The sequence below is a fragment of the Triplophysa rosa genome, linkage group LG14, assembly GCF_024868665.1.
Source record: "Triplophysa rosa linkage group LG14, Trosa_1v2, whole genome shotgun sequence".
NCBI classification, from domain to species: domain Eukaryota; kingdom Metazoa; phylum Chordata; class Actinopteri; order Cypriniformes; family Nemacheilidae; genus Triplophysa; species Triplophysa rosa.
In genome coordinates this window covers 18,444,462-18,582,367 of record NC_079903.1, presented here as the reverse complement: position 1 = coordinate 18,582,367, position 137,906 = coordinate 18,444,462, and the positions used below count along the sequence as shown (strand labels likewise).

The 137,906-nt window shown below is 37.5% G+C and overlaps 9 protein-coding genes across 18 annotated transcripts; 5 read left to right on the top strand and 4 right to left on the bottom strand.

The window, feature by feature from the left end:
• Positions 1-10,691: 10,691 nt before the first annotated feature.
• On the bottom strand, positions 10,692-18,469 carry LOC130565181 (thymus-specific serine protease). Its single transcript, XM_057351767.1, has 12 exons — positions 18,382-18,469; positions 16,982-17,142; positions 16,748-16,847; positions 16,409-16,538; positions 16,204-16,327; positions 14,583-14,660; positions 13,988-14,035; positions 13,640-13,924; positions 12,859-12,991; positions 11,873-12,052; positions 11,539-11,690; positions 10,692-11,420 (listed from the first exon to the last, which is right to left on the bottom strand). The coding sequence occupies exons 1-12, from the start codon at positions 18,443-18,445 to the stop codon at positions 11,367-11,369; spliced, it is 1,509 nt and encodes a 502-aa protein (XP_057207750.1). The 5' UTR covers positions 18,446-18,469; the 3' UTR covers positions 10,692-11,366.
• A 3,196-nt stretch (positions 18,470-21,665) lies between these two features.
• LOC130565113 (delta(3,5)-Delta(2,4)-dienoyl-CoA isomerase, mitochondrial-like) lies at positions 21,666-27,869 on the bottom strand. Of its 4 annotated transcripts, none has more exons than XM_057351676.1 (11): positions 27,740-27,869; positions 26,869-26,993; positions 26,332-26,496; positions 25,818-25,906; positions 25,503-25,627; positions 24,200-24,251; positions 24,036-24,100; positions 23,601-23,671; positions 23,452-23,523; positions 22,935-23,085; positions 21,666-22,366 (listed from the first exon to the last, which is right to left on the bottom strand). In XM_057351676.1, the coding sequence occupies exons 3-11, from the start codon at positions 26,457-26,459 to the stop codon at positions 22,262-22,264; spliced, it is 858 nt and encodes a 285-aa protein (XP_057207659.1). In that variant the 5' UTR covers positions 26,460-26,496; positions 26,869-26,993; positions 27,740-27,869; the 3' UTR covers positions 21,666-22,261. The 4 variants fall into 4 exon arrangements, with proteins under 4 accessions (XP_057207659.1, XP_057207660.1, XP_057207658.1 ...); XM_057351677.1 differs by having other exon boundaries at positions 26,332-26,487; XM_057351675.1 differs by having other exon boundaries at positions 26,332-26,464.
• Positions 27,870-29,144: 1,275 nt separating this feature from the next.
• LOC130565112 (delta(3,5)-Delta(2,4)-dienoyl-CoA isomerase, mitochondrial-like) lies at positions 29,145-35,732 on the bottom strand. Its single transcript, XM_057351673.1, has 10 exons — positions 35,497-35,732; positions 34,502-34,667; positions 34,080-34,168; positions 32,796-32,920; positions 32,606-32,654; positions 32,449-32,513; positions 31,301-31,371; positions 31,127-31,198; positions 30,122-30,272; positions 29,145-29,878 (listed from the first exon to the last, which is right to left on the bottom strand). The coding sequence occupies exons 1-10, from the start codon at positions 35,525-35,527 to the stop codon at positions 29,774-29,776; spliced, it is 924 nt and encodes a 307-aa protein (XP_057207656.1). The 5' UTR covers positions 35,528-35,732; the 3' UTR covers positions 29,145-29,773.
• Positions 35,733-36,556: 824 nt separating this feature from the next.
• Positions 36,557-45,652, top strand: hnrnpl2 (heterogeneous nuclear ribonucleoprotein L2). Of its 3 annotated transcripts, XM_057351464.1 has the most exons (14): positions 36,557-36,662; positions 37,201-37,319; positions 37,563-37,800; positions 37,880-37,967; positions 38,255-38,349; positions 38,443-38,515; positions 42,015-42,047; positions 43,280-43,348; positions 43,559-43,818; positions 43,895-44,016; positions 44,105-44,306; positions 44,389-44,446; positions 45,011-45,115; positions 45,238-45,652. In XM_057351464.1, exons 1-14 carry the CDS (start codon positions 36,576-36,578, stop codon positions 45,294-45,296), a joined length of 1,608 nt encoding a protein of 535 aa, XP_057207447.1. In that variant the 5' UTR covers positions 36,557-36,575; the 3' UTR covers positions 45,297-45,652. The 3 variants fall into 3 exon arrangements, with proteins under 3 accessions (XP_057207447.1, XP_057207448.1, XP_057207450.1); XM_057351465.1 differs by lacking the exon at positions 43,280-43,348; XM_057351467.1 differs by lacking the exons at positions 42,015-42,047; positions 43,280-43,348.
• An 863-nt stretch (positions 45,653-46,515) lies between these two features.
• Positions 46,516-49,819, top strand: chchd2 (coiled-coil-helix-coiled-coil-helix domain containing 2). 2 transcript variants are annotated; one of them, XM_057351305.1, is made up of 4 exons: positions 46,516-46,713; positions 47,102-47,339; positions 49,054-49,249; positions 49,476-49,819. In XM_057351305.1, exons 1-4 carry the CDS (start codon positions 46,667-46,669, stop codon positions 49,484-49,486), a joined length of 492 nt encoding a protein of 163 aa, XP_057207288.1. In that variant the 5' UTR covers positions 46,516-46,666; the 3' UTR covers positions 49,487-49,819. The 2 variants fall into 2 exon arrangements, with proteins under 2 accessions (XP_057207288.1, XP_057207287.1); XM_057351304.1 differs by having other exon boundaries at positions 46,517-46,713; positions 49,051-49,249; positions 49,476-49,818.
• Positions 49,820-50,416: 597 nt separating this feature from the next.
• phkg1a (phosphorylase kinase, gamma 1a (muscle)) lies at positions 50,417-58,843 on the top strand. 2 transcript variants are annotated; one of them, XM_057351898.1, is made up of 10 exons: positions 50,417-50,595; positions 51,266-51,362; positions 52,054-52,232; positions 52,584-52,638; positions 52,728-52,793; positions 53,845-54,008; positions 55,031-55,121; positions 55,266-55,419; positions 56,348-56,473; positions 58,081-58,843. In XM_057351898.1, exons 2-10 carry the CDS (start codon positions 51,280-51,282, stop codon positions 58,345-58,347), a joined length of 1,185 nt encoding a protein of 394 aa, XP_057207881.1. In that variant the 5' UTR covers positions 50,417-50,595; positions 51,266-51,279; the 3' UTR covers positions 58,348-58,843. The 2 variants fall into 2 exon arrangements, with proteins under 2 accessions (XP_057207881.1, XP_057207880.1); XM_057351897.1 differs by lacking the exon at positions 50,417-50,595 and adding an exon at positions 50,692-50,794.
• Positions 58,844-59,571: 728 nt separating this feature from the next.
• Positions 59,572-99,697, top strand: urb1 (URB1 ribosome biogenesis homolog). Of its 2 annotated transcripts, XM_057350732.1 has the most exons (41): positions 59,572-59,749; positions 60,341-60,480; positions 62,182-62,333; positions 62,433-62,562; positions 64,178-64,274; positions 64,350-64,435; positions 64,518-64,643; positions 65,085-65,212; positions 66,001-66,196; positions 67,314-67,451; positions 67,538-67,711; positions 67,820-67,946; positions 68,033-68,155; positions 68,253-68,365; positions 70,103-70,222; positions 72,183-72,299; positions 72,427-72,565; positions 72,676-72,846; positions 74,212-74,405; positions 74,605-74,817; positions 77,019-77,198; positions 78,398-78,663; positions 79,483-79,786; positions 79,939-80,200; positions 80,548-80,752; positions 81,643-81,820; positions 83,596-83,654; positions 84,101-84,288; positions 84,416-84,526; positions 84,607-84,670; positions 85,426-85,594; positions 85,808-85,916; positions 88,842-89,002; positions 91,400-91,511; positions 92,130-92,236; positions 92,319-92,462; positions 93,923-94,032; positions 94,128-94,322; positions 95,183-95,424; positions 97,304-97,906; positions 99,498-99,697. In XM_057350732.1, exons 1-41 carry the CDS (start codon positions 59,617-59,619, stop codon positions 99,680-99,682), a joined length of 6,771 nt encoding a protein of 2,256 aa, XP_057206715.1. In that variant the 5' UTR covers positions 59,572-59,616; the 3' UTR covers positions 99,683-99,697. The 2 variants fall into 2 exon arrangements, with proteins under 2 accessions (XP_057206715.1, XP_057206716.1); XM_057350733.1 differs by lacking the exons at positions 59,572-59,749; positions 60,341-60,480; positions 62,182-62,333; ... (2 more) ...; positions 64,350-64,435; positions 64,518-64,643 and having other exon boundaries at positions 65,125-65,212; positions 66,026-66,196.
• Positions 99,698-100,045: 348 nt separating this feature from the next.
• Positions 100,046-106,594, bottom strand: LOC130564575 (melanocortin-2 receptor accessory protein-like). Of its 2 annotated transcripts, none has more exons than XR_008964281.1 (4): positions 106,482-106,594; positions 101,360-101,468; positions 101,157-101,253; positions 100,046-100,160 (listed from the first exon to the last, which is right to left on the bottom strand). XR_008964281.1 is itself a non-coding variant. In XM_057350736.1 (4 exons), the coding sequence occupies exons 1-4, from the start codon at positions 106,470-106,472 to the stop codon at positions 100,094-100,096; spliced, it is 333 nt and encodes a 110-aa protein (XP_057206719.1). In that variant the 5' UTR covers positions 106,473-106,566; the 3' UTR covers positions 100,046-100,093. The 2 variants fall into 2 exon arrangements, 1 of the variants encoding a protein (XP_057206719.1); XM_057350736.1 differs by having other exon boundaries at positions 106,413-106,566.
• Positions 106,595-106,660: 66 nt separating this feature from the next.
• On the top strand, positions 106,661-131,219 carry tgfb1a (transforming growth factor, beta 1a). Its single transcript, XM_057350735.1, has 7 exons — positions 106,661-108,281; positions 117,678-117,941; positions 119,119-119,211; positions 119,318-119,465; positions 119,743-119,893; positions 126,080-126,190; positions 128,701-131,219. The coding sequence occupies exons 1-7, from the start codon at positions 107,957-107,959 to the stop codon at positions 128,746-128,748; spliced, it is 1,140 nt and encodes a 379-aa protein (XP_057206718.1). The 5' UTR covers positions 106,661-107,956; the 3' UTR covers positions 128,749-131,219.
• Positions 131,220-137,906: the final 6,687 nt, after the last annotated feature.

Genomic DNA, 137,906 nt, shown 5'->3' with positions numbered 1-137,906 from the left:
CGGTGCAACACGGGGCATCAAAGAGAATCAACTTTACCTATAGCAGCGCTCCATCAGACACACAGAGAGAGAAAGAGTGGCTGAAGGGGGTAAAGAGAGAGAGAGAGGGGTGAGAGTGCTTTTTTATGAGCGTGCACCTCTCCAGTTACTGTGTCGTCTGACCGGACACCCATAAATATTCTTTCGATCTTTCCCATCAGGCCTTTTATATATGAGTTCACCCTCTCGCTGAACTATACTTCTTTACATGCACAAGCATCTTATGGATGTAATAGCATTTCCAAACAATATGAAGACTTTGTTTACTTGCATATTCCACTCATGGGTCACTAGAAGGGATTATTCGTATGGTTTATTTTCTATCACTATTGCACTTATGAGTTATCTCTTGCCTTAAGCATTGAACTTACATACCGTAACTTACGCTGCAGATGTGTCAATTGGCTTGTTGATTAAAGATGTGCTGTTACTTTTCTGTATGATAGAATAGTGATCGGATTGTTGGCTAAACGGAGAAAAATTCTACATTGACTGCCATTGAAGCAATATCAGAATATCACAGTGGGTGTGTCCCAGTCAGCTCCCTTATTCTGTAGTCGGGGTCACTTGATCAGTGATCAGAGAAAATATTAGTGATCAAAATTTCTCCCATTTCACTTTCCATAGTAATTTTTATTCCTACTATGGAAAGTCAACGGGAGCCAATTTTGAAGTAAACTACACCTTTAAGGGCCATCTTATTAGAAAAATCTGTCCATTGCACTGGAACATTCATTCCCTAAAAAGTGCAAAGCCAAAACACCAGGGAGCATAGCTGTTCCATATGTTCCCTTACTGGAAATTGCCACAAAGCAACTCAATAAACATCATAATTTTCATAGTGTGTATAATATCAATTAACCAATATTAAAAAGAAAACCAGCGACATCTGTTCTGACTGTTTTTGATAAATACCATTGATCACCACCATAGCAACCACCCCAAACACCCTAGCAACCACCTAGCAATGAATTAAAATAACACCCTGCCGCATGGCAACACTCTGTCTCCTGATCTGACCAGCAGATAGATACACAAGACCCCTTAAAATATAAAACTAACCAACCGAACTAGAATTAGAGACTAGAATGGTTTATACAGGAAAGCATTGTTTAATTTTTTCTTCTTTTCCATCCTTTCGTATTTGTAATTTCACAACATTGATCATTAGAGAAACCATTGCTGACTTCCTTTTCTTCCAGTCCAAGTCTGTCTTTCTCTCCATCTCCTTCGATCTCTCTTCCTTCTTTCTCATTCTCTCCCTCCTTCCGATAGTCTTCTTACAGATGGAGATTAACTCCGAGCTGGAGCGCCATCCGTTTCCCTGACTGTTTGTTATTAAAGAGATGGATGGTGGCTTGCAGTGCCAGCCCAACGCAACCGCAATTACAGCAGGGCCCATGATAGATAGAGGCAGAGAGGCAGGAGATGGAGAGAAGGAGATAGAGAGGGGAGCATCTATCACGCCCCTTAATCTACCTGTCACTCGTGGGGGGAGAGCGGAGGGGAGGGAGAATTAAAGAGAGAAGATTTTCGTCTGGCTAAATTCTCTGTTGGTGATATAGGAGATGCAAATGAGTCTGCTTAGCTCTGTATTCTTTGTAGATGCATAAAATGTGTAAAGATCCTTCAGTCAGTGCTGAGGCCTAATTATCAAGCCATATGATTATCCCCCATTTTCTGTACAATAGTCTTTTATTTTATATATGCATATTTTAGAATCTTTTAGATTGTAAATCTTATTATATTGTATTGTCATTGTGTTGAATGTTTCCAACGCCAAAGAAATTCCTTGTGTGTGCAAGCACACTTGGCAATAAAGCTCTTCTGATTCTGATATCAATTTGACATATACCGCCTAAAAATGGCTGGGTAAACTACGAACAAACCAACGTTCTAACCCATGGGTCAAATATGGACACTTTGTGACCAAAAGTTGGGTTTATCCATATTTTACCCAACGATAGGTTAAAACTCTTAAAGTCCCAGTGAAAAACAATGCCTTTTTTTCATGAAATATTGCAACGTTTATTGTAAATAGTTAATCAATGTGGGTCATTCTCTTTTTAAAAAATCGTGTGCCTTCATGATCTTCAGTTAAAATCTGAAAATGCACTTCAGTCCTGTAATGACTATTCATCTTAAATGACGTATTTTAGAGGGTTTTGGTGGAGCATATGTTAACTCCTCCCCTTCAACTGTCAGTCTGCTGTCAGTTCCATTTCAAAATAATAAATCTAATTAAATCGCAGAGAAAGACGAAAGGCACGCACACTATTTTTCTCATTCCAAATTCCATTTAACTCGGAAATGTGTCAAAACACGGAAGTAAACTTCGCAACTTCCGGTTCACGGGGACTTTAAGTGTTAAGACTTTGGTAAGCCGTTGTGATTTATGCATATGACAAATTTTCTGTTACTACATCAGGGTTTAGTTATGGACAGCAGAGAAAAAACAATGCAGAGAAATTAAGTGCAGTAGATTGATTGAGGTTAACAAGAAATCATTATGATAAATAGTTTGGCATTTGTCTTGGGTTGCCATTTAATGTCCAATGTTATATCTGGGTTCTGAAGCTAAACTTGATTAGAGACTGATGTTAAATCAGTCTTTAGTGTACAGGAATCAGTCTGTTATCCGGCATCATTGTCCATTATCTATTCCTGAAACATGAAGCATTCCTTTGTCTGGATGTCAACATACAGTATAACAGTTTGATCCACTTCACATCTTATTTTGGTCTAGTTAAACAGGAACATCTCGCCGACTGACATGTTAAGCAAACAACCATAGTTCAGTTCGCTTTTGTGACATTTATTGGTGGAAAAATCTGACATGAAATGAAACCCTGAAAGCAAAATGAAATGTCAATATTACGAAAGGCTTTACATGAATCTTGAGGAGAATCTTGTGATATTTAATATGACTACACATGGAATGGAAATCTAAACATTAAAGGAATGCAAACATTATCTAGCAAGATTATAGTCACAAATTCCACCCTGGAATTTGTAACTGTTTCTAATTCAAATGAATTTGTACATTGTTGAATTGGTGTCCTTGTTTATGGTTTAAAGGTCGTTCCTGGAAATTATGTGGCACAAACCTCACAACTGTTGGCAAATCCATACACCTTGGAAGCCCTCTGGGAGGCATCCTGGGAACAAACCTTTATTTCTTGCCAATCTGATTAAAGTCTGTGCAGTGACTCCCAGACATTGTGTTAGACCAGCCAGTTAGATCGAAACTGTTAATTTCATCTCTTGTCAGGCCAATATGCAATGGAGAGAATAATCTGTTGATCCTTAATATAGCCTCAATCCTGGACTAAAACACAGAAGCAAAACATTTTCATCTAAACAGGCCGCAGTGTCTGATCAATCTGTGGTCAGTGCTTTGCTTTATTGTGGAGATGTAAGAGGTCTAGCTTTGAGTCCTGGTGCCCCTGGGGGCACTGTACTAATGTATCTACACTGTAAAAATGAATTCCGTAAAAAAACGGAAATTTTCTGTAAACTGGAAAAACAGAAGTATACCGTAAAAAAAAATGTTCTGTATAATTATAGGATATGAGGATATATATTCAATACTTTTCCCCATTTTTCTTGTAAATGTGTTGTCTTGTTCTGTAATTTTAAAGTTTTTGACCGTATTTCAAAAATAAACTGTTTAAAAAAAATCTTGTTAAAAAACCTGAAATTTTCTGGCAGCTGGGGCGTCAAAAATAAACTGTAAAATAACAGGTTTTCCCTGTAAAATTACATTTCCCTTGTTTTCTTGTAAATCTGCAGTCTTTTCCTGTAATTTAGCATTTTTTGACAGTATTTAAAAAAATAAAAAAACGACGTTTTTACAGTGTATCAATAAAAATGGAAAAACATAGCAACAATATTATAAAAAGAAGTTGACTACGTTATTTACAGACAATCACAAAAGAGCATAGTTCAGAAAGAAGACATGAAGGTTATTTTCCCTTGTTCTGAGACCCAAGAGTCAGGAGAAATTGGGCAAACAGGATTAGAAGAGAGAGATTCCGCACCACGTTCACGAGCACTGCCTCTCAAGGTGTCCGAGCACATTTTCTGCCCGAATGTCACAGCCCCAAGATTTTCACAAAATGAAAGGAGCAAGTACTCTTATAAAACATTTAGAACACAATTCCATTTATCATGACATGCCCTTGGGCGTCCTAACAAACACATACCTGCAGGGCAGAAACATCAAAGCCTTCAGAGTGTGTACACATGTGTGTATACTCTTGGTGTAACACGATACAGTTTTTCTTTTCCAATGTTACAAAAATGTTATGAAAATCCAAGGTTCTCCCATTTCCAGTCCTCCCTCTCATCTGCCTACTAGAGTGAGGGATGGAATGGAGGGGATTAATACTCTTCCGCTGGCCGCACAGATGATGGATGGACAGATGTGGAGAAGGACAGAGGGAGGTAAGAGAGAAGGCCAAGGGAGGAACGCTAAGCCAAGTGCTCGATAAATCTAATGGAAGGTCTGCTTTGCATCAGGCACTGACAGATTGTTGCCGAGGTGTTATGATGCACGGCTGCTTTACTGCATGCTGATTGAACCTTTTTCCTGTTTTTGCTGTACTTGAAGGGAATGCTAAAACTTTTGTCTATTGGTGGAAGGTGTGTATTCCCATAGGAACATAGGTTGCTCCTTTATTGTTCAGGAGATTTGATGGAGTTTTCAGTTGTGTTTCATTGAGCTATCTCAGGTGTTTCTCCTAAAATTGCTTATGAGACATTCGAACAGAAACAAATGAGACGGTATTGTGCACATATACAGAGGTGTAAAATTAATGTGGATTGTATCCACCTTATTTTTGGCGTAAATGTGGGCGCCGCCATCTTTGAGCTGTTTGTGTTTAGACTTCCGGTGAGCCACTATAGCTAATGACAGTTGTATAGCGAGTGAGACGAGTGTGCTATTTTGACTGGCAAGTTAATATTTATTATGGAACCCAAAGGTACAAGCGTAATGTGTGCAGTTAGAGGTTGCCATAATAGCCGGTAAAAACGCAAAAAATGTCTACAAAACATTTGCTTTGACCATAATACACGCACCAGAGCTGAATCTGGATGTCGCGCACCCTATGATCGGCATCCATTATTCATTAGCCTACTGGATTCCCTTTCTCCTGGACAATTGACCTATTGACTACAATTACTAATAAACTATTACTTACTAACGTTTATTAATAAACGTTAAAAGGCAGGAGTTTACGGGGAGAGTTAGCACAACTAAAACAGTAGAGTGGTATAATAATAGTATTAGCAGTAGCTAAAATGTAGCTGTTTATCAGTTAAAACCCTAATAGGCTAAAGCAAACCTACCTGCCAGACGATCACAACTGCATGTTTGGACTTGCCCTGTCATTACATCACATTTTCATTAATTTGGCAGACACTTTTATCCAAAGAACATTTAACAATTTGTCAACACGCTATACAGTACCCTGATAGCACACATACATCTGGCTTACGTCTATTTGACATCTGCATTTACATCTGCAAGACATCTACAATACATTGTTTGCTCATCTGCAATACGTCTTGGAGATGTCTGCTGTCAGACGTCATATAGACCTCTAGAAGATGTCTGTAAGATGTTTATGATTTAGAATGGATGTAAAGCAGCTCTTTCTAAGATGTTTAGCAGATGTTTTTACTCAGCAGATCTCCAGATCTTTAGCAGATGTATTACAGACGTTCAGACGTCTCCGAGACATATTGCAGATGAGCAAACTACGTATTGCAGATGTCTTGCAGATGTAAATGCAGACGTCAAATAGATGTAAGCCAGATGTATTGTGCTATCGCTACTGCTGCTAGCCTTTACCATGCCATGTTACTAGGAGGGTTAAAGCTGAAGAAAGGGAGAGAATGAATAACATGAATCATTGTCTTTATTTAATAGACATAAAAACAGACAGTTATTGGTTAGTATGTTTTGAGTTGTTTTTAAAAAGTTGTGATGGATGCTGCAGCTCGGTGGAGACCTGCCGTCTCCGTTCTTACGTTAATTAGTTTGACTGCCACTTTGACTGGTATTCACATCTGCTTTTAAAAACACAAATTCGTGGTCCGTCATGTACAAATTTCGACGGATTTTCCCACTGTGCATGTAACACTGGTACGTCTGTGCTTGTGTGCTTGCGCATCGAAGACCCGCCAACTCCGAGAGACAATACGAAGTAATTGAATAAATCCTCATAATATATATCAGGCCACTTCATCCTCCCACTGTGTAATACATCGCGGGTGTGAAAAATATTCATCATTGCTGTTTTAAAAGCGTTTTGAGCGTGCTCCCGCAGCGACACACTTCCATTGTTTTCTACCGGCCGGCTAATAATATGGAAGTCTTAACACAAAACGGAAGTACGTCACGTCGTTTACTTACGCTTTCAAAAATAAGGTGGCTGGATAAAGCTGGAAAAAATTGAGACCATTCCAAAATGTACTATTTATTAGGGATGTAACAATATTATGGATATCGTGTTATCGCAATAGCAAAATTGTCTCAATATTATCGTGGTCACGTGAAATGATAGGTCTTCCGGGCCTAACATAGAGTATGTTAGAAAAAATAATAGATGTTACCTTCGGTAGGGCGAACCGGTGGCATTATTTTATTTTAAAAAGGGTATTTTTAGGTCATTTGACCCATCTCATACTATAACTCATACCTCTAAGCAACAGTTATGATTAGAGGAAAAAGAAAAGAGGAAGCTTATGGCACGTTTCCAAGTCGTCATTTGTAATATTGCAATAAATATCGTACTGGGGACTTTATAACGAGGTCTTATCGTACAGTGAGATTTTGATATTGTGACATCCCTACTATTTAGGATAGGTAAAATGATCATTTTGTTTCATTTTGTAAACAATATTTCTACCAAATAAAAAAATGTGTTGCATTTATTTGCAGAAAGGGAAAACTAAAGAAACAGGTGAAACAGGTTGTGTTGCTCACATTCACTTTTGAGCAACACAACAGCCATATTTCTAAATGCATTTAGGAAAAGTTCCAAAATGATTTTTTAACGAGATAACCTTGATTTTTATGACAGTTTTCAAGTGTCATGTCACTCTGTCAGTCGTCGTTCACATTGCTGTTGGATGACTTAATGTCACTCCTGAGGTTTAATTTTGTTAAAATACATCTAGAGATGATGATTAAATGAACATTTGTAATGGTCTCTTCATTTTTTTTGCGCAGCTATATATACTTAATGCTATTTAAATTTTCTAAAAAAAAAAGATTTTCTTAATTTTTATTAACTTTAAAATGTGTTTTTTTCTTCTTTTTAATGTTACAGATGTCTTGGCACACTACCAAAATGTCTCACGATTAAATATATTTAGGGTCATGAAATTCATATCTTTTCATGCTGAAACTACACGAAAAGCATGTGCCTGCGACACAAATGTGTACAGTGTAGCATGGCACCCCTGTTTACACAAGTGTGTGTGTGTGCGCGTGTGTTTTCAATCAGCATTTGGAGTCATCTGTAAGTGTCGTTGTGCTGTGACCTGGCTAAGATCAGATAAAGTATGCCTCCACCCCTCCCCACCGCCTCACCGCCCTGCTCCATTTGTTATGGAGTAGCTGTCGGGCCGCTGTGATTGGTTGTTGTGGGAGACAGATAGCCGATAGGCCCTGATTAATAGTTGTGGCTCTGGCACTTGCTCATTGATCAAGGGAACAGGCTAAAGGCAGAGAAAGAGAAAGAGAGAGACTTCTGTGTCAGCCTCTTAGCTTCTGCTTATCTTGTTGCAGTAATGTGATCAAGCTGCGTTTGTTGGCCGCTTTTAATGAAATGCAATGCATAGTCATGTCATTTCCGGAGTAGTACACTACCAGGACCTCTTTCCCGTGGTTAAATGATGTCAGTCACATTTACACACCTTTCATGCATAACAAATGGATTACACATCAAAATTCAAGTCTACAAAATGTCTTTCATAAATGACTATATCAATCAATAAAAACAAAGCCTACATAAGAATTATTGAAATATCAAATAACAGATATTCTATCAAGTCAATATAAAATGTATACATTTTATTTTATAAAAGATGAAGAAATGTTGTAACTAATTACCATTAGCACAAAAATATATGAATCTATGTCTTTTGAGCAGTGTTTTCAAATATTCCTGTGGTGTTATAAATACATTTTCAAAAGTAGTCTCTCAATGAAAAATCGTAATGCTAAATAATAATCATAAAAATGTTGTTACAAATAGATTTTAAACGTAATTTCAGTATACCATGTCCACTTGTACTTGTGTATATATAAATATGTGTGTTTGAAAGCGAAAGGGGTAAAGAGAGCAAAGTGGACTGCATAGTGTGGGGCGTGCGTGTGTGCGTGTGTGTGCGTGTGTGTGTGTGTGTGTGTGTGTGTGTGTGTGTGTGTGTGTGATAGAGAGAGAGAGAGCAGGGGCGCTGAATGAGCTCTCTCAGTGGGGGGGTCAGTGGTGGGAGGTCGTGACCTGGTCGACCCCGGGGGAGTGAAGATCATCAATCAGCGAGAGGCAGGACCAAACAGCAGGGACCGAACACACCCCCTGTCCCCTGAACCACCCCCTCACACACACAAGCAGATGGCCTTGGAACAACTGCCTCTTGCTCACCTTACACACACACACACACCATATGATTGATTTTCTGTTTCTGCTGTTGTTCAGACAGTATTTCACATGCTCCTATTTGTAAAAAGTGCATATTAACTATTGATAAATCCCATCATCTACAGATCATTGGATAGTGATATTGACATTGATTGTGGCGCAATATATGGGAATATCTAAATGATGTCCTTGTTTTTAACATAGAACCTAGAAATAGTGAATAAAGCTTACTTCCTAAAACTGTGCAGTACAAACGTTTACAAGACTCGTCTATAAGGTAGACGACTCAATAAGATGCTAAATCACATTTGAAGCAACCACTTACTCGTGCGATGCATTTTATTTTCATTCTCGTAAGTATTTACACATCGACCATCATCACTTTTATGGCCGATACTGTGGGTTTGTGGATAGGAATGAGGTGACATACCAACAGCACCTCCTGCTGTAAAAACAAATTGTCATGAGGTGAAATTTCATTTCAACTTTGAAGCACAGAACTCCATAATCATACTTATCATTTTCAAGGTGTGTTTTATCACATTTGTGCCTTGTTGAGAGTAAAACAACATTAATGTATTTCACACATTACTTACTTAAATAATAAGGGTTTTACTTGTTACATTGTAAAACTTTACAATGAAGTTGCATTTGTTAACATTAGTAATGCTTTAGTAAACATGAACTAACAATGAGCAGTACTTCTACAGCATTTATGAATGACAATTACATACATTTACATTTATTCATTTGGCAGACGCTTTTATCCAAAGTGACTGACAAGTAAGAGAGCATATAAAGATTTTGTCAACATGAACCAAATCTTAGTTGATGTTGAGTTCAAACATGTTTAAAATCCAAAGTGTTAAATGTTACATTTGTTAATGCACAGTGGACTAACATGAGCAATTGTATAGGCATTAACATTTAATTGACATTAACAAAGCTTAATAAATGCTATATAATAGGTATAATATTGTATATAATATTGCTCATTATTGGTTCATGTTAGCTATTTATGAATGATAACAAATAAAATCTTATTGTAATGTGTTACCTACTTTAGTTCAAGATGTTAGAAGTTAAGAAGCTGGAAAATCAAGTAAATTGTGTTGTTAACGCAAGAAAAATCCAACAAACCTCCAAAGACGTATAAGAAAAATAAAACTAAATCTTTATCATAATTGTAAATGAAGTCATTCAAATTCATCGTAATAACCTTTTAATGTACACCGAAGGTGAGTTTTACCATTTAATGTGTGCATGTGTAGTACTGTGAATGTTGTGTAGTGTGTACTACTATTCCCTAAAAGCATGTGAAGTAGTTAAGATGTTGCCACATTATTTTACCATGTTGCATGTGCTGTCGTGTTGTCATATTAGAAAAAATAAATCTGGTGTTTTTTTGTCACTTAAATGTTTTTTTAAAGTATCTATGGAAAGGCTTTTTATAGAGAATGCAGCTTTAAATACAAATGTGACACTGGACAACAAAACCTAAAAATTAAAATTCTGTCATCATTTACTCACCTTGGAGTTGTTCCAAATCTGTATAAATGTATTTGTTCTTATGAACACAGAGAAAGATACTGTATTTGGAAGAAGGCTTGTAACCAAACAGATTTTGTCCCCCATTGACTCCCATGGTAGGAAAAATTACTTAATACATTTTTTGTACAGTTGAACACAAAAGAAGACATTTTGAATAATGTAGGACAGCAAACAGTTCTGGGGCACCATTGACTACCATTGTATTTTTTCCTTGGAGTCAATGGGTGTTGAGATCTGTTTGTTAATAAGCATTCTTCCAAATATCTTTCTCTGTGTTCATCAGAACAAAGAAATGTATACAGATTTGGAACAACTCAAGGGTGAGTAAATGATGACAGAATTTTCATTTTTGGGTGCAGTGTCCCTTTAAGGGTCAATTTTTTTGAAATTGAGATTTTTACATCATCTGAAAGCTGAAGAAATAATCTTTCCATTGATGTGTGGTTTGTTAGGATAGGTCAACATTTGGCTGAGATACAAATTGAAAATCTGGAATCTGAGGGTGCAAACAAATCAAAATATTGAGAAAATCGCCTTTAAAGCTGTCCAAATGAAGTCCTTAGCATAGCATATTACTCACAAAAATGAAGTTTCAATATATTTACGGTAGGAAATTTACAAAATATCTTCACGGAACATGATCTTTATTTAATATCCAAATGCTTTTTGCCATAAAAGAAAAATCGATCATTTTGACCAATACAACGTATTTTTGGCTATTACTAAAATGTTCCTGTGCTGCTTAAGACTGGTTTTGTGGTCCAAGGTCACAAATTTTATTGGCAAAGTATATTTTTGATTTATGTTTAAAAACATGTAAGCAATTTAAGACGAGCCGTAATCTCTTTTGCAAATACATTTCTGATGGCATATTAAGACTTTTAGAGCGATCACATTTGCATACCTTGCATGGTCAGCATACTGTAGGAAAAGCAAGAATTGTATTCTGGTACTGCAAATGTAAACAAGGGTGTTGATAACAAAGGCCCTGTGTCATTTTTTCTTTCGAAGGAGAGAGGCGGTGCTCTTTGCTATACTGATATCTTTTGGTGTGGCTGAGCAATATGCAAAAGCGTAAATTTGAAGCTACTAATGCTGATGTCAAAATATCTGAATAAATCATGTAGTGCCATTCTGCATTGTAAGCCACATGGCCACACGTCTTTCAATCTCCTGCGAAGATAACAACATAAAATATGATGAATAGAAAAACAATGTCGGCTTCCTAATCCAAAATATTTCATATAATGGAATATCTCTGTTCACACACTGTTTTGTACAGTATTTTTACCTTTCTGGCCCGGTGCAGCACAGGTTTGTCGAGAGCTTTATGGTGGTTCATGTCAGCACAATGTGCAGTGCCATTAATAAGAATGACCCTGTCATTGTCCACCGTAGTGTCATTCCAGGTCACGCTTAGCTCCGCCCATGGATCAATGTTGCCTTGGTGAGAAAAGGTAACGAATTTTTATGGTTCAGATAATGTTATAACACTCATGGGGGATAAAGACACTTTAAATTTTGATTTTAAAAGACTGTGTTAAGCCTCAATTGTGGTGACAAACGGTGTGAATTAATAACAAAATATTGTGCTCAGCGTAAAAATGTAAATGCCAGACGCTCACCGTTGACGTACAGCACGCGCTGTGTTTGTGGCCGGTTTCCTCCATAATACTGGTTGGTGAAGTCAATGTAGACAGGCAGACTGTACTGTGGGATGTTGAAGAGTTGAGAACAGAGCTCGGCCTGAGACTGGAGGTTTATCGTGTGTGAGAAAGGGCAGCTATCATCCTCACATGTCTGATCTGCTCCGTAAACCAACACAGAAGTTAAAAAGTACAAAATGAACTTACAAAATTACTAAGAAAAGTTAAATCATTTAGACTCGGTTTCATAGGCAAGGCTTAGCTTGAGCCAGGCCTATGTTAAATTAGGATGTTAAAGGGACACTGCACCCAAAAATGAAAATTCTGTCATCATTTACTCACCTTCGAGTTGTTCCAAATCTGTACACATTTCTTTGTTCTGATGAACACAGAGAAAGATATTTGGAAGAATGCTTATAACCAAACAGATCTTGCCCTCCATTGACTCCCATAGTAGGAAAAAATACAGAAGATATTTTGAAGAATGTAGGACAGCAAACAGTTCTGGGGCACTTTTGACTACCATTGTAATTTTTCCTACTCTGGGAGTCAATGGGGGTCAAGATCTGTCTGGTTATAAGCATTCTTCCAAATATCTTTCTCTGTGTTCATCAGAACAAAGACATTTATACAGATTTGGAACAACTCGAAGGTGAGTACATGATGACAGAATTTTCATTTTTGGGTGAAGTATCCCTTTAAGTTGCTTTTATAAAAATGCATTTCCTGGTGTGCATCTTGAGACAAAAAATATTTATTTTAAAATATGTCAGGGCAATTCATTTTAGTCTGGGACTAGCCTTAAGTGAGTGAAACCAAGCCTAAATGAATGATTTTACTTAAAATAATACAAATTTTAGTACAACAAAGTTATGAATGTACTGTATTATTAAATAAATATGTGTATTCTTAATATTACCTGTTTAATCAAAGCAGTAGGAATAGAGGGAGAGTGTAATACTCACAGAAGCCAAACTCGGTGCAGGTCTGGTACAACCACGGCCTATAACTGGATCTAACTGTGGTGCTATTGAGTTCAAGCACAAACTTCTCATGAGAGACATCCAGACAAGGTGCGTCCACCCTTGCACGATACATCTGAACACACGATCACATACACAACTGTGTGTTAAAGACATGCAGTCTGGTACCATTGCACCTGCCAGACTATCAGTTTTACACTCATCTTTTGCTAGGGTGCTTGCTTTGGTTGTGTTCATTGCTATTGTAAGAGAATCTAAACAAACTAAAATCACATCTCTAAGGTATTTTTAACTCGAATATGGTGTATTAAATGTAATCAAGAGGAGATGTGGCGTTTATGATAGAAGCAGGCAAAAGCAGAGCCAGTGGTGCCCTCTGCTGGTAACATATGATATTGTTCCTGGAAATACACCTGAGCAATATGACAATAGAATATTGTTAGATTTAGTTAGTAACAGCTAGTCTAGAGCTATTATTACTTCTGGTTTAATGAAAGCACACAGTGAAACGCATTGCATTGTGGGATGCAGAACTGTAGCAGTTCGGTGACATTACATTTACATTTGTGCAATGTGGTAGGTTTTTCATATATATAGCTAATGTACATTCATGCAAATGGCCCTACATTTTTTAAATGGTAGTGTAAAACAAACTTCAGTATAGAATAACGTAAGAAGTCCAGAATAAACGAGTGAAACTGTAACAGCTATCATAAAACACTTTTAAAGATTCCACATGAGATCAAGAACTGTTGCGCTGTACCTCCACTAGTTTGATGAGACGGTCATAAGCCTCCTCCTTCTGGTTATAAGCTTCGCTCTTATTGGTCATAATGTGACAAAGCTCTTCGATGTTGAATGCAACCCCCTCCTCATTGTACTGGACGGTGCCCATGAAGATGTCAGCTAAACTCTGCATCAGCTCAGTCTTGTCTTGTGGTTCTATGGGGGTCTCACAGCAGCCGAAGTCTTTGGCAAGCTGGATTTCATTACCCATCAGCAGAGCGGCCTCCACTGCGGCAAACGCCTCTCTCACTTCTGTTAAACACTACAACACACATTTACACTTGCAAACCAACACACAAAACTTGTTTTGGTAAAAGGGCTTTACCTTTTTAGAGCCTCCTACTGCCTTTTTCATAAGACTACGACCAACCACCTGCAAAAAAACAAAATGAGATTTCATGCAAAACCAGTGAGAGGTTGAAATTTCAAACCAAAACACACGTCCATCAATGCAACTTCATATCAAAATTTTGAGTTCTTATAAACCGTTTGGACTTTATCATGGTGACAATTATGCACATTTCATTCCTAATTCCCATTACTTTAATATGCTTACATTTTTTTAATGTAATAAAACAATGAATTGGAAAATAAATTTAGGCAGTTTACACTTTACAATTGGGTTCAATTTGTTACATTAGACAATGCATATCAGCTATTATAAACTAACAGTGAACAATAATTCTGAAAGCATTTCATAGTGAAAGTTAAAGTTAATTGTTCTAAATGGAACTATTGCATTGTGTTAATTCAATACTTTATACATACATGAAGTAAAGACTCATATAAAGTCTTTAATTATGTAGAAATATTACACTGAACGATACAAAAAATAAAAGTGTAAATATGTAATTGTAAAAGTAATGTTTCAAGTGTTTTTGTGTGTGTTGGTAGGGAGGCACATGTTCTTCATGTTTCACCTTATTGTATGAGCTGAAGTCCAGCTGGGCATGAACAGGAGCAGAGGACGCCACCGCTCCATAGATGAGATGAGGAAACTGAAAGAGAAAACAGCATTTTCAACAACAAAGATGCACGCAAAATACAAGCAAAACTATGAAAGGGATTGTGTCACTCAAAAGCGAAAATATTGCCTTCTACTGTATGTCTATACATGTTCGCCATATGTTGACATTATTAATCTACATTACGCATCTGCAAATCTAAACCCATGCCACATTGTGAACATATGTGCACTTTCTCCATATTCTTCTGTGATATAGTGTAATGCATACCACTTTTAGTCTTGTGAATGTTGAACATATGATTTTAGTCAGTTTAATCAGTTTGTCTTTTAAACCTTCAGAAGACTCACTTCAGACTATGTTGCCATATTATTATATCTTACAGCACGTTTATTTACCAAATTAACCAAAATTAGGCATAATTATAGATCCCATCGTACACTATGAGAAATCCCTTTCTATGAAATAATGGGTATTTACAATAAGGTGCTATTTGTTAACTTTAGTTATTACACGGCGCATTTGAATGCTTGATTCTGATTGGCCAGTCGCGACATTCCAAGGGTTGTAACAACCGCTCAAAACTAATAACACCCTGTAACCCGGATGCTGCAAATCATTTTGAGAGGGGCAGTTTAACATTACTCAAAAATGAATTATAAATATGTCTTTTAATAACATATATGACATTATATTTACAAATGATTAAACCAATTTGCCTGTTCGTGACCTTTGAATGTCGTTTCTTACTTTAAAACCGAAACTAACTTTATAAACTAACTTACTAAATGCATTAGCTGACACTAGCTAACAATGAACAATTTAGTTTTTCAGCATTTATTAATCCTTGATATTACACGGCTCGTTGGAATGCTTGATTCTGATTGGCCAGTGGCGACATTTGCAGGTTCGTTATTCCCAGATAACAACCTCTCAAAACGAATAACACACGGTGACTCGGATGCAGCAAATCATTTTGACAGGTTTTTTTGACAAATTAAATATAAATATGCCTTTTAATAACATATATGACATTATATTTACAATTGATTAAACCAAATTGCCTGTTCGTGACATCTGAATGTCGTTTCTTACTTTAAAACCGAAACTAAACGGATTTTCCTCGCAGAAGGTCTGCATTCGGTAAAAATTAGCTAATAAAATATTTCAAATTCACATTTCATGTCCAGTTTTTTCTCATGTGGCAAGTAGCCGTGTAATAAGCGGGATAATGTACAAGCAGCCGGCTGTTATCGCGAAATAAACACCTTCAGTGTGATACAACTGTCGGGGCTTATTTCTACAACCGGCTGCCTGTACATTATCCCTTACATAATGTTAGTTCATGTCAATACAGTTATTCATGTTAATTCATGGTGCATTAACTAATGTTAACAGACACAACGTTTGATTTTAATATTGTATCAGTAAATGCTGAAATGAATATGAACTAACATGAATAAATGCTGTGTTAGTATTGTTCATTGTTAGTTTATTTTAGCTAATGCAAGAACTAATTGTTAACAAATAGCACCTTATTGTAAAGTGTTACCAAATAATGATTACGAAGACAAACCTTTCCTCTTAACCAAGCCGATAGAGCTCCAGCATAGGAACCCCCAAAACTGATCCAGATGTTTTTATAAGAGAGGCCAAAACGCTGGCTGATATAACGATGAAACACTGCCAGGTCGGCCAGACTGAAAGACGAAGGAGATGTGACATAAGGTATCTTCTATATATTGTGATCTGTTAAGGAGAGGTTTACCAGCACCGCTTACGCTTGCTGACTGGAGAGATCTTTCAGCTGCTCTGTTTCCAGACCGTCAGGGTTAATGCTTTCCCCATAAAAGCGGTGTTCCAGAGCTACCAGCAGAGCTCCCTGTCTCTCTGCCATTTCCACATGATGACCTGAAAAATGAGTGATGTCACAGGAGGACACTTTAAATAAGTTTTTGCATAAAAAATCCCAACCTCATAGAATCCGGCTCAAAAACTCTATAAAGCAACGACATACTGTAGTTATAACGTAATTACCAGAAAAACAATTCTGAAATGAGCTATTTCATTTATTTTGTGACAGTTATGAAGCTGAGCTGCAAGGGAAAGTGAGTGCTGACCGTACAGTACACTGAATTTAGAGAGGGGGCCCTCTCCTTCTATGTAGAGAAAGACTGGTCCATCTGATCGCTGCCAATAGATGTCATTCACAAAGAATCTCTGTGCAAAATCAACAGTGACAATTTCATCAGAAATTAATAATGAACATTGACTTATTCTTTATGTAATTATTGCTGAAATCAATACTGGGCGGTATCGTATTAGACTGTTTTAGAGCGAATAGTTGTATGTACCTGAGGAAAGGTTTTGGCATTTTTTATGTCTAAATGGTTCAGTGGTTGGTGAATTCTGCCTTCTTTGGGAATAGCAGTGGAGGGGTGTGTCATCACTTGTTGTTTTATTCTGACCTGTTGGATATTATGCAAACGCTCTTTCATTCTCCAGAGAAGTCGACCTAGGAGAAATATATACATTTATACATATGAAAACGTGTGTCTGTAAGTGTGTGGTAATTTACTAAAGTGGAACCGTGGTTTGGGTGCTTGTTATTTTAGATTTTTCAATTGTCAGTCGGATGTTTTCTTACAACACATGATACTAATTATTTTTCATTTGACAGATCAGTCTTGGATTCTAAATAAATTGGTAACACTTTATAATAAGGTTGTAATTGTCAACATTAGTTAAAGGAGCATTGTGGAGATTTTAGTGGCATCTAGCAGTGAGGTTGCGAATTGCAACCAACGGCTCACTCGACTGATCCCCCTCCATTTCGAAGCACTACGGTGGCTGACACAGAACTGAGATGTTGTCACGTTTTCGCTTCTTTGCTGAAGGAGATAACTTATTTATGAAACGCTCTGTAGAGCAATTTGTCCGTTTAGGGCTACTGTAGAAGCAACATGACGATTTACATGTTAGGGGACCCGCGGTGTATGTAAACAGAATTTGCTCATTCTAAGGTAATAAAAACATAAAGCTTCATTATGTACGGTCTTTATACACCTCAGAAGACATAGTTATGTATATTATATTACATTTCTGTCAATAGATCCTCCAAACGCAATAGCCGGGTGGTTAGTGCGCAGACATATAGCGCTAGTACACTCGCGGTGAACCGAGTACGATTCCCATCTCCTGCGGTCCTTTGCCGATCCTGCTCCCCTGTCTCTTTCCAGCACTTTCCTGTCACCTCTCCACTGTCCTATCATATTAAAGGCAAAAAGCCCAAAAATATAACTTAAAAAAATAGATCCTCCAAAAAACTACACACTGGACCTTTAATGCACAATTAACTAACATGAACAACTGCAAAGATCAATAAATGATGAAGAACTGTGTTGTACATTGTTAGTTTGTGTTAGTTACTGCATTTACTAATGTTATAGATACAACCCTGTTATAAGTGTTACAAAACACAATAACAAACTTCATAAAATCTGATATTTATATATTTAATGTTGATCAGGGCATATTTCACATAAAGTTTTATTTGAATAATCACATTAAAGAAATTATCATTCTCCCTTAATGCAAAAGCACAAAACAAATTATTCATAATGGTTATAGAACAGATAACAAGCATCCTGGAAGAAAACCAAAAATATGTATGTACGCTAAATGTATATGAACCTAAACTTACATTCATATTTATATTGTTAAAAATTGTAAGGTAGAAGATCATCAGTCTTACCAGCGCAAACCAGGTCAATAAGCAGCATGACAGTTACACATCTCATCATAGACAACATAATCATGTAATTATCTTTATGAACTCTCCAGTTTGGTGGTTGATGTGTTCTACAACTAATACAAGATCAAAACCATATTTATACTTAAATGGGGGCCAATCAGCAGTAAATGTATTATGCTGACCTGAAAATCATATGATATCCACGCTATGATGCCCTATCACATTACAACACCAAAGCACTTTCCCTTTCATTGACTTTATTAAAACAATTTCACTATTGATTATATTCATTAACATGTAAGTCACTGTGACAAATCGTGGGGTGAAAGCATAGAAAGGACTTGTGTTCTCGTGGAGACCGGTCTTGTGAGGCAGACTCGGAAGAACGAACTTGGATGGACGCGCAGCTGTGACTTCTTGGACTTCAAGCAGTGCGCGCAAGGCTGCATTCCATGCATCCTTGATATCGAGAACACATCAGGGTACTTTCATGCGTTCTCTGGTCTCTGAGACGTTCTGTCTCTTCTCCAACATTTTGGCAGACTTCTCAGAACGTGAGCACATAGGGCAGATTATTATATCCTCACCTTTTTCTATCGAGAAATCTCTCTCACTGCATCTGACAAAGTGGAAGATGCCAGAATGACCAGGTCCATCAGGAATGGCAGCAACTGAAGCCCCTCATCAGTACCGTTTTCACAAACATACAGCAGACGCTTCTCACCACCGTTCACCATATTACTCAGACATCAGAGTATGGCGATATTTAACACTCTTCAGAATTTACGTAACCCAAAAAAGGAGCTTTACTTATAGTTACATTTATGTCAGAACATTCAGAATGAAGAATACTACCAGCAGCAGCCTCCTCCATTTCTGAAGGAATGAAGACTTTCCATTGAAGGCATTGAATCCAGGCCAGGTGCCAACACTAACTGCATGTCTACTTCTTGAAGGTCCGGGAGACCAAATAGGAAAGAGTGGCCAGCAGACATGCTAGATCTATGACATACACACAAACACGCACAAAAAGCACTAAAGCAATGATGCTGTTGACAGGGTGGGTTTAGTAAAAGATAGTGATGCCATGGGTGAGTTGCTGGTTTGCAAGTATTTCCTACAGGATTCATGCCCACAGATGTGCCCTGCCCACAGAATGTTGTAAACAGTGTAAAAGGTGTTCTGTTCCTGCAGTCTTACATTTTTAACCAAATAAAGAAAATGTTCGTCTGCCAACATTTTTTGTTTTGGTTTGTGTGCCAGGAACATTGTCAGTGACCTGCATGTTTAATTGATAAACTGCATTTCTTGTGGCTGTTTTCAGAGATGACAGCAGACATTTTACTGTATATTTCTGATAGAACTGTTTGAAACAAAACGGTAATTTTTTAAATAATTATGATTCTGGGAATTGTGACAGGAGTACATTAGCAGGGAGGGAGCCTTCGTTTGGTGGCTCTGTTTTGGCCGGTCTGAGTTTGGTTCTCAACCTACCACCTAGAGTTGAAGTCAAAAGTTTACATCCCCTTTGCAGAATCTGGAAAATGCTGAAAATTTGGGAAAATTAGAGGATTTTTGAAAATGAAGGTTGATTTTTTAAATTTAGTCCTGCCCTGAACAAGTTATTTTACGAAACAAATTTCTTTCCTGAGCATCATATATGTATTTTTATAGCTTTTGAAAGACATTACTAAATGAAAAAATAAATATATAAACAAAACAATAACAATTTACACCAAAAAACTTTTCAGAGGTTTACACCCATGACTTTAAATGAATGGTGTTGCCTTCATGAGCACAGAGCACATACAGAAATGCTGAAAAACCAAAGATTCTGGAGGACCTGGAGGATTTTTTTGAGGATCAGTGGACAGTTTAATGACTCAAGACAAACAAGAAACCCTTAAACAACTATGACAAAACATAAATACTGTCATTGATTGTGCAGATATTATACAGTATTAATAATCAGGGGGATGTAAACTTTAAAGCTGGTCTACTTTTTAGAAATTCTTTTATTATTCTTTGGTGTGAACTTTGTTAACATTTCTTTCATAAAATAACTTGTTCAGGGCAGGACTACATCACAAATAAACCTTCATTTTCAAAATTCCTCTTATTTTCCCCAACTTTTCAGCATTTTCCAGATTATGCAAAGGGATATGTAAACTTTTGACTGTATTTTAGATTAAATTAAAATATGTTTCTGAGATGGGGAACTGTTGTTCTGGCCCCTGAGGGAAACGGACCTCCTTGACATTTGAAAACGGGTCTCGAAGTGCAAGTTTTTGAAAACTTATCATCTCTGTGTAAACTGCGAAAACAGAACTTTGCAAAGCGCTGCACTGTAAAAATGATTCTGTGTCGTAGTAGATTTCATGAAATTAATTGAGTAAACTTGACTTAATACAATTGTGTCCTTGTTTGTTTAACCAAAATTTAAGTTAAAATAATAGAAATATCTTGTAATTCTAAATGGACAAATAATTGAGTGAATTCAACTTAATTTTATCATGTTTAACCCACTTAAAATTGGATAAAGGATCTTAATTTAATTATTTTGTGGTGGAACTACATGAATTATTTAAGTTAATTTCCCTAACTGAGCAGTGAATTTAGAGTTCCCAGCATGCTCTGCATGCGACAGCATTAGGAGAGTCATTTTTGTGAAAAAGTGCTATTTTATGTGCTTTAGAATAAAATGAAAGACTTGATAGTGTTTATTGTTCAGTTGTCTTTAAGATTTAGAAGATATTCTGTTTGTGTTTCTGAGTTTCGTGGTTACCATCTTTCAGAAGAGTGGTGCTTGTGCTTAGGTTGTGGGAGAACTCAAGCTGTTTGTTTTTTCACACAGTGAACAGTAATGCTGCTAATGTCAGTACTGAGTCAACTCTCAGCTTACTTGTACATCATATATGTTATAAACAATAATAAATGTTAAACTGAAGTTAAAAAAGATCAAGAAGTTATCTCCAGTGCTCAAATTAGTATTTCTTCTTGATTTTTTAAAGTTTATAATGTGACGTGCTTAAAAATTTTAGGTAATTTTACTTGATTTATTCCTGGAATATTGCGTAAAAAATATGCTTTAAAGTACTTAAAAATATTTTGTGTTATACTGTTACCTTAATTTTTTTAAGTAAATAGCTGTGTCATTTTTTACAGTGTGACGTCATACACATGTGTATTACGTGTTTACTCTGTAGGCATGCTTGAGTATTCCCAAATCAATAATGGCGGCCTCTAGAACTGGGTGTTGTGGCTAGGCGACATACTTATTCACATTACTCCATCAAAAAGTAGATTTATTGCACCACTAAGACCAGATACATATTTTTAACATACACCAAACTTAAAAACACACATACACCCCAACAAAGGGAATAAAAAGCATAAAAAGCTTAAAACGGGGTATGTGTGAGCAGGCACATTGTGTTTCTTTACAAAGTCGCATCGCCATCCAGTGGCCTGGCATGCATAATACGGCATTTTTATTTGTTTTCCGAGATCCGTATGAATGCAGATCGTTTTGACAACGGTGTCATTCATGTGTACATGAAACTTTTCTGTTTTTTCATCATGTAAACATGACCTAAGACCTCCACCATTTATTGTGACCTTTAGTAGAATCCTAAAACTCCTGAAGGAGACACAAATCAGGGCATAAAGAGCTTTCTGTGTGACGCTAAGAACTAAAAATCCAATTCGTCATCCAAGCAGCGCAGTACATAGTAACACATTTTTTGGTTAACTTTACATTTAAAATCATTAAAAGCCCCCACAAAAACAAGAAATCAAACTTTGTTATATAGTTAACAAGACCTATAAAAACATAACACTTTTAACTGGACTGCGAAAGCATAGGTGCTCCCAAAGAGTTTCAGAACTTTGAGAAAACAACATCTTTAGGGCTTTTCTTCTCTTTAGCTGCCTGAGCTGACTTCATCAGATCCTGGGTTTGGAGCATGCTCATATTCCAGCTGGCCTGCAGAGGGACAGATGGGATGGGTAGTACAGGTTAGAACAGTGTTATGTTTTAAATCATGGGTGGTACATGGGTTGTTGACTTCTGTAAAGTTCCTTTAAAATTCAAGGTTCCAAGGATACCAAATAAATTTAGTGTTGCAAGATTTTAAAGTTAAGAGACATTTACTAATATTTTTTCCACATTTTACATTAATAGTAAACTCAGTAGAATAACACAAATCTACTACTTCAACCTACTTCTCAGGAAATGAAAAAAGACCGTATTTTTGAAATAATAAAACATTGTGGTCAAAGTTTATTTTGTGGTTTTCATATGGTCAGACACTTGCAAGTGTAGGCATAATGCATTAAGACAGATATTAAAAGATGTACCATAAAAATAAAGTGTACTGCTACATAAGAAAGCAGATGAGTCTAGAATATAATAGTAACACGCCTAAAGGGATAGTCCCCAATTTATTAAGCATTTTTCACGTGAAGCGTTTTAGAATGTCCAAGGGCATTGCATTACATTTTCATCTATACTGTATACTGGTTATGAGTCTTGTGTCAGATTAAGTTCTTACCATGTGCTTAAGGCCGTCTTCAACACTGTGATCTCTGGAGAAAATAAGATTGATTTTGGTTCCCTGGACTGCTACAGGACTCCTGCTAGCGATCTCTCCTGCCATCTCCAGCGCTCCAGCCATCATGGTCTCTTTATCTGGAAACACACGGCTGTGTAAGAGAAGAGAGAACACAGCCATGTCAGCGTCAATGTTTTTTTTTCAAATTATCAAATGAATTTTAGAACAACACACACACACACACACACACACACACACGCACACACACACACACACACACACACACACACACACTGCACAACAATGTAAGGCAATAGGAGCATCGAACTGGCAACTACAGTATATACTGTATATTGGTAATATATTTAAAGAGTTTATTTCCAAAATGAGATAAATAATTTTTCAAAAAAATAATAAAACGGAGTTCTCTTTTTTTGGAAATAAACTCTTCATTTGAACTATGCATTGGGTCTAACAACCCCTTCATATCTTCTACATTATTGCTTAAATATCTCACCTGACCAATCCACAGCTTTTGGCTTCATCTGCATACATCTTCCTTCCAGTCAATGTCAGCTCGTTCACCAGACTTCGAGACAACATAAACACTGATGAAGATACTGTGAATTGCACAAAACTGGATAATACAGCTTTAGTGTATGATACCTTCGACTTCCAATAACTTTGGGAAGGCGCTGCAAAGTCCCAAGATCAGCTACCAGACCGAAGTCAACATCCTGAACAGAAAACGTCAATAACAGGCATTCTCTGTGGACATTTAGGTTTTGAAAGTTGACTTTACAATTATCTGTGTATATATACAACACACATTCACCAGCCACTTTACAAGATATATTGTTCACTATGCTAATTACGTTTCAGCTACTAATGCATTCAGGTGTCGACTTGATCAAGAGGATCTGCTTTAGTTCAAGATGATCAAGAGTCTCTCGGCTCAGAGGAGAGGACCCAGTGAGCCACTCTGATGAATGGTTGTATGAACCGTTCCTGGCCCATGACGTCATCGTAAGCAGCAAGTATAGGTTCTAATCTTTGAAGGTAAGCGATATTTACAACATTTGCAACAAGGTACTTACACACCTTAACCTGAAACCAGGCATCTTGTGTACAAAGTCGTATATCACATGCTGTGATCAGATCCATTCCTGAACAGATACACAGGAAGAATCCCATGTTTACAACTGATCATAAAGAATGCAATGCTAAAATTGCAATAGAAAGTGAGGAGTGTTTCGGAAACGAACCTCCTCCTCCTGTACATGCACCATGAACAGCCACAATCACTGGTTTTGGACACTGCAAAGAAACATCAGAGACATGATATGAAACAGTTTGCACATGACATCATGATGTGAACATTGCTTAGCAACACATGCGGTGTCATGGCAGCCCCCACAATTATATTGTGAGAATGCTTAAGTGTTGGGTCGCGATTATGTAAAAGCCTTAAAGAGAGTCACACTGCCATTATAGACGGTTTCGTTTTTACAACATAAACAAACGTTACTGCGCATGCGCACTTTTGTGACTCCCCGGCCCAACTGAACTTCCGGTACACATTCACAAACAATTGAGTGCCTGTAGATTATTTCTGATAACAATCAAAAGAAACCGAGAAGAACCATTACTTGGCTAAACTTGTCTCTCCAATATTCTAAATATAGACTGTGATACCAAGCTCAACCACTAGATGTCAATGTACCATACGGTTTCTTTAAATGCGACCAAACTGCTGGGCCCATTCAACAAATTGTTTATTTAATAAAATGAACATACAACAAAATTCAACAAATCGTTTATTCATTACAATTATTATACAATAAAATAATAATACAAATTAATATTAACATAAATTAAATAAAATATAAATAGTTATATTTGGACACTAGCCAAACACAAACAGGAAGTTAACAGAGGGTCAGGTGCGCGTGTGTCCGATGAAACGGTCTATATTGAGTCCATCCAGACAGATATTCATTAAATTATCATTTTTGTGTCTTGGAGAACAAAGCGAAAAAAAAATTTCATCTCTGCAGCTCTGGTGCTTATTTTGCATTTTTTAACTGAATCTAAAAGAGTGCACTACCCACATACTTACCATTTGTCAATTATTCTGTTATGTTACTCTAAAGTGTAGATTGGTGAAAAAAACAGTCATATTCTTGCGAGTGTTTTCATTTGATATGTGTTGTGTCATATGTTTTGCGAGTTTGTGTGATGTAAATATGAAAAGTTTGAAAAGTATGATTTTCGCAGGGGGGAGGGGGGGTTGGTTGTAGGAAGACAAATTCAGACCTTTATTATGTTCTTTTTACGTTACATAAAGGCTAAATCAATGGAAGTGGTAGGAAAGCTGAGGTTCTAAGCTTTCAAAATAAACCACATATGTCTAGTTTTGTGTTTCAGATGGAATGATGATGCAATACTGGACCCACCTGGGGAACCGCATGGGGTGGCAGAGTTGAAAAGGTTAAAAGAACAGGCTAAACTGTTCCTTTAAGGTTTTTGGTTATACTGAGATCATATGAATAAATTCTGAACACTCACCTTTTCAATTACAGAGAAAGCCTCTTGGTATTTGACTATGATCTGGCGAAAGTTCCATGAGATCCTTGCTGTGTCGTCTCCCTCAGGCTGCAGTAAATCAGTGGCCACGGCCATAAAATCAAACCCTGTCAATTAAATGATCACAATTAAGTTAATATGTCATTTATGTCTTTAGTGCTGCTGCTTTGGATAAAAGCGTCTGCAAAATGCGTACTAAATGTAAATCGCAAATAAAAAACCCAACGAAAAGAAAGTCAAAAACAAACAACCGGTCATATTTTTTAAGCGTTGTGGTAGTAGATATTGTGGCTGTACCAGATGTGAAAAGCTTGCCAGCCCCAGAGAAAACCACCACACGACACTCTGAGTCTTCAGCTATCTGATTGAAGCAGTCAACCATTTCACTGCAAGCAAAACAGAAATAACACATACACAACAATTCAACGTTATAGCATTGTATGCATGTGCTATGACACTGCTTAGTCCAGTGGTTCTCAAACTGGGGGCCCCAAGATGGATCCGGGGGGCACAAATTTTCTGAGGCATTTTATGAAATATTGAAATTTATTGTGAATTTTATTCCACTCATTTACCACCAACCGAAAGAATTGATGTTCCAGCATTGAATAACTAAATATGTTTTTGGTTTATTAAAAAATCTACGTTTAAGATTATAAATATTTATTTGGGGGCCGCAAAGCAATGCACTCTACACAAAGTGGGACTTACAACGAAAAAGTTGAGAACCACTAGCATAGTCAAGACAGAAATGAATGCATATTATAGACATTAAAGCAGTATGTGTCATGGCCTCAGATGTCAGATGTACCTCCAGAAAGCCGTGATCAATTCATTGTCTTTCTCGGGTAGATAAAGCTCGACATGAGTGATGCCATTGGCAGGGCGGCTGATTGTCAGGGTTGTGAAGGGAGGAGCGGGGTGTCCTTTAGTAGTCATTTCTGCTTTCAAGACAGGAATACAGATCCTGTTAATACTAAACAAAAACCGTAAATGATGACTGTTTAGTAAAAATCAGATATCTTGACAACCCCTATAGTTTGCAAGCATAACATTTCAATAACAGCAAATACTATTGCATGCATTTTTTGCATGGTGTGACAGCACATTTATTACATGACCTTTAACCCAGTGAACTAACCCAAGAATGTGTAATCATTCACCTACGTTTAGCTAAAGAAAATCATATTACAATATAAATATAAATAACTGTTGGATAACGATGCATATAAGTTTTTTTACAAGATATAATAAGATACAATAATACAGTTGGATGATTATAACGATTATTAATACAGTAAATATTAAGATTATTAGTGTTAAATCTGATCGGTTAGTGACTACTTACTTGACAGCAGATCTGAAAATAGTTCTTGATGCCTTAACCGATATTCACGCTTAGAGGAATGTATGACACAGATCCACAGACTTCAAAAATGTGTAACTTAACTTCAGAGGAGGGGCTATCAGACGCTGTGGGGGCAAAGTGCGAGCAAAGCTTCATGTGACATATGCTGTATACATCATTAACCCACAATCACAAACTTGTGACAACTGAATAATTCTGTTGCTAAAGACGAATCCTTTTACCTGATCTTTATGGAAGACAGTAAATACATGTTAACGCGTTCGTTTCAAACGTTTTGTCCCTGTTGGCCTTCCATAGATCTTTATCTCTTTCTCAACATTTTCTGTTTACGTGTATGCAGCGCTATGCATTGTCAAGCTACACTCCTATTTCAGCCCTAAGCCCTTAATAACGACTTGGAATGTGACCCTAGACACACTTGGTGATATATTTGCATAGCATATTTGGTTATGTTGGTGGGTTGGTTAATGTTAACCTTTTATTTTCTGCAAGCTGTTTTAATATTAGCAAAGTAGTTCTTAAATAATGTTTCGTAAAATGAAGCCCGTGGGTATTACGCAACAGTAAAATTGTAACATTACAATGAACAACAATAAGAAGTCTTTCTTTATTTAAAAGTATTGTAAACTGCGCACCTAACTTAACTTATAGCTGTAAACTTTTTCCTCCATCGAAGGTATGCGGCAACGTTTTTATTGATAGCAGAAGCACAATTATAACAGTAGATGTAATTTAAGGTAGCCTACATGAAAAATCTCGTAACATAACAGCAAAGACGTACATTTCAAGTGCATATTAATACAAAAAAATTCATTAGCTAGCAAGGGAAAAATGTTAAGGTTAGGCTCACCAGGCATATGTATCCAGACAAGAATCACGGAGCAGGGAGAAATGATATGCATGTAGTGAGGGAAAGTGGAACACAGTGTACACGCCCATTATTTTTTTTCTCTTTACAACACTTTTTTTCTCAGTAACTAATGGTTTGATTTTATCTTTATCTAAAGACATCCAAAAAAAAGTCTTTTTGGGACAACGAAGGTTCGAGATTCAGGTAAATCCTGAATATGCTTTAGGGAGATGTTTGTTTCTGGCACATTTTATCCCGTTTGAAAAGCATCTGTAATAGAATGAAATTCTGTGTATGGAACTAGAGACCAAGTTCAAACTCAAACCGGTGCGGAACGACACGTTTCCTGGAAACGGTGTGCAACAGGGTTTGAGATGCGTTTTCTCTAGTTTGGTGGGAGTGTCAAGAATGTCGGCCCAATCAGCAGCAACATGTCTATAACCCACGCGGTATTAAAGAGACAGCTCGCACAATGGGTCCAAGTAAAGTCGTTTAAATGTGTCCGCTGCAGCTCGGTACACGCAACAATTGAAGACATTAGAAGAGATGTATTTTAAAGTATTCAACACGTATTTATACCGATTTAATCAGGCTCCGAAAATTCTTCAAAAAGAACACAAAGAATGGCCTTCTCCAGCTGCCATAGTTCAACTCTTGCGTCATCACAACAGGGTGTTCAACCGCACCACCGTTTCCGTTTAAAAAACGTTTTGTCGGGGCTGAACGCAGCCCTGCACTCCCGCGGGACAGGACGCAACGGAGTGCGGCGTGAGACAACATTTGATGGGTGCGGCCGGGCGGGAGCGGGCGGTAAAACACTCGTGTGTGCGGGTCCTGGAAAATAAAATGATTCGCGGGCTTCCCGCAAAATGGACTGCGTCTAAATATGTAGAAACAAACAAATAGGTTCTAACCCATTTTCAGCTATTTTTCGACTAGAATTTTTAAGCATTTAAAACAACTAAAATAGACCTATATAGGTTTTAGCCTAGTAGGCGCAGTCGGTGATTAAGTCATCGCACAACGCAGCAGGTGAATCTCTAAATTCTACAGATGTTAATGCTTTATTAAAAAGGGACATACAAAACTACAAAGCCAAGCAAAGGAAAATCTGACATTTGGAAATCTTTTTCGGTTGTATACGACAGCGAAGGAAAGCACCTTCCTTTTGTGAGTTGCGACAAAATCCGGTGTAGCCTATACATTACCAGCGGGATTTTGCGGGCGGGAGCGGGATTAATGGTAAACGTTGCGGGCGGGAGCGGGACAAGATCATATCTATTTTTGGCGGGAGCGGGACTGAAAAATTCGTCCCGCGCAGGTCTCTATATAGAACAGTAACATTTTCATGGATTCCTCGTGTGAAAATACATTTACAACTGAACACATCTGTCACAAATGTTACGCTTTAATTAGCCTGCTTAATTAGACTGCTTCTTCAAAATATATTTTTAATATCTTATTTTTTAATACAATCATATCAGTATTGTTTCATGATAGTTTTGTGAAGGGGAATTGTATGTTGATATGCCACACCTGTTCCCCCGACTATCATTCTTCGTCATCTCCTCCAGCTACATCACAGTGTACTGTTCAAACTATTCACATATTCTGTTAACAAACCAACCTCCAGGGACTTTTACATTTAACCCTGCCACACTGTCAACATGTAAAGATAGGAGATGTAATGTGTAAATTCATCTTTCAATTCTTTTATATTTAATGTTAAGAAAACAGTACAATTATCATTGTCATAGGACATTGTCAAGTCATATTATGCAAGTCGCCGTCAATAAAATGACAAGAATTCAAAGACATTGACAAGGTAGGATCTAAGGTATGCATCTTAAATGATTTAGTTTTAATCGTTGTCAATTGTTGAAGTTTTTTGGGTAAACTGACATTTGTGTGCCAAACATTATTAAAGCCACCCACAAAAATATTAAATCAAACTTAGTTAACCAGATCTAGAAACAGAACTCTTCTCCCCGAAGTTTAAACTAAAATGAAGAGCTAAGATGCTTCCACAGAGTTTCAGAGCTTAGAGAAAATAATGTCTTTAGGGCTTTTCTTCTCCATCGCTGCCTGAGCTGACTTCATCAGGTCATGGGTTTGGAGCATGCTCATATTCCAGGTGGCCTGCAGAGGGACAGACGACCATGGGAAGTACAGGTTAGAACAGTGTTATGTTTCAATTATGGGTGTCACATACTTTAATGGTACAGAAAGCCAAAACTATACTATTTAAATTTCCTCTTAATAACCTTGAAAATATTTTAAGGCTTACTAAACAACAAAAAAATGTAAATTTGCCCTTAAAAGACTCGATGCTATCTTTTAAATAAGGGCACAATTCTTATGTCAGACTGATTTAGATCTCACCATGTAATTCAGGCTCTCCTGAACACTGTGATCTCTGGAGAAAATAAGATTGATTTTGGTTCCCTGGACTGCTACAGGACTCCTGCTAGCGATCTCTCCTGCCATCTCCAGCGCTCCAGCCATCATGGTCTCTTTATCTGGAAACACGCGGCTGAGAGGAGAAAAAACACAAGCACAGCCATGTCAGGTTTTTTCAAATGATCAAATGCATATTAACAACAAACACACCGGCAACAATGTAAGGATGTGGCTTTAGAAGGCTTTGATTAAAGGATTAAAGAATCAAAGTGCCAGTCTACAGCCTGTGGGCATAACAGTTCAATCAAAAGTACAGTAGGTTTAAATCTAAGGGAGGTTGGAAATGAAATCTACAAACGTTTGCGAATGTTTTGGGCATAACAAACAATGGCAAACATTACAAATCAACATTAAAGGCAAAAAAAAGATAGTATAGAATATGACCCCCCACTATACTATACACATATCATTTATTTTACTTTGAAGTAGTCACTTTAAATAAGCAAAAATACACTCGAGGCCATGCTGTTTTGTTAATACAGCTACACCCTCTAGTACCTTATCACTTAAAGTCCCTGTGAATCGGAAGTTGCGATCGTTTTTACTTCCGTATTCTGACACATTTCCGAGTGAAAAGGAATTTCAAAGGAGAAAATTAGTGAGCGTGGCTTGCATTTTTCACTGTACATTGATTGGATGTGTAAAAACAGCTGTTGCATTTTGAAATGAAACTGGCAGCAGATTGACAGTTGAAGGGGAGGAGTTAACGGATGCTCCGCCCAAGCAGTCTAATTTACATCATTTGAGATGGATAGTCATTTCAGGGCGGAAGTGCATTTTCAGATTTTAACTGAAGATTATGAGGGTACATGAATTTTAAAAAGAAAATGACCCACATTGACAAAACATTTACTATAAACGCTGCAATATTTCATGAAAAAATAAGAATTGTTACTTTTAATTTCACAAAGACTTTAAATATCTCACCTGACCAATCCACAGCTTTTGGCTTCATCTGCATACATCTTCCTTGCAGTTAATGCCAGCTCGTTCACCAAACTCAAAGACAACATAGATACATTTTACTTTTAAATTGCAAAAAAATATGTTCATTGTCATAAGATGTATAATACTGCTTAAGATTTAGTGTATATTGTATACCTTCGACTTCCAATAACTTTGGGAAGACGCTGCAAAGTCCCAACATCAGCTGCCAGGCCGATGTCAACTTCCTGTGCAAAGAAAAATAAATAAATACAGGCATTCACATTTGAAACTTAAAGCAACACTATAGAACTTTTGCTCACGGGTTCCCCCATGTGGTTGATAAGCGCAATTGTCTGTTATCCGAGTGGTAAATAATGTCGCTGTATAAGCTTCCCCGTGGGCAGCGCAATACACGTGAACTTATTTGCTAAGCAGATGGAACCGGCAAATGCAGAAATGTTGTTTGGAAACTATGTGGCACTCTTCCGCAGGCAGGGGATGGGCGGGGCTGTGTGTACCGACCCGAACACAGAACTTGCAAAGGGTGCTTGTAGCCGCTATGAGGCTGCTCAGGTAGCAGCGGCAGTAGAATTTGTCCGTTTAAGAGTTGTTCTACCACTGAAATAATTTTAGAGACATTATTTTAAGGTCAAAAAACTATTAAGTGTTGCTTTAAGATACTTAGTTTTGATACTTAAAGTTTTGCATGTTTATGTATACAATAATCTATGTATACATATACACTCACAGGGCACTGAAGGTACACCTGTTATTTATTGTTCACTCACGTTAACCACATGGCAGCAACACTGTCACCAGATCTCTATCCAAGACAGCAACTTCGGTATGTAAACCATGAATGTGCATGTGAAGATACTGAAATTTAGTAATTGTCCTTCAATTTAGATCAATTCAATTCAATTCAATTTTATTTATATAGCGCTTTTCACAATGTGCATTGTTCCAAAGCAGCTTTACAGGAGCAAATAAGAAAAACACAGAAAGGTATAACACAGCACAGTGCATGGTGTTTATAGACCAAGCAAGATCATTATAATAAATAATATCTAATAAATAAATAAATGCAGTCTCCCGGTGAGCAAGCCAACACTGCACTGCTCTGCTGTGGCGAGGATTGATTGAAGATCAAAATCATCAAAGGAATGTATCCAGCACCTTAATGCAATCAATGCCACAAAGAAAGCTAGTTCTGAGGGCAAAAGGGGATCCAACCCAGCACTAGCAAGATATACGTAATAAAGTGGCCAGTGAGTGTATAAGAGTGTATCAGTAAACCACAATGAAAATCCTCTTTTACGCACCTTGACCTGAAACCAGGCATCTTGTGTACAAAGTCGTATATCACATGCCGTGATCAGATCCACTCCTGTTAGAATACATAACAAAGAAAAATCACATGCGTTTTTATTCAGTACTAAATAATCATGATAGAATGTACAGAGTGTAACGGAAACTAACCTCCTCCTATACACGCACCATGAACGGCCACGATCACTGGTTTTGGACACTGCAAAGAAACATAAGAGACATGATATAAAACAGTTTGTACATGACACACCTCCACATGACGTGAATACCGCCTTTGTATGACTGCCTATCCATATGGATATACTGAGATGTTCTTATGAATGATGTAATCAACAGTCACCTTTTCAATAACAGAGAAAGTTTCCTGGTATTTGGCTATGATCTGCCGCAAGTTCCATGAGATCCTTGCTGTGTCGTCTCCCTCAGGCTGCATAATATCGCTGGCCATGCCCAGAAGATCAATCCCTGTGTATGGGATCAAATGATTACTATTTAGTTAACATGTCATTCATGTGTCTTTAGTGCTACAGGCTGAATGTTTATATCGTAAAAGTGCATAGTGCTTTTAGTTATTAGCGGTATCTGCTGATGCAAGCATCACTGTAACTAATGCATAGCGTAATACATTCGAACAGGCCCCCTTGCCGCCAGTTGTACATCTAAAGGGATAGTGAAAATTCTGTAATCATTTACTTGTTCCAAACCTGTATAAATTACTTTTGAGTGCTTTTCCACTATTGCGCTGAATAGTTCTCGTTGCTAAATCGCCGATCCATGCCAGACGGTACGTAAATGGTTTCATTTTCCAGCGTAGGGCAGATAACGGAAATCTTTCAAAAGTAAACACAAGCACGTCACGCGCTGCCTTGGTAACACAAGACTGATCTATATCGTCTCTGCACACATTCCATTAGCGCGATTAGAACGCTTCGGCGCTATGGTGGAAAAGCGTTCTTAGTTTTGCTAAACACAAAGGAAGATATTTGGAAGAATGTCAGTAATCAAACAGATCTCATCCCTCATTGACTGCCATAGTAGGGAAAATAAATACTATGGGAGTCAATGGGGGATGAGATCTGTTTAGCTACTGACATTCTTCCAAATATCTTCATTTGTGTTTAGCAGAACAAAGACATTTATACAGGATTGGAACAATCTGAGGGCAAGTAAATGATGACAGAATTTTCATTTTTGGGTGAACTATCCCTTTAAACCGTGGGTGCACAAGGAGATGGTCCCATGTTACTTATTTGGGCTCGTATGTTTTGGGCTCTGGGGTAAAGGGAGGGACGGCCCCGTCAACTGATCACCACAAGGTTGTGAGATGGATAGAATGATAGGAGGACTACCGGACAGACCCAGGCAGGTTGGAACATGGAGATTATTCCTTTGAAAATTTTTCATATTAAGACAACCTGTATGATTTCAAATTATAAATGTTCCTGTAGCTCAACTGGTGTATGATGGAGCTTGCTTCACCACGACAGTGGGTTCACATCTACCGTAAATGTACCGTAAATTGCTTTGGATAAGGCATCTGGCAAATGCATAAATGTAAATCACAGAAAAAGCTTAAAAAGAAACAATTTGGCTATAAAGTGTTAGTGTAGTAGTGTGGATTTACCAGCTGTAAAGATCTTGCCAGCCCCAGAGAAAACTACAACACGACACTCTTTGTCTTCAGCTATCTGATTGAAGCAGTCGACCATTTCACTACGAGCAAAGCAGAAATAACAAAGCAATTCAACATAACAGTATTATAATGCATTCTCTGAAATGTATGCATGCTATATAAAACTGTTTCATATTAACTTAAGTGTAAACAGGAAAATGCGACCAACTTTGTTTCCACGTTAATGGATCCAAATCGGTAAACTGATGTCAGAGATGGAGCATTTTATGGATTGACTTGCACGAATGAATTCTACACCACAAATGTGCATTTACAAAGTAGAATTTTGATTTCATGTGAACTTGTGTAGCATTAGTCGATAATGGATATTAGAGCCGTATGTGGCATAGTCACAGAAGTAAGATCAAATGCACCTCCAGAAAGCCTTATTCATTGCATTGCGTTTCTCTGGTCGACAGAACTCGACATGAGTGATGGTATCGGCCGGGCGGCTGATTGACAGGGTTGTGAAGGGTGGAGTGGAGCTTCCTGTGGACATTCCTCTGACAGCATTCAAGACAGGAATCAACAGACCCTGTTCTAGTCAGACACGATAAATAAACATTAACTTTACGGACATTACAGACATGACCCACAAACATTTAATAAAAGTCTAGGATATTTAAGGCACATAAAAATGCCTTAGAAAAAAAACATTACTGGTTTGCATCTTGAGACAAAACAATGGCACTGACATATTTTAAGATATGTCAGGGCAAGTTATTTTCAGTTAAGACAGGTCAAACATTCATTTTAGTCTGGGACTAGCCTTAAATCTTGTCTGTGAAACGGGCATTAATCTACAACCTTCTTTTTGTGAACAGTTTTGCTTGAACCTTTAAAACAAATGGCACTTTCTTTGATATATTGCTAATGCACACATTTTAAGTCCGTCTATACATTAACATACATACACACACAAGATATAAGTGATTAGTTAAAGTGTTTTTGATTGTATCACACACACAATACAGCTTATTTGCAGCATTATAAACATTTTAAATTATGTACATGTACTAATGTCATTGGCATTAGTGTAATTCACTAAATCTTCTTGATCTCATGTAATTCTAGATCATATGAAATGAATTTTCAGATGTAATAGCACCTGACCCTTTACCCAGTGACCCAACTCAAACATGTGAAATTAACCACTTGCATTCATCTATGGAAAAGCATTATTAGTTACAATGTAAATGACTGGTAGATATGATTGTAAGTTTCTTTCTTGATGACATCTACAGATCGCTTTATACAAATGTACAGTTATTCGATTCAGGGTTCACAACACTATTTAAAAGTTATTACTGATTTTTTCCAAACTCAATTTTTTTGTCATTTCGATCAAATGAAATTAGCGACAACTTACTTCTGAAAGCAGTTCTGAATAGAAATGTCATTGATGACCTTTGACCGAGATTTACGTTCACAGGACTGGGGTCTGTTTATGACTCACAGATCAGTGCAGCCTTGACACTTCAACGGCGTTGTCAAACTTCACTATGTTAATCTTGTAAAATACCTTGCTATTATTAAATACAAATAAAAGCAGAACTGTTTGGGTTGTTTTATTTACGCCCTTCTTCTTCCTTGATGTTTATGTCGGTTGGCAAACCAATTTATGGTGCGTAGTCCGCCACCTACAGGGGTGGAGAGTGAGGCTTTGTTTATAAACTGTACCTATATTCTGTTATACAGTTGTGTTATTTTAGGAAATTTAACAGAGCTTTATGACCTCTATAAAAACAGTTTAGCACATTCTGTAAAGTCAGATAATTTATGCCAGCAGATTTTAGTTTCTCATTTAACTGCAGTCTTTTCCTTTCGTGTGGCTTACTAACTTAATCAGTACCTGCTTTACAGTTTCTAGAAGTCTAATGATTAGACTGACCGGATTCATGCATCTTTTCTAAAGAGATTTATTAAAAACAGAGTGCTCAATTCTTTACCTAGATATAACTGTTTCATCCCTTCTATTTTTTTTAGTTACGGTTTTTTATATGAGATTGATGAATCTATATACAACTGCATTTAAATGTATGTTCATGTGTGTTATTTAAAACATCATGAAACGAATGAATATAAATATATATATAACATATATAAATGAATAGATAACATATAACTTTTTTATATTAACATAAAGGTTGATACAGCTATAGAATTTGTATAATATATTATAATAATTTTATAAATATACAATCATAAAAATATTACGCAATTCACATAAAAAGATCAGAGAATAGCGCTTTCTAGCGATTTCGTATTATCCAATCATAAACCGCAATATTGAATTACACTATTTTCATTGGATTACAATGTTGATTGACAGCTTATTTACACCAGTAAGACTTGTTGTTCTTTTCTGAAGGGCGTTACCTCGACTAGCCCATTTTCTGTAGTTTTCGTCCATTTCGTTTTGATGCGCGTGAATCGTTACGGGACAACATGGCGGCACAGACGGCCCGCTACTACAGCGAAGGCGGCAGATCGACAAAACGGCAAAAAACCGAAAACGACGGTGGAATGGCGACCGTAAGAAGAGTGTTTATACAGATACTATTGAATATTTTAGTATGGCCTTGAGTATTTGTTAAAGTTGTATTTCACTTGCCTTGCAGGCTGAAATAGCACTAGTTAGCCCACTAGCTAACCAAACAATTAACGTTATGCTACAGCAAACCTGGGTTTTACGCTACAGAAAAATACTGCAAAAATGCAGCATGTGCTAAACATACCATGACGTTGAAATGTAAATAATATCTGATATATTAGTTATTTTGAAGGGAATAGTGTTGCTTTTGTAACACATGTATGCGATTCTAATAGTGCTGAATGAATGGGTTGTTGTATGTAACCTCATTAGATAAAGAAAGATTATGGGAAATGGTGTTCATAATATGCAAAGATGAGTGTTCAAAATATGTCAAATGTTAGTCCTGCACATACACAATGTCTTTATATTGCTGTAAACCAAACATATTGCTGTTTGCATGCGAGTTTAACACGTTGATGAGGTACAAGTCTGTCATGCCTGCGCTTGAACTATTGAGTTGAATTGTTTACATTGCAGGAAGGTTATGAAGATCCTCACAAGACCCTCCCCTCTCTTGTGGTGCATGTCAGAGGGTTAGTGGATGGGGTTTTGGAGTCAGACATTGTTGAAGCCCTGCAAGAGTTTGGAACCATCAGGTAATATGAAAATTAGGTTTCACTATTTAATGCATATAAAAAAATGAAGAATATGTGACAGAATTAATAGATATTGTGATCTTATGTTTTCGAGAACTGTCAATTCATTTGGGCACCCATTCGTTTGCGTATTTTGCACTCACACTGTAGACTAAGTGGTAAAGACGTTAGTGATGTATGATCTTACCTTGCTAGTTGTGCTGTATCTTGTTTATGCCTGTTATTGAATCCAATTCTCTGCAGTTATGTTGTACTGATGCCAAAGAAGCGCCAAGCCCTGGTTGAATACGAGGACATGAATGGGTCCTGCAATGCAGTTACTTATGCCAACGACAACCAAATCTACATTGCCGGACACCCCGCGTTCATAAACTACTCTACCAGTCAGAAGATATCCAGGCCGGGCGACCCTGATGATTCCCGCAGTGTTAATAATGTTTTGCTTCTCACAATCATGAACCCTATTTATCCCATAACCACGGTAAAGCTCACTACCGCCATGTAATATGTTTGCTGTTTTTCAAAAATGTGTTCGGTTCTAACAGTCTTGTTTTTTACAGGATGTTCTGTATACAATTTGCAACAACTGTGGTCCTGTTCAGCGAATCGTCATCTTCAGGAAGAATGGTGTCCAGGCCATGGTGGAATATCCTTTTGTGTTTTAGGCTGCGGATGTTTGTTAGAATGCAGCTGTTTTATGATACTCGTGAATGAATCTTAAAGGTCCAGTCTTGTTTCAACCTGCCGTCCTTTTTTTAATGATGTCTGGAAGGGGATGTGTATCTCATTAGCGTTGTTGAGAGTTTTCTCTACATGTCAACAAACCTTTGCTTGTACTTTGTAAAGTATACTGCATTATAACAATACTCTAGATAACAATGTCTGTATTTACAAGACTTAAGATTACAGTCATATTTCTTTAACTCCCTGCACATTTGACTCTGTTCAGAGTGCCCAAAGGGCCAAAGCCTCGCTTAATGGGGCTGACATATACTCTGGCTGCTGTACTCTTAAGATTGAGTATGCCAAGGTGAGGATCGTCGAAATTGTATATTTTAGTGATGGGCGATACAGCAAAAACCATCAAGTTCAACAAATCAACAAATTTTCTTTTTCTTTCCAGCCGACACGTCTTAATGTATTCAAGAATGACCAAGACACATGGGACTACACCAATCCAAACCTGAGCGGCCAAGGTAATGTGAACTCTGCGTCTGCTCTGACGTCGCTCAGCGCCCTTACTGCCACTGTGGGGGAAATAAGTGGGTGGGTCTTGGGCATCTAAGAACTGCAGCGATCAATCTACCGTTCACCCCCAAAGTGTTAGGCATACCAACGTCTTCATTATATGTTGTGTATGTTGTCCTGACTCTCTGAGGTGGAGGTAAAGCTCTATCCCTGTGATCCTCAGGATGTGCTCCTAATATCTTACAAGCTTCCTTTTCCAGCAAAGCCCATCACAAGTCGATAGTGTAAGGGGCAAGTGGCTTACTGGGTCAGCACCGTATCAGTCCATGGTTTCTTAAAGTCAACATGAAATGTTGATTGCAAAATGTTTTTAGATTTGATTAGATTGTAAAAATTGGTTGGTAGTGTTTAACCAGAGGTTAGTAAAATTAATGGGGTTAATATTGGTTTCATGGTGACTTTAAGACATGGCTTTGACTTTTAGATATTTGTCTGATGTCGTACCCCAAAAAAGTTCCAGTCATGAACAAATCTTAGTTCTTTTGAACGAAATGTTCTTTGGTGCTCAACCCATGGCTATTTGCTCCTCACATTCATGCTGTACATTCAGAGACCAATACGAAAGCACAGAAACTTCCTGCAACACTCAGTACATCTGGACACTGGGGGACATGACCTATATTTCATTGAAGACACAACAAGTTGCTCACACTATAAGTCTACAAAGCACAACTGCTTCCTATCGCTGTGAGAGATGGACAAACACTCATTTTACTCTCATCAAACTGCAAGGCATCCAGACAAACACCTGACCACGCAACATTTCGCATTCCCACAGAACCGACACCGCCAACGAAGACATGCTACCACGGCACAACACACTGAAGGATTTGGGGTTGTTGGTGCAAGTAGTTTTGGCTCCAACACCCTTTCAGCCTTTTTTTAACGGCTCGAGAACAAGACACACATCACCATAACTTCACTGCTTACAAGGGATCTCTCAAGTGACAACACACCACAATGCAAACAAACAAAAGCCTCCTCATCATTCGTGTCAAACTGATGTCAAACCCCCCCCCAAAAAGCTTTCTCTGAACCTGTCTGTCTTTCTCTGGGCTACGCCTTCTCTCTCGCCTCGGCGATCATTACAACACAACACTGACTCTTCACTCGTCTACAGCTGATGACACAAAACCACTCGAGACACCGAAGACACAGCAAACAACATTCTGACAAGCAGATGCACTGACATGCAGACAGATGATATGGCAACTTTTTACCCCCTAAAGCCTTTCAAAGGTTTGGCTTGGAGGCTGCTGTTTCAGATACGCTCTCTTCCCCTGTGTCCTTCTATAGTCCTTCCTTTCTCCTAAACGATTCCTCTCACTTTCAATGTGTGACATTTTTTCCTTTTTTTCAGTCCAATGACTACTGTGTAACTCCTTCCGTATGATGCAGGTTGGCTATGTGTCTCTAGTGGAAGCGCCAGTCAGTCTGAATTGGACACAAATTGCTCCAGGTTTTCAGCCGTTGAGAAAGAAGCTGTTGAAATGAGAAAACAGATGCCGATCTCAGTGGAGCTTTGTAACTGACACGAGAAATGCTTGGAAAATAAGTGGAATGGACTGATGGAAGAAAGAAATTGGACGTTTTTAAGTGCGATAAGGAAGAGGAAGCTATGCTCAACGATGGCTAAATTACAGCATCATCTACTTGCCTCGTCTCTCAACCCCCAACCCTTGAGTTTGTCCTGTAAGTAACCCCAAGCTTCTGTTGTCTTGGAGTGATACTCTCATAGTGTAATGTTTCGAGGGGACGTGTGAGGAAATGTTTTACTAACTTGCCTTTTTCTCCCCAGTTGTTTAGTTTTCTTCCCATTAATGTCGAAAGTAAGCAATGTGCATTGTAAAACATTGCTGTGTTGGGTTGAGCTTTTACGAATTTAGGTGTGATCGTCAGAGATGTCTTAGTATGTCTTTTTGACCGACAGGGCCCAGTTTGGCCACATTTTGCATTTTAGCTCCAAAGAAAAGTTGGAAAGCTAAAAAACTTAGATCAGTTTGGCTAGGCTGACACAAAAGAAAACATGATGTCGATGTCGCTAAATGCATTGCAATGTCTTCTATTGATGTTTTTGAAAAGAATCATACTTGTAAATTTATGGTTTGAATTTTATTTCCCGTTACCTTTGAAGTTAAAATGTTAAAAATAGGGATGTAATGATTCACTCAGCTCGCGATGCGATTGATGATACTGATCTCACGATGCGATTTATTCACAGTTTACAAATTAGAAATGATCAACTGCCCTATTATTGTTTCTCAAATGCTGCACATTTCTTTGTAAAGTAAAAATACATTTTGTCAAATAACAAATCTAAAGTAAACTGCAATTTTAAAACAAATTCCAAATCAATAAAGAAATGAATAATACAAAAGTCTTTTTAATATAAACAAACTAAGACTTTGTCTGAGCTTTTCTTGGATTTTTTTACACAAGGGATACTTCAGGCTTGAATCCAAATTTCCCCATTTTTACTTACCCTCAAGGCATCCTAAGTGAATGTGACTTTCTTCTTGAAGAATAAGGCAGTCGGAGTTATAATACAACGTATCTACCAAGCGGTAGAATGGGAGTGAACAAGGGGAAATTTTTTGAAGCTCCAAAAAGTGCATCCATCAATCAAAGACAGGCTCGACGCGGCTCCGTGGTCTTAACAAAGGTCTTCTGAAGCGAATTGATGCGTTTGTTTAAGAGAAATATCCATATTAACAATGCTATTAACAAAAATGTCTAACATCCGCTACAGGCGAACGAGAGGCTCCTGATCCAGAAGTTCCTGGTCCTTTTTCGTTTTCAGCCAAAAGAAACACTGCCTCCTCTGGGCGGGAGCTTTCGTCACCATCATTTAACGGAAAAACAAGCCTCTCATTCACCTGCAGCGGATGTTAGACATTATCGTTCAAAAAATTGCCCGCCATTCACTCCCATTCTACCGCTTGGAAGTAAAAGTATACGTGGTGTTGTGACTCCGACATCATCATTCTTCAAGAAGAAAGTCACATTCACTTAGGATGCCTTGAGGGTAAGTAAAACATGGGGAAATTTTTATTCAAGCCTGAAGTGTCCCTTTAAGAAATATCAGCATATCGACGTTTGCAGTAAACCCTGCTGTTCACAATGTGTATTGCGATTCATTTTACATCTCAACCGACTTGAGTCGTCACATGTTAAAATCGATTTTCAACTGGCTCACGGTGAATCAATACATCCCTAGTTAAAAATAACCCCTCATGCACTATGCTTGGTTGTGAACAATTTATGTGATAACGTAATAAGTTCTGTTCTGTTGTATGGCTGGTCCGTTTTTGATGCCCGGCTACACAATCGGCAGCATTGTTTCACTGGTTAAAGGGAGAGATGTTGTTGTGTCTTTAAAGCATGTAGAGCGTAATATGACTTGAAATGTGAGTGAGATTTATGTTTGCGCTGTGTTTACCTGAACAGGTGCAGATGCTGATGGCAATGGGGGCAATCAAGGTGTGTGTCTGCAGTTAGACATTCTGTGCACCCCCACCCACTCACTCACTACTGTTATACATGACATGCTTACATTGCCACGGGGATCAGCCAATGAGCTCTATCTCTCTCTCGCTGTTGCCGTCTTGTGATATGAGGGTTGAGCTCTTAACTAACTGATTAAGGCTGGAATCTCAATAGAAAGCACACATTTTAAACATCTGACTGACTGTATTAAACTGGTTTAGAATGATAAATAGAGGTGAAACTTGTCAAGAACATGCATGGGTCATTTTACACTTCAAAATCAAAAGAGATGTAGGAATAATTTATCAGACCATTGATATTTGTTTCATTCTGATGTTATGAGCCCATTTCCCACAATTATCTGTGCTGTAAGAAATAAAACTGTCGTTTATGTTGTACAGCATTTATGCATCATAGTACAAAAATACAATCTTTAATGTATAATGATTTTATAAGACAAAAACTGGGATAAAACAAATAAGAAATAAATTGCCAGAAAATTTAAGATTACTTAACAGTATTATAGTAATGAGATTTGGGTTAAAGGGATAGTTCACCCAAAAATGAAAATTTTGTCATTTACTCACATTCGAGTCTGTGTAAATGTCTTTGTTCTGATGAACACCGAGAAAGATATTTGGAAGAATGCTTATAACGAAACAGATCTTGCCCCCCATTGACTCCCATATTAGGAAACATTTCTTTATCATTTTTTTGTACTGTTGAACACAAAATAATATATTTTGAAGAATGGACAGCAAACAGTTCTGGGGCACTTTTGACTACCATTGTATTTTTTCCTACTATGGGGGGAAAATCTGTCTGGTTATAAACATTCTTCCAAATATCTTTCTCTGTGTTCATCAGAACAAAAAAAATTATACAGATTTGGAACAACTCCAAGGTGAGTAACTGATTTTCATTTTTGGGTGAAGTATCCCTTTAAATCTTTTAAGTTCTTTATTCTATAAGTATAAATGTGTGTGACATGACCCAGTCATGTTTTTTTAGGACATTCACTCTGATAGTGTTGCCACTTTTTTCTAATGTTCTGTGTTGTTCTCTCTGCTGATCTTAAAGCTCAAGTCAGTCATGTGAACATTCACAAAGTCAGTGTCCTGTCCTGTCGCCTCTCAGCAAATTCATCTTTCGCTCTCTCTCTCCCCCTTTCTTTTTGCCCGTACCTCTTTCCTTTCTCTGGTCTTTTTCACTCTCTCGCCTCTCAGATGTGAATGCCAACCCCAACAAGCGCCAGAGGCAGCCGGCTTTGCTGGGAGACCACCCTCCAGAGTATGGTAAGGCTCGCTGGGGCACACGCGTAAACACATTTGCTTCGCAAACAGGGGGTGTGATTGTTAAGACATCATCAAATCGGGACGCATTCATCACAGTGGCAGCAAGATGGTGCTGTGTTGACATTAAAGCTTAAACTAACACGCAGGCCATGTGAAATGTTTCCTAAACTGCGCCCAACCACCACACATGGTCTGTTTGTGGGTTCTCAGGTGGGTATCACGGATACCAAGAAGAGAGCTACGGTGCAGGACCCTACGAAGGGCGGCGAATGGGGCCGCCCATGGGTGGTCCGAGGCGTGGCGGAACCAGTCAACGCTACGGTGGACAGTACGGCCCCCCTCCTCCACCCCCGGGTGAATACGGCGCGCATGCGGACTCCCCAGTGGTCATGGTCTACGGCTTGGATCCATCTAAAATAAACGCAGACCGGGTCTTTAACATCTTTTGCCTGTATGGCAATGTAGAACGGGTATGTGAAACAAAACTTATTTGATTTTGTCAAAATACAGACAGCTTCATTTGAGCATCGTTCCCTCCAAATGCAGGTGAAATTTATGAAGAGTAAACCTGGAGCTGCAATGGTGGAGATGGGAGACTGTTACGCTGTAGACCGTGCCATCTCTCACCTTAACAACAACTTTCTGTTCAACCAGAAGCTCAACGTATGGTATGTTCTTATGTGGTTGACTTGCGTCATTTATCTACTCGGATCAAGAGGAACTGAACTGATTCTTAATTGTTTTTGTTTTTTTAAGTGTGTCCAAGCAACAGGCCATCATGCCTGGGCAGTCTTATGAGCTGGAGGATGGGAGCAGCAGCTTCAAAGACTTTCATGGCAGCAGAAACAACCGCTTTACTTCTCCAGAGCAGGCAGCAAAAAACCGCATCCAGCATCCCAGCAACGTTCTTCACTTTTTCAATGCAGCACCTGAAGCTTCTCCAGAGGTCTTCACTAGAGTAAGTTCATGTCAGATACGAGTTGATGCTTTTCTTTTCACGGGACTTGATCTTTAAGATGTTGATCTGTAACTTTGTCCAGGTCTGTGAGGAGCTTGATGTGAAAAGCCCTGCTAGTGTCAAACTTTTTGCAGCAAAAGGTAAGCGTTGTAAAGTTTCTTGTCATAAAGTCTTAGTGTTGGGTTTGAGGCTTCATACTGAAATTTGGCCTTGAATACAGAATGAGTTTTTTTTTCCCCTCATTATCTGTCTGTTATGGGAATGTGCGTGTAATGTTAAGGTTGGCTCTAAAACGTACTAGTTCTGCTATCAATTTATCAGTTATTTATTATTATAGTTTTCACGTTCATTTTAGATGAATGTTTTGAATGTCTTCCTTTCTTCAGCCCTGTACGACTGGAGTAGTGATAAATAAAATTGCGTCTATTCCTAGCTGCAATGCTATTGATTGAATAAAGCCCTGTTTTTATAAGTTCCAAAAATCACATCCATTCATCATAAATAAATGTTTTCCGAGGTAAAATGACATTTCTTAGAGAAAACGAGTAATATTTTGAGGTCAAGATGGGTTGCTTTATAATTTAATCATGCATAGAAAAGAGATATGGAGGCAAGTTGTGTCCATCTCTTGTTGATATTTCTTTCTCATTGGTTCTCATTACCCTCGAATTGCTTCTAATGTGACCCTTGTTTTACTTTTTTAGGTTCCTCATCAGAGAAGAGTTCATCTGGGCTTCTGGAGTGGGAGTCTGTTAATGATGCCATGGAAGCCCTTGCCATGATGAACCATTACCAGATGAAGAATCCTAGTAAGTAGATATTTTGTGTCTGTTTTAGCTCAGTGTAATGATACTTGATTTGTAGTTGTTAACAGCTTTGGAGCAATGAATCCCCTGTGAATACTTGCTTATCTTCTCGTCTTTTTCTGCAGATGGCCCGTACCCATATACGCTAAAGCTGTGCTTCTCCACTGCACAGCATGCAAACTAAGCAGCATATTTTGTCATGTCCCAGTATCAACCCTCATCAACTTCACTTGCTACGTTTATTGTCCTTTATTGGCTCGTTTGTGCGAGTGGGGGTGCAGATGTGTTAAGTTTTGTCCTTTATATTGAGCCACAGCACAAGCAGAGAGTGAAACTGACTGAACCCTTCAAATTGTTTTTAAGAGGAGATTCGAAAAGCTTTTGTACCAGTATTCTTTTTGTTACCTTTTGTTTTGTTCCTTTTTTTATTGCTTATCGTAATTGACTGTTAGCTGTGTGCTCGGCACCTTACTTTTAGAAACATTCAACTTGTAAAGAAGAAATTTTTTTGGATTGTAAAATAAAATTAGTGACAACGGGTTTTTGTTGTTATTTGTTGAACAAGTACAAGACTTGTGTTTTAAATAGTTGCCTAAATGTTACGGTCGGGCATATATTTGCAAAAAACATGTAATAAATTTGATAATCTGCAAAGAATTAAAACTTAAAAACGGCTCACCAACACTTGAGAGTTCATTGTGAGAAATGGATCATATGATGCACGCACTAAGATGTTTGAGGAATGGTTGCTTTGTAAAATAACAACAGAAATAAAGTTTGATGTATGCAGAGTATAAATAAAAATGCATTTAATTTGACATTTCCACAATTTTATGTTTACAAAGCATAATGAACTGAATGTAAGCTTCACACAGCTGCTTCAAGTTTCCCAGATCAAAATTTATCTTGACTATGGTCTGTGAAGCTTAGAATAGGAAGTAGGTTTGTTACTATAGTTCATGAACCGCAAGGTGAGATGCAACTATATTACATATAACAACACTAACTTTATTGTAATACGTAAATATCGCCTGCCAGGGTTGATCATTTTCACAAAATGCGGCCACATATTTTCTTCTATGAGTATGTAAACATACTTTATATCAGATGAAAAAACAGCGTCTTTTCACAAACAAAATTGTATGTTTTATAATCTGTACATCTCTTCAAAAGATGAGCAACAGCACCCCCTGCTGTATAACATTGAAAACATGGATTGCCGGAAGTTTCCATCAGTGGCGGGGAAATGAGTATGTAATGATGTTATATGAAGTAATGACTATGACAAACACTGACTGTTTTGTAAAAATTACACTTCCACAAAAACACTTGTGTTAGTATATTACTGCACACCGCTATTTTGGAAATACAGCAGGCGCATGCGCAGAAGTGGAGCCTACTGACGTAACGTACCAGAAAGTTCCCTTCCCCGGATGTAATAGGTACAGTACGAAGGTCAAAACAGCAAAGTGAGTTATTAAGAGGTAATATTCAAACAACAGACATTTAATCGAGTCCCTGGTCTTTTGTGGAAGTAATTACAAAAACGCAAACATGCCGAGAGGAAGCAGAAGCAGAACCTCGAGGATGAGTCCTCCAAGGTGAGTGTGTATTAGCGTAACGTTAGTCGTGTGTCAGGAACTAACGTTAACAGATATTCTCATGAACAACCATGTGTACTATCGTCGATATGTGCATTTTTATTGGACAGAAGAAGTCACTAAACAACATTTTAATTGTATTTGTTTAAAAACCCACATGAGTCTGACCACGAGTCTTTTAAGAAGGCTTTGAATACATAATTACAAAGGAGTCATTATGACGTAAAAGGATGGTAATGACACGAGAAAACTATGAAAACATTTTCATTTTTGGGGCAAACTATCCATTTAAGGGTGTCTGGATAATGTGTGAATAAGCTTTTGGTTGTTTTCAATGGTTGATCAAATAGGTTCCCAGATCTCAGAGTAATTCATTGCCGTCTTCTAGTTACTCCACACCTCCACCTATGGCTAGGGCAGCACCTCCACGATCATATGCCCCAGCACCTGCCCCGGCTCCACCATCGGCAGTGGCTGCCGCTGCTCCCCGGCAGCCAGGAATGTTCGCCCAGATGGCGACTACTGCAGCAGGCGTTGCAGTGGGCTCTGCTGTTGGGCACACGATAGGTCATGCCATGACTGGTGGAGGACACTCTGAGGCTGCTAGGCCCGATGTGACTTATCAGGTAAACACTATTTATGTCAGCTTGTGTATTGACCCATATCTCAGCGGGTTTTAAGTCCAGGGCTGTGTCCGAAATCGCATACTGTGACAGTACGTATGTAAGTATCTACCGTTAAAACAGTACTTTCTATATAGTATGAATACATTTCGGACATACTGCGTCCGCCATGTTTTATGGTCATGTGACCTATATGCTCTTTGACCTATGACGTATTAATAACGACCTACACGTGAGCGTTAATAAAAACATAATTTAGTCACGAGAAATTCATTTATGGCACTTACAATAAAAACGGATTTCCGCCTTAAAGTTTGCCGCTATACTTATTTGATTTACTTTTTACATTTGACCATTGCTCAGCTCCCGTGGCATCATGGGATAGAAAAGTGTCCATCCGATCCACACTCACGAATCTCGGCAGAAGTAGTAGACCATCTATTTCTCGCCTACTGTTTTTTTGCATACAGAGGTTTCGGACATACTATTCATGACTCATACTCATTTTCGCCTACTGTATAGTATTGAAGTAGGCGATTTCGGACGCAGCCCAGGTATTTTTACTTTAGGCTTTAAACGTTTCGCGGGTGTATGTATTGAAATATTTATTATGGCCTCAACGCTGTCTTGTTGGAAACCAGAACAGAGATAATGATGCATCTTGCAGTTGGGCACATACAAATCTTCATTAGATAGAAAATGTCACTGTCACCACATGCAACTGACAAGCATTAGTGTGTATGGTGGTAACACTATACAAAAAGGTTGTATTTGTTAAACTTAGTAACTGCATTAGTTAACATGTACGAATAATGAGAAATATAGTTTTTCATATGTAAGTATATGAAATATACTAATGCTAGTTCACTTAGTGTATATTTACTAATGTTAACTTTATAAATATAAAATATATATATATATATAGTAGTAAATGCTGAAATTAACATGAACCAAGATTAATAAATGCTGTAGGAGTATTGTTCATTGTTAGGTCATGTAAACTAATGCATTAACTAATATAAAAAATACAACCTTATTGTAAAGTGTTACCATATGTACCCGTTAAAAGGATCGTTCGTCCAAAAAATGAAAATTCTGTCATCATTTACTCACCCTCAGGTTGTTTCAAACCTGTATACATTTCTTTGTTCCAACGAACACAGAGAAAGCTATTTGGAAGAATGTTAGCAATTTCCAGTTCTGGGACATCATCCACTACCATAGTAGGAAAAAAAAATGATATTTTTTGTTCTGTTGAACACATAATGAGATATTTTGAAGAATTCTGGAAAACAAAGAGTTCTCGGGCACCTTTGACTACCATTTAATACTATGGTAGTAGTCAGTGATGTCCCGGAACTGAAAATGACTAACATTCTTCCAAATATCTTTCTTTGTCTTCATAGGAACAAAGTCATTTATACAGGTATGAAATTACATGAGCGTCAGTAAATGATGACAGAATTTTCAATTTTGGATGAACTATCCCTTTAATGCTTTTGCAAGAATGTGACATAAACTAAGGGCAAATGGAAATGAGCCTTTCCATCCAAACATGCAGCACATCCAACACATATAGGCACATTCAGTCTCTAAAGAAAATGGTTTTACTCAGATTTTCCGAGAAAAGTGTAGTGAAAATTTTGCGATGCAATATCAGAAGAATGAATTCAAACAGATCCTAATAACCTTTTCCTCCAAATGTTTTCCTCAGGAGCCCCATCAGGGTCAGCCCATGTACCAACAGCCTCAGTCAATGTACCAACAGCAGCCCATGTACCAGCAGGACACACAACAGCAAAGTTCCTGTGCATACGAGCTGAAGCAGTTCATAGAGTGTGCTCAGACACAGAGCGACCTTAAACTATGTGAGGGATTCAGCGAAGTACTGAAACAATGCAAATTCTCCAATGGTATGTATATTGATAATTAAGTTTTGGACTGTTACTATGGTAAAAGTGTGTCATGCCAGTGCTTTTTAGGGGTGTAACTGAACTGTGTTCACCTAATTTGTTTTAGTAAATGTTCAAACAGATCTAAATACAAAGGAGCGATATGGTAAAAAGAATGGTGATATGGTCATAAAAGTATCGAAGTGTAGTTACTAGTATGTATTAAAAGTACTTTTCTTTTCCTCAGGAATGTCATGAGATTAAGATGGAAACACGGACACGACTCTACCATCCTCATTCTCCACCTGCTTGCATTTTAAAAAATAATTGAAAATTGCACAGAAGGGTGATGTTAATAAATTTCAGAAAAACAAAATGCAAAACGTAAAAGTAATGTTTTTGGAGAAATTCTGTGTAACATATCTGATGCATAGTAGTTATGTGTTATTTTTGACAGCTGCTGCTTTTTTGTTTGTTTTGCTTCAGTAAAAGAGATGTGTATTTCTCATAAACAATAATGTTGTAAAAATGTGATCTTGAATTGCAAATAAAATGTGAAAAAAACACTGAAATGCATGTGACATTTACTGTACCTATTTAAATATAACGTCTTTTCAAATATTCAGTCATCTCATCGGGTTTATTTAACAGAATGTATAAAATGCTTAGTAAATCATGTAAATTATCATTAAAATTACATTACACTGCACACACAACATTGCATAAGAGTTTGGTTCCAAAATGAAATAGCTCTGTTTATTTTTTATTTTTATTGTGCATTCCAATTAGTATCAGTTAAACTGCAATGGGTTTGTTTTGATTTAAGCCATAATAACTCAAGAAATACAGCTAACTAACGCAATAAAAACATGATAACAATAAAAAACATGATTTTTGAAAAATATTAAAAACGGAGTTATCTCATTTTGGAACCAAACTCTTCATATAATATTATTAGAAAAAGCTTTTCACATTTAAACAACACATTTAAACAAAAAACTAGTCTAAATTTAACAGTTTCAATATAAATAATAATTATTACCGAATTTTTGAATATATAGTTATGTAATGAAAGTATCATCAGTATATAATTTAAACATAAACAAATAAACATTTTTTTCAGGGTAAAATACATTTTATAACAGTAATTAGTTCCTTAGTAGTCCACCCACCACTGACTGTAAGAGGTAACGCGATATGTTCCTGCACAGCCTTAATGTTGCTTTTTATTTTTGGATCTTGACATTCAGAGTTGCCCTTTCGCTGTGAAGGCAGCAGAGCTGTGCATTTCTGTAACATGGATTGACCCTCGAAGGACTAACGTTAGCAGGACAACAGTAATGGATTGATATTGGTTATTTTAACAGGTATGATGAATGCAGACGTTTATTACCGGATCTTCTGTAACGGTAATCCGCTCGCGTGTTTTCGGCCATATTACTGCCGCTATATCCCTGATGATGCAGAACAACAGAGACCTGCCGCGGCCGCGTGACAGGCGATGTCCTGCAGCTTTATTAAACATCAAATATCATCAAACACTTTAAAATATATGGACATGCATGCGTATGTGAGCTAAAATCAGTGTAACGTTATTTGTAGACAACATTCTCATAATCTGTCTGACATTTAAACGCGTTTGCATTTCGGAATTAAATCACGAAACAACAAGTTACATGTTGTTTACATGGTGTACTTTCTTACAAATAATCATGTTTATTTTCAAAACAATAATTTTATAATAATAATTTTATAGCTGTTTGTGTACCAGATGTATTTTTATCTTGATACAGTCGGATAGTATCATAGTATTTAGGCCTATATCGAAGGACCATTATCATTGTACATTTGAATTTATTTATTGAGCAAGTACAACCAGTGTTTAGTTATTATTTTCTGTCATGTGATTATCTTCAAAACATTTAGCCATAGAATATATGAATATAAACATTAAGTCTGAACTAGAGTGAATCACTGATGTAACCTTATGGGTTATTAGACTATTGCCTGGTTTTAAACAGTATTCTTATAATACAGGCGAGTCCGTAATTATGACCAAAGAAGATGAAATTCCAGAATGGGTTGGAGCTCAGGACTTCTATGAGAAATATGATCCAAAGGAGATCCTCGGAAGGTACTGGCTTATTTTATTAATATATGGTTGATTCTCATAAAAACCTATTTTGCATTCATGTAAAATGGACTCCAAAACAGACATGTTTTTTTTGTAATCAAGTTCAAATTTAGCAATGGGCTAATTGGGAAACTGTTTTTATGACTGTTTTTCACTATGTTCTTATAATTGTATACTCTAATAGAGTATGTGTAATTTATACTCTTAGTTCAGCATCTTTTCTAGATCAGTGGTTCTGTGTAAGGCCCCCTTTGTGTAGAGTGCATCGCTTTGCGGGCCCCCCCTCCAAATAAAGACTTATAATCATAAGCTTAGAATTTTAATTAAAACAAAAACATATTCAGTTATACATTGCTGGAACATAAATTCTTTTGGTTGTTTGATTGCATAAAATCTATGAAAAGTTTCTATATTTCACAAAATAATACAAAATCTGTGGCCCCCTGGATCCATCTTGGACCCCCCCCAGTTTGAGAACCACTGTTTTAGATAATCAAACCTGCATTAATCAACCACTTTTTAGTTTGTCCCAAAGATTATATAATTTAGTTGTACAGATCCCCCTTTCTGTGCGCGTGTATTGTTTATCGTGTAATATAGCAAATCCAAGACAGATCTAATGATCATTAACAAATGTGATCAATGAAGAGCAGAGACACATCTAACTGAATTTGTCCTGTTTTTACTGCAGGGGGGTAAGCAGTGTGGTTCGTCGTTGTATCCATAAGCGCAGTGCCCAGGAATACGCTGTCAAGGTCATAGACATCACTCCCTCAGATAAGATGAGCCCAGAAGAGATCGAGGAGATCCGAAATGCCACGATTAAGGAAATAGATATCCTCAAGAAAGTCTATGGGCAGGAAAACATTAGTAAGTGTCGTCCTTCTGAAGTACAAGTGGGAGGTTTTAAAACATAAACATATGGGGACATTTAAACCACACCTTAAAATGTTTGTCATTGCATTAGAAAACAACATCTCAAACCAAGTGACAAATATTTTTAAAGAAAGATATACGTCAAAGTCTTAAATAATAAAACTATAGTTTTGTAATTTTGCACTTTGTGGTTGTCATGTTAGTGTTAAAACATGTCTGTAGGTAAATGTGATCATGGTATGTAGACGCACCATTAGCAGCATGTAAATCACTATGTTCTAGCGGCTGTGTTAATAACTGCAAATCTTTAGAGTGTTTTGAAACCTTTGTTTCTTATTTCACCAGTTCAGCTGAAAGATTGCTATGAAACTAAAGCTTTCTTCTTCTTGGTGTTTGATTTGTGAGTATATTGTGGTCTTATTATGTATAGCTTACTTTAATATTCAAAACAAAAACCTTTTAAATTCATGATAAATATTGTTCTTACAGGATGAGGAAAGGAGAGCTTTTTGATTACCTAACCGAGAAGGTCACACTCAGTGAAAAAGAGACGAGGTTAGTGTCTCATATGACATGAATCTCATAAAAACTCTCCGAGACTGATCATATGATCATTAACATGGCTGGCACATCATCTATTGATATCGAAGTATAATATCAATAGAAAGAAACAACAAATTCTATTTTGCTTAACGAAAATGAAGAGTATTTAAAGGGGTGATATGACAGGGCCAAAACAAATATTATTGTTTGTTTTAGATGTAATGCAATGTGTATACACGATTTAAGGTTCAAAACTGCTGTATTTTCCACATACCGGGCATGTTTGTATCTCCTCTTTGCCCCGCCTCTCTGAAACGCGCTGACTTTTGACAAAGCTCATCCCTCTGAAAAGCGAGGTGTGCTGTGATTGGCCAGTTAACCAGTGCGTTGTGATTGGTCGAATACTGCAAGCGTGTGACGGAAATGTAACGCCTCTTACCATATTCAGGAACATCAGGTTCCAAAGCAATTTTACTGACAGGTACGACCAACTTACTTGAGTATACATTTGGGCGGTCTTAGTCAAATCATACCACCAACTGACGTAGATTTGTGGGGGTGTGGTTACACGAGGCGTTTCAGGCAGGTCTGGATGAGCATTTGCTTTTAGATAGATTGCATCTTTTGTTCCGACACTTTAATTTTTGCAATTTTACGTGTCTTAATACATGCATGGGCAACTTATAACACCACAAAGACACAGAAAAACACGTATTCGCGCCATATGACCCCTTTAAGAAAAATGTTTATCATTATGATCGCAGTATTGCAGAAGTAATTTCATTCTGTAAAAAACTTCACATTGCCTGTTACTGACATGAAAACCATGGTTGTGCTTGAAATACTGCCTTTAATTTGTATTTTTTAAAATAAATACAACATTTTCTCATCTAATGACCTTTAAAAATGAGATTTTTACAAATATATATTTAATTTGGTGTGAAACACAATATTGTTATAAAATGCATCACCCTATACTGTGTGTTTAAAATTGATCACAGCTCAATGTAAAACAGGAAAATGGTATATGTTGCATTTATTGGCATATATTTTTATTTTGCAGGAAGATTGTGCGGTCCTTGTTGGAGGTGGTTCAGTTCCTTCACTCTCAAAACATTGTCCACAGGGATCTTAAGCCGGAGAACATTCTTTTGGATGACAATATGAACATTAAACTCACCGATTTTGGCTTTGCTGTGCAGATTGCCCCAGGACAAAAACTTAATGGTAATCACTTTTCTAGCTATAGCTGTCCATATGTCTGCAAAACATTTTCTTATCACTATCACTGATGCATTGCTATAATTGAACTCTTGGAATTAGGTTTCGTGGGTTGTCATAGCTAGAGAGTTGGTTGACACTTGAAGAGTAATTTTCCCGTCCTGTGGCCATGTGGTGTGCCCTCTGACCTTTTTAAAGGAGAACATTCTCGGTTCCAGTCGTGGCCGGTTGCTTACGTAAACGTGTTTGTTACATGTCTGACTCTTTAGTCTCACTCAATGGTAGCATTAAACGTTTTTTTTGTGAGTTTCGTCAGAATTTTTGATATTTGTACAATTTGTGTTCTTAATTGAATTTCAACATATGAGGTATGGTATAAAATGGACAAAACGCCAAACATTTAAAGTTGCAAAAAAGGCAAACTACAGAGTATTGGGGAGTATAGGTTTCATTAGAGCATCATTCATCGTTTCTTCTCAAAGCCAAGCTGCAAGTGTTCAAATTGTGTCACAGCTCTTGGGGGTGTCCCCTAACCAGCCCTAAAAAAAATCGATGGATAGTAACTGTTGAGTTTTGTCATTGAACACCATGTTTGAGCATACATTAATTTTTCAGATAAAGTGTCATTTTAATTAGAGTCTTATGAAATTTGGACAAATAACAAACAATACTGTTTTGTTTTAGCGTGATTATTTGACAAAAAAAAATATATTTTTTTTTTGTCTAGTTTTCATTAAAAACCAAGAGACCCCCTAAGTTAATTATTTTAGACCTTATGAGGGGTCCTTTAAGGCTTATAAGGGGTCCGGGACCACCCCAGCCCCCCCTCAATTCGAACTTTGGTTTCAAGTTCAAACACATACATTTTTCAAAGTTGGACATAAATTTTGACCAGTACTGTACAGGGTCATGTTTTACCCCAAAATCTTAATAATAATCATATTTGTTTTGTTTGCCTAAATAATATGAAGTACATGCATACAGTATCTTATAATTGATATGTTTCTTGTTGTGTACCTCACGCACAGAGGTATGTGGAACACCAGGTTATCTAGCTCCAGAGATTATCGAGTGCTCTATGGATCCTCACCACCAAGGTTACGGAACCGCAGTAGATCTGTAAGTAAGCCATTTAGATGTAGTGAAAGGCTTTAAGAACATTTTGCATGCGTAAGTACAACTTAACTGTTAAATAAAAAAAGATGGACTAGTCTATATTTGGATGGATGTGAAAAGATGATTTTCTTGTACTGTATTTCTCAGCTGGAGTGCTGGGGTGATCATGTACACCCTCCTTGCGGGTTCACCTCCCTTTTGGCACAGAAAGCAGATGCTAATGCTACGTATGATCCTGGCCGGTAACTATCAGCTCACCTCTCCGGAGTGGGACGACCGTTCAGACACTGTCAAAGACTTGGTGGGTCATGTGTAGCAGAACAGAAAATGTAAAAAAGTGACTTCATACATAGCAGATGCTTCTATCCGAAGAGAGCATTAACACTTTGTCCATTTGTTTTTATGACAATGCACTTTTGCTTTTAGTTTGGTTTTACTAAGTAACATCTATGGAGTGCCTCAGGGATGAAGTATTTTTGCATGCAAACCCTGGAAGCGAGTTAGCATTTTAGCACTTCCGGTTCCATCGCACCAAAGTCTATGGATTTTTTTGAATGGGTTTTTGGTAAATCGCCTGAAAAAATTAAGTTTGTGGTTAACAAAAGCTCTAAATATTTTCACGTTATAATCTATGATGGTAAAACACACCTGTTATAACCCGCTTGTGATTTTTTTAAACCTTTATTGTGTGTTTAAAACGGCGGTGGCTAACAAGTTGCTAAAAGCGGTTACTTCCTTTGGCGGGGATGTTGGACGTCATCGCGCAATTCAATCTCACAAATAATGCAACAAATCTCTAAAAACATTGTTGGGGATTCATTCACAGAGTAATTACTTACCAGAGAACACGTTTTTAATAAAGTTTGAGAAAGTTGTAGAAGGCTTGGTGGTTGTGACGTTGATATCGAGCGACCGTGGTGTAGTCTGTTTACAGCCTCGTGTTAGCTTGTTACTTCTGCCAATTATAGCAAATAATAGAAAATATTGTGTTAATCTGTAAAGATGATCTTGATATACAAAAAATTATAAACATCATGAACATTTGTTAATCACAGATCTTAATTTTGCAATCTTGCAAAAGTCTATGGGAAAAATGCATAGGCTTTTGGTCGAGGGAATCAGCGCGGCGCTAACTTCCGGGTTGGTCTACAAAAATACGTCATCGCTGAGGTAGTCTACATTAGACCTGTTAACCTGCACTGCTGTGCACAATGTGCAAACCTTTTCAGATTTCCAGGATGCTGGTGGTAAATCCTGAGTTGCGGTACACTGCAACAGATGCCTTAAACCACCCTTTCTTCCAACAGTATGTGGTCGCAGAGGTGCGGCACTTTAGCCCATACAGGAAGTTCAAGGTATTTGTTCTATGTTTGTATTTTTGTATATTAAGAGGGATAGTTCAGAGAAAAACAAAAAGGCAAAACAAAATTGCACCATGTTTTACTCATCCTCAAGGCTTCCCTAGGTGTACAGTATATGACTTTCTTCTTTCAGACGAATACATTCAGAGTAATAATTTATCTTGGCTCTTCCAAGTGTTTCGTCACCAGAACTTACGACACGCCTGCGTCATTTGCCGCAAAGCCATCCTCTCGTGCACACGCGGCCAACGGATAAAGGAAGTTAGACATGATTGTTAATAAAGTTGCAAATATAGATCATTTTTCTCTTAAACAAAAGCATTGATTTGCTTCAGAAGGCCTTTATTAACCCCGTGGAGCCGTGTAGAGCTGTTTTTTGATCGATGGATGCACTTTTTGAAGAGCCAAGATAAATCAAGCGTAGCGTCAGTTCTGGCAGGTCGTGAGTCAAGCTTGCATCAGCCGATCACATCAGGTGCAGCTAATCAACGTTAACCAATAGTCATACAACACATACTAGACCATTGGTTCTCAAACTTTTTCGTTGTAAGGCCCCCTTTGTGTTAAGTGCATCGCTTTGCGGCCCCCCATATAAAGACGTATAATCTTAAACTTAGAATATTAATTAAACCAAAAACATTCAGATATACAATGCTATACCTCAATTATTTTGGTTGGTGGTGTCATTTTTCTGATGTTTGATTGCATAAAATCTATGATAAATTTCTATATTTCATAAAATGCCACAAAATCTGTGGCCCCCCTGGATCCATCTTGGGGCCCCCCAGGGAGCCACGACCCCCAGTTTGAGAACCACTGTACTTCTTTGCTCCTCGTCAGCTGCTTAATCGTGCCGCACTCAAAACCCACCTCCATCCCCAACTCCTCAATATCTGCCTGTATCTGTCGGATCATTTTAATTTAATCCTGTTACGCATCATGAACTGTTCTGGCTCCCCAGGTGGGGGACATTTATTGCCGCGCTCTCGGGCGGAGAGTTTTCCCAGAACAGTTTCATTCCGCCAATCTTAAATGTTGCTATTGTTTAAATATTTGACGACAGTGGTCCTGACATAAATGGTATTATAACTCTGACTGTATTCGTCTGAAGGAAGAAAGTCATATACACCTAGGATGAGACGTTAAATTGAGGTCCTGACTCTCAGTGGTCATTAAAAATCCCACGTAACCCCAGCATCCTGACCAAATTCACCCATTCACCTCTATACATCATCATGGCCTCCTAATCATCCCCATATGTGCTAATTGGCTTCGTAACTCTGTCTCCTCTCCACAAATAAGCTGGTGTGTGTTTGGCGTTCTGGTGCAGTATGGCTGCCGTCACATCATCCAGGTGGATGCTGCACATTGGTGGTGGTTGAGGAGATCCCCCCCTTCCATGTAAAGCGCTTTGAGTACCCAGAAAAGCGCTATATAAATGTAACGAATTATAAATGTAACGAATTAAGATGCCTCGAGTAAAACGTGGTGTACTTTTGTTTTGCCTCTAAACTATCCATTTAAGAGGGCTGATCTTGGGTCTCTTCTCATTTTACCATCATCCTTCAGAACATAAACAGTACTTTTCGTTTGTTTTTCAGGTCATCTGCATTACAGTTCTGGCTACAATGCGCATTTATTGCAATTATCGACGTGCCAAGCCAGTTACCAAGGAAGTGATCAAGAGTGACCCCTATGCACTAAAACCTATTCGCAAGCTCATCGATGCATGTGCTTTCAAGATCTATGGCCACTGGGTCAAGAAGGGCCAGACACAGAACAGAGCTGCTCTCTTTGAGAATAGCCCAAAAGCTATCTTGCTTTCTCTAGCAGCAGAAACGGATGATTCATCTCTCCGAATGATGTAATGAATGTAAAACACATTACTGAAACTAAGATACAGCGGATGACACCTATTGAACGCACGCATCTGGCCCGAAGTTAACTTACGTTCTGTGTTTGGTAGCTAGTAATATAACAATATATTTTATATTAAATGTATATTTATATTAATATTTCATTGTATATGAATTGTATTAAATTAAATTAAATTAAATTAAAACTATGTTGTTGCCACTGAAACCATCTGTACTGGACAGCATGTTCATGTAAAAAACACACTTTAAATGTGTGGGGGTATGACAAACACCTCATATCTCTGCTTTTGAACATGAATAAACATGAACACGAATGCACTTTTTGATTTGCTTGCAAAGCAAATATTATTTTGCTCTAAAGAGTTGCATTATTGGCTTACGATGTTTAAATGTAGTTACTTTGTATTTTAAAATGGAAATGTTTTATGTGTTACACCTGGATACTTGAAGTTCCTCCTCTATGCTAATAAAAGTCATCTTTTGATTATTCTGTATTATGAAATTATTTGAAGTATAAAAAACACATTTCAGCATATGCTTTGTACATGATACTCCTGATGTTAAAATATATTGAAATGTAGAAACTAAACAGATGCATTATTACCTCCTACATTTGGCTCTTGAATATTAATCAATTAGATGATGCTTATTGGCTGAAATACAGTGTTTGAATCGACCAATAAAAGCGAAAGAATGTATACTTCACATTCTGTCATCATTTACTCACCTTCGAATTGTTCCAAATCTGTATAGATTTCTTTGTTCTGATGAACACAGAGAAAGATATTTGGAAGAATGCTAATAACCAGATAGATTTTTCCCCCATTGACTCCCATAGTAGGAAAAAATACAATAGTAGTCAAAAGTGCCCCAGAACTGTTTGCTGTCCTACATTCTTCAAAATGTCTTCTTTTGTGTTGAACAGATCAAAAAAATGGATAAAGTAATTTTTCCTACTATGGGAGTCAATGGAGGGCAAGATCTGTCTGGTTATAAGCATTCTTCCAAATATCTTTCTCTGTGTTCATCAGAACAAAGAAATCTATACAGATTTGGCACAACTCGAAAGTGAGTAAATGATGACAGAATTTTCATTTTTGGGTGAACTATCCCTATAACTAAGCAGTGTGACTGGGCGAGCTAGAAACGTCACGTGGGAAAATTAATATTCATGAGCTAAATCTTTCCACGTGGTGTAAGTTCCGTCGATACGCTTCCGCTGCTCCATGTGTATGTATTCTTTTACAGCGAAGTGAAGAGATGGCGAGTAAACGTCAAAATAAAGATTCTCCCAAATGCACCACAACTGCAAAGCAAAGCAAATCAGAAGAAAGCGAGTTTAATGGCACTGTCTTTAAATCCATGTTAAAAGATCCGTCTAAAGAGCTAAAGGGTAAGTTTGTGTGTTAGCTGCTTAACGCTACGGACTCACTGTTATTGATATATGTATGCGGGAATAATCGCGAGTTGCTAGAAGAACAGTTTTGATGTAAATGTGTTTTTTTGAGCATTTTCTCTAAATGCTTTAAATGTCATGCTTTGTTCAATGGGTTTCACTTGATGTTAAAATGAATCGTCAACCTAGATGATGGTCACAGCGAAACGTAGTAAAAAGTATAAAAAAGTACAGCTTACCCAAAATAACCTGTTAAACCAAACACCTGGTATTGTCCGAGTTGTTTTTAATTGAACACTTTTTAATTTACTTATTTGAGGTGTGTATTTGTATGTAATAGTTAAAAGCATACTTCACCCAAAAATCGTCATTTTACCCCTCATGTCATTCAAAACCTGTATAGGATTTGTTCTTCTATCGTTCACATAATAAAACATTCATAAAATCCAAGACACTGATACAGTACCTCGGCCAGTAATGTGATTGTGCTGTTTTTATTTTTACAGTTTGCTAAAAAAAGTAAATATTTTGAATTGATGTAGGTACTGTTACTTCTATCATCTATGTTATGCATATCCTTTTCTCTAGGTTTGGAAACCTTCATAAGAATTGCACGGAAACTTCCCTGTGCTGACCTCCATGATGTCGTCGAGGGCTACATTAAAGTATCAGTTGAATGTTCAGAGATTTTTAAATTACTGGAGGCAGAGGATCGGTCAGAGTCTGAAGTGAGTCACGATCAAATGTGCTGTGATTTGAACCAGTGCAGTCCAGAGACTATAGCCCCATGTACTTTAATGGGGGGAAACAAATATTTCTAATATTGCTGGCAAAAATCACCATTAAATAGCATATCTCAGACCTGACATCAATTGTACCATAACATTTGTTTTCTAAGCTTGAATTGTGCTAAATAACACATTTTCTTAGATGGCTTTAGCTACTGCGCAATAACTGTGCATACACACAGGTTGTCAAGCACCTCACAAGACTCTAGCCAGGTTTCCATTACTCTTCAAAATGCGCAAACTGAAAAATACGCCCAATGGAAACACGTCATGTATCCCTAAAAAGTTCTCACGCTCGTATGAGGTGTTTTTTTCAGGCAATACGATGAAGGCATATTTCGCAAAACTGCAATGGAAACACTTTTTGTCATGTTTACAAGTCACGTGGCGTATAAAAAAAGTCACATGACCATCTGCGGTATGTTTTGCAGAACATTTGGAAAGATAGGATGTAAGGAATTCACATTAAAGGGGTCATATGGCACGAATATGTGTTTTTCTGTGTCTTCGGTGTGTTGCCAATGCATGTATTAGACACGTAAAATTGCAAAAATTAAAGTGTAAGAACAAAAGATGCATTCTATCTAAAAGTGAATGCTCACCCAGACCTGCCTGAAACACCTCGTGTAACCACACCCCCACAAATCTACGTCAGTTCGTGGTATGATTTGACTGAGACCGCCCAAATATATACGCAAATAAGGTGGGCGTATACAGTACAATCGCTTAGGAACCTGATGTTCCAAATATGGTAAGAAGAGTTACATTTCCGTCACACGCTTGCAGTATTCAACCAATCACTACGCACTGGTTAACTGGCCTAACATAGCACACCTCATGTTTCAGAGCGATGAGTTTTGTAAAAAATCAGCGCATTTCAGAGAGGCGGGGCAAAAAGGAGATACAAACATGCACCGTATGTGGAAAATACAGCGTTTTTAAACCTTAAATCATGTATACACATTGCATTACATCTAAAACAACATACATCATATGACCCCTTTAAGTAATATCTTATATGATGGCCCAAATGCAGGAAAACGAGTGAGTGCAGTATGGAGATTTATTAGGAACAGTGAGGTAATATGAAAATATATAAGGATGACTTATCGCGAGAAGAAACAAAATACACTTTAATCGTGTAACATCAGTTAATGGAAACGCAGTCATTCCGCGATATTGTTTTAATCGACATTTAGAAAACTTTGCGCAAATCTGTAATGGAAACCTGGCTTCTATGTAGAGCCCCGCCCCGGAGACTCTCGGTCTTTACCAATTGACGATTGGCTCATCTTACTGGAAGGCAGGACGTTTTTCGCTTGAGCGACCATTTTGATGGTTGCATTCCCTCTCCATTTATAGTATCGGCAGTGGTGCATCTTGATAACATTTATTGTTTTTGGATGAATTCAGTGTATTCTGTTATCGCAGAAAGAAATATGGTCGTACTGCATTTTAAATAGTTTTGTGAAAATAATTACCTTGAAATTAATTAACAAATTAAGTAGTGTGCTATACCAAACATTTGTTTGTTACAATGATATGCAAATTCTGATCAACATTAGCACTTCTCAGTGTTAGTCACAATTGTACAGCATTAAAGATTCACAATAGTTTGCGGGTTTTTTTTGTCTTTTCTAGATGATGCAGATTTTTCAGAGTCTCGAGATGATTTTGCTGCGGACAGCCAGCGATTTGATTCAATTGAGTATGGTGGGCTCCAACATAGTTAAGAAGATGGTTTCCACTCATATGAAACTTCTGCTCACCTCCCTGCATTCTGACAATTATCGGTATTTCTTAGAAGAATCCTGCTCATTTTTTAAAATATATTTTTAAGGTAAGTCATTGCATGCATAGCAGTGATATGTGTGACTGCTTTATTTCAACAGGTTTGTTCGCCAGTATTTGTTGTTCCTGTCCGCCATGGTATCTCAGGGAGCAGAGGCTGCCAGGGACGTCTTCAGTCACACAAACTTCAGCAAAGGTCTTTCTGGACTCGCTCGCAAGAGAGACAAAACGGTGTGCACTTGTTAAACTGTTGAACTCTTTCAATGGAAGCAATGTTTATGCTGCGTTACTAGATCAGCCCTGTCAAAAGCATTTATAATGTTGATTGTGATACTTCTTTTTTTACGTGTACAAGAACGTACGTGTACAGCCGAATGTACAGCCTTGCAAGTACACTTCCTTCGAATCAGACGCGAATTCATACCACTGATCTATATAAATGACTGGATTGCGCCTAAAACGCTAAGCCAACGTTAGGAGGTGAAGCCACCGGAAGCGATCGCACCGCCATCTTGGTATGCCCAACTGACAGAGAGCACCATTGACTTTTTTCAGCATATTAGGCACGCGATAAGTTTTTAGTTCACATGTGTGTTTAAATTAATTGTTACTTCTGATGTTTTATTTTGGGCAGAATAGTTACGTATAGAAATCAAATTTATAAATGGTGAGTGTGTATTGCACATTGTAAATGGCACGTGTAAATGTTTAGAAATAAAGCTGTATGACTTAAAGAACCTATACAGCCTGTATTTAGATGTCAGAATCAGCACATTTGTCATATGTTGAGGTGTCTCGTTAGTTTGCTGATCTGATATCTATGTTACTGTAATGAAAATGAACATAACTCACTCTATATCTAATAAGAAGGGAAAATTCCTGACTTTAAATAATCAACCATTTACATATTTAAGACATTTGCGTTGTAAGAATGTACTGTGAGAATATAGTTATAAAAACGGGGACTGGTAAGTTACTGTTTTATCAATAAGATGTGATAACTCCCCATTAATTTAATAGAACGTTTACGCATACCAACATGGCGGCGCGGTAGCTTCAGTGTAATGATGTCATGAGCAATCAAGTCATTTATATCGATCAGTGTTTCATACAGGTTTTGACGCATGCGCAATACTCCATATTGCAATACCTCTCCGGGCCTACAGGGGTCAGGTTTTCTCCTACTACCTTGAATCATGCTCCCAGGACACGGTTGCCACCTGGTGGTTAAAGTAATTACTGCAAGAAATGTAATGCGCATGCGCGACCTGCCCGTACTTTGAACGCCAGGTAACTAAATTCCGGCGGTGCGCGTACAGTGCACGCGTACTATTCTGATGACGAAATTAGCATCACGCGCACTGTATGCTGAACTATACTTCAGTCTTAAAGAAAACTATGTTAACATCCGCACCAATGGACCTTACGTTTGTTTTTAGATCACACACTGCAGTTTCACATTTTAAGCGTATGAGCCCTTTAAATTAGAATGGATTTTATGGACCATTAACGTTTAATCATTGATCAGTTGGACAAAAAAACGCCTTTGATAATCATGTTAATGACATTGTTCCATCTCTATCATTATAGTTTTGGTATGGACTCCAAAGTTTTGGTTTGGTATGGAATTTAGATTTTTTCATAATTTACCGACCAACAAAACAAGATGCTAATGATATAGCAGATGTTCCGCGCTGCTTTCTTTTTCAAAAACAATGAATGTCAATGGTGATCAAAGCTATTAATGGTCGCGCTACCTACTATCATTCTATGAAAAACAAGCACATTACAAGAACTGGTAGTTTTTAGCCTGTGTGTGTGAACATATTTTGTATACTTTTTACAGGGAAAACCTGATGTAAGAATGGCTTATATACAGTTTGTTCTCTCATTCCTGATGTCTGGAGACAACACAACTATTGGTCAGATACTGGAAAGCAAAGGTAATAGTGACCAAATCTGTTGTGTCTTACAAATGCATCATGAATGACACCCTAAATGCTTTTTTTGCTGTTTAGATTTATTGTCTGCAGTTTTGTCCAATGGACTTAAAGAAGACAGAATATCCATAGTAAACCTGATTCTGTCCACCCTTCAGACTAGAGTAAGACCTCCATTTGCAACTGTTTTTTTATGTTGAAGATGTATAAATGAGCTATAAATATGTGCTTTGTGCTGTTTGTTAGGTTGTGCAGAATAAAGCCATAAGGAAAACTCAGAAGGTGCGTTTCTTTAGCGCTTCAATACTGGCTCAGATCGCCTCTCTATATAAATGGAATGGGATTGTGGATGTCGGCACGGATGATGAAGAGGTACAGTGCAAGGTTATTTTAGTTTACTAAAATTAAACCTTTGAAAACGTTCCTGTTCATTGAAATCAAATAAAATATTGACCTAAAAATTATTGGAAAAACTTAACTCAAGGAAAAATTTTAATATTGCCTCAAAAATAAACTGAAGTAAATATAAATCAGTACAATTATAATAATAAAATTAAAATGTATTAATATTATATAGCAACATTAAAAATAAAACAATACATTATAAAATGACAAAAGCATATACCAAAATTGCTAAAACTTTAACTAAAATTAACACTAAAAATAAAATTCTAAAAATAAAAGCTAAATTAAAATATTAATAAAACTATAATCAAAACAGATGGTTTTTTTCTAGAATATAATCTTTGAGACTGAAATGTGTTACAATATAAAACTTAGATGTGATTTCATGTTGTATCATTTTTCTTTTAGGAACAGAAAGATAAAGAAGGAGGACAGGGTATAGTGAGAGAGCTGGTGCATAAGTTCCTGCTGGACCTCTGCTGTTCTCGTAAACATGGGATTAGTTTCTATGACCCCAGTCTGGGGACCGTGGGACGGTAAGTTTGCATAAAGTGCATTAATTGTATTAAAGGAATAGTCCACCCCAGAATAAAATACTTTAAGATGGGCTTATTCCCACTGAGTATTGTCACCTGTCCCATTTGTGGTATTCGTGGGCATGAGAATGTGTGAAACAGGCGTAACAGAGTTTGAATGTTGTGTAGTTTAATAGATGGTTTCATCTTACAACATAAACATATGTTTTGTGACCCCCACTGAACTTCCGGTACACATTCACAAACAAAAGAGTGCCTGTAGATTATTTCTGATAACAATCAAAAGAAACCGAGAAGAACCGTTACTTGGCTAAACTTCTCTCTCCAATATTTTGAATTTAGACTGCGATACCAAGATCAACCGCTAGATGTCAATGTACCATACGGTTTGTTTAAATGCGACCGAACTACAGGAACCATTAAACAAATTGTTTATTTAATAAAATGAACATACAACAAAATTCAACAAATCGTTTATTTAATACAATTATTATACAGTTAAGTAATAATACAAATGAATATTAACATAAATTAAATAAAATATAAATAGTAATATTATTATAGATTAGCCTAACTCAAACCGGAAGTTAACTGGGGGTCAGGCGCGCTTGTCCAATGAAACGGTCTATAACCTACACAGTTTCATGGTCTTATGCCTACGGACTACAGCTCTGCTGATATTCAGTTGATCAGCATTCTTCATGTGATATTACAGAATTATAACATCAGACAGAGACGAAAAACCCTCCCTGTTCATCAGTTCTCTTTGTATTCCTTGTCATATCCAGATTGGGAAATATTGTTCTCCTGCAGTTTCTGGTGGGGCTGAAGCAGGTGACAGAAGACGAGATGGTGGCAGAGCTGGTTGTTAATGTTCTGAAGGGCTGTCCTGATATTCTGACCAGATACTTAAAGGAAACCCAGTTTTCATTCACTCCACGCATCAAGAGCTCGTGGCAGGATAACATCACTCTTCTCAAGAAAGTGAGTCTAAAGGGCGATTTAAGGTTCTGCATCAGACATACGCCGTAGCCTACGCAGAGCCGTACCCTATGCCGTAGCCTGACGCACACCTCTCCAAAAATGTAAAAACGCGTCAACTCGACGGGGAACTCAAGCACTGTGATTGGTCTTCTTGAACACCCTCCCTTCAGTTAAAAAAAACTCTGCGATCGCGTCAGGTTTACTCAAACACAATTCCGAATAAATTATCTAAATAAATTGAGTGTTTTTCTGTATTTAATAACTCAAGCTGCAAAAGTGATTGTTTTCTTGACACGATCACTGCTAAATGCTTCTCAGACAGTGTACACAACGAACCGCTTCTTCAAGCAAAACGCCTGTGGACACAGACGCCTAGTGGCCATTGTCTGTCGACGCGGACAATGACACACAAGTATAAACGAAAATGGGTGCATTGCCTACGGCGTAGAGGCTACAGCGCAGGTCCAAAGCAGAAGTAAAAAAACACCCTTTACACCTTGATACTTTCTTTGTTTATTTAAGAAGTCTACTTATTGAATGATTTATTTATTGATACATATCATTCACATTCAACATCTACTGATTTTGAGACATGGAACAAAACAGATTACAAAATATCGCTGCTGTCTTTCTGAAACCTCGTATCTCCAAATGTTTTGATTTTTGCCATAAATCATTATTATTAGTCACCCTGGGTTTCACAAATATCAAATTTTCTTTTACAAATATCTAAAATATCTTTTTAGGTATTTATGAATTTTGGTGATATTTAGCATTCACTCTAATTAAAGAGACAATTCACCCAAAAAGAAAATTCAGTACAGTACCGTATAGAGTAAGGGGCGATTCACATTTTGCGTCTAAAACAGCGCGGAAAATGCGAGCCGCACTGCTTTCTCATGGAGTGCGTGTGCAGCATTCTGAAAAGTTAAAATATTTTCACCTCGATGCGGCGCTGACGCACCTAGAAAAACGGGAGCTCCGCATGCGCATCGTGACCACGTCGCTCCCTATTTGCGCACGCCTGCCGTGTGTCTACATTTAAAATAACGAACTTGCGAACGCAAAAGACGTGAAATGTGAATCTCCCCTTAAGAGTTGTTTGATGTTGTTTCAGATCTTTGAGGCCCAGCCGGAGATGTCCAAAGCTTTTCAGACACCTGAAATGATTCCTTTACCTCGGTTGCTTTCCATGGTGTTGGTCACGTGTCTCCCTTCAGCGTGTAATAAAGTGTTTTTCACTCAAGGACTCACTGTAAGCGATACCTTCAACAAATCACTTCATGCACTTCTAAATGTGTTACTAAATGTGTACTAAGGGCCTTTATTTTTTACAAACAGTTACCCAACGTGGTGGTCCAACACACAACACTTTCTCTCTTGGCCTTCATCCTCAAGCGAGCACAGAAGAACATTGAGCACTGTTTAGACAAAAGAGTCTGGGAGAGTTCGGATATTTACAGTCCTGCTATGATGGAGGAGTTTGTTCAGCTCTTCAGAGAAGCCCTGAGCAAGGTATGTTGTGTTGTTATTTTATTTATTCGCTATATAAATTGTTAATTGAAACTCCATGCTGTTAGGAGGGAAAAAGCTATATCAACACTTATTCTTCTGGTGTCGTAGATTCTGCCAGACACGGTGTCCGTCATTTCCAAATGGCAATCGCTCTCGAAGGAAAAGGAAGATGGTGCAAAGACGACAAACACAGATCAACAGCAAGAGGACAAGAAAAGGATTGAAGAAAAAAGTGGTGGGCGACTTTAGAGATGTCTTGATTTTTGAAGTGTTGTTGTTTATATACCATGAATTAAAAATGTTTTTTTATCCCGACGGCAGGTGAGGATGACCCAAAGCTTATTTTGGTGAAAGCGCTGCTTCTCCAAGTGATGTGCTTGTATCAGAGGGTGGTACCTCACCTAGTCAGCCAGAGCAAATTCGACTTTAGCAAACTCCTGAAAGGCAGGCCACATCTCTATACTGTTTTTTTTACGTACAAGAAATATTATGCGTCTGCTGTAGATGGTAGAGGTTAACGGTCTTATTGAAACACTTGCAGGCGTGATGACGGAGAGAGGATTGAAACAGGAAGTTCCTCCAGTTCTGCAGTATCAGATTCTACAACTGGCTCTTGAGCTTCCTGCCAGCAAGTTCTCCTGGTTCCGGGTTGAGGTACAAACACTGGGAAGTTTTTTTTTTTTTTTTTAAGGGTTTAGAACCAGAGGAATGGAAGTATCTGGGTGATTCTCACGAATTCTTGGTGTTAAACATGATTTTCTTAAAAACTTTTACAGCAACACATTTCCTTTTAATTCATTAAAAACAAGGCATGACATGTTTAAAGGACTCATCGGATGAGCACTTTCAACAAGTTGGTATGATTTATTAGGGTCTTCATGAAATGTCTGGAACATATTTAGCTTAAAAACACACAATTATTTGAGACGTTTAAAACGAAACTAACCGCAGTGTTCGCCCCTGTTGATTAGCAAAACAAACAGCTTGCCGCAGGTAAACGTATTAACGCACATAATGTATTAACATACATACAGCTAAACTCCAAGTGCCCATTTGCCAAATAACATATAAATATAGAGTAAGTTTAACACTGGCTTTGAATGTTCCATTTACCTGTGACTGACTTAGCTCCCTTCGCTATCATATGCTAACGTTATCCTCCTATATATACGGTACATTTACGTCAATTCAGACTGTTGATAAATATTACTTACATCGGCAGCTTTGTCTCGTTCAGTCGGTCTCGATCCCTCTTGAGGAAAAACTTTGAAGCGAATCCTGCTGTCCCAGGTTGATGAAGCACTCCGGCTTGAAGTGATTCACGCAAACAAGCAGGTTTTTGCTTATGGTTTCTGACAGATTTCCACTAAAAATAAAATAAATCCACTCCTGTCTCTTCTGAGGTTAGGACTCTGTGCAGCGACTACATTACATTTTGCATGTTTTCCACGAACTTTAGTCATGACGTCACGTACACCGCTGTCGCTTGTGAAAACAACAATAGCGCCATGGGTGGAATTGTGTAGATTAAGGGGCGGTAACATTGTAATAAGAGCCTCCCTCTACATCACAACAGGTGCGAAAATCTGAACGGCTCGATTTCTCACATGATTGCAGGGAAAGGCACACCAAAACAAACTTACTGGGTTCTTGTTTTTCACGTTTTTTGAGTTAGTAGATGCATCAGGGACCCAATTGTAGCACTTAAACGGGGGGGAAATCTGCTTTTCATCCGATGAGCCCTTTAAAAGCATTAATTTCAAGTTTGAACATTTGAACAAAAATGCCTTAAAAATTCTCATTACCGTAACTATTTAAAATGGTCAATCTCCTTGCATTCTTTGCTAAAAAAACAAAGTTCGCATGCTCAAAGTCTAGTCTGTCACGGCATAAGCAAGTTATTACTAATCAAAGACATTAATGAAGTATATTTTAATAAAAAAATATGTAACATGTTTTCTAAATGCAGAAAACTACCTCTATCGGTAATGAGAATGTACGGGACTTTTTTCACAGCGTGACAAGCGAATATAAAGCTTTTAAAATATAAAGTAGTCTAGACATTTGAAAGGTCCTGGCAGATGCGTTTCTTCAAATAAAATCAAACTTATGTAAATATCTTTGTGTGTGTTTAAACGGTCTTTTAAAAATGTTACTAAGGATGAGAATATCAGTCCTGGACACTTCTCTTTTCCACTATTTCTTCATTTAGTTATGCATGTGTATTCTGTCGATGATTTTTTTTGTCATTTGAAAACATCTATTATAAAATCCAATTGTTTATTTCTGTGTATATTTTGAGTGATGTTTTGAAGCGTTACATAAAATGTCGTAAGATAGACATTAATCTGTCATTTTAACATTGTCCTCTTTTTTTTCTGTCAAACACAGGAACTAGCAGATCCAGATCTTGAAAAAGGAGAGAACTCTGTTTTCTATTTGTTGTTGAAGATGCTTGTAAGCAGTAACAGTAACTACTTGAAGACCTCAACCAGGATGCTTGTCCTAAAAGTGAGTTTTTGCAGCTGGGCAATAATGTAACACTTTTTTTTAGTAATGCTTTCTCTTAAGTGTATAAGCCTGTGTATATCATGCATGATATACATAAAGGCATTTTTAAAAACAATATCTAGTGTACGGTTAGTTAGGCATTAATACAGAATTAACCCTGACATGGAGCAGCTACTTGCCACTTAAAGAAAAAATTATATTTAACATTGGCAAAATTGGTTCTGATCATGTTTTAGTGCATTCAGTTTGTCCTAAATACAACAACTACAAGGTATATCAAATCCATTGCAACTGTTGTTGGAGTTGTTTTGAAAGGTAAGGTAACACCCAGTTTCTGCCAATCTCATATTAATCTTGAGTAGGGCTGGGCTATATATATCACGATTCACACTAATTATACATGTCTAAATCGATTCTGTGTTTTATGCACAGCTCTTCCGTGAACTACGGCTCTTTGATCAGTAGTAAGTACTGCTCGATCTAAAATCACTACGAGATTGAGTCGTTTATAACACTCGTCAAACATCATCATTATAAATATACTTTATTATCATGAAAATACCTGAAAAGGGAAGAACAGCGATAGAATATCACCATTGTCATTTCCTGGAACTGTGTGGGGGTCCCAAAATGCGCACTTATGTACTATTCTAAGCCATTTTGTAGTATAAATAGTGTGAGTAGTGCGTTCACATTGAAAATCCTTAAAAAAGAAGTGAACTTTAAGTACCCGGATGATGCACTTTTGCAACCGAAAATATGAGTATGGAACTGTGGACACTTCACGCACTCAACGGTCGCAGTTTCGCTTACGTAGCTGAAGGGAGGCGGGGCTATCGGACGCTGTGGCATTTAACTGTAATTCATAGAGGAAACTGAGCATAAGAATTTCACGATATATCGCCCAGCCCTAATCTTGAGTACCCAAACAGTAGTATTGCATACTTCGTATCTTCGAAGAGTATTTAGTTTGATCAAATTTATAAAAGACAGATAGGGCCTGTAGGCGTGCGGGGGGCGAAACTACAGCACGAGCACACAATACATCATCACATTGGTTCACTATAAGTTCGTGTTGTTTACATTATGCACATGCCGATTGCCAACAAAACACAGACATTTGACTTACCGCGTGCGTTTCATGTCCGGCATCTTTAAGCACTGGGACCGCTCCGTCTATCCGTTTCAAAAGATCTCCAAATCCAGTGTTATATCCACTGTTTCTATAACATTCATCACCCAAATGCAGTGAGCAAACAAACACAGCTAAACTTCCGTCAGCAGAATGAAGCGGCATTGATAGACGTACTCTTTCTCACCCTGGATGGTTGACGTGTGGGCGTGCTCTTTCTCTCACGCTTGCGCGTGCTCTTTCGCTTGCTGGATGACACGTGGGCGTGCTTTTCCGGGAGAATTGTCCAATAAGGGACTAAGAACCCTTGTTACGAAACGGGAATCCATGTTCGAAAAAAAACTTTCCGAAACCTGTACGAACCCTGGTGGAGTGAATCGAGCACATAAATACTATGTCATACGTTCAACTCATTTTTTGACAAGTTGACCATGTTAAGCTTGAGAAGCCAGCACGTTTAACAGTGTAAAGAATTCAGAATGCGTGAAATAGCATGTTTTAAGAAAGCCTAATTATAAGGTGCATGAATAGCAAGGCATTTTCTGCTAGCTTTCCTGTAGCTCAGTTGTAAGAGCATGGCGTTAACAACGGCAAGGTCGTGGGTTTGATCCCAGGGGATTGCACATACTTGGAAACAAATGTATAGGATAATGCAATGTAAGTCGCTTTGGATAAAAGTGTCTTCCAAATTCATAATGTAATGTAAATGCATTATACCCCATTTATTTAGATGTAGAGTCTTTATATACAAGATTACCATCATCTGAATATTGACTTATTAAATGAATATCATCCACTGAATGAGAATCGATCTGCTTTGTTATTCAGGTGTTGAGAGACAGCGGCGTATTCGAGCACACATGGAAGGAGCTGGAGCTATGGTTGGACCGTCTGGTCCGTTTGGACCCCTCACAGCAGGAGACCGTCATTCAGTTTTTAGATCATGTACTACAATCTGACCACATGCATCTAACTTCTCAATGCCCTAGTTCTTGCGATCTAAAAATGCAAGTTATTCTATTTATTTATTAATTGAACAGGAATGAACATGTCTAAATGTGTTTGGTGGCAGGCTCTGGTTCAAGTGGTGTGTAACCAACACGTTTACACTGAAAAAGCCGCAGGTATGGTCCAGGAGGCAGCGTACCTGCAGGCAAACCTGAGCGGCCAAGAGGGAGATGAAGCTAGCATCCCCATATCACACATTGACGGTTAGCCATGCACATTTGTTTTGGAAAAGCACGTCTAACGTGTTGTCCTAGAATTATGCTCTCTTTGATCAAACATCTTACGCTGTGTTCTGTTTTCTACTTTGTTTTAGACGTGCTGGATATGGTTGATGTTATTTTGGAGGGCGGTGAAGGGGACATCGGAGAGATCGGACCATCCCTCACCGACGACGATATCCTCCAGACTTTCCCATTCAGTGTCATTGTGCCTGCTGTGCTAGAGGCTCGCAACAATATGCTAACCAGTTTAAAACATAAAAGAGGTAATATTGTAATAAAAAACTGACATTAGACATGAACATTGGCATGGCTGTTAGAGCACATGCTCCAGACACATTAGCCCTTGATTTCGAAACAAGCATACAACACAAAGTGGGCTCATTTCCACACAATATTTGCCATTTATCAGTGTGGACGTGTACACGAGGTTTTTTTATTCATGTGAAGGTACTTTGTACGTTTTACATTATTTCATCATTTATCCCATCATATACAGTTCTTAAGTATTCACTATAGTAAATATAATTAAGAATATTGTATATTGAAGTAAACATTGTAATCCAGTACCTCAGAGATGAATATTTGCTATTATTTGAAGCCTAAATACAATGGGCAGAAGTAAAAAGCTAACACGAGGCTATAAACAGACTACACTACGGTCGCTCGATATCAACGTCACCACCACCAAGCCTCCGACAACTTTCTCAAACTTTATTAAAAACGTTTTCCCTGGTAAGTAATTACCAGAATAAATCCCCAACAATGTTTTTAGAGATTTGTGCCCATGTTGCATTATTTGTGAGCTTTAAAGCTCGTACACACCGGGACGATAATTGCACGCGCTTATCGCCAGCGTTTTTCGAGACGTTTTTCATCGTTCATACCCTAGAGATTTTCACTGGCTATGTGCCGAGTGAACGTGCAAACGCTTGCCACACAGAAGAAGAATTCATCTTGCTTCCTCTTCGTCACTGTGTGCTTGCTTGAGCGCCACCAAGTTGTGTTTTACTGTAACTTCAGCTGCAGGCATATGAACTAAAGCGCTAATCTCATTGGTAGGCCAGTTTTTTACGCGGCGCGTCAAACCAAAAAAATCACGCTTTTACGCCTGCCATTTGTGCGTCGGTGTGCACACGCACATTGGCGCCCTTTGTTTAGAGGCGTTAAACGTCGACTATAAACGCGCGATTATCGTCCCGCTGTGGACAAGTCCTTATTATACGCGATGATGTCTAACTTCATCGCTTTTAGCAACTTGTTAGCAACCCTCGTTTTAAAGACACAATAAAGCTTTGAAAAATCACAAGCGTGTTATAACTGGTGCATTTTATGTCATAGAATAAAACGTGAAAATATTTAGAGCTTTTGTTAACCACAGACCTTATTTCAGGCGATTTACCAAAAACCCATAGACTTTGGGGCGATGAAACCGGAAGTCCTAAAATGCTAACTCACTTCCGGGGTTTGCATACAAAAATACGTCATCCCTGAGGCACTCTATTACTGCACTTGCCGTTAATATATATACTATAGCCTGTGTCTCCTCAACAATCCCATTTATCCTTATTGTTCTAGCACTGATATTAATGTATGATGCACCGCCAGTGATTTATGGGCTGTCTATGCAGGTGCGGTGTATGAGTACATGAGTGCAGTTCTGTGTGACGTTCTGCACTGTCAGAGGGACCCGCTGGCTCTGTGTCTGACCCTCCAGCACTATGATAAAGAGTTGAACACATCAGACACATCACCTCATCCTTCTCTTGTCACTTTCTACCATTACTACTCACAATGGCTTCCCAAACAAACACAAGACAAGCTGGTTAGTTTGTATTGAAATACAACTCAATCGCTCTTACTTGTATATGTGAAGTGGATGTCAATTCTTTGTATCCTTATTTGCTCACCCAGGTGTCACCAAATGCATTAGTTTGTTGTAATTATCAGTGTATTCATCTTATTTGTGCTAATAGTTGTATAGCATAAACTTTCAAAGTCTCAACTAAGTTCTTTTCTCACAGTTTATCGCTGCAGATATCACAGAGGGTCCGTCAGATGTTGGTCTGAGCGCTCTGCTGAAGGCGTCCTATAGCGAAGGACCCGATGCTTTCCTGCAGGAGGATTTTAAAGAGGCCGTACGGGAAGCTTTGGATACACTGGATCTGTACCAGTTTCCAGTGGTTGTCAATCAAGCGCTTCTCTACCTCAGAACCTATGTGGTCAATTTTAATTCGGTATTTAGTCTTAAAGCATATTTTTAATGTTTGATATGTGTTTTTCCGAGAACTATAATCAGATTAGAATGTTCTTTTTGGGCCACAAATGTCCATATGGTGTGTTAAGGCTGAAGTATAGTTCCCCTTTTACGTGTAGGCGAGGGACAGAGAACAGTGCTAATTTCGTCATCAGAATAGTACGCGCACCGCCGGAATTTTGTTACCTCGCTTACAAAGTGCGCATTACACCATAAAATTAAAAACAATTCATATTAACCGTATTATTTTTACAAGATTTTTTACAAAAAATATTTTTAATGGAACGCAAAAGGAGAAATTTCATAGAAACTAGAGCTTTAAACCGCATTAATACAAATTAAGATTAGTCTATATGACTTGTGCACTATATTACAAGTCATATTGTAGCGTCAAGTGAGAAACGGACTGAAATCTCACTCTCTCGTGAACAGATTTCAGTGAAGAATGACAAATTGTGGTCAGTTTTTCGTTTTATTGGATTGTTTCTATTTTTGATTGTTTCTGTGCTGTTACACTAAATAATGGCAGAATTGTAGTTTTTGTGTGAAATCAAGCGTTTTTACTGTGTAAAAATGATATTCAGTGCTGAGATTCACTGGGTGGAGATATTTATATTTTTAATTGAAATATTTTTTATGTGAATGGCATTTGGAGTAGGGATGCAACAATACAGCTCACCCACGGTTCAATACGAACCTCGGTTTATGGCCCACGGTTTTCGTTTCGGTTTTGATGGCTTCGGCACATTAAAGTGTTTTTTGATTGTTTTATGCTTATGTGACAGGAACAGTAAAAACTTGAGAAGAAAAAAAAACAATTTTACTGAAATTCTCTTTATTTTACTTGACTTATTTTATTATCTTTAAGCAAAAAACAACGTGTACAAATTCCTGGTGTATTGAATAAATGTAAAGATTTACACTGGCAGCTTGAAGAGGTTTTGCGCATCAGAGTAATTCAAATGACGTAATGCAAAACTTGCGATTGCTGTAAACGTGCGCTCAATGGGCAAGGCCAAAGATAATATATTAACAAGGTGCGTCACTGCCATTGCAATAAATTAGAAGGAATGCAATGCTAAATAGCTGCTTGGAGGCGCTCTTGCTATGACGTAAATAGCTGTTAGACAGCAGTAATTAAGCGCACGGGAAAATTTAAACGCAAACCGGAAAAACGCAATTAACTTAAGTATAGAGGGTTTTCAAGACACGTAATCAATCCGGAAGTCGGCCATGTTGGAGGCATTGAACGTAAGCACTGCTATTGAACCTAATGGGTATCGCAGATATTGCTGGCGAAAAAATATTCTTCTTTAGAAATAACTGAAAATAAAGTGCTTTAATGCAAGTCGATTACACCCGAGAATCGCTATAGCCATATGCTATAACATCACGTGCAGTATAATTAATTATTTTCTACTCTGAACTTCACTCACGAGTCAGTAGTATTTAACGTTACTGTGTGTAGTTTAACTTAACTATTCTACATGGATGTGGACACACACACACGCACACATTCATGGATAAATAATCACTGTAACACAGTTAAGTGTTTTATTAAATAACTTCGGAGGTGATTTAGTTAAAAACCAGACTGTCAGCGTGTGTGTGTGTGATTAAATGGTGATTTTTTTTTTAAACAAAAAAACTGCCAAAAGTTATCTATGAGGATAAAGTTTAGGGGTAGGACTTGATTGGTGAACAAAATAAGTAGTTCACTACGTCGGGATAAGAGAAATAGAAAATTGGGTCTTCAGTCCTTATATGTATGTGATGTTACTGCATATGGCCATTGTGATTCCTATTAACCACCTATTAACTTTAGTTTGTCAAAATATCGCGCCATTTCCTGCTTACAAAGTCCTTCTCTATATGATTTAGCAGCTTCCGTGGTTTAGACATCATAAATTGGTAGAACAACGTCTTACGTAGTACATTAACCGTGCAATCCATGCTGCTGTTTAGATCCGAGTATCTCCAATATGGCCGCGCATCAGGGTAACTGACCAAACCGTGACATAGGTGCAAACCATCTATTGAACCATGGAGGTCGTACCGAACGGATACCACAGTATTATGGCATCCCTAGTTTGGAGGCTCTTAGATGGATAAATGATGGATATCCGATATATTTGATAATGTAGAGTGGTTCTCATAAGTGTTTTTTTCCTGCATTTACAGCTTGGTAAGGCCATGGCATCAGAGGTGTTGGGCAGTCTGATGAAAGTGCTGAACTCTCTCGTTCTGAAACTGCTGAGCTCAGAACAGCCGACTCAACTTGATCCTAAAGAAACGCCTGAAGACAGAGACCTTTTCCTTGATACCAACCTTATACCTGCTCAAAACCTTGACAAGGAACAGGTATGTCTTAATTCTAGCTATATTCTTAATGTTTGCTTTTAAAGGAATAGTTCAGCCAAAAATGAAAATGCTATCATTACAAAATTTTGTGAAAAAAATATTTTTTTACGAGCAAAGAAGACATTGGTGGTTTGTTGGGAATGGGACATTTTTGTTTACAGGAACTTACCCTTTTTAACTTAAAGCTTTATCAATATTATGTGTGGGATGCTTCTGATTACCACAGATTTTATTTGGTAGATAAATGGCAAGTGATTCATCTCAAGATTTGGAGATTGAGAATGAAATGTGTTTATTCACTTCCATGTCGTTCCAAACAAATGAGACTTGAAGAAATTGTTCCCTCCAAATTCTAGAAGTATATGACTAATTATTTTTAGCTTAAAACAAACTTTTTGTTCTGTATAATGTAAGGGAGCGTGACATATTTTTGATGAAAATCTTCGCTGATGTGTAATAACCTGCGTATGGCTACTTAAATGAACAGTTCACCCAAAAATGAAAGTTCTGTCATCAATTACTCACCGTCAAGTTGTTCCAAGTCTGCGTAAATTTCATTTCGTGTTCTGCTGAACAAGGAGAAAGATACTTGGAAGAATGCTTGTAACCAAACAGTTCTTGGCCACCGTTGACTACGATAGTAGGAAAATTTCTTTGTTCTGTTGAATACAAAAGATATTTTGAAGAATGTAGGACAGCTAACAGTTCTGGGGCACTTTTGACTACCATTGTCATTTTTTTGTCAATGGTGGCCAAGAACTGTTTGGTTACAAGCATTCGTCCAAAATATCTTTCTCTGTGTTTATCAGAACAAAATAATGTATACGACTTGATTTGGAACAACTTGAGGGTGAGTAAACGATGACAGAATTTTTAGTTTTGGGTGGACTGTCCATTTAAAATTGGTTAAATTTTCTTTTAGGTGAACTGCCTTTGTGAATTAACTAGATTCCTTCAACCTCTTAATCTATGTTCCTTCATTGGCTGAGAATTGTTTTCTTATTATTCATTTAAATAACTGATGTTTGTAATTTTATTCGGTGTTTAAAAGACATTTTCCCAACTTAAAATGCAAACACAATCCTAAACCATTCACAGGTTTGTTTCCCCAAAAGTGCAAACACTGGCTGACACAGCCTTCCGCGGGAACATTGGCTCAAGCATTGGCAGGCATTATCATTGTTCCTTCTTTTCTCCAGGTCGTGCGGACTGTGCTCAGATCAGTGTTTAAACACCCGGCTGTGGAGCAGTGGTTTTTGGCTCTGGAGTTGAGCTCTTTACCCCCGCACACGCTGAATCCCGTGAGGTTAAAGCAGCTGTGTGGTTGTCTCACGGAGAGCACACTCACCCTGCTGGAGTCCAGTGCCACCACCCTCAGAGATCTGGAGGCGTCAGACATCATCAGCACGTATCTGACCGCGGCTTACAGAGCCGTACTCAAAGAACTGCAAGAGAAGGGAAACAAGTGAGTAGCGTAGCAGCCATTTCAGGTTTTTGTATTATCAGAAGTCATTCACTTCCCTTCGTGTCAGAATTTATTTTTCAGAAAGTCCAGAAATGATTTTCTGCACACTGTTGATTCATTTCTGACCGACTCAAAGCGATGTAGCATACACGCCAAATCAGTATGTGGTGCTGTAATTCTGCCACAAAGATACACTAAAAACGGAGAAGAAGATTTGGAGCATGAGCATAAACTTTGTGTGCTGGTGTGACAACATCATCGTTTCAGGAAATCTACAGATAGTCCCGACTCACATTTCGCGTGCATATTCGTTATTTTAAATGAAGACGCATGGCAGGGGTGTGCAAATAGGGGGGCGACGCTGTCGCGACACTCATGCGGTGCTGCGCGCACATTTTTCTAGGCGAAATTGAAATAATTCAACTTTTTGGAGTGCCTGGCGTGCACCGCGGGTCATTTGAAGAGCGATGGTGGCGCGGCTCGCGTTTTCCGCACGGTTTTAGACGCGAAATGTGAATCGGGCAATAGACTGTACACGCGAATACGCAAGGGTGGCGTTTATCCACTCTGGGACCCGGTTTCAAAAAATAGCGGTTTCAGGCTCCCAAAACGCCAGATCCGTGTGGAAGAAACGCCGATACGAAACAAAATCTTTACACGTCTCCCTGTGGATGGCCTCTACGTAAGCCCGTTTTACACAGCGATGGTGATAGCGAGGCAAAAGTTACAGATTGCAGCTTTAACGGACAAGGTCTTATTAGTGTCTTTGAAATACGCACATCCTCTTTTCAGAATAGAATACTGTGTATTGCATTTCAGAAAGTGTCCAAAAAAGGAATCGGCCTCTGTTCGAGTTCTCCTGGCTCTGCACGAGTACCTGGACACGTCTAGTCTGAAGGAGGTGGTGTCCCGTATTCTGCTGCTCCCTCAGGAGTGTCTGCTGGATGCTGAGAGCGAGCTGAGCGTGTATGGTCGTGTGGTGTTGAAACTCCTCACGGATGATGTGAATCGGCTGTCTGAAGAGCACAGTAGCTCAATCGCTCTGTCGCAGGCTCACCTGCGGGGTCTGGCCGCTCTCCTCACGTCCTGCCAGTGTGTTCAGCTTGAGGACTTCCTGTTGCGGGTGCGTGAACTTTACACGGATGGAAATGATTAATTTTGTTTGAAGGAGATACCGCATTTTTTAGAATCATAGTTACTGCAGTAGAAATACAGTATAACTACGGTGTGATGTTTTTGTCATTAGAAAGTGATCGTGAAACTGCTTCCCTGTAGGTGTTGTCTCGGGAGCCGGGCAGTGCGAAGCTGATACAGACCGATGTTCTCCTGCACTGCATCCAGAGAGACGGTCCATCAGCCCGGGCCGTTGGCGTTCTCCTGCTGCAGAACTGCTCCACACACGTCCTCAGCTTTGAGCTCTGGTGCCTGGAACCATCAAACCTGTCACAGGTCACCATCCAGAGCAACAGCTTTCTGCGTTTACTCGATGCCTACCTGCAGAGAGCCGCCGTAGATGATCCTTCACGACCCAAAGACAGTCAGTACTGCTGCTTGCTTTTTTTCAAGTTTGCATTTTACATGAATAATTTCCCCCAAATATCGGACTTTGTTTACTCACATGTGCAGCGTTACAAGCCCGAGTTAGTTTTTTCTTCTGTGAAACACAGAAGGTGAATTTGTGATTGTCCTTGAATATCCTAAACCTTCCTTTTCATTTCAAAAGTAAACAAGGATTTAACTCTCTCATTTAAGTCCTCGTTCACTTTCATAGTAGGGGAAAGAATGGCCAGGTGAAGATTTTTGGTGAACTGTTGCTTTATGATTTCATATTTTAGCGTTACATTGACATGTAAAATACTGATTCCTTGACGTTTTGTTGTCTAGTTCAGAGATCAGTCCTGAAGGCTCTGAAGAAAGCGTTCTTGTCTGAGCTGTGGAGCGCCGTGCAGGATGGAGAAGTTGAGGTGTCGACAGGTCTTCAGGTGGACGTCCTCTCCAACCTCATCCGACTGGCAGCTGCGAACTCTGACCTCGCCCGATTTATGAGCGATCTACCTGCTATCCTTCAGAAACCGGACAGTAATGAAAGGTACACTTATCAGTTCTTCTGTCACGTAGAGCTGGGCAGTATAACTAAACAGTAGGGTGCATTCAGATAAATGGGGCACTTTTTTAAATAGGCACCTACATTCACCCTGGATTAACCAAAAACATTTGGGGGTGGTTTGCCGGACAAGGATTAGTTTAAACCAGGACTAGGCCTTAGTTAAATTAGGATATTTAAGTCAATTTAAAAAACATACTTTACAAAAAAACGTTATTAGTTGTTTTTGATCAAGACACCTCTAACATTTAAGTTAGTCTGGGACTAGGCTTAAACCCTTTTCGGGAAACCGGCCCATAAAAAACATTTAGGTGCAGCTGTGACGTGTCAGAGGAGATCTGGCCCTCCCGGCTGAGACTGGTTTCTCACAAGGTTTTTTTCTCCATTTATTCATGATTGGATTTTGGGTTCCTCGTCACTGGGCCATGTTGAATTGCTCACCGGGAGACTGCTGATATTAGATTATTTTAATATTCTGTAAACTCCATTAACATTGCTTACTAAAATAGTCTTACTCTCTCTGTAACATGTACTGAATTGTTCTTTCTCATTTTTTTTTCTTTTTGTTTGTTTTTTCTTCCTGTAAAGCGGCTTTGAGACAATGCAGCATTGTAAAAAGCGTCAAGTAAATAAAATTGAATTCTGATGTTTTTCAGCCTTTTGTAGATGTAGATATACATAAAATGGTTTATGTAAATAACATTTTTTATCACATTTCAATAAAGCAAAAAATAATTTTTTTTTAAATGCGTTGAAAAAGTTTAAAATCAACACAACATTTAGAGTGTACTTCACTTTATATTTGCAACGGAATGATAGGAAGAGTGCTTTTATCTAGTAGTGTTCAAACATGGTGTGTACTGCCATTGTTTCAGGTGGAAGCTGGCGGACTCTGTGGGTGTAAAGCTGTCTGAGAGTCCAGAGCTGTGGTCTCAGTGGAGGAAATCTCTGCTCACTGCTGTCTTTCACTGGCTCACTGCTGTATACAAAGAGCAGAAAAACCCACAAGCCCAACAAGAAGAAGCCATGTTGAAACGACTCCAGTCACTGATGGTGCGTCCAAGCATTCAGGCTAGGGCTGTCAAACGATTAATTGCATCCAGAAAAAAAAGGTTGTGTTTACTTAATATATGTGTGTGTACTGTGCATATTAATTTAGTATTGATAAAAACATGCACATACATATACATATATATACATATACATTTATTTATATATATATATAAATAAAAAGGTAACACTTTATAACTTTCATTAATAAATCATTAACAAACATTATATAATGCTTATCAAATCATTAGTTAATTATGTACATAGCTAGAGATATGATATAATGTTCTCGTTAATGTTTACTAATGTAGTTTTACTAAGCATTATCTAATGATTAACATAAAATCATTATTTCATGAGAATTGAAATGCTCACAAATATCATAAAACTTTCAATTCATATGATCATGCACTTTTTAAAAATCTACAAAAGATTTTAACAGAAATTATACAATGATTGTGAGTTTATTTTATATACTTTATATGTACTGAAAAAACTTTTACATTTACAAATGTTGTTCAAAACTTGCTTGGTAATTATAAGTACTTCACAAACTATTCATTTAACATATTATTCATTCATTCATAATCACAGTCCGTAAAGGTCATATATTTGTTCTTTGTTTGTTGTGTAGATTTCTACTTTTTTGACATTTCAGCAAATCATTTAGTAATTATTTGTTCAATTTAAAGTGGAAACTATTAATCAATTGTAAAAATTTATAAACATTTTCTAATCATTAGCAGTGTTGGGCAAGTTACTCTGGAAAAGTAATGAATTACTAGTTACTAAATACATATTCAATAGTGTAATCAGATTACTGTGCAAATTACTCTCTCCAAAAAGTATTTAATTACTTATTACTAATTACTTTCTATATCCTACATCAACCTTGATTAAAATTGATTCAAGGATAGACATGAAACGGCTTGTTGAATTATTTCAAATAAATAACTACATAAATTATTTTTATTAACTGAGCAAAGTATACAAATGTGAGAAGGATACATTAAAGCATACATTTTAAAGTTAGACTTTTGAATATATTACACAGTGTTTAGTTCAATGACATCAGAAGAAATTGTAATTAAATTACAGAAAAAATAAAAATCCCTTCTTTTTCAATTAAATTACAGTAACTAATTACTTAGTAACTAGTTAAACCCAACATTGATTATGAGTATCGTTATGAGTAGTCATATTGATTGTAAATATGTGTCCCAAATGACCTGAATTTACCCTATTTACACATCTTTAAAAATCATTTATTAATCATTTGTTCATGTTTTTGCAGTACCCAATCTAAAGTTGACTATTCTTCATTTTGTGAATGTTTAGAAATGTTTACTAATCATTTATCATCATTGGACTTTTACAACATTTGTGTAAAGGGTGGTTTGTTACATTTAATGCTTGCTTAAAGGCATAACACTGTAATTTGGGTGCAAGGCATGTTTTGCCTCAACATTTACATAAGCGTGTTACCCAACATTTATATATAATTTATATCATTGGCAAATAAAAATAAATACATGAAAATATTTCCTAAATATGTATACAGTACATGTGTGTGTTTATCAATACAAAATTAATATGCACAGTACACAGATATATTATGTAAACACAAACTTTTATTCTGGATGCGATTAATCGTTTGTCCACCCTATTTCAGGCATATTTTCTGTCTTTATTACCTGTAATTCAATAACATTCACTTTTTATCTGCAGTGTTTGTTTTGTACCTGCTCTGGTATCTGATGTTGGGTTTATCATTACAGATCTTTCCAGAAACTGTTGCTGCATCAAATTGGAATACCTTTGTCAAGTCCGGTCTAAAGCAAGTGTTTTTTATTTCTCTTTTAATGTATTGAAACATTGGATTTAAATATAGAAAAAGAAAATTCTGTCATCATTTACTCGCCCTGTTGTCATTTGTAACCTGTGTGATTTTCTTTCTTCTGCAAAACACAAAAGAAGATATTTTGAAAAATGTTGGTAACCAAAAACCGTCGGTCACCATTGACTTCTATTGTATGGACACAAAACCAATGCAAGTCAATGGGGACCGACGGTTTTCTGTTACCAACGTTTTTCTAAATGTCTTCTTTTATGTTTTGAAGAAGCAAGAAAGTCATACAGGTTTGAAATGACAACGGGGTAAGTAAATGATGACAGAATTTTCATTTTGAAGGTGAACTGTCCCTTTAAAGAAGCGAGTAAAATATTTGTTGCTAGTGGTGTTTACTACTCCGTTGACATAAATCTGGTCAATTCCATGTGCAGGTATCGGTACCTTGATCCTGTTGTTCTGGAGACCCTGAACCACTTGTTGGAGATCATGTATGGGACGCCGGAGAGCCCTAAAGAGTTGATGCCCTTGGCCACCATTCATATGATGACCACCAGCCACTCTCAGTTCTTGTCCACAATGCTTTCCACACAAGACGGTGACGGTCTTCATTTGTCTAAAGGTAAAGACCTTCAAGAAAGGCTGTAAGCCAAGTAACATCGTAAATAATTCAGCACCCATTCAACATCTTGGTAACAAATGGTGGTAAGAAACTCTCTCTATTAAAACCCAATATGTTTGATTGGCAGAGGCATTGGTATCTCTTCTGCTCACTCTGGTGAGAAAATGTCCTGAAGTGTGTAACAGCAGTCACTTCCTCGTCATTCTCGGCGCGTATGGAGCATCGCTGAGCACCACAGGTAAATATTTCCATTCATTTGACATGGTTCACATGGCTCGTGAATGAAAGTTTAACACTTTCTTTTCGATGACTTCACAGATCAGAAGATTTTGCTTCTGCTCCAGGAATACGAGAAGAACAACATTAGCCTCACAGAGTTTCAGTATGTTTCTCTGCACATTTCACTGAAAAAGCCGTTTTGAGACCATTTTGGCAATTCGATTCGTTTCTTCTTTATATGGTTTCAATTCTATTAGATTTCGATTCAGTATCAGCATTTCATTTTAAATATTAGATTTGCAGACATGGAATCCATATTTAAATACATAGGCTGGTAACTGAAACCCCCCTACTCAGCTAAATTAATGAAATACACATTCACGTTAATAGCAGAAGTAACTGTAATTAAATTACAGAAAAAGAAGAGTAATCCCTTACTTTACTTTTTCAAGGGAAAAGTAATTAAATTACAGTAACTAATTACTTAGTACTGATCACACAACTGTTTGAATTTTTACTTTGAGTAACCAAACATTACTGTAAAAAACTAAAAACATTGTAAATGTGCAACAGTGAAATCATGAACAACTTGAAATGTGTTTATTAAAAAGGATTTCAAAATTCAACTTGAATAACGGCGCCATCCTCGAGACGAGAGATGTCCCGAATCGATATTTTTTACTTAACCCTATTTGTGACCCTGTCTGTGAAATCCAGGCCAAAGTCTCAAATTAGGAGTATTTCAGTAATTAATTTCACTATGATTTCAATATTTGACAAGATTCTATTTTAACATTACTGTATGTAGGAAACAATAAATCACAAAAATGGTCAAATTTGACCTTATGCCCCTTAAATAAAAATGTTTTACTGCTCGCAGATCTTGAATAAGTATGAATGCGTGTTATTTCTTGTCAGGTTTGTATTGTGGGGTCCTGCCGCGGTGGAGCATCATAAAGCTCGGAAGAGTCTGGGTCCGTCTCTGTGGCAGAAGCCCAGCTCAGAGCAGCTCCTGTCACTGCTTTCTACAGACAACATGTTAAACACCATCACGCATTTCCCACAGCAGCGATATATTATCCCTCAGGTATTCACAGCTTATTAAATGAACTAGCGTACAACATTTAAATGCACTTAAAACACTGGCTTGACCCAGTCAAAGAATCGCATTCAATTACAACATATACATTTTTACCTGACAAAGTATCCTTTTCTATTACTGAGGTATTTCAATAAATTGCTGTATAGGTCTATGGTATTAAATAAAAAAACGAAATTAATTGTACACTGTTTCCTACAGGAGGGCAAAGACGTAATCTACACACCGGAGGGCAAACATTCGGTAGATACATCATGTCTGTATGACCCCTGCTTCCTCCTGCCTCTCTTCAGCTTTATTCTTCGTCCAGGTAACCGGACACGACTCAGTTTCACAAAACTGTTGTATAACACAGATCTGATGTTGTAAATGTCGAGAAAAATGACATTTATTGAGGCTTGTACACCGGGATGATAATCACGTGCGCTAATCGCCGACATTTAACGCCTCGTGAGCAAACAAAGGGCACCAATGTGAGTGTGCGCGCACCGCAAAACAGCAGGGATTAAAGCGTTGTTTTTTAAAAACCGCCTCAGGCTCGTTTTTTTGTTTTGGCCCGCCACGTTAAAAACTGGCCGACCAATTGGCGCTTTAGTTCACGTGCCTAGAGCTGCTGAAGTTACAGTAAAACACACCTTGGTAGCGCTCAAGCACAAAACGGTCTTGCCGAGCACACATTGATACCAATGAAGAAGAGGAAGCAAGCAAGATGAATTCTTCTTCTGTGTGACAAGCGAGTATCAGAAGCATAAAGTTGCGCAGCGCCACCTTGTGTACTGGTATTTCTGTTTTTTATTAAGCGTCATCTATGTCAGGGAGTTAATTCACACGTTCACTCAGCTCATCGCCAGTGAAAACCGCTTGGGTATGAACGTCGAAAAACGTCTCGAAAACCACTGGCGATAAGCATGTGCGATTATCGTCCCGGTGTGTACAAGCCTTTACACTTTTTTATGTTGTTTGAAGAGTTTTTGTATGTCCAGTTCCTCTTCGAAAAGAAATTATGAATATACAGGAATAACAAATTAATAATAAATAAAAATTATAGCAGTGTCTGAATTCGCTCCATATCTTCTATGTACAGTAGTCCACTATATCAGGTGTCCACCATTTTGTAGTGTTGTCTGAATTCTGAGTGAACAACACATTCCCTTCATTCGTTTACTACTTTTTACCCACGATGCACTCGGATTTTGAGTGTACATCCGTTGTTTACTCACTCGATATTTCCCACGATATAGCGCAAATCACAGGGCTCCAGACTAACTTTTTTAACTAGGAGATAACTGAAATTTTTAGGAGCGCAAGCAAAAAATTTAGGGGCACACCTTAAATCAGCCTGCAATGCAATTATTCAATTATTTTCCCCAAAATAACTAATATTTTGTATTACTAATACTGACAAATAATTTACTTGATGACCGCAGATTTGGTTCTGCTAATTTAAAAAGAGGTCTACAGAGAAGCTTTGTTATTGATTGGAGCTAAATAGAGAGACTGTAATCTGAATTAATTTGAAGAAACAGTGTTTGTCAAAAAGTATAGATTTAATTGTTAAAGCAGAATGAAAGGTCTCGTCTCGTGTTACGTTCTTACGATGATTTTATTGTGTATTAAGGACACTTTTCCTCATCTTCACACAACACATGTAAATATAACGTCAAATAAAACTTAACAAAAGCATTCGCCTGTCGTTCGTTCTGGCTGTGAACAGATTTGAAATGATCCAGCACTGTCTCAAGTAATCTAAAGATAAATGACGTTTCCTCCGTGGTTAGTTTAGTTTTAAACGTCTCATATATAAAAAATCTTTCGTCCTCGGGCTCAAGAAATCCGTCAGGGCAAACAGCAACTCGTAGTAATGCGCTCACATTGTGTGTGTGTGTGTGTGTGTGTGTGTGTGTGTGTAAACTTGTCAATGACGACCTGGATTGTGCGCGTCCGCGGCAGCGGGAAACATCAGTGACGCTAGTGACCCGCGCAGTTGACTATCACACACAGCCTGCACTGGTGGCGGGTCGCATGCAACTTGTCTTTCCACATAAAATAACAACTAGAAGAAATTCCAAATTTGCAGGTCACACATGCGTGAGTACTTGTAAAAAAATTCTTGAGCTGTCTCGAAACCATTTAGTCGCAGTCTGGAGCCCTGAATCAACCGCTTGATTCGAATCATATGGTGGAATGTGATGGTTAATGCCACGAATGTACGTTTATACACTTGTGTTTGTTCTTGTTGACAGTAGACTTCTCCCCGATTAACCGAAAATATATATCACGTGATTTATGCACAACTTGTGAGTGAAGTGAGGTAAAATGCTGCTGCATCCGAAAGCCAGAGGGCGCTCTCGTGCAGAAACTCCAAATATGCACTGCAGAAGAAGACCGTAACACACGTAGTTCTAGGAAATGCATAAGGACATGTTTTAATCACTGATCCTCAAGCCTCCTCAGGTATTTTAATGAAAATAAAGTATATTTATAATGATCATGTTTGACGGGTGTTGCTTTTTTAAATGCACGTTATAAGCGACTCAAACTTGCACTGCTTTTAGATCGAACAGCATTTCCTACTGATCCCAGAGCCGTGCTTCACGGGCAAGCTACGCATCAATAAAATAATCGATACCATGCATTATCGCCAGCTCTGTTTCAGCAGGATTTAGTGGTAACCGCAATTAACCGTGCACATGTCTAGTTGACAGTTATTTTCTACCTTTTTAAAAATAAACAATAATGAATGTTATAGACAGTAGTGTTTTATTTTAAATATTAAATAATTTTATTAAATGTTATAAATAAACGTTACGAGAAATAAACGTGACAAAAGTTGTTTTGTTCTCTTTATTATAAACTATTACAATAAACGTGACAAATAAGGTGAAAATAAACTTTTTTACATTACAATCTATAAAGCCACGCAGGTGTATATAAGCGGTATGACAAATGTATGCGACAGCACTGTCAGACGCAGGGTATATTACGTCAGTGTCCGATATCGTTCACTCAGTTTCATTCACTTCTACCCCATATAGTGGACTATTTAGCATTCGCTACATAGGGAACAGTTAATGAGTGAACGAGTGAGCGAATTCAGATGCAGCTTATGTGTAATGGTCCACATGTGTTCACCACTATTTGAAATAAATATTAAGTAGTGACAGATAAAACTGCAATATTTTCATGCATGTAAATTAGTAAGATTGACATGTTAACTATTTCTCTCTTTTAACAGAATGTGAGGTGGACTGCCAGAAATTTGTTACCAGTCATGCTTTGGGTGTTACAGTGGCGGCCCTGAGCAGTTATGACTGTAAAATGAGGGCCGCAGCATACCAAATACTGGGCTCCTTTTACCAGCACCTGGAGGGAGCTCGCTTCCGAGAGAAGAGACAGGTAAAGAAAGAGAGATATAAAGGCCAAACTAAAGTATTTCTTTTGTTTGAGTGTGCCAACAGCGGCACAGTGATTTGTTTACTGTTCAACAGTGTAATATTCCAACTCCTTTGTCACTATTATTTAGAGCTACAAATCTCGTTGCTACCCAGCTAACACAGTTACGTTGTGATGACGTACCTGGACCAGACCACATTCATTGCCACGACGTACCAAATAACGTTCCAGCAACGTAATTTTGTGATTCCCATATTTGTCGTGACGACGTAACATTGGACATTGCTGGGACGTGGTGATTACCTCCTGAAGACGTAAATGGAACGGACCATATTCGTCGCAGCAACGTACCAAAAAACGTTTCAGGGACACGACGAGTACGTCTCAACGACCAAACAGTTAAAATCGTTTTTATCATTTTATTTAAACACATTGTCCCTCACATGAAGGATTCAATTAATCTGTGCATTAAAGATTCAATTTTATGCACAATTTGAATAATTTTCTAGTTAAAAATATGTATTCTACAAAGAATAACGATTATTAAAACTTAAAGGCACAGTTTTTGATTTACAGCAGCCACTAGCATTGTATTATAGATTTGCAACGAATCTCTCAGTCCAAACACGACGGTGGCCACCGCAGTACAAGCAGATGTCGTCGGCTGCGACAGCGTGTCTTCTCATGTTGATGCAGGAAAGAGATCAAGCAGGCATTAATAAAGACTGTAGAAAGAGCGATGTCTTGTGTATTACATAAAATAAAAGGCAGGAGCTAGGACCTGTGCTAATATTATAAAGACTTTCAAGCAGAGACGCGTTAGGACCCGCGGTACTAAGGCTTTTAGCAGATATGTACTCACAGATATCTATGGAGATACTTTCCAGCAGAGACGTTGGAGAGAAAGATCATCTAAAAATCACCCCCGAGGAGGTTGCTTTGATTCGGATCAGTATGTGAGTAACATACTAACATACCAAGATATGTTGTTGTTGTAATATTAGCTGTGTGACGGAGCAGTTTTGAGCATCATTGTTTATCTGGAACTGCTTTAATATTGTACTCGTCCAGATACTTGAGAGAGAGAAAGAGCGAGCGAGCGAGAGCGCGTTGGAGCTGAAACTGGAGAGAGCAAGAGCACGTTTTATTCTTTTACTCGATGAATAAATTTACAGTTAATCCGCGGGTCAAATGCGTTTCGAACCGTAGAGCACGATCCGTACGGATCACAAATCTTCCCGCGATCCGTTTCACCACGATACCGCAGCGGAGAGGAAGAGGAAACACGCGTTGTAGAGTTGTTTGTCCGTTTAAGGCTGCTGTACAAAACATTTTTTAGATTTTAGATTTAGATTTAGATTTAGATTTAAAACATGGCGGTGAATTCAATGTATGTAGACCCGCTCTGTATGTAGGTATAAACAGCTTATTCTAAGGTATTACAAACATAATGGTTTATTACGTAAGGTCTTTATACACCTCTGAAGAAATAGTTTTGTATATTATATTGCATTTCTGTCAATAGATCCTCCTAAAAACCCTGTATTGTTCCTTTAACACAGCACTGCACATCAGCACTTTATTTAGATACTGAAGTAAATGACATAAATAACCAAAGACTTCAACACAATATAGAGGATTTATTGACAGAGATGAATAAACATTATCTTTAAGCTTAACATTATATTCTTGTTTTACCACAAGTTTAGCAGGATGTCCGTTTTTTAGAAACCTTGATCAAAAGCTTCTTCAGTCACATTCAAAAACATCAGGGTCCGTTCATTTGAACGTGCCAAATTGACTGAAAATCACTAAAATATGTGTTTACTCTCACATCTGTAAGGTATAAAGAAAGAATATTAATAAGCCGATAAAGTAATATATCATGCAGTGAGGTAAAACTAAATGGCCGTTAATGTTTAAATGATGCAGAACAGAGAACGCGCGTGCTGGACAAGTAAATAAATAAATAGAAACAGTTTTAATTGTTGTATTTTATTAAACTTCAGTTTAATAGCTGTAAAAAAGTCAGATTAATAGCATTCGTTTTGACAATATAACAGATTTTACTCTGATCATACATTTTCCATGTAATAACATAATAAACAGAAATGACCAAATTCGTTAATCAAATGACCAGTGTCCATGTTATCTGATGACCAGTATACCACGTCGCTACAACGTTCTCAATGGGATTCATTCACAACGTTTCTGGAACGTTAGCAAAAATTCTACGAAATGGAACGTTGCCAAGACCTCCTCAGAACGTGGTCACAAAGAAATGACACAGTGACCAAATGAAGACGGACTGGTGACGTCGTCAAAACTTACTGTGTTTGCTGGGTATTACTTTAAGATGTCTTCTCACTTTAATCTCGAATGTTTGCATAAAATATCCAGCTCCTGTACTTGCTCGACACAGTCAAGAATGGAATCCGAAAGCAAAATATCCGGTTGCCGTTTGTGCATGTGACGTACATTGCCAAAGTTGCTCAGCAAATTTTGAGACCTGGTGAGTGTTGAGAAAGTGCTTACACACGTTTATAGCAAGACAGCTCTGTGATTTATTTACTCAATTGCATGGCATTTTAAAGCTTAATGTTGCTTTTATCCTTAACTGTTGTGTAACAATTTTCATGGTTTAAATGACAACGATTTTGGTAAAAACTACTTTTGTAATGTGTTACCCCGTCTATGAAATCATGGGTACAATCATAAAAAAAAACATAAGGAGCATCAAAGATGTCAGAGCCATCAAAATGTTCCAGATAGGTAATCTGTATGGCTATGATAGATAGATTACATGATAGATTTCAAGATACAGTATTTAAGTTTTCATTTATTAAATGAAATTAACTTATTACGTTAAAGATTTTGATACTACATTTTATTATTTTACACAAAAAAATACCCGATGTTGGATTCCTAAACATACATTTCAGTCTCTGACATGGCCTTACTCTGTCAATATTAAAGATATCAAGGTTATATTTTCACAGAATGTTTTTTTAGTAGAATGATTTTAAGTAGAAAACAGGCAATCACACAAAAAAGTGACTAGTTGGGATTTCATATGTGCTTCATTCTGTATAAGTTTGCCTAAACCCTGACCTTTAACCTTTCTTCAAAGAGGAACACATGTATTTGGTGATAAACCGGTTTCTTCTGAGGACTCAGTTTCTGGACCTTAATAAAGTCCCTGACTTCTTCAAACTCTTTTACAGCTTTGATCTCGAGGTACCAAAGTTTCATATATCTGCTATATCTGAAATGATGAACCTGCTCATGTTTATAGAGTTTTTGTTTGGTCTCTGTCCAGCACAAACTGGAACGTGAATGGGTTTTGAGCGTGTTGGAGGAAGGGATAAGAGATAAGTTATGCTACGAGATCTGTGAGAAGCAGAATGTCTATCAGACTCTCCTGGGCTTTGGGAGCAGTCCACTCTCTGATCAGTCCTCTCAGGTACACGCATGCAAATATATATTTGACCACAAAATCTCTCTGTTTGTCACATTGGTATTGAGGTGCCCTAGGCAAGTTTTGTCATGGAAACCCCGTCATCCTCCAAATAAGCTTTGAATTCTTAGGGCTTTATCATATAACTGGGGCAATGTGGCGCCAGGCGCAACGCAAGTGATTATTCTGCTTGTTATTTTCACGTCATTTGTCTCGTTTAAATAGCAAATGCATTTGCGGCCATTAATGCGCCCATGGGCGAGCTGGTCTGAAAAAAAGTGTTTTCAGGCGCATTGTTGGCGCGTTACTATTTTGAGGACACTGAAATAGACTTAAGTCTTATTTAAAGAGTGCATTAGTAACATGCGACTATAGAATGCTCGTACACTCGGATTTTGATCTTTATGTACACTGTAGTAATGTGCGCCATTGCCTCGCTAGAGAAGCGTTCAGTCTTTGCTCTTGCAAATTCCGCCGTCTAAATAGCGAATTCGCCATGGCACGAGCGCAACTGGCTCTTAAAAAGAATGGAAGATGAGACTCTGCTGTTCGTCCACACACAAACGCAATACTCAGTCACTGAAACCAAACTTTTTTGAAACCTCCAAAATTTCAAGGTTTTTAGAAACTCCGGTTTCAGTGTTGTCGTGTAGACGGAGATTTGGTGTATGACGTGCCACTATCTCCTTTGTTTGACGTCAGATTCCAGGCTTCTGATTGGCCAACACGGCTTTATGGTTAGGGTTATATCGCCAACTGTTGGTTTGGCAGCTCTTTATATCGTGTTTTTGCGTTTTCGTGTGGACGCGGTTTTTTTTAACAAAGAAGGAAAAACTCTGTTTATAAAAATGCCCGTGTATGTGTGGACTAGGCCTGATTGGTTTACTCCACGTTTGGCCAAAACACACCCATTGCTAATTGATAAAATAGGAACAACCCTTTTATACCATGCGCTGGGGTCGCCCACCATTTTTCCCGTAGTTAACTAGCAAAAGTAGATTCGGACATGTCCTAAGTGCACCTGCGCCCTGCGCTTTAGACTATGCGCTTAGATCATTAAAATAGGGCTCTTATTGTTAAGAGACATTGTCATTCTAGAGAGCTTTTTATTGGACAAACATTTGTATGTGTTCTTTGACGTGATTAACACAAAAGACAATTCAGTTAAATGTGAATGTTGTCAGTACGATTTGATAAAATACACAAAGCAGTAAAACCAATAGGATTTAACAGACTTGTGTAAAAAATAAAAATGTATTACATTATTTGCTACAAAATATCATTACACACCTCTTAAGCTTTGAACTTAAAGTTAATAAAACTGGATTTAATAGAGCCACAGGGCCAGTTTGTAAAAGGATAGTTCACCTAAAAATGAGATTTAGTTTACAGATGACTTAGCTCACAGATACGAGTTGCAAGAAATTGCATGTTTGAATTGAAAGTTTTCTCCTCTGCTGTTCTAGATTCAGATTGTGAACGTTTTGCACCAGAGCGCTCGTATCAACAGAGCTGCTTATGACCTCATCAAAGCCCATGGAGTCTTAACATGGATATTACAGCTGATAGGAAAGAGGTGAACGGGGATTTCGCTTACCTGCACATTTATATCTTTTATCTTAATGCGTCTAGAAGCTTAATGTAGATATTGTGCTTATATGATTCCCACAGGTACATCGACAGCAGGTTATTGAATCGTGTCATTGAGCTGCTCCATACGCTGTGGTTCACTAACTTGGGTAATAAAGAGAGTCAAACAGAAGCAGGCGGCGCAGAAGAGCGACCACAAACCTCAGGCAAATGTCTTCCTCTTCCAATCATCAATGAGTTTCTGTGCACACTACTCACACTCATCAGACATCTGGGGTAAGACTGGACATCATTTAAGACATACAGTTGATTTAACTTGAAGGGTTTATTTCATATTTCAATATTTTCTTATATTCTTTTATAACAGTCCAAGCCTATTTATTAAAAATGAATTACAAAAAATGAGTCGTTGGTGTTTGTCACAACTGCGTGGACATACTGTAACCACATTTTTATCATAACAGAGGTCATTTACATATAAAAGTTGTAAAGGAACAGTAGCTAAAACAGCCTGTTTATAGACCGTTTCATTGGACGGCGCCTGACCCCCAGTTAAATTCTGGTTTGTGTTTGGCAAGTGTCTTAGAATATAACTATTTATATTTAATTTAATTTACGTTAATATTAATTTGTATTATTATTTTACTGTATAATAATTGTATTAAATAAATGATTAATTGAATTTTGTTGTATGTTCATTTTATTAAATAAACAATTTGTTGAATGGGCTCTGTAGTTCAGTCGCATTTAAAGAAACCATATGGTACATTGACATCTAGTGGTTGAGCTCGGTATCACAGTCTAAATTCAAAATATTGGAGAGACAAGTTTAACCAAGTAACGGTTCTTCTCGGTTTCTTTTAATTGTTATCAGAAATAATCTAAAGACACACTATTGTTTGTGAATGTGTACCGGAAGTTCAGCTGGGGTCACAAAAGTGCGCATGAGCAGTAACGTTCTTTACGTTGTTAAGATGAAACTTCTATAGGATACAATACAAATGAAAGCTGTGCTATAAAAAGCTTTATTCTCCCTGTTTTTTTTAGGGAGAAAAGTAATACGGGTCTGAAGTAAATAATGCCAGAATTGTCATTTCTTAGTAAAACTTTCTGTTTGTTTCTCTGTTGCTGCTCAGAGGTGGTGTGGCTGTACCTCAGCTGAAGGCATTCCTTCACACACTCTCTTCTGTACTGATGCATTGTGGGACAGCTATAAATGCTCACAAGGAGGCTGGCTGGCTGACACTCCATCCACGGAAACCTTCTTGCTCCGAAGTCCTCAGTGTCCTGCAGCTCTGGGGAACTCTGGCCAGAGACACCTTCCTGCTGTCGGCTCTTCAAACTCTAGCCGACAAACACAATGTCAAAGAGCTGCTTGGTAAGATGTAATGTCATCTTTTGCTGTTGTAATGAAAGGTAATCGGGACTATTGGATCTTAAAGGGATAGTTCACCCAAAAATGAAAATTCTGTCATCATTTACTCACCCTCAAGTTGTTCCAAACCTGTATAAATGTCTTTATGTTGAAAACAAAGGAAGATATTTGGAAGAATGTTAGCAACGGACATTTCTAGGACATCATTGACTGCCATAGTAGGAAAAATAAAAATGGTTGTCAAAAGTGCCCTTGGACTGTTTGTTTCTAAATTCTTCAAAATATCTCATTTTGTGTTCAACGGAACAAAAGTTTTCAAAGTTTTTTTTTTTTTACTTTTTCCTACTATGGTAGAGAATGATGTCCCAGAAATGTCAGTTGCTCAGATTTTTTCTAATATCTTCCTTTGTGTTCAGCAGAACAAATCATTTAAACAAGTTTGAAACGACTTGAAATAAAGCAGTGCTTTGGTCTGAAAATGCCTCTATAAGAGTGTGTTCACATTTGGCGTCTTTTTTGAGAAGAAAAAGTTGACAAGGGCGCTTTTTTAGTAAAAAAAAAAGCTGGCAGCGTTGTGGTTACAAATAAGCAGCCAAGGTGCAGCCGGATATGCTAAGCAGCGTTACGGAATTCTATTTCAATTATAAACAGAGAGCGTCTTTGCAGTAACCGATCACATATTTAAAAACTACAATACTAATTTCTCGCTAGAAATGCAATCAAAAGTTATTGAAAGTGAAAATTAAAAATTAATTTATACAAAACTATGCTCCAACCGGCGTTTCCAGCTGCCATTTTATTTTTCAGAGCTCGATCCTACTTGACCAATCACCTTCCTCCCATGTTGTTATAAGAACTACAGGTCTCGATACTCGCTTGTCATTGGTCAGCTGTGGGAAAAGGCGCTTTTTTATATATTTTTTATTTATTTTTTTAGAAAAGTTGAACTTTTTTCAACTTCAAAAGACGCTCTGAGCTGCAGAAAAAGACTCTGACGTTGGTGTTTAAGGGCGTACTCTCATTTAGCCCGGTTGCTCTCAACTGTGCCCGAGCGCGATTGTCCCCACTCCCCCGCTAGCCTGCACTCACATTGCTCTTTACCATCCACACCCGGGCACGCTTTCATCATTACGATGTGACTGCTTCGAAGCAAACGTAAACAATGCGATCCCTCTCAGAACAACGGAATCCACTGCAATGTTCAGTTTGGGGCTTATTAGAGGGAGCCGGGGACCGTTAAACTAACCATGCCCCGGGCGCTGGAGCGATCACACTAGTCAAATGAACCGGCTTTGGGGGTCAAACATACTCGGGCACAGTTCAGATTGCCTAGTGAGAGTACACCCTAAGAAAGCGCTCAGGTCTTTTTTGAATACACGATTTACTCCATAAGATTATATTGTAAAATGGAAGCTGGCAGCTTTAAAAAAAGACGCCAAATGTGAACATAGCCTATGTGACCTACTTGAATTGTATGGCTCTCTTCTGCAGACCACAAACTTGTTTTAGAAAACTTTGGTAACAAACAACACTGGCCCCCATTGACTTTCATTGTATGGACATTTCTCAAAACGTCTTCTTTTGTGTTCCACAGAAGAAAGAGTCATATACATTCAGTTTTTCTTTATAGTCTCTGTAGCCATTCACTTATTGTATGAATAAAGAAAAGCTAAAAATTGGGACAGTTTACCCCAAAATATTTTTTTACATTTTTGGGTGAACTGTTCCTTTAACTATCCCTTAAACAAAAACATGTACATACACTGGATGTAATGTCACGCCAGGCAGATAGATGGCCAGTCCTTGGACTTACAGAAACAAGATAAATGTTACACAAACAAATCATATGTTTTCTAACTAAACATTTCATTTGTATATGCAGGCTCTGGTCAAGGAAAGAGAGGAGAGAAAGGCCAAGGAAAAAGTCATTCGGCAAAGCATGCTCCTTTCCGAACTGAAAAACAGGACGACACCGGAGATGGACAGAGTGATAAACTGGAGCAAACTTTGTTGGAGGATTGTAAACCTCTGCTTAGAAACATCATCATACACTGGGAACCAAAAGAGCAAGAGCGTTCATGTGACAAGTCTGAAAGCTTCACCAAAAACAAACCCGATGCTAGCGATCTAGATGATGCCGCTGCATGTTTAGTAGTCAAGTGGTCCCTTAAGTCATTGACCGAGATTCCGTATGAGGACAGCAATACCTTAGCTGTTTTAAAATGGGTGCAGAGGATCGTACTGCCTCGCGCAGATATCCTAGATGCTTTAAGTGATGAAAGCACAAGAAAGGACTTCCTCAAACTTTATCACCAGACATGTGAGCACACGGCCCAAGAGCAGCGCTTCACAGCGGATACCCTACAACTCTTCTCTGCCATCATGATTCAGATGCTGGAGGCAAACTGCGGTTCTGTGAGTGACTTACATCAGATGGTGATAAGCACGTGCTTGGCTTCAGATGTCGATAATGACGCCAAAACAGGTGAGATACCCAAAACAGTAAAAATCCAATTTAAAGCAACACTATGGAACATTTACTCACACGCTCCCCCATGTGGTTGATAAGCGCAATTGTTTGTTACTAGTGTCGTAAATACTGTAGCTGTATAAGCTTCCCCGTGGGCAGCGCATTTTGAAATGGATTTTTACAAAGAGAATGACCCACATTGATAAACTATTGACTATAAACGCTGCAATATTTCATGAAAAAATAGGCATCGTAATTTTCAATTTCACTGGGACTTTAAGGTCGAAAAACTACGAAGTGTTGCTTTAACATCTCCCTGAAGAAGCACAACTTGAGTGATAAAAGCATTCAAGACCATGTTCAATTTCATTGCCGTATTGAATTATATTACAAAAATGGGGTTAAAAATGTCACTTTTGTCCACTTAATATGTTTTTTTTAATAGCACTTGCATGTTTAAATGTTAAAATTTAAATAAATGTTAATAAATATATAAAGTAATACATTTGAATAATGAAGTAAACAACTCTTTAAAAGAGATTCAGATGCAAAAAACAACCGCCCAATAATAAAAAAATGCTAAACATTTTCAACCAAAGTTTAGAAACACTACATTTTCTAGGCTGGCATGTTGTAGTCCAGAATAAAATGCAAAACATGGTTTGCTACCAATATCTTAGGGATGGAAGTTTATTAATATTAGTCAAAAGTTATAAAAAGTCCAAGCTTTTATTGTCTAGTCACACATCTGTTTCATTCATACTGGAAGCCTGAGGTACTTTTATTCAACCCCTTATTCAAAGCCGGTTGATGAAAAAGAACTTGATGTGCGTTCTAAACATCAAAACACTTCTGATAATTGGGTATTTTTAATTATTCACATAACTTAAAAGTGCACAATGACAGTATCCTGAATGTTTATTACTGCCTATAATGTATTATTGAATATCGGGACATCTATTTGGTAGGGCTGGGTTTTGAGACCATTTTGGCGATTTGATTCTTATTTATATGGTTTTGATTCAATATCGATTAGTTGTCAGTATTTCATTTAAAATATTAGTTTTGCAGACATGGAATCCAAATTTAAATATATAACTGAAACCCTCCTACTCAGCTAAATGAATGAAATACACATTCATGTTAATAGTATAACCCACACAATTGTTTTGAATTACTATTTACTTTGAGTATCCAAACATTACTGTAAAAAATAAAAACATTGTAAATGTACAACAGTGACATTCATGAACAACTGAAAAAACGATTTCAAAATTCAACTTGAATAATGGCGCCATCCTCTGGACAAGAGGCGAAGTACAGATAATATTCTCTGAAGCACATTCGGAGATATTGTTGCTTTAAATTAAAGATCGATTCAATTCGAAGAATCCATATTTTTACCCAGCACTACTATTTGGTATAGAGCTACATTGCACATTTTAAAAACAGTCATAGATGTTATATTGTATTTCCATTTTGATTCAGTTTTCAGAACTGATTTATTTATTCAGTACCGAATGACGCGAAAGAAAAGTGTCCCTGTGATGTTTTTTCTTCTCACTGATGCAGTGTACCATTTAATTGTTTTGTGTGATTGTTTTAGGGACAGAAACAGGGTTAAAGTTGCTCTCCTTGTACATCTATGAGATGTGGAGTGGAGCTCAGTCCCCCGGCCTCCTCCTGACCCACGCCAGACTGCTGAGCCGAGACAACAGGACAAGCATTAAAAAATCAAAATCACATGTACTTCACATGTGTAAACAAATATTGTCTGCTGTAAACCCATAACTTTGCTCGGCTCGTTTGTGAGATTCTTTTGCAAAGTTGTTGGGAAAAAAAGTTGAGTGAATCTGTTTTGTTATGTTCTGAGTAATTGTTTTAAATTTTTACCCAAGTCAAACAAATGTTTTGTGTTTTATTGGGTTGGAGTGTTTGCAAGACATTTTGCACTAGAGCTGGGTTTAGACAAACACATTTTGAATAGCCAGTATTTCATAGTGTTACATATAAGTCAAGTATACAATCTATATTTATAAAAAATATGCATGACATGTAGACATTTAAAGACACATTAATTGAGATATCATGGTTTTAATATGTAATATTGTACACGAATAACAGTTTGCTGATAGTGATTCCATGATGCTTCTCACATTAAACATCGAGTTTAGCTTCTTAATTTCTTTATTGACAGCATTTTTATTCTGTTCTGGGAGATTCATAATCTTTCATTAGTGGCACGCCAGATTTTTTGACTCCAGGGCCCCTACACAAACAACAAATAAAAATGTATTAATTATTAAAAAAGTAATATTACTGTTTTATCAAGTGTTTCAAAGACTATTTTTAGCTAAGCAAAATGTCAACTACACATTTTCTCAGCTGAGTATCTAGATTGTTTTAATCAGCTCTCTATGTCGGGAATCTGTATATTGTGTATGTGACTTTCAGGCACTGACAAGGGCACTTGTTTTTTTATACATTTGGACAGTAATCTGAAACAACCGGCGACATGGCCACATATTAAAACACAGTCCCTACTGCCAAATTTCACTATTTCCCAAATAGAAATACAGCCGTTTTGCTTTGTATTGTGTTCATTTTTAGGAAACAAACCTTCTGTCAGGACAGAAACGGTCAACTCTGTGTGCCCTGACTACTTAAATAGGGAGCTGATCAAAGCACCCTTAAAGAGATAGTTCAGCCAAAAATAAACATTCTGTCATCATTTATTCACCCTCAAACCTGTGCATGACTCTTTAATGGAACGCACAAATCTGTCTCAGTGGTTTTGATTACAAACAATGGAAGTCAATGGGGTCCAATGTTGTTTGGTTACCAACATACTTCAAAATATCTTCTTTTAAGTTCTGCAGAAGAAAGTCATACAGGTTTGAAATGACATGAGTGTGAGTAAATAATGAAAGAATCAAACCAAGTTTTTTCTTTCAAGAACACATATTACACGTTTTGCTAACGTTTGACAACCACATACTCAAATACTTTTTGTAATTAACTTTTTTCAGTTGTTTGATTTGTAAAACCTAACAAACAAAAATACAAATATTTTGTGTAAAGACTAAGATCTACACGTACATTAACAAAATTAAATGGCATTTGGTTTGTCATTATTCGAAATAAGGCAAAGATTTTCTTCCATTTTCAAGTGTAGCTGAATTATCCAAATACTTTTTGGTGCCACGAATACTTTATATTATGAATAAAGTTTAAACCGGAATTATCGAAGGAATGAGACACTTACCTTGACTGCTGCCCAGAGTGTGAAATATGTAGCAAAATAAGAAAGAATAATCCAATGAATGCTGCCAGAAGGACCCAGAAAATGAGGACAATTGAATCTGAAATAGATATTTTAAATGGCGTTAGATGTTATATAAATGGAACAATGGTTAAATACGAGTTTACAATCCTCAGAGGTCTGAAGAGAAATACAATCGAGCTCACATCGGTTGTACGTCAGTGTACTCGCGTTCACTAAGACTGGATCCAGATAGTCATCGTAGTACTCGTATCCCCATTCATATTCTGTCGAGTTCTTCATCGTCTTACAATTCTGTGACAGTACAGATGGTGCTTTAATCAACACTGACAATTATCCAGAGACCGGCCACATATAAGCCACGGCCCCTTTTCTGAAAACGTCAGTGTAACCCAAACATTTTCACATATTTATGTATACATTGTAAATACACTGTATAGAATAGAGTATATCTATTCTATTTTTTACAAGAAGGTAATTGTTAACAATTAAGTTAATTAATTAACTAACATCAATTAACAACGAACAACACAGCATTTATTAATATTAATTCATGTTAATTTCAGCATTTAGTAGGCCTAATACGTTATTAAAATTACTGTTAACATTTGTTAATGCACCATGAACTGAATAACTGGATTGACATAAAATAACATTAACAAGGATTAATAAATGCTGAAAAATTAAATTGTTCATTAATGTTAGCTACTTATGTTAACTAATAGCACCTTATTGTAAAGTGTTTCCGCGTTATATTTTACCTGTTGTTTTATTAAAGTAATTTGGGCATTAATTAATTTTTATACTACTGTGATAAACACGATAAAGTGATGCCTGTACAATTTGATGTTCTTCCCAATGCGTTTCTCAAAAATTTGCAGGGGAAGCAATATTTTTTTAAATCAGGAACCTCAATAGGGTAACAGTCTGTCCATAATCCACAAAATCAATTGCAATCGATCGTTTTCAGCGTACTTGTCGAAAATGTCTATATATTACATAATCTGGCATAATTGTATGTTTTAGTTGTTGGACACATTAAGAATGAGGCCCTTAAAATTTCAGTTCAGGTCGGGAAATGTTGAAGTGTTGAGAGTTCTGATGCCTTTCTCCCATCCGCGTCTCCACGCAGGCGCGCAGCAGCCCATTGCGCGCACGCGCAGCACACTGAGCACATCAGGCAGAGAGCCGCAGAAGTGAAGCCCTCCCTACTTTCCAGTAGCTTTTGTCTTGGTGTGAAGGTGAGAGGTGATGAACAGACTAGCTGTGCCTCGAATTCACAGCTAATTATCCAAAAGACAAACCGCAAATATTATTTTGCTAACATCTATCGCTTATGAGCTAACGTGTTAGCTAAAGTTTCGCAGTAACTTATATCATTGGTATACATGCTAAATTACTGGAGAAACGACAGCTGAATACAGTAAAATGAATAACGTCATCAGAATCGCCTCATTGATATGTAAACGTGCTAACTTGCATACATTTGTCAGGCAATGGCGATGAATAGGCTAAACAAAATAACTAAAACATGTCTTATTAGTTAATATGACTTACATCAAGAGTCTTTTCCCTTGAAATGTAAATGTTTAAATATGCAGATATATATATATGCAGCTTGTTTTGGTTATCCCAGATAGCACAGGTACATCTGTAAAATGTCTGCTAAAGATCTGGAGATCTGGAAAACATCTGCTGTGTAAAAACATCTGCTAAACATCTTAGAAAGAGCTGTTGTACATCCATTCTAAATCATACACATCTTACAGACATCTTCTAGAGGTATATATGACATCTGACAGCAGTCATCTCAGAGATGTAGGGCACATGAGCAAACAGCATCTGCCAGATGTCTTGCAGATGAACATGCAGACATCAAATCTACAGAAGCAAACAGACGAGGATATAAAAGGCTTAAACCAAACCTCTTTATGTGTATTTTGGAAATTTCCTTTCCATTAGCGCAAAAGAAGACATGAAAGCAAAATAGACCAAAATTGAACAGTACATTAAGTGTCCTGCCTTAAACAATAACTTTGCTAGTTTGATGTCAGACTCCTCATCTAATAACTATCCATTTTTACATGTTGTGTAAGCTGATAGATCTAAACAGCCCTCCCTCAAATGTGAAACAAAGTTCTTGTCACTGTGTGTGTGTGTGTGTGTGTGTGTGCATGCGTGCGTGAATAATAATAATAATAATAATTAGTTAATCTGCTGTATTTTTGTATTTTGTCAATCATTTTTTGCAGTGTGTTTTAATTATTTTTGCAGGTTTTTCTCATATAAAATAACAAATTAGCACCAACTGCCTTTTTCAGTTTAGTGTGAATGTCATTGTTGGTGTCCCAATAACACCAAAATAATTATTTAAATGTTTATTGGCTTGTTCAAAATAAACAAATTATTAGTGAAAATATGTACTTTTCCTTTAATTCTCCAAATTACAATTAGCATTTCAGGATAGGCCTTTTCCACCTCTTTTAACACTTGGAAAGCCATGGCGTTTTTGCTAACAGTCAAACCAAAAAAATGAAAATGGATCTATTTGAAATACATTCATTTAAAAGGGACATATTACATGACATATTGGACATGTAACTGTGGACCTAACGTTTTATTCTCTACCTCTGTCACTGCAGACCTTCATCTTCTAATGCAAATTAATTATCATGGTTAGTGTGTACTGAAGTGTTAAATAAGATTTATTTTATTATGACAACTGTAGCAGTTTCTACAATTAAAGGAGTCTCCATTAACATGACTACATCAGCAACTGTTCAAAACAAAGCAGATACATTGCAAAGGCCGTTTTCACAAAACCAAATTAAAGTAGTTTCTTAAGGAACAAAATAGGGGTTCAATAATACAGCCTACACAATTCGCAATGGAATTAAATTAATGTAAAATACACTGGTATGAAACCTAAATAACAGTTACAAACATCTCAACAAATCTAGCCATGATGAATAAATATTTTAAATATCTTATTATTAAAAAAACATACATGTATAGTAGCTTAAATAAATCTAAACTATCTTTATATTTAATAGCGTTTATTGTTTTATAAACGTATAAATTCAATTACACAATATTTATGTTTTTTAATTTAGCACTTTATACACCGATGCAGATTTAAGTCTTCTGAGCAAAAAACCCTGATTTATAACGTTGTTTCACAGTTATAAGCTTCTTAACCGTTTCCATGGTGACTCGTGAAATCTGTGATCCATTGACAATGTCTTCATGTTGTTCCTGTGAGCACGCGTTAAAGGGTTCATATGGCGCGTACACGTGTTTTTCTGTGTCTTTGGTGTGTTATAAGTTGCCCATGCATGTATTAGACTCGTAAAATTGCAAAATTAAAGTGTCGGAACAAAAGATGCATTCTATCTAAAAGCAAATGCTCATCCAGACCTGCCTGAAACGCCTCGTGTAACCACACCCCCACAAATCTACATCAGTTCGTGGTATGATTTGACTGAGACCGCCCAAATGTATACGCAAGTAAGGTGGGCGTACCTGTCAGAACAATTGCTTTGGAACCTGATGTTTTTGAACCTTAAATCGTTTATACACATTGCATTACATCTTACGATAATATTCGTTTAAGCCGTGTCATATCACCCCTTTAACTCTGGGTAACTTGCGGGAGGTTGATGAAACTTATCCTTCAAACGTGTTGGAACCGACATACCCCGAGTAAGCAAGGTTTGGGTAAATCAACCCAGAGTTCAGGGTTTAGCTTTCTGGAATACAGTACACCCCTGGTGCCAGTCAGTGTCCTCTGTTAGAGCCTGGTGTCCTTGGCTTTAGTTTGTGTATGAGAGCTCGCAGGTCAGTGTTGGTTCTCACAAATGGTGTTGGGTGAAAATAAACCCCTGTCCCACAGTATAACCTGAGGGAAAGATCAGAGTTTAAAGTAGTGTGTTGCATTTTCAGAGGGAATTAGCATGTTGGTGGAAACTATAACTTAGTGCAATATTTATAATGGACAGAGATTCAAAAATAGATTTAGTACCAACTGTCTTCAGGCTTCTGAACAATGTAGCCTACATGATATTACATGTAAAATAGCTTTTAATTAATACATTTGCAATTTAATGTAAAATTGCAGATTAGCCTACCCCATGTACTTATACCCTTACGAAAATTAACCATGGTTTTGTTGTGGTACAATTGTAGTACACCTCATGGTTTTTTGGTGTATTGATTATGGCAAAACCATGTTTTTACTACAGTAACCATCGTTTTACTATGGTTCTTTAAAAAACATAATTTTCATAACCATGGTTATTTTGTGGTAACCACGGTTTTACTACAGTAACCCTGTTTTTTTGCTTTTAACTGTAGTAAAACCATGGTTCATTTTCGTAAGTCTTTACGTGGGTAAAGTCAAACGGACATTTCTCGCAAAATCACCCGATAGAAATGATAGATGATTACAATTATGAATCGGGGTAGGGCAATGAGACGTTTACACTTTTGTGTACTTGTCCAATATTTTTTGGTTTATTTTTTAACCACAAAAAAATCAGCTTGGCTTTAAAATCAACTATCGTTTCACTGCCGTTCAGTACCACCAGGGGGAGCCATAAAAACATCACCGCGACCGCTGTCAGTGCACATTGAGGATGCGTTCTTTTTATGCACTTTTTTTCTTCGGTTGTACAATACCAAATTACGGGAAACTGTTTAATCTTAATTTGTTGGAATGTTTTTGGCATTGGACATGGAAAGTCTCCAAAGTGTCTTAGGAAGTTAAGCATGCACTTACAACACGTTCGATTGAAGTTGCATATAGAAATGCACATTAAAATTATTCTCCCTTATGACAGGGGGTTTATCTTCACAGGACATTGGGATTCATGCAAAAAAAAATTGAATTTGACATTTTATGCTGATAATGTGAGCAGTGCGTCAATAAAACATTGTATAGTAAATAAACAACAATAAAAAAGTGTAGCTCTTTCTGTTTAGGTAAAGAGAGGACACTGTTGTTTTGAAAGAATATTTAGGCTACCCTTCATCCAACCAAATGTGGATTTGGATGACATGTGACTACTATTTCAACTTCACACATATTTCATAACAAACCATCCCTCTTTCAAAATATGTGACACCAGAAAAGCACAGGAGAGGAGACCGCATTACACAAATACAGCTTTGATAACAGTCTTCATTTGTCCGAGTTCAGTTTGAGAGCGTCTTTGTGTGACAGAGAGATGAATTGCTTACCTTGTCACTTAGTTGGTAAGGTGTGTGGTTAGTTTGGCCAGACGTTAGTGTCATGCCCATGTTATTTACCTGTCTGTCCTTTCACTGTGTCAATGTGTGTGTGTGTCTTGTGGAGGTCTTCCTGTGCAGGGCCAGTATAAGAGAAGGACTGTGTGAGCCGCAGATGTTTCAGTTAGCCTCATTTCCTGGGCGGAGAGCTCTCGGCTCCAATAGTAAAGCAACAGGAGCCCGGAAAGAGGGTGAGCGAGTGAACATGAGCAGGAGAGAGAAGTTATTGGGAAGAAGAGCTCACACAAATCATTTTGTCACCAGCACGCTCTGACAAGCGAGAGAGAGAGAGAGAGCGTTACAAGAAGGAACTAATAAAAGAGCTGCAAAGAAGAGGAAGGAGGTGTGAAGGAGTTTTTCCCTTCAGACTGCATGAAACTGGACACACAGACCCGAAGAGAAGCAAGCGAGCAAAGGACATTTGCACCTCATTTACTGCCCACGGGCACTTTTTTTGGACTGTTCATTTCTTTCATCCTTTTGGTTTACTCCATCTGTCGTTTGAAACTCGTGGGTGGAACGTGGTTAGTTTGATTTTTCCTGACACATTACATCACCGGGGCTAAAACGCCAGGGTATTTTCCTAGAAGGGCTATTTTTGTTTCAATTCCTCTCGAGAGTGTTTGTTCAACAGCGCGCTGTGATGGGTATGTAAATAGATCTTTCCACTCGTCTTTGTGGTGGGAAGCGCTTGTTCGGGAGGGGGATGAAATTGAAACTTAGAACACGAAACCCGGTGTTGGCTTTGTTGATCTCACTTCGGCTGTGTGCAGCTCGCTTAGACCTCTTCGGCACGCGTTGAGCTTCGAATGCAGTTCGTTTCCTAGAAGTCTGCATGTTCGAGTAGTATTTCAGCCTGTCTTCCTGAAAACTCAATCTGAGGAAACTTAAGGTTCGAACTTCTGAAGCGGACGCAGCCCTCGTCTTGTTGCGCGTGCAGGCTGCAGCATGCTGGTTTAGAGAGGCGCGCGGACTTTTGGGCAACACGTCAAAAACCAATGAAGCCAACTGTGAGCAGAGAGGAAAATTAGCGAGCAAACACATTTGCAGGCGTGTCGCGGCGTCTGCAAGCTTGTGTGTATGTGTGTAAGGCTTGTCCAAGACTAGAGGAGAGACAAATAGAAAGTCAGTCCAGACGCGTGGACTAGAACAAGCTTCTCTGTGTCTGTCTGCCAGCAATGAGCCGGCACTTAGGTTTTGCCAAAGAAAGCTGTCCGTGTGTTTTGCGAGTTTGCACTCTGCCTTTCGCATGCTGTGTGTGTGTGTAGCACGCATGTTATTATGCATCTCTGCGCTCTCTGGATGCAGCTATAAGAGGTGATACCCGGTGATTAGGAATCTCCCTATAAGCAGACAGACACCAGGTGCTTTATCAAAGGTGCTTTCCAACATCATCGTCAGGCTAACATTACGTCCTTTATTTGTTTGACCTGAACGCTACGTCAGTCGCAGGCTTTAAAGAGGTTCAAAGACAGCTTGGGCTCACACTTGGCACCATGAGGTTGTTGTGTTTGGCACTGACAGCCCTGTCCATGGTGGCTGGAACTGAGAGCATGTCAACCTGTAAGACTCTAGACCTGGAGGTGGTCAAGAAAAAGCGGATCGAGGCCATCCGCGGTCAGATCCTCAGCAAACTGCGCATGAACAAAGAGCCCGAGATCGACAAAGATGACGATGGCCAGAAGATCCCAGACAGCCTGCTCTCGCTGTACAACAGCACGGTTGAACTGAACGATGAAATTAAGATGAAGCCCGTCCCCGTGCAGGCCGAAGGTGAGGACTACTTCGGCAAGGAGGTCCACAAGTTCATCATGCGGCAAGGTAAGAGCTTCTCACCACGAGGTGCCAGAAAAGCCAAAGATGGCTGATGTGTTGCTGATTTATACTTTAAAAATGAGACGCTTGCAGCTGTGATGAACAGCGTGTGCTTTTTAGTTCAAAATAAAAGATTTATTGAGCAACCACGCGTTTAAACCTGTCTCCTAACTTTAGCACGATTCGAGACAGATAATGATTCATAATTTGAGCCGTTGGGTACGATGGATTTAATGAATCACTCCGAATAAAAATGGTCATTGTTAAACACTCTATTAAACACATCAGAATTTCCTGAATGCACATCACACCAACCCAAATGGCACGATGAACGTTCAGAATTATTCACATCAAGATACTGTATGTGACACAGGACGAATCATTTGACTTGGCGCTCTGGACTACTTGATTTCGATTGGTCAGCAAGTCCGAAGTCATCCAACCGGTTGTTGTTGCAAAATTAAACTCTTTAGGATGACACAAGACCACCCTGTCAGAATTTATTTTGCGATAACAACCAGCTGGATGTACACTTTTCTTGCCAATTATCCCGTTTTCAATTATTATGAGTAACATTACTCCTGCCAAATATCTCAGTTTATTACACACTTAATTCTGATTGGCCAATCACGACATTCCAAGGTCTGATATTCCCAGATAACAAAACTAAAAACACATCAAGGGGTGTGAACCAGAGAGGAGTAAGTGACATTTTGGGTGAAATGGAGATTTATATCATACTAAGCCAGTTGGTGCCAAAAGAGCGTAACAGTATTGCGGAGAAAAGCCTGTGGATAGCACATGATTCAAAATGGCTGAAACATTGGTGCCAAAAAGGCGCATGTGACATTTTGTATATTTAAAAAAACGACGTTGGTTTTCTTCTGAACAAATGTTCAAATACTGTTCAATAGGTAGACTGTCATCCATCTGTGTAACATCTTTATTATAAAAGACTGAAATCAATACACAAAGTCAGATCAAACTATGATTTTTTTTGTTCTGAAATGTCACTTACGCCCCTCTAGTTCTCACCCCTCGACGTGCTAATCTGGGTGCTGCAAATCAGTTTGACAGGCACAGTTTAATATTACACAAAATGAATATATGTCTTGTAATACCATATGACATTACATTTACAAACGATTAAACCAAATTGCCTGTTGCTGGCATTTCAATGTCATGTCTTACTTTAAAACTGAAAGTAAACAGGTTTTCCTCACAGAAGGACAAAGAAGTGATAGTTCATCCAAAAATAAAAATTCTGTCATCATTTACAAGACCTCTTGTCATTTCAAACTGTATGACTTTCTTCCTTCCGCAGAACACAAAAGAAGACATTTTGAAGAATGTTGTTGACCAAACATCGATGGCAGACATTCACTTGCATTGGTTTTGTGTCCATACAATGGAAGTCAATGGGTACCACCACTGTTCGGTTACCAACATTCTTGAAAAGATCTTCTTTTGTGTTCTGCGGAAGGAAGAAAGTCATACAGGTTTGAACTGACAAGAGGGCGTGTAAATGATGACAGAATTTTCATTTTCGGTTGAGCTATCACTTTAAGAACGATCTATTAAAATGTTCCAAATCAGTATTGCATGTTCTATAACTTATGAGATAAGTAGCCATGTAATAAGCGGGATAATGTACAGACAGCCGGCTGTTATGGCAGAATAAACCCCTTCAGTGTGATGCACTGATCACACTGTCTGGGTTTATTCTGTGATAATGACCGGCTGCCTGTACGTAGCCTAGCTGCATGGCCGTAGCCAGCTATGAGGTCACCTCGGTCCAGACCTCGGCCATTTTTTCATATTCAAAAATAAACTGTGAAGCTCTGAATGAATAATCAGCAGTTTAAAACTCTTCTGTCTGCGTTACATAGTTCAGTCTATACAGTTTACAAAGTTGTTTATTGTCCGTGGTGTAAAAGATGGATTCATTTCACTTGATGCGGGAGGCTGGTGGTGTCATCCGATTGAAAGAGTTGTGAGTATGCAGTCCCCGCATGCAGCGTTTTTCATGTAATGACACACTTTAGGAAGTTAATCTAGTGAGGAGTTGCATATGGGAACATTTTCGTTTTTATTTTGGGCATGTTTTCCATTTTCCGACGCGTGATATCACAGCATGCCATTGTTAACTTTAATCATATCAAATCATTTCCACCAACCAAAGTTGTTGACGGTGAAATGTAAACCTGACTCCCTGATAGCATTTATTGGTAATACCTTATATTAGGTATAATAATTGACACTCCACCCCGGACCTCACAAATGTTCAAACCCTGGCTACGGCCATGCATAGCTGTGCTGTAGTTTCCTAAAGTTTGTCTCACTCTACACCATCTAAAGTCAGCATCAAATTAAAAACATTAAATCAGTATGTCACAGCTGTGTTATAGACAGGGTAATGTAAAGTCAGCTGGTCAATATTGCAAAAGAATCCTGTGACTGAACAGCCTGTCTTGTGACAATTTTTTCATCACGGAAGTATAAAAAGTTCCTCCTCCCTAATCTCTGTGGAAAGCAAACCGTTGTGTAGTTTTGTTAATTAAGTTTAACTATTTAATGATGTTCTCTAATGCCGTAATGACCTGCGCACAATGAATCATGGCAAACTGCCTCTCATTGTCTCGCGTGGGTTTCTCCACACACGCTCCAAAATTTCATAGCCCCCATCTGTTTAGATGCTGTGTGTTGCCCTCCGACTATCGTATTTTAATAGCCTTGTTGTTTGTGCTGTTGGCTTCACTGATTAGATTGTTAAACTGAACTGTTCGGTGTCCACATTTAACGCTGAGCGCAAACCCTCTGAGTTGACTCCGTTTGATCATCCTGACGGCTGTTTGTTCACGTTTTCTGTTTGTTCTTGGCACCTTGCACCTCGAAGGCCCATTTTAACGCTCGGCCACATCTGTTTTGTTGATAACTCATTTGACGCTCACCACCCACCTGCTTTCATGTCTTAGCATCCCCGCCCTATTTTACAGTATCGCCTGTTCCTCTTTTACTCAGCTTGTCACCCTTCAAGCGAGCCCCATCAATGTCAAAAACGCAAACAAAGAGCAATAGGGGCGCGAAACTGTGGATGAGGGTTGACTAGCGGGATTCACTGTCCTCTCTGTCTTTTGTGTGTTCTTCTGGGTTTGGGGGCTTTCCGGTAACTAGATCTCTCTTTTTCTGTTATGTGTCTCTTTGTTTCTCGTTTCTTTTGTTCTCGACAGGCCCATTTAACAAGAAAGATGGCTGCTTGTTTCAGAAGTGTGACTAAGATTTTAGATGAAACAATTAGCAAGCTAGAATTTCCTTGTGGTTTTTGTGCTCGAGCGTCCATCATGTTTAAGGAACGAGCTTTAATAATTCATGAAATCCTGATGCAATTGCAAGACCTCCCAGTATTTACAGCCATTACGACTGCTTTTGCAATGCTACATGACACAAGAGCTTATTGATGTGCGGTACATGAAGCAATGCTACACTCTTAAAAAAGTGCTTCAAAAGGTTCTTTGATGCCATAGAAGAACCTTTTGGTTCCATAAAGAACCTTTAACATCTGAGGAACCTTTCAGTTTCACAAAAGGTTCTTTGTTGCGAAAAAAGGTTCTTCAGATTATGAAAAGGAGTTGTAGGTGCACTTAAAAAAAATGACATTCTTGTACTTGTACTTGTTTTGTAGTACAAATATCGAAACATTCTTAAATCAAGATGCACTTTCTTGACAAGAAAAGTGAACTAATATATTTAGTCTCTTTTTAAGGAGAAAAAAGAATTAAGTAAGTTTATGGTAAAAACAAGCAAAAAAATCTGCCAATGGGGTGAGAAAAACAAACTTGAATGAGGTACTTGAGAAAAAGGTCAAACTAAATTCAAGTTTCTTTTTCTCACCCCATGGACAGATTTTTTTGCTTGTTTTTACCAAACTTACTTAATTCTTATATTATTTTTCATTAAAAAAGACTAAATATCTTAGGTCACTTTTCTTGTCAAGTAATTGTATATTGATTTAAGAAGTTTTAGATATTTTTTACAAAAAACACGACAAAAATGCCTAGTAAGAATGTCATTTTTTGCAGTGTGGTTGTCAGGGTGTTGCTATGAGCAATTTGTTTGCAATTTCTTGTTCGTACGTTTTAGTTTAGGGGTGGGGCTATATCATTTCTTAAAATCGCATGTTCACTTCGGACAAATTCAGATGAATTAACCACATTCTAAAATAGTCTAAAATGCAATGACAAACACAACACAAACTGTTGTTTAATATCTACATTTTAGCTGTCAGTCATAGTCAGACGCACATTGCCCGAGGGATCATTATTTGAGTGTTCGTCATGTCACGTTACATTCTTTACTACGGTTAGAAGTCAACTAACACATCTGAGGTTGTTCTCAACTCGTATGCTCCAAACACTGAGCCAGTTTCCCCAGAGGTCTTGTTTTCGAGAGAAATGTTTTTCTCACTTGGCAGTTCTTGTGAGAATCTGCCAATACTTCCTGCTTGCTTAACGTGAAAAGAATTATGCCATTATGACATGCACAGCGTTTTCTTGTCATAGACCACTAACTTTAGCAATAACTGTTTTGAAATATGTTTAGGTAAAAAGCAGGGTTTGGTTTCTTTTAGAGTTAAAGATAGTTGATGCCACTGTATATCCAGCAGAAAACAGTATACAAGAGTAACTAAAGAGAAATGACATTGACTTTCTTTACTTTTTTACTTTAAAATAACAAATTCATAAAAAATTGTTACACGTTTCCGGTTACAAACCAAATCGATGTCAACACTTAAGTGCAAAATAATGAAACATTTGTCGTAGAATGTCAGTACACTGCAAAAAATGACATTCTTACTAAGCATTTTTGTCTTGTTTTTAGTAAAAATATACTTAAGTCAATAAACAATTACTTGACAAGAAAAGTGACATAAGATATTTAGTCTTATTTTATGAAAAACAATATAAGATTTAAGTAAGTTTATGGTAAAAACAAGCAAAAAAATCTGTCCATGGGGTGAGAAAAATAAACTTGAATTTAGTTTGACAAGTACCTCATTCAAGTTTATTTTTCTCACCCCATTGGCAGATTTTTTGGCTTGTTTTTATCGTTAATTTACTTAATTCTTATATTTTTCTCCTTAAAAAGAGACTAAACATCTTAGGTCACTTTTCTTGTCAAGAAAGTGCATCTTGATTTAAGAATGTTTCGATATTTGTACTACAAAACAAGACTAAAACACTTCGTAAGAATGTCATTTTTTTGCAGTGTAGTAAATTAGATTTGCCATTATTTGTAATAATCCAGTGAGATTTTTGTATGCACAAGGAGTATGACAACAGCCGGTGCTCCACACAGAGATCTGGCCTCACCACCATCAAGTCTGTATTATTACATGAAGAAAGGAACAACAGAGACAAACTAAATCCAAATGAATACACTCAAGACTACATTCGGCAAATTCTATACAAAGACATTGACGCTTGTGTCAATCCACTGTTATGATCGTTTACTATTGTTCAGTCTGTATAAATTATGAATACAGAATGAGTTGAGTGACCCTAAGCTTAATATCAGCGGCAAATCAGTAATGTACTCACAAATCATATACCGTACGTAAAATAGTGTGCATTCACTGACACTTTCGAGTGGGACCCTGCAGGCACCCATGATTTTCCATGTTTTTTTGTTCTTCTTTTGCTGCATATATGTGTAGCTTGGCATTTCGTGTTGTTACATGTCAAACATTGTGCTGACTGCTCCGTTCATCTGCCGGAAAAGTTCTTCACAGTGTGTGTGTGTGTGTGTGTGTGTGTGTGTGTGTGTGTGTGTGTGTGTGTGTGGAGCGGGATTGGTAGAAAAAAAAACACAGGACGGGATCTATGGAAGAGGGTTGAGACTGTGTGTTTTTGAAGGCAGATATTTAAGCCTGCTGGAATCTGGTTGCACCCATCAGTAATGATAGGCCTGTCTCGGTGCCTGTTGGGACAGCTGTCCTGAGCTTACCTGAGAGTCAGCCTGTGTAAACACATACATGCACAAATCCATCTCCACCCTCATCTTATTCAGCACACACCAGAAACAAAGAGCAGCACATTTTGACCCTGACGTCCTTCATTGAGTAATAAAGGCTGTAGTGGCGTCAAAGGAATTGTGTATATATATATATATATATATATATATATATATACAGTATATATACATTAATCTATGCATTATAGATACTGTACACTGTAAAAAAACAGACATTTTTGGTAAACTGGAAAAACAGAAATATACCGTAAAAAAAAGTTTCTGTACAATTATAGGATACAGGGATATATATTAAATAGTTTTCCCCATTTTTCTTGTAAATGTGTTGTCTTGTTCTGTCATTTTATAGTTTTTGACTGTATTTCAAAAATAAACTTGTTAAAAAAAATGGAAAATTAAATAAACTGTAAAATTACTCTTTCCCCCTGTTTTCATTGTAAGTTTGCGGTCTTTTTCTGTAAAAAAAATACATTTTAAAAATCTGTAAAAAACTGAAAAAAATTGTTTTGTTTACATTTCACACGGAAAATCTGTAAAAATAAATTACAGAAAAAATACCGCTTTTTTTTACAAATTTTAACAAATTTATTATGATTTGGATATCATTGAGACTATCACTTTATTCACAGAAGAGATCTGGCCAACTTACTTTGTCACAGTCGTCTTTAGTTTAGTTTGCACACACTTTGCTCACTAAATCATTTCTGATGGTTACACTCTGTGTTTTCTATCCAGACAAAAGTACATCTCATAAATCTCTCAAAAACATATCCAATTCATCCCAAAATCAAGATTTTAGAGTGAATACTAAAAAGTCAATATCTGTTTTGTATTATAATCCCACTGTGGGTGCTGGCAGACTTTGGGCAGCCATTTTGGTTGTTGCCAAAATGCAGATAAATTGTTATTGGGATTAACCATAAAGCAGATTTCCAACATGCTTTGATGACTCTCAACAACCAGTATCTGCTTGGATGTCATGAGACTTCTCTCATTTACATTAAATTTAGCGGTCGCTTTTATCCAATTGAGGAAACATTGAAACTTGATAAATCTTAAGCAGGCAACAATAATACAAGTGCTATCACACGTTACCAGGTTTCACAAAGTGCTTGGCAGTACCTGTAAGGAGAGAGGAGGTTTTGTGTTTTTTTCACTGTAAACCCAAATGTTCAAAATAATCAAACAGATTAAGTAATGTAAACTTAATTTTATAAAAAAGTTCTACTTACTTAAATATTTTAAGTTTGTGAAACACTTTTTTACTTTTGAGTAAAATTTTTATTCTTGATTAACTTGACTAAAACTCAAAAAATTTATTTGCTCCTTACTTAATTTAAACATGTTAATTCAACAATTGGTCAAGAAGGATTTCCAATTCCCAGCATGCTTTGCGTCAGACTGCATTAGGAGAGTAAATTTAAAAAAAAATGATTATTTTATATGTTTTTAGTAGTGCTGTCAATCGATTAAAAAAATTAATCGGATTAATCACACATTTTTTCTGTGATTAATCACGATTAATCGCACACAACAATTATATTTTAAAATATACTTTTACATTTTAATAATTTCACATTTAATCTTCAAATTGATGTAGAAACAACATATTTCTTAAACAGCGTCATTTTATGAAAGCTAACATTTTGATATTAGTATTGTAACTGATGTCTCTATTAAATTGATTATTTTAACATTAATTATAGCCATTCAACAGTATAATTGAGAGCTCATGTAGGAAATTGAAGGACACTTTACAGTCTTTAATGCTAAATTATAAGTTAAATGCAGAAGAATTCTCATTAAAGCTATAAAATCACATTGATTTCTTCTTTTATTTTGTTCTTTGATTAATATTAGTGACAGGAGTCACAGCAGCACGTTTAAGAACGTGGCCCCTTTAAGAGCTGTCTTAGTACGCAGATCTGACCGTCACCGCACTCCCATTTTCACAACTCTTTGCATTCATTTAAGATTTTATTTTACACTTTGAAGTCTGTGCTTAAGAAAATGCTAGACAAAACGGGCTTTCTGACATAATCTTGTGTGGTTTTATCCATTCAAGCACGAAAGAGAACTTAACACGGATGCGCTGTCTGACAGAGATTCACTGACGCAGCCTTCAGCCCATGACTGTTTACACCAGACTGGACCTCGCGTTGCGTTTTGCCGCGTCCCACAGTTTAGAAGCTGTCTATCTTCATTGAACGCCTCAAAGCAACTGTTTCAAATCGCGCTTAAGTGGTTTAAAAGCCTGTACAAGAATAAGAGCGTGATTACATAATGTAACGCTAGACAAAGGATGTCAAAACAAACGGATGCTGCGTTAATTGCGATAAATATTTTCTCACGCGTTAATTTGAAAAAATTAATAGCATGCGTTAACGCGTTAACGTTGACAGCCCTAGTTTTTAGTAAAGTTAAAGACTTGTTAGTGTTTAATGTTCACTTCTCTTAGATATTTAGAAGAGTTTGACATATTTTTCAGATTTGCAGTTACCATTGTTTAGAAGAGTGGTGCATGTGCCTAGTCTCTGCGAAGCTACATTTCACCTGTAACATGTGTTATGTTACCAGTGAGCTGTGCTAATGCCAGTTCAGAGATCAGTCTCTTCTTGCTCATTTTGGATTGCATAAGTCAAGGTGTTTGATTTATGCATATTAAGACTAAGGAATATGCAAAATAAAGAAACCGAAAGAATTTAGTTTAGTTAACTTAAAAATGCAATTTTGGTACTTATTTGTTTAAGTTCTGTCTACTTAATTTCATAAAAAGGATAAATTAAATATTTAAGTCGCACTAACTAAGATTTGTTAAGTACTTTAACTTAACAGTAATCAAAATATTTGAGTATTGCCAACTTATCCGGGTTTACAGTGTACAGTAATACTTTTTTACTTTGCAACAAAGGAAGTGACCTTTCTGACAAACCTTTAAATGTCAGCCCACAACGCATGTTTTATTGTCATATGCATAGACCTTTTTTGGGTTGGTCTAGTTGCTTTCATACAGAACAACTGGTTTATAGCTGCAATAAATCAAATAGATCACAGCCTTTGTTATATGAAACTTTTCTGGGTACATTTGAAAGAGTCATGCTGATGTACCATATTGGAGTGCAATTACCATTAGGATATTACAAATAATTCCAGTCTGTGGTCTGATTAAGAAAATGAGAAGGAAAATTTCTTCTTTCTGTCTTAAGTCTTTGAAATATTTGAGATAAGTTAGGCCTATTTTAGTTCAAATATAAGTTCATTGTAAGTCAAAATTCTGATGTTGACGTGGGCCAGTAAAGCAATACCGTAGAAAGCGTTCTGCTGCCTTAACTGTGAAATATTTTACCAAGTGATTCTCTGTTTCATTTTCAGCCCTGAACGGCACGAAACATCAGATGCTTTTTAATGTGTCAGAGATGCGACTGAGCATTCCAGACCACCGACTGCTGTCTCAGGCTGAATTACGGCTTCGGATCAAGAATCCTACCATGGACCAGGAGCAGCGTCTGGAGCTGTATCATGGAGCGGGCGATCAGGCTCGATATCTGGGCACTCGATTCGTCTCTAAAGACTTGGCCAATCGCTGGCTTTCATTTGATGTGAAGCAAACGATCACAGAATGGCTGCAGAGTTCAGGTGAGGTCTATTATTACTTGATGAAGAGAAACACTGCATAGATTTACATTGAAGAAGGGACCCGAGTCATATTTAGGAACCTATTTTATTTGTTTAGTAACTATGATGATTTTATTTAGGTTATAGGATCAGATCCTTTCTTAAGGGGGTAGTTCACCCAAAAATGAAAATTCTGTCATCATTTACTCACCTTGGAGTTGTGCCAAATCTGTATAAATGTCTTTGTTCTGATGAACACAGAGAAAGATATTTGGAATAATGCTTATAACCAAACAGATCTTGCCCCCCATTGACTCCCATAGTAGGAAAAATTACTTTATCATTTTTTTGTTCTGTTGAACACAAAAGAAGATATTTTGAAGAATGTAGGACAGCAAACTGTTCCTGGGCACTTTTGACTACCATTGTATTTATTCCTACTATGGGAGTCAATGGGGGTCAAGATCTGTCTGGTTATTAGCATTCTTCCAAATATCTTTCTTTGTGTTCATCAGAACAAAGAAATGTATACAGATTTGGAACAACTCGAAGGTGAGTAAATGATGACAGAATTTTCATTTTTGGGTGAACTATCCCTTTAACATCCTATCATATAACTTCCTATTAAATGACCCTGAAGTATTACAAAAATTGGGGGAGGCTCTTTTTACTTGATAACCATCGAGCACCCACCCTGAAGATATAAGAAACCACACAGAAGCTATTAGAAATGTTTCTTGAATTCTGCAAGAGGAAGCACCACCTGCATTAACATACGCTCTTAAAAATAAAGGTGCTTCAAAAGGTTCCTCGATGCCATAGAAGAACCTTTTTCTGTCTAAATGGTTCCATAAAGAACCTTTAACATCCGAAGAAACTTTCTGTTTCACAAAAGGTTCTTTCTGGTGAATTTTTTTTTCAGATTATGAAAAGGCAAGAAAGAGATGGTTCTTTAAAGAACCTTTGACTGAATGGTTCTTTGTGGAACCAACAAATGGTTCTTCTATATGGCATCGCGGTAAAGAACCATTTAAGCACCTTTATTTTTAAGAGTGTTGAAGCCTGATCACATTTGCACATTGCCATTGTTTGCCAACAAAAGCACGGATTGTCCAATCAAAAGTTTTATTATACTTGTTTTATACTGTTTTACTGCCACGATTCTCAAAAACTCAAACGTGTGTGTGTGTTTGAACAGAAGATGAACAGAGTTTAGAGTTGAGATTATACTGTGGATGTAAAACAGATAAAGACCAGCAGAATGCGGACAAGTTCCTTTTCACCATATCAGGTATGATCATCTCAAGCCTTGAAATTTAGTGTTGGAAATGTTAATGCAAAAACTCCAACAATGTTGTAAACTTTGATGTAATCTTGGTGGGTGGGTGTGTTTTCAGGACTAGACAAACAGAGAGGAGACACTGGTCTCCTTGCAGAAATGATGGTGAAGCCGTACATCTTGGCTTTATCTTTGGCCTCTAATGGCAACTCCCCTGCGTCCGCTCGCAAGAAGAGAGCCGTCGGCACCGATGAAACCTGTGATGAGTAAGTCTCACTTGCACACTTTATACTCTTAAGAAAAGGTGCTTCAAAAGGTCGTCGATGATGGTTCTTTGTGGAACCAAAAATGGTTCTTCTATGGCATCGCACTGAAGAACCTTTTAAGCACCTTTATTTTTAAGTGTACACCTTTATACTACGTAGCAAAAGCATATTTTTGAAATATCTCGGCAACTTTCAGCTAATAATTTTGCTTCTGAAATTGCACCTTAAATTGACACAATGCGCAAACTTTCTTCTAATTCCCAATATTCATGGACAGAAAAACGGAGACTTGCTGTATGCGGAAGCTTTACATCGACTTTCGCAAAGATCTGGGCTGGAAGTGGATTCACAAGCCCAAAGGCTATTTTGCAAACTACTGTATGGGCTCCTGCACCTACATCTGGAACGCTGAGAACAAATACTCCCAGGTAGGCTGTTTGATGTCAGTGTAAAGTGTAAATTCTGTCATCACTTACCCATATGACTTTTCAAACCCTCATGACTTTCTTTCTACCATGGATCATAAAAGGAGAAATTTTGATGCAATGTAAGTGAATGGTGAGTGAGGACATTTTCTTTTGAGCTCCGTTATGGAGAGACGGTCATACAGGTTTGGAACAACATGAGGGTTAACGCTGAAGATTTTTATGTTTGGGGGCACTGTGCATTTAAGCATATAGCTGTTTGCATACTTATACTATGCACAATATGTATTGTACAAAAACGTACAAAAAGCAAGGATGAAGCCCCACCCTTGAACCTACTGTAACGTCAATGGGGCAAAAGCATATCGTACAAATTCATACAAATTAGTGGCCTCGTAAAATAGTTACAAAATTCCACGAGATTTGCAAAGTGATTTACAAAAGGGGAATAATATAAAGGGGAATAATATAATTAAAGTTGTTCCTGGTTGCTCGAGGAACAGTGTGGTCTGAAGGAACGTCAGCAGGTAATGACCCGTCCTGCCTTAGTGGTGACTGTACAGATGTTGAAAGCCCTTTTCAGTGTTAGTGATAGTGATACCTCTACTATCGATATTTTTTTAAAATCATGGCATATACTGTACATACAGCCAAAAGTAAGTGGAAACGAGCATGGCGAAAAATATAAGAACGCTTTGAGCTCTCAGAGCTGATGTGTGGGTGTGCTTTGGTTTTCAAAATAAGTAATGGAGTAATGAGTTAATATAAAATAATGCTGTTTGTAGGCTTCGCAAGTCATGACACAAGTCACTTGGCTACTGCAGTGCATTAGACAAAAAGTTTATTAAGAAAAGTAACAATGACATTTATTGTGATTTCACGGATGTGACACCAGCGCATTTACAGCACGGATGAACCAGGGGTTTAAACTGCCCGTGTTCAGTGTTTTAACTGTAATGCACCACAACAGCCAAGTGACTTGCGTGAGCCACCTTATTCCCCTGTGCTACCCACTTGAGGGGCGCAATCCACAGTTTGAGAACCCAAACCTCTGATCTAAAGGACCATGCATCGCACATCATGGCCACTCTGCAGAGGTAAGGTGGTGGACAGCATGTTGTATTTCTAGCTCTACTTTTTACATTTTCTATTTAAAGTATTGCAATATATCGCAAATGTGTATCGTATCGAAATACATAGCAATATATTGTATCGTGACCCATCTATCGTGATATGTATAATATCGGGAGGCACTTACCAATACACAACCCTACTTTTCACACATAAAGTCTTGACTGGTGAAGTACCATTAAGAGATTATGTGTGAACACAACAAATATGTGGCAAGCATTTAAGTAAAGATATTCAACTTCAAAACAAAGTGTTCAGAGGTTTGAGGAGGAGAACGTGTGTAAATGAGGTTAGGGTGGTTCCTGGGTTATTACCTTAATAAGTTGTCACAAAGAGAGAAATGTACATTTCCATATTTCTAATTCCTCCATTATCTGAACGTGGTTGCACATTGTGCACACTTTAGGTTAAAGACCCCCTGTGGTGAAAATATATATTTTTTGTTTATATGTTTATGTGGTGTTTTTAATGTGCTTTATCGTTTTGAACCATTGCTGAGTATTTTCTCCATAAAACTGCAGTTTACCAAAGACAGTTTAAAAAATGCGGTTTGAAACTGCTCCAGTTAATGATGTCATAAACCTGTAACCAATCACATCAACTCATTTGACCCCTGTGGATCAGCAGTTTGAGGCATAAATATGCAAAGATGATGCATAGATTCAGGCTAAAATGATAGCTGCACTGGTGTGTCAGCTCTCAGTTTCAATTCAATTTTATTTATATAGTGCTTTTCACAATGTGGAGTGTTCCAAAGCAGCTTTACAGGAGAAAAACAGAAAAACACAGAAAATGTAAAACACAGCACAGTGCATGGTGTTTATAGAACAAGCAAGATCATTCTAGTAAATGATATTTAATAATATCTAATAAATGCAGTCTCCCGGTGAGCAAGCCAGCCAACAATCCAATGATAAATAAATGGAGAAAAAAAAACTCCGGAGAAACCAGTCTCAGCCGGGAGGGCCAGATCTCCTCTGACGTGTCACAGCTGCACTCAGTTACTTTGATTAAAAGTTACTGAGTAAATGTTTATGAAGAATAGGTAGAGTTTATTAGTTGTGATTTAGGAAGTTTCATTTGTTGAAACTGTTTGGGTGTAGTTTGTCTTATTTTTATATATATATTTTTATCGATATTAGGCAACAGAGGAATGTTATAAGCAGGGAAAATAATAATGGCATAATGTAACTGAGTGCAGCTATAACTTCAAACTGCTGTCATGTGATGTAAATTTAGCATTAATGTGACAAGTAGTCCGTCTTTGCTCTTGGTTGGGGATGGAATTGCCTGAGCTGGGATGGTCAGATGGTCACTTTGCTCTTGGGTGGTGAAGGAATTGCATGAGATGGAGCTGGGATGGTCAGTCAGTCCGCAGGATCTTGCAGGAGGATGAAGGGGATGTTCAGCTGGAACTGGCTCTCAGTTTCACTTTAAAAGCCCAGTGAAATCAAAACAAACATTTTTTTTCTTTTATTAAAAAAGAGTGAGCCTTAAGGAGATATAACCGTTCAAAACTGACAGTCTCACACATGCGTTTAAACAAATCTAGAAATTCCATGACATCATGCTACACTTCAGCCTCTCGTCAAAGTTCTTATCCAATGAAATCCGCTTTAGAATCCAAAGAGTCCCGCCCCCTTCACTAGCAGAGCTGCGGATGTGGCGCCTCATATCGGCCAATTGTTCGCACATTTATTATGTCCTACATGGTGAACGACGCATAATGCACTAGATGGGAAATAGGGGACGATCCAGACAGTGTAAACATTTACATTAAAATCTTAATTTCGCGTTAGTCTGTCAAGCGAGCGGCTGCACGTGAGTGTCCTCCGGTCAAGAGTCACTATAGCTCAGAGCTATGCAGGATCATACGTGCAAATCCGCTGAGAAAACAAAACGTTTCTAACCCGTTTCAAGTCTACACAGTTTGTTGAATGTTAAGGCATTGCAGTGGGCCTTTAAGTTTTAGCAACGTCTGTAACTATATTCATATATCTGCGTATACTTTATGAAGCTGAGGTGTAGAGTTACACTCAAGCTATTTTGAGTCAGGAAAAATTATTCACAGGAAAAAAATATTTAAATAAGTCATTCTGATGGTCAACGATTAGTTTCAATGGAAAAAAAAAAATCGACCACAGGGGGACTTTAATTCTTTTCAATGTACTGTAATGTAGAACTAGGACAGGTAGTGAGGCATAAATATGCAAAGATGGTGCTTAGATTCGGGCTAAAATGACAGCTGCACTGCTGTGTCAGCTCTTAGTTTCACTTTCAGTTTTAGCAGCTTCTGGAACTGCAGAGTGCGATTGAGTGGAGGCGGGGCTAATTTGAATATTCACGTATTTGCATATACTTAATGAAGCTGAGGTGTAGGGTTAACATTGGAACTATTTTAAGGCAGGAAAAAAAATTTCACGCGAAACAAACATTTAAATATGTCATTTTGATGGTCAACGATTCGTTTTAAGGGATAAATTATCGACCACAGGGGTGCTTTAATTCTTTTCAATGCACTGTAATGTAGAACTAGGACAGATAGTACAGTATGTGAATTGGGAGTGTTTGTTTTCCTGCACGGATCATTTCATTGCTCTGGTTCCTGTCAGAAACATCTTAGGTCAAGGATACACAACACCACTTTATGAGGTTGATGACAGATTGCTTTAGGTTGGAATAGAATAAGCTTGCAGTGTTGCACTTAAAGGTCTTTGAGTTCATTTACAATGCATGGGTTGTGTCCACAGGGACATTTCAGGTACTTAGAAGGCAGAGTGAAAGTTGACAACATTTGAATGACTGTTTACCCTAAGGGTTGACATTTCATATTCTGTACATCATAATGTATATCATTAACCTAGAACAGAGATCGCTCGTGTCAGTTTTTGAGCGTATTTTACAGAGTTTGGTCAAATGTCTTTAGAAATCTAACAAGAAAAGAGACTTGTGAATGTCTTTTGGGGTAAGTAGCTTCACTGAATCAATGGCCCTCTCAACACAACAGCCTGCCTTTACACATGAAGCGAACACAACAACTTGACAACAGAAATTTGAGAATGCCGTTTGGCGTCAGGACAAGCTCCAATTCTTCTGTTATACCTCCACTGAATGTAGCACGATACTGCCTACCTCATACTCAGGAAAGATTCAATGATGTTTACATTTTTGGACTGAGAAGCCAGTATTAGTCATCATGTTAATGAAACAAAGGTCCAGTTACACACAAGCTTGTTTTCTCTGTGGTTTGAAAACCCTACAGTGAAAACTGTTCAATTAGAAAAGTGTTGAAGTGATGTTACAATGTTATAACATAATTTGCTATAGAAAATATGATTGAAAAAACTATATACTAGAGTTAGATGAAACATTCAGGAGGATTTAAGGGATGTGAGGTCAAGCAAAGATATGAATATTAACAAGATGCGTCACTGCCATTGAAATGAATGCAACGCTCAATATGGCCGCCCTAGCGAAGCTTTGCGCATGCGTAGTATCTACAGCAACGTTAAAAATTCATTTTTTTAAGCGCAGTTTGATCACAGGAAACAACGTTATGGTACAGTTTACGTCTTTTTTAAAATTTTGCTTTTAAATATGTCGTTTAATTGGGATTTTAGCCGGCAATTGTAGAAATATCAGTATTCCCCATTCACGTCTTGTTTGAATTACATAATAACTGCCCAGAGGCGCGTTGCAAACATGGCCGCCGAGTGGCACGACTTCCCTAAACGGACTTTGGGTCAAGGCAACATTTGATATCTGTATAGTGTATCTGTAAGTTGTCACAGCCTTAGGCCGTGGTCACACTTGACTTTTCCCTCCATTGACTTCCGTTCATATGCATGCGAATGCGACCGACCGGAAACACAAGCCCGTCCAACGATATATCGCATTTCACTGTGTAGCAAAGTTCTAGTTTGGTGAACTCTGACCTGCGAATTCACGTCACGTGAGTGCGTGAGACCAATAGAAGATTAAAACGTCACAGCATGACCTCTCGGTACAGAAATGTAAAAAATGTGGGAATCGCGCCCGCCCATTTTCGTACCAGCGACCGAACGATCTTCGCATGCTCAAAGTCAAGACTGACCGCGGCTTTAAAGACAAATTTGCTATTAAACACAGGGGTTTATTTTAAAAAGTGTTTAAACATATTGTGACGTATTTAGGAATTAAAATGAATTAGAAAGTTCAAATATTTCTCAATTAACAATAGCGTAAATAAGTAAATAAATAGATTAGATGTGGTCATGTTTGCGTGACAGTCTAAAAGTTTAAAATGGTATTAAGGCTATATAGCATGCATTACTAAAGGTTGACAGATGAACTATCAGACAGATTAAAAGTAGGTCTTAAAAATATTACAAGCTCTGTGTATGGCGAAACGTTTTGTCAGCTTATAAATCATACTAAATGATGTTTGTTTGGACAATGTAAAAATGAAAAGAAAGAAAGTTTTCTTTGTGCGTGTACAAGTATGGCAATATGAAATAAACTAGTCATTATGTCAATGGAAGGTCCCTGCAATGTATAGAAACCTAATGTGTGTTTGTGTATAAGTTTGAAGTTTGGAATTTTAAATTAGGAGTAGTTGACCCGTGTGGGTGTGCAAAGGTAGCCATCCATCATTCAGACAGCATCTAGGTTGAGTTACAGTACTGTGGAAAGACTGATGTTGTCTTTCTTTTGTATGTTAGAAAGGAAGGTTTATTTGAATAGTCAGCTAATAAGATGCTGTTGACTTCACTTTTCTAAACATGTTGGGTGTATTTATGTTGTTGCACAAGGGAAACTTTGATTATGAACACGTGATGCCAAACCTAAAACCAAGCCTAAACCAAACCTTTTCATTAAGTAGCCTACTTGTTGTTAGTTAACATTACTCAGTACTTCTTTGTGTAATTACACCTGACTATGCTTTATACAGCCTTTGGTCAGTGCTGGTAGTTACTGTGCTAGTTAACACATGTTTAGCATTTTGTACACATTCTGATATGGATCGCTTTTCTGTTTCATTTCATTATCTCTGTGTGTGTATGTTTGTGTTTACAACAGATTTTAGCCTTGTACAAACACCACAACCCTGGTGCCTCTGCTCAGCCTTGCTGCGTACCTGCCGTCCTGGACCCTCTGCCAATTCTTTACTATGTGGGAAGACAACACAAGGTAAATTACCGTTTCTGTTATTTGGGGTACTTTTCATTGACAGGTGATTTGGTGACTTTGGCTTATTCTACCTCACATGTTTTTACCCTCTCCGCTATATTCAACAATCAACGAATCAAAAAGCACCCCATTGAAATACTGTAATATACTATAGTAAACTGGAAAAAGGTGGAGCAATTGTCTAGCATGGTGGTGAGGGGTTGCAAAATTCTTTGTTATTCATAAAATGACAAGGAAAATAAAACCTACTCTCTATTAAAATGAAAATTCTGTCATCATTTACTCACCCTCTTGTCATTTCAAACCTGTATGACTTTCTATCTTCCGCAGAACACAAAAGAAGATATTTTGAAGAATGTTGATAACCGAACAGCGGTGGCAGCCATTGACTTCTGTTGGATGGACACAAAACCAATGCAAGTGAATGGCTGCCATCACTGTTCGTTCATAAAAAATATCTTCTTTTGTGTTTCGCGGAAGATACAGGTTTGACATGACAAGAGGGTGAGTAAACGATGACAGAATGTTCATTTTTGGGTGAACTATCGCTTTAAGAGAGACTAATTGTTTATTTTCTCCCCATATTTGCGTTTAAGAACATTTTGGTGGTTTTCAAGATTGGATATACCTGTCTAAGTGGGTGCTGGAATAAAAAGTTTGGGAACCACTGTAGTACAGTATACAAAGATGCAAAGTCTACAGTGTTTACCAGTTAACTATATTATAACAACGTCCTGCAGTACTACCATTTACAACAGTTCTCTATAGTAAATGCTATAGTATACTAAAGTGGTTTTATATGTGGGCAGCCTCACTTTTACATACAGTCAAACCAAAAATTATTCAGATACTGTAACAGTCGTGAAGACAATAGACAATGTCACAAGGGAACTGGGGTGTAAAGTGGAGATTTAATATAAAAAGGTGAAACAAACAAGGGTCAAAAATCCACAAAAAAAAAAACAGGTAAATCCAAAAAAACAGGGAAACATCCACGGAAACAGAATATTCCAACAGGGAAATTACATCCACGGAACAGGCAAAGATCCAACACAGTTACGTTAATACCAGACAACACACAATGGGCAAATGAGAGTACATTTAGTGTCCGGATAATGGGATGCAGGTGTGAAAGACAATGAGGGACAGGTGACGGTCACTGATGAGGGAGCGTGGCAAAAGGACATCCTGGGGCAAAAACGGGGAAAACAGGCAAGGGACCGACGGAAGTGTCACAGATACCAGATACATTTTTTAAAATATTTTTTACTAACGAGTGCAGTACGCTGTAGTTGTGCACCCACTAGTAAGCGAGGATAGCAAAATAAAATAAACTGTGCCATATTATACCCCAAAAAATATCAGATCAGTAAAACTGAAAAAGAATTGGGACCAAATTATTCAGACACTTTTTCTTTAATTGCTAATGCGACCTTTTTACACCACAGACTGAACAAAATTAAGCACAGCTTATTGTAATTGGTTGCACTAAATTGTTATTATCTAAACGTGTACTTAAATTTAACAGCTGACAGCTATTCAACTTAATCCATTACATACCTTTCTATAAAAGTTATCAGACATTATCGAGATTCATTTGTTCTGACACAGTTTAACTCTGAGTTCTTGTCATATTTTATTACCATTTTCTTTAGCAAGTAGACTGTGATAATGTGAGAAATGTTGAAAGTGTCTGAAACTCTGTTTTAATTTCAGTTTGACAGTATAGACCATTTCATCGGACGCGCGTGCGCCTGAACCCCAGTTAACTTCCGGTTTGTGTTTGGCTAGTGTCTAATAAAATAACTATTTATATTTTATTTTATTTTATTTGTTAATATTAATTTGTATTATTATTTTATAGTATAATAATTGTATTAAATTTGTTGGGTGTTCATTTTATTAAATAAATTATTTGTTGAGTGGGTCCTGTAGTTCGGTCGCATTTAAAGAAACCGTGTGGTACATTGACATCTAGTGGTTGAGTTTGGTATCGCAGTCTAAATTCAAAATATTGGAGAGACAAGTTTAGCCAAGTAACGGATATTCTCGGTTTCTTTTGATTGTTATCAGAAATAATCTACAGGCACTCTATTGTTTGTGAATGTGTACCGGAAGTTCAGTTGGGGTCACAAAAGTGCGCATGCGCAGTAATGTTTGTTCATGTTGTTAAGATGAAACCGTCTATAGTGTTGAACTGTTGAATTGTTGAAAAATAAATAAAAACACAAATTACTTACAAAACGAATTATAGGGAGTAACATTTCATAGTTTATACTAACTAGTCAGTCCCTACTGCTTAAACAATTTGATATTTACTGAAGGTTGAACACTTGATTTTACGGACTGTTTGTTGAAAAAGGAAAGCAAAACGACTCCGTCTCTATTTTGTTTCATTTTCTCTTGTGTGTTTTTGTACATGAACTCGAAATTAGCGCATTCATTCATGGACTTCTGTAGAAATGTATTAACCATGTGAATGAGTCATTCTGGTTTGGCTCTGTTTCCAGGTGGAGCAGCTGTCCAACATGGTGGTGAGGAGCTGCAAGTGCAGTTAGAGTTCATCTAACCTCAGAACATCACTCAAGAGTCCTCAAGAGCTCTCTGTGACTATCTCACTCTCTCTGGACGATAAAGCCACACGTGGAGAGGTGGACGTGTAGTCTCAGTGGGACAGATGAGAAGATAAAAGAACTGACGTGGACAGGTAAAAGTGGAAAAGAAGAAAAAAGAAGGACAGTCTGGAAACCACAAAGGAAAAGCTGTGGCCCTTAGTAGTGGATCAAGAACACACACATATGAAGCATTTCATAAAGCAAGCTCATATTTAAACCAAATATATGCTTTGTTATCTTTTTAAATGTTTATTCACATGGTTCATACCTCTTAATTTATTCTGCTGGTTAGGTTTATATTTGATTGTACTATAAATGCGGCATTGTAGCATTACATGCCAAATGTACAATGAAGATTTCTTATGGTGCTGAGGAAAGCAATGATGTCACAGGAGGCTAATGTGTTGATACATTACAACAGTCTTTGCACTAAACTATGTGAGTGGGACTGAAGATGCAAAGTCCCAGATATGTGGCTATGAGAGAGTTGTACCTGTAAGAGGAATTCAAGGAACACTAGAAGAATAACTTTTTATTGATGGACTCTTTGCTTGCATCAAGAAAGCCACATCCAACACTTCTGCTCTCCCAAACCGATGCACACTAGCAGGTGTCACTTCAGCACAGATTTCAAGCCCTCCAGTCCGTTCCCGTGATTTAGTAAACAATATGTTTGGTAGACTCACCAAAAATGTCCAGGTCACATTTCAATCTGAAAGAACAAAAATTATATTTATTATACTGTATTTTCATGAAATGAAGACTATTTTAGGACTATTAAAATTATTGACACTACACTCTTTAAAAAAAGGTTCCATAAAGATTCCTTTAACATCTGAAGAACCTTTCTGTTTCAATAAAGGTTCTTTGGGCTGAAAAAGGGTTCTTCTGATTATAAATAGGCGTGAAAGAGATGGTTCTTTAAAGAACCTTTGACTGAATGGTTCTTTGTGGAACCAAAAATGGTTCTTCTATGGCATTGCTGTGAAGAACCGTTTAAGCAAACCTTTATTTTTAAGAGTTTATTTTCATGGCAATTTAGCACACTTTTCCTTTTTTCACTGATTCTTAGATTCTCATGAGAATTACACAAATGGAATTGTGGGAATTTAATTCTAAAATCTATTGAAACTATATTTTAGTTGTATTTTAACATATTCCGCGTGGTCACCCTTTGCCTAGAATTTGTAAAAATAAACTCTTGGCATTTTATCTGTTTGCTCAGATGCTTTTCAAACAGTAGGCCTATAAGTCGCATGTATGGGCTTCTATTGGTTGCTTTATCTTCAATATTTCCTCCAAATCATTTCAAAAGCATTACTAAAAATAAAACTGTATTGTAATTGTATATTATTATACATTTAAAAAATGTAGACATACCTTCAGATCGATCTAAAAGGGTTAGGTAGGAACACGGTAAACATTTCATTCAAGTGACCCTAAATGTTTGAACTGTAGTGTATTTACTACATAATTATTACGCGGCTCGTTGGAATGCTTGATTCTGATTGGCCAGTCGCGACATTTGCAGGTTCGTTATTCCCAGATAACAACCTCTCAAAACTAATAACACAGTAACCCGGATGCAGCAAATCATGTTGACAGGTTTTTTTGACAAATTAAATATAAATATGTCTTTTAATATTCCATTTAATTTATTTAATATTTACAAATGATTAAACCAGATTGCCTGTGCGTGACATTTGAACGTCGTTTCTTGCCTTAAAACCGAAAGTAAACAGCTCTTCCTCGCGGAAGGTCTGCATTCGGTAAAAATGAGCTAATGAAATATTTCAAATTCACATTTCATGTCCAGTTTTTTCAAGTAGCCATGTAATAAGCGGGATAATGTACAAGCAGTGCTTAATTGTCATGAAAACATAATATTATCTTGAAATATGACTTGGACATGTTCTTGTGAGATTCAACCATGTTTGGTTGTGTTTGTCTTGGTGTGTGTGTGTGTGTGTGTTGTATTTCTCGTTTGTTTCTCAGCTGCGATGGCCTTGCGCTGACATCTGTATGTGAACCTAAGTGTAGATATTTATAGAGGCTTCGTTGCCGGACAGCTCTACTGTTAAGTGATGGGGATTGTGTTCTGTGTGTTAGTTTATAGACAGCATGGCTGAGACTCATAAGCTTCACAATGATTTACACAACCAATCTCCTGTTCTGTAATAGATGGGCTACCTACAGTACAACATGTACATGCCATCTAAGTTTTATATTTTGACATTTAAATATTGTATTTTTTATGTGATTTTACATCTGCTGTTTTATCAGTTCGCTATGCAGGTGTCTCTAGACAAGCATTTCACATTCACGCAATGTTCCGTTACATTATATTTTGTTTGTTTCTTAATGTTTGCACTTATTTTATGTCATTGTGTCCCATTCACAATAAACAAAACTCTGTATAAGCCAGTTGTATCTGTTGTAACAAAGAAACAACATACCGTAAATGAAGCTTGAAACGCAAGGCCACTTTAAAAGCCTCACTGCATCTCAATACCACGACAAGAGGTCAAGATCTGCTTTTTTTGGCTTTTTTAATTTAATTTCTTTATTAAGCTTCAGAAATACAAAAACAAAAAGGCATTACAAAATTAAATAAGAAGTTCTGAGGATAACAAAGCTAATACTAAATTAAGAATAAAACAAGAGAAAAATCTGCTTAAAATCTCTGCATTTCGGATTTTGAACATCTGCCTCCAGTCGCTGAAGCTGGAACAGTTTTAAGAAGAATTTCCACCTTTGTTCAACCCATATGTGCAATGGACCTTTTCCAGTTTACGCGGGTTTCTCAGCAGCGGAAGTCGTCATAGTCAACCTCTCATTCACCGCTATGTCGTTGGGTAAACTTCTATAGCAGTGAATGGGAGACTACCACAAATATATTTTTTGCATTCTCATTTGCTTAAGAAAAACTCAACGATAGTGTTTTCACAACTTAAAAAAAATATATGAGTTAAGAGCGTCTACTGACGGCAGTCAAAAGAGAGAATGATGTCAAATTTACTGTGACTTCCATAGGCGCTGTATAAGAAACACCCTCGCATTAGCAAAGGTATAAAAGTATTTAATGCAAAGGTCATATAATACAAAGTATAGTGTTAAAAACGTACCTACATTTTTTGTAATGAAAATATAAAAAACTTAAAGAGGATTAATGATGCTGATGACCGTTGAACACGTCATCACAGCTAGGCTTGTAAAAAAGGTCCATGAGTAAACATTATTTAAATAGAACCCAGCTAATAAAAATATGTTCGTAGAACATTTTGCTAACAATCCTATTAAGTTATGACAACGTTAGTCAACACCTGTTCTTCAGGAGTTGGCTTCAGAAATGACTCAAACCTTCTCTCTTTTTGTTTCTCTTATTCATTTTTACTCACACAAGTTCACTTTACTGTGCAAATCATGACACGTTCCGTCATAACAGCTGTAACGTCTAACGTTTTATTGTTAACTCTTTATTTCTTTTTCCATTTATCCTCTTCCCTCTGGGTATTACCAACATCATGGGGCTGCTCAGGATTTGGAAATGATGGATGCAGGTCCAGACCTGCTCTTAAAACTCGCAATGGCGACCGCATGGAAAATTCACAAAGACAGAACACACTGGCATCCACGCGAGCTTTTGAGAAAATTTTAATCTCGTTCACATACCCTTGGAGATTTCTGAAAGTTGAATCTGTCCACAAACTCTTAACCCTGAGGGTTCCTTACACAATACCACAAGAGCTAAACAGCTTTTTTTCTCCAAACACAATGTGCGTCGTTTCAGTCTCCCGTTGAGCTTTTTTACAAGCACATATTAACCAATGGTTGGGTCTGTCTTTGCCAAAGCACAAAATGTGCTAGCTCTTGACTTGGCAAAGCCTGAAAGCTTTGCGCATCTTTACAGTTTTAAAGTTAACATGAAATCAAAATGTATTCATTTTGTTAATGCATGTTCTCAGGTCTATTGTGCAGCCTCCTTTTTAGACCCTAGAAACCACCAACACTTGTCACCAATCGATCAATAAAGATTTTTTGAAATCTGGACAAATGTCCTGACCTGGGACTTCATTAAAGGAATAGTATACCCCATACGTTTGTGTTTTGTGTACTTCATTATTGGCTAAAGAATTGAAGTTAAATACACATGTAGGATGGCATGAGATAATAAGCTCTCTCGAGGTATCACAGACTTTCTTGGTTGCAAACGTAACGTGCCAATAAGCCTTTGCAGTAGGCAGATAAAAAGCTGAGAGGATATTAGAGAATCTTCCCTACTTCTTTCGCAGTCCCAATGGTCATAAAGTGGTCGTTAAATGTCACGTAAATCTTATCCTACTTATGTAGGAGCCCCAATGAACAGATAAAGTCAACGTTCTGTGTTTCACTGAACAGCTAGATTGGGGGGGGAACAAACGAGCACAAATATTATTTCTTAAATTCTATCATTAGAAATGAACTTTAACCGTAGAGCATTCCTTTTAAAGCACTCAAAAGACACAATGGGTGTATGGTCTGCCAGTACCAAAACAACCTAAATCAATTGGTTTTGCTAGTAATTGGTCAATCAACTCAAACAAGCACCATTGTCAAAGATTTTTTGCGCTGTGTAAAGTTACCACAGGAACACCCTACAGTGATCTGCTTTAAATGTTAACATCAGAACCACCAAACTTTATAAGCATCCTGCAATCCTCCCTTCTGTTTAACAAATCAAGCGCCTGTGAAAGCTAAACTAAAAGTCAACTTCACGTTTTACTGCTAAAAACATTTGCACTCTTTTCGTTTTACGAGAAAACTAAAAGTGAACATGTTCTTGTCAGGCTAGCGTAAAAGAAGTCACATCATTCGCCTTGCTTTGTTTTGAATCATAAAAATTCTGACACCCACAATTTCATCATTCCAGATCACTGGCTACAGAGAGTAATTAAAAGGACAATTCAATGGAAACGGGATGGGAGTATACCCATTTCATTTCAAACTCCCACCACAAGAAAGCTGATATATTGAAACAACACTGCTGCATCACATGCACAAACCCATTTCACAAGGACTTTGATTTGCCTGTCTGTATACCAGTGGCGCAGCCAGAATTATATTTTTGAGGGGGCTTGTCTGTAAATGAGGGGGGCCATTATGTACAGTATATGTATATAGCCATTTATATTTTTCTATTACTAAACTGATACACCTATATTATACAGCACATTTCACCATTTTAGCAAACATAAACATAGCCTAGCGGTTCTTAACCCTGGTTCACGCTGATTTAAATCACCAGCTCGTTAGAAGAGTGTTGACATGGTCCCTAAACAGTGTTCACTGCTCTCTACTCCCTGCACACAGGGAATCAGCTGAAGTTTCTTCTGAAGTTAACTTCCGTTCAGAACACGAATTTGCGTAAATGATAACTGAATGTTCATTTTTGCGTGACCTATCCCTTTAAGTACTTCCACCAAACCTAAAATGTATTCATCCGACGTTACACAGTGAATAAATAAACTCTCGTCACCTTAGAACCTTTGAACACCTGTTCAGAGAGGGCCTTTGCTGTCACTTGCCAGGTTTCCGTTACAGATTTGCGCAAAACTTAAGCGATGTTTTCTAAATGTTGATGAAAACAATATCGTGGAATGACTGCGTTTCCAATAAACGATGTTATGCGATTGAAATGTATTTTGTTTCTTCTCGCGATAAGTCATTCTGGCCATATTACTTCTTTGTACATTTTATAGCAGGTTGCAAACCAACTTTAGTGTATAGTGCCACCTACTGTGATGAAAAAATGAAGAGAAATGTTTATATTTCCTTATATATTTTCATATTACCTCACTGTTCCTAATACAGTAAATCTCCATACTGCACTCACTCGTTTTCCTGCATTTGGGCCATCATATGAGATATTACTTAATGTGAATTCCTTCCCTATCTTTCCAAATGTTCTGCCAAAAATGTTCTGACTTTTTTGTACGCCACATGACTCGTAAATACGACAAAAGGTGTTTCCATTGAAGTTTTGCTAAATGTGCCTTTATCGTATTGCCTGAAAAAACACCTCATGCGAGCGTGAAAACTTTTTTGCGATACATGGGAGTTTTTGCGAAATTGACGTGGTTCAATTGAGCGTATTTTCAATGCGCTATTTCAATTTGCGCATTTTGAAGGGTAATGGAAACGCAGCTTCAGATGTGCCGGGAGGTCTTTTTATTGAACTCTTTGCACGTGTAAGTGTTCAATTTATATGTTATATATCATCATTAAATTGAATACATTAACTTTTATTTGATGTGCTAGTTGGGAAAGTTAGACAGATTGTGAAGGTGAGACTTAGACAGAAGGATTCACGTTCTCATTCTTAACTCCCTTTTTAACACCTGGAGAGATAAATATCATGCACTTCAGCTGTGCAGAGCATGTCTTTCACCCTTATCTGTCAATGTGCTTTTTTTCTCTTTTCAATTCAAATGACACTTTGAAGAAGCTCCCTAGACCTTTGTCACCTTTACACATGATAGGGGAAGAACAAAAGCGGCAGAGAAAAAGAATAAAAAGGGAAGGGAATAACAAGACCACACACACCTTTACTGGATGACCAGTTTTAAAAAAAGTATTATGGCTTTTTGGTTTATGGCATTACTCCATGTCTTGCTCAGACTGTGCTGGTCATAGCAGATCTCATGGACTTAGATGTGAAGGTTCAAAGTGATGCATCTTTTGATCTTGAAAGGAGGAAACCACAGTTTTCACATCAAAGAAGCCAATTAGACAGAGGAATGTTTTTGAATGTATAATGGCTCTGTTTCGAAACGTAGTGAGCCACCTATAGGTGCATTCCCAAAACTGTTCCAAAAGGTAGGCAGCATGATTAATTGATCTTTTTTTGGCCAGATTGTAAAGCAGTGCTAGTATCTTTGATTCAAACGAAATAGTCATTTGTTAGCATATTATTACTACTGCTATTACTAGCGTATTACAACTGTACATTTATAGGCTTCTTAAAGTTATATCTGCAATAAGCTAACATCAATTTATTACTCTATTAAGAGCCACTGAATTAATCGTGTCAGTTTCAGTGGCCCCATGGGATAGAAACGTGTTCATTCGATGCAGAAATCTGCAATAGCCGTAGACCATTTGTATCTCTCGCATACTGTTTAGAGCAATTAATATGTACAGTATGTGAGACCCAATCACACACACACATTGGTTAAAGGTAGTCATTAGATGTTACTGGTTAATTCTGGGTGTTTTTGTGAGCAATGGAGGCTCAGTGAGACAGTGAAAGCCTTTTTCATTCAGACATAAACGTTTGCCTAATTTTAGTATATTGTGTCAATGTGTATTTTGACGCAGGCTTAATTTGTGTGTCTGGTATTGATGAGTGTCTGTGTTATGAGTCAGTGTGTGTGTCTGGCTTGTGTTTTGGGAGGCACGGTCAAGGCTGACTCATCCAGCAGATTTCAATGAGTGATTTTCTAAAATAAGAAAACAAGCAATTTGATCTGTGGAAAGCTCTCTTTTCCACGCTACACTTCCTTCCTGTCAGTGACTCTCTCTGTCTCTTCTTCTCGCTTGTATTTCAAGCTATCTACGACATTTAAAAACTAAATTCCTTGTGCCTTTTTTCCATATTATTAAAGTATTTTAATTTAAAGTTATAAAAGTTGTTAACTTCTCTGAACAACTATTCAAATATATTTTAGTAAAACAATATGTTTAAATAAAGTTATTAGATTATCTAATTTATTTTTGCAATCAGGGAATTATATATTTTGCAGAAAAAAGCCAATGACAGTTTGACATCTAATGTTTGTCTCTTTACGAAATATGACTGACAGGAGTGAGCGCCCCTTAAAGGGATTGTTCACCCAGAAATAAAAATTCTGTCGTCATTTTCTCACCTTCAAGTTGTTTCAAATCTGTATTTTTTCTTTGTTGTGTTGAACACGGGAGAAGATATTTTGAAGCATGTGGGAAACCAAACAGTTTCCTAGTCAATAGTGCCATAGAACTTTTAGTTTACTACAGTGGAACAATAAAATGTATACAGGTTTGAAGCAACTTGAGGCTGAGCAAATGATGACAGAATTTTTATTTCTGGGACTATGACTATGCCTTTAACGCATCTGTGCCGTTTAATCTGCGTAACAGTCAGAGATTTCTGTAGCTCAATTGGTAGAGCCTTGACTTGAATACTGTAAGTCGCTTCTCATAAAGAGTCTGCCAAATGTAAATTTCGAGGTTTATAAACTGAATAATTGGGGGCTAAGGGACCGTGTAAAAAGTTCACACATTTTATTTAAAAGAACCCACATTTTGACGGCATTTCATGATGACAAGTTTTATGACCTAGACAGTGTTTTACTTTGAAAAGTAACTATATGCTGCTTAATAATAATAAGCTGCTTGCACAAAAGACTTATGCTTTTTTGGAGGAGCACAGGTTAAAACAAAACAAAAAGTTTTGAAAATACAAAAGTTTTTTGCTACTTTTTTGGCATTTTCAGTCTATCTCTCTGAGCTCACTTTGCTTTTGTTCAGTATATTATATGTATTTAGTTCAATTGCTTATTTGTGTACAAGGTCCTGAGTGGGTGTTAATATAGATTAATTCCCAAACACTTACATTCTTAGACACTGACATGCTTTTCTTTTTAACACTTTCTTGTCTTTTTTTCAGAACACCCCCATACCACGCACTCTCTCTATCTCTTTCAAATACAAGTCTTTTAAGAAATATAATACATTCCATTTCCAAAATACAGGTTAAATTCTTTCCTTAACAAGCTGTATTTATGCAACACAAAAATAAAATCTGTTTATACAATCTTCATACATTTAGCCTATATATACAACCTGCTTATTCATGACACCTGTAGAAATGATATAAATTCATGCATGAACAAAATAAACATGCATTTTATATGCAGTATTGTTGTCTTATTAAGATCATACAAACCATGATATATCAGTATATAATTGTATCAGCACAGGCCTGTATGAAAAAGGTCACCACAGTAGCATCTAAAACCTTGCAAACATTGCATAAAAGAAAAACCTTGCAAGAATACCATGTATTTTAATAATGTCTTTATTCT

Excerpts from the sequence above, each read along its gene's own strand:
- LOC130565181 (XM_057351767.1), bottom strand. The coding sequence starts at position 18,445 with ATGATTATGTTGTCTATGATGAGATGTGTAACTGTCATGCTGCTTATT. Across the intron at positions 16,328-16,408 it reads GATCTCTCCAGTCAGCAAGC|TCTGGCCGACCTGGCAGTGT; the intron begins GTAAGCGGTGCT and ends TTCGTCTTTCAG. Across the intron at positions 12,992-13,639 it reads GTCTCATCAAACTAGTGGAG|ATGTATCGTGCAAGGGTGGA; the intron begins GTACAGCGCAAC and ends TCGTGTGTTCAG.
- LOC130565113 (XM_057351676.1), bottom strand. The coding sequence starts at position 26,459 with ATGACTACTAAAGGACACCCCGCTCCTCCCTTCACAACCCTGACAATC. Across the intron at positions 25,628-25,817 it reads TGGCAAGCTTTTCACATCTG|GGTTTGATTTTATGGCCGTG; the intron begins GTACAGCCACAA and ends TTTAATTGACAG. Across the intron at positions 23,672-24,035 it reads ATGCCTGGTTTCAGGTTAAG|GATGTTGACTTCGGTCTGGT; the intron begins GTGTGTAAGTAC and ends TTTTCTGTTCAG.
- LOC130565112 (XM_057351673.1), bottom strand. The coding sequence starts at position 35,527 with ATGACATTTCTATTCAGAACTGCTTTCAGAA. Across the intron at positions 32,921-34,079 it reads TGGCAAGATCTTTACAGCTG|GGATTGATCTTCTGGGCATG; the intron begins GTAAATCCACAC and ends TCCCATACACAG. Across the intron at positions 32,514-32,605 it reads TGGTGCGTGTATAGGAGGAG|GAGTGGATCTGATCACGGCA; the intron begins GTTAGTTTCCGT and ends GTATTCTAACAG.
- hnrnpl2 (XM_057351464.1), top strand. The coding sequence starts at position 36,576 with ATGGCGGCACAGACGGCCCGCTACTACAGCGAAGGCGGCAGATCGACA. Across the intron at positions 42,048-43,279 it reads TGGCAATGGGGGCAATCAAG|ATGTGAATGCCAACCCCAAC; the intron begins GTGTGTGTCTGC and ends CTCGCCTCTCAG. Across the intron at positions 43,349-43,558 it reads AGACCACCCTCCAGAGTATG|GTGGGTATCACGGATACCAA; the intron begins GTAAGGCTCGCT and ends GTGGGTTCTCAG.
- chchd2 (XM_057351304.1), top strand. The coding sequence starts at position 46,667 with ATGCCGAGAGGAAGCAGAAGCAGAACCTCGAGGATGAGTCCTCCAAG. Across the intron at positions 46,714-47,101 it reads TCGAGGATGAGTCCTCCAAG|TTACTCCACACCTCCACCTA; the intron begins GTGAGTGTGTAT and ends GCCGTCTTCTAG. Across the intron at positions 47,340-49,050 it reads GGCCCGATGTGACTTATCAG|GAGCCCCATCAGGGTCAGCC; the intron begins GTAAACACTATT and ends TGTTTTCCTCAG.
- phkg1a (XM_057351897.1), top strand. Across the intron at positions 51,363-52,053 it reads CCAAAGGAGATCCTCGGAAG|GGGGGTAAGCAGTGTGGTTC; the intron begins GTACTGGCTTAT and ends TTTTTACTGCAG. Across the intron at positions 55,122-55,265 it reads TACGGAACCGCAGTAGATCT|CTGGAGTGCTGGGGTGATCA; the intron begins GTAAGTAAGCCA and ends TGTATTTCTCAG.
- urb1 (XM_057350732.1), top strand. The coding sequence starts at position 59,617 with ATGGCGAGTAAACGTCAAAATAAAGATTCTCCCAAATGCACCACAACT. Across the intron at positions 64,436-64,517 it reads TGTCCACCCTTCAGACTAGA|GTTGTGCAGAATAAAGCCAT; the intron begins GTAAGACCTCCA and ends GCTGTTTGTTAG. Across the intron at positions 94,033-94,127 it reads TTACAGCTGATAGGAAAGAG|GTACATCGACAGCAGGTTAT; the intron begins GTGAACGGGGAT and ends TGATTCCCACAG.
- LOC130564575 (XM_057350736.1), bottom strand. The coding sequence starts at position 106,472 with ATGGGCATGACACTAACGTCTGGCCAAACTAACCACACACCTTACCAA. Across the intron at positions 101,469-106,412 it reads CTTACCAACTAAGTGACAAG|AATTGTAAGACGATGAAGAA; the intron begins GTAAGCAATTCA and ends GTACTGTCACAG. Across the intron at positions 101,254-101,359 it reads TACACTGACGTACAACCGAT|ATTCAATTGTCCTCATTTTC; the intron begins GTGAGCTCGATT and ends TATCTATTTCAG.
- tgfb1a (XM_057350735.1), top strand. The coding sequence starts at position 107,957 with ATGAGGTTGTTGTGTTTGGCACTGACAGCCCTGTCCATGGTGGCTGGA. Across the intron at positions 119,466-119,742 it reads ACCGATGAAACCTGTGATGA|AAAAACGGAGACTTGCTGTA; the intron begins GTAAGTCTCACT and ends ATTCATGGACAG. Across the intron at positions 126,191-128,700 it reads ATGTGGGAAGACAACACAAG|GTGGAGCAGCTGTCCAACAT; the intron begins GTAAATTACCGT and ends CTCTGTTTCCAG.